Source organism: Mobula hypostoma, chromosome 6 (genome assembly GCF_963921235.1).
Source record: "Mobula hypostoma chromosome 6, sMobHyp1.1, whole genome shotgun sequence".
NCBI lineage: Eukaryota > Metazoa > Chordata > Chondrichthyes > Myliobatiformes > Myliobatidae > Mobula > Mobula hypostoma.
Window position 1 is genome coordinate 112909326 of NC_086102.1, and position 143280 is coordinate 113052605.

A 143280-nucleotide genomic window follows, 5' to 3' on the forward strand; every position below is an offset into this window, starting at 1 on the left:
GATTTGCTTAGGCTTCTGTGGTGGCCTGATGGATAAGCAACAGACAGTGTGCTAGCTGTAATACCAGAAGCACAAAGAGCGAAAGACATGAAGGGTTTGGATTTGGATCAAGATATTCCTTTGGTGAGGAGAGTACTGGGTGTGCAATGGTGTACTCAGTCCGATACTTCCAAGTTTAAGATCATGATCCAAGATAGATCACTCACCACAAGGGGGAACCTCTCCACAGTTAGTTCCATATATGATCCTTAAGGAATCTTGAGTCCAGTGGTGCTATCTGCTAAGAAGATCCTACAAGATCGGCACAACTTTGTGGGCCGAAAGGCCTGTATTGTGCTGTAGGTTTTCTATGCGTCTATGTTTCTATGTAAGAAAGGGCTTGGCTGGGATGACACTATACCAACACAGGTTACCCATGAGTGGACAAACTGGTTGGAAGAACTCTGTCAGTTGGAGGACTTCAATGATATTTGAAGCCCATGGATTTTTGAGAAGTTATTGCTGCACAGTTACGCCACCTTACAGGATAGGGAAAGAAAGAGAATGGCAGCAGTGATAGGGGACTCTACAGTTAGGAGGTCAGATAGGTGATTCTGCGGATGCAGAGAAGAAACGCGGATGGTAGTTTGCCTCCCAGGTGCCAGGGTCCGGGATGTTTCCAATCACCTCCACGATATCTTGAAGTGGGAGGGAGAACAGCCAGAGGTCATGGTACATATTGGTACCAACAACATAGGTAGGAAAAGGGAGAAGGTCCTGAAAACAGACTACAGGGTGTTAGGAAAGAAGTTAAGAAGCAGGACCCCAAAGGTAGTAATCTTGGGATTACTGCCTGTGCCACGTGACAGTGAGTATAGGAATAGAATGAGATGGAGGATAAATGCATGGCTGAGGGATTGGAGCAGGGGGCAGGGATTCAGATTTCTGGATCATTGAGACCTCTTCTGGGGCAGGTGTGACCTGTACAAAAAGGACAGGTTGCACTAGAATCCAAGGGGGACCAATATCCTGGCGGGAAGGTTTGCTAAGGCAATTGGGGAGAGTTTAAACTAGAATTGCTGGGAGGTTGGAACTGAACTGAAGTGACGGAGGAAAGGGAGGTTGGCTCACAAATAGAGAAAGCTTAGAGACAGTGTGAAAGGGAGGGTAGGCAGGTGATAGAGAAGGGACGTGCTCAGACCGATGGTTTGAGATGTGTCTATTTTAATGTGAGGAGTATCATGAATAAAGCAGATGAGCTTACAACGTGGATCAACACTTCGAGCTATGATGTTGTGGCCATTACAGAGACTTGGACGGTACAGGGGCAGGAATGGTTACTTCAAGTACCAGTCTTTAGCTGTTTCAGAAAGGATAGGGAGGGAGGCAAAAGAGGTGGGGGCGTGGCACTGTTGATCAGAGATAGTGTCACGGCTGCAGAAAAGGAGGAAGTCATGGAGGGGTTGTCTGCGGAGTCTCTGTGGGTGGAAGTCAGGAATAGGAAGGGGTCAAGGTGTTTTGAATAGGAAGGTGTTTTTTTATAGACCACCCAATAGTAACAGGAACATCAAGGAGCAGATAGGGAGACAGATTCTGGAAAGGAGTAATAATAACAGGGTTGTTGTGGTGGGAAATTTTAATTTCCCAAATATAGATTGGCATCTCCCTAGAGTGAGGGGTTTAGATGGGGTAGAGTTTGTTAGGTGTGTTCAGGAAGGTTTCTTGACACAATATGTGGATAAGCCTAAAAAGGAGAGGCTGTACCTGATCTGGTATTGGGAAATGACTCTGGTCAGGTGTCAGGTATCTCAGTGGGAGAGCATTTTGGAGACAGTGATCACAATTCTATCTCCTTTACCATAGCATTGGAGAGGGATAGGAACAGACAAGTTAGGGAAACGTTTAATTGGAGTAAGGGGAAATATGAAGCCATCAGGCAGGAACTTGGAAGCATAGATTGGAAGCAGATGTTCTTGGGGAAATGTATGTCAGAAATGTGACAAATGTTCAGGGGATATTTGCATGGCGTTCTGCATAGGTACGTTCCAATGAGACAGGGAAAGGATGGTAGGGTGCAGGAACCATGGTGTACAAAGGCTGTAGAAAGTCTCGTCAAGAAGAAAAGAAAAGCTGATGAAAGGCTCAAAAAACTAGGTAATGATAGAGATCTAGAAAATTATAATGCTAGCAGGAAGGAGCTTAAAAATGAAATTAGGAGAGCCAGAAGGGGCCATGAGAAGGCCTTGGCAAGCAGGATTAAGGAAAACCTCAAGGCATCCTACAAATATGTGAAGAGCAAGAGGATAAGACGTCAGAGAATAGGACCAATCAAATGTGACAGTGGAAAAGTGTGTATGAAACTGGAGGAGGTAGCAGAGGTACATAATAAATACTTTGCTTCAGTATTCACTATGGAAAAGGATCTTGGTGATCGTAGGGATGACCTACAGGGGACTGAAAAGATTGAGCATGTAGATATTAAGAAAGAGAATGTGCTGGAGCTTCCTGAAAGCATCAAGTTGGGTAAGTCACCGGGACTGGACAGGATGTACCCCAGGCTACTATGGGAAGTGAAGGAGGAGATTGATGAGCCTCTGGCAATGATCTTTGCATCATCATTGAGGATGGGAGAGGTCCCAGAGGATTGGAGGGTTGCGGATGTTGTTCCCTTATTCAAGAAAGGGAGTAGGAAATTATAGGCCCGTGAGTCTCACTTCAGTGGTTGGTAAGCTGATGGAGAAGATCCTGAGAGGCAGGATTTATGAACATTTGGAGAGGTATGATATGATTAGGAATAGTCAGCAAGACTTTGTCAAAGGCAGGTCATGCCTTATGAGCCTGACTGAATTTTTTGAGGATGCGACTAAACACATTGATAAAGGTAGAGCCATAGATGTACTGTATATGGATTTTAGCAAGATAAGGTACCCCATGCAAGGCTTATTGAGAAAGTAGGGAGGCATGGGATCCAAGGGGACATTGCTTTGTTAATCCAGAATTGGCTTGCCCACAGTAGGCAAAGAGTGGTTGTAGATGGGTCATATTCTGCATGGAGGTCGGTAACCAGTGGTGCTTCAGGGATCTGTTCTGGGACCCCTAGTCTTTGTGATTTTTATAAATGACCTGGATGAGGAAGTGGAGGGATGGGTTAGTAAATTTGCTGATGACAAAGGTTGGGGTGTTGTGGATAGTGCAGAGGGCTGCAGGGGTTACAATGGGACATTGATAAGATGCAAAACTGGACTGAGAAGTGGCAGATGGAGTTCAACCCAGATAAGTGTGAGGTGGTTCATTTTGGTAGGTCAAATATGATGGCAGAATATAGTATTAATGGTAAGACTCTTGGCAATGTGGAGGAACAGAGGGATCTTGGGGTCCGAGTCCATAGGACACTCAAAGCTGCTCTGCAGGTTGACTCTGTGGTTAAGAAGACATACGGTGCATTGGCCTTCATCAATCATGGCATTGAGTTTAAGAGCTCAGAGGTAATGTTGCAGCTATATGGGACCCTGGTCAGACCCCACTTGGAGTACTGTGCTCAGTTCTAGTCGCCTCACTACAGGAAGGATGTGGAAATCATAGAAAAGGTGCAGAGGAGATTTACAAAGATGTTGCCTGGATTGGGGAGCATGCTTTATGAGAAAGGTTGACTGAACTCGGCCTTTTTCCCTTGGAGCTACGGAGGATGAGAGGTGACCTGATAGAGGTGTATAAGATAATGAGAGGCATTGATTGTGTGGATAGCCAGAGACTTTCCCCTAGGGCTGAAATGACTAACACGAGGGGACATAGTTTTAAGTTGCTTGGAATTAGGTACAGAGGAGATGTCAGGGGTAAGTTTTTTTTACACAGAGAGTGATGAGCGCATGGAATGGGCTGCTGGCAGTGGTGGTGGAGGCAGAAACGATAGGGTCTTTTAAGAGACTCCTGGATGGCTACATGGAGCTTAGGGGGCTATGGGTAAAGCCTAGGTAGTTCTAAGGTAGGGACATATTCGGCATAGGTTTGTGGACTGAAGGGCCTGTATTGTGCTGTAGGTTTTCTATGTTTCTACAGATGCAAGCGAAGATGAGTATGGAGCAGTGACCTACCTGTTGTTGCACAACGTGCACTCTCAGGTGCACAGTGCTTTTATCATGGGAAAATCTAGGGTGGCTCCATTGAAGACAGTTTACATTGTGGAAGTATAATCAAAACTTTGAGATTTCTTATATATTTAATTTTGTAATGTAACAAAATGGAACCTGTATAATCCCAGAGTGCTTTGCTATAAGCTAAGTGTATACGTGGCAAGAGGTATGTAATGTCTTGATGATTGTTCATTGTGTAATTATGGCCTCCAGTACTGTAGCTGTACTGCAGTGGAGGAGCTAACCTCCAGAACACATAACGGCCAAAGAATAGCCAAAAACCTGTATTTAAAAAACAAACTTTGAAAGTTGCAAATCTGAAGGAGCCTGCCATCCATGAAGAGTTGAGGTACTTCTCCTTGCAAGTAATAAACATGTCGTTGAATGGATCCACTGTTTTTTTTGGTTTTTTTTGTTATAAGACCTAGTGAAAGATACACAAATTTGGAATTTCCACCAAGATCACTTGTCTAGGCGCAGTAGTGGTGTGGGAGAAACCTGGTGACTGGGTTGCCTGGGAGAAATTCTGTAGTGGTTGTGATCGGTGAAATGTAAGTCTCTTTTCATTTCTAGGGAATCACCTCTCTGGACCAGACCTCAGATTTCTGTGTCACTATCGCTCTATACACTGTGGTCTGGAGTGGATCAGTTTCTTTCACCGTGACTCCAATGCATTCAGCATGGTGACAGAAATACTAAAATGACTGGGGTAGTAAGAAGGTTCACATGAATGAGATGAGCAAACAAATTGGATGGTTCAGTGTCAGGGTCACTTACAGAGATAGTCGAATCCACGGCCAAAGTCGGTAAAGGTTAAAGACAGTATCAGGAACACATGCACGGGTAAATCCAGTGTATGGGATACACCAGATTACTGTTTGTCAAGGAGAAGTGGTAGCAATTGATTGCCCCTAAACCACTAAAAGTACATTAAAAAATTACAATAATAGCTGTGTAACATTACATAAGGTTTGAACCCTACACAACACTGTAGTGGAGAAGGAATAGATGGCACTGATTAAGGGCTCAATGTTAAGTGAATCAAAGGGGTTGAAGAAACAATGCGGTGATTTAAAGGTGGCTATGAATGCAATACTGGACTCAGTCCATGAGAAGAAACATGACACTGGAGATTATACGAAGTATTTAAAGGAGATATTAAAGCTGCAGTAAAGTGTGATGTGTGGCCACATGTGAGTGAGAGTGAGTGACCGAGAGAGAAAAGACTTCTGTATTTGCTCAATTGAGAGGAAGCTCAAATTAATCTTGTGCTCGGATGAAAAAAAAAGGTGAAAATGGAAATATTTTCCTCCAGAGTGAATTAGCTTTTATGTTTTAAAATGTGTTGAGGTCCCCATGCAGCAGTTTACCCCTGCCTTAGTTTCTGTAAAATGTGTGAAAGCTTTTCACGGTGAGAATGAACTATTTTAAGTTTTACAGTTACTTGTAAAGGTTCTCAAAGAAGAGAAGTACTAGCATGGATTTTGTTCTGCAGTTTTTTTATTGGTCTGTGTTTGCTATGTAATTGATTTTAGAGAGACCTGGATTCCACACTGGCTGGGTGAAATCTGGGTTAAGAAAACTGGAAATCTGTGCATCTGTATTCTGGATAATGAGATGCCAATATTTCAGAGGAAAATTGGCATTTGGGGAAATTGTTTATTGGTGGACAGTTAAATTAGGAATTTGCAATTAACAATTTTTGACTAAGAATGGTTGTTCTCAGGCCATTTTGACTCAGGGCCATGGAGGAAGGCAAAAACTGATTGCTTATTTCAGTGCACAGTTAGACCCAAGAGCCATAGGTCTACCAGGCTGTCTCCCAGCGGTGGCAGGCACTTGCTTTGCTGTTCAGCATAAGCGGTCTCGGACTCCTAATCATGTCCATGTCCCACATTCAGTGGAAACATTACTGACTCACTGTGCCACCCAAAACTTTGCACACTGTAAAACTGTTACTCAGGAAGTAATAAAACCCTCTGAGGATCTTACTGATACTCCTATTGCTAATGCTGATTTAATTTTCTTTGTTGACAGGTTGGCTAATTTTATAGGAAAAACATGCGCAGGATATGGATGAGGTGTCTAAGGGTAACAAAGCAACAGAATGTACTACAGGAGAGGCAGCAATTAGGCCCACCCTGTCGTGCCAGAAGCAAGAACCCCACACAGTTGGCTCTGATGACACCTCCTACTTTGGAAGATGTAAAAGCATACCATCAGCCAAAAGGGTAAAGTGGGAAAAGCTGGGTTGTAAGCAACACCATAGTATGTGGCTTCACTCTGATGGATGCATTGTGCCCCCAGGTAAATTGGTACCACAAATTGCCAGATGTGTTTACAAGTTCACACAGCCGGCAAGAATGGAATGATTAATCAAATAAGCCAAACTTGGAAATGCCTTGTGAGTACCACAAATTGCAGAATAAATCTGTAGACTATGTATGATATGTGCCTTACATAATCTGGGAGAACTAGTACAAGTACCGAGCCCATACCCTGCCTTTGTACATTTACAGATAGATTTTACTGAGTTGCCTTAACATGAATGATGTAACTATGTATTAGTCATTACGGATGTGTTGTCATGATGGGTTGAAGGAATTTTTGGAGAAAGAATGATGTAAAAAGGAAAAGACTGATAAAGACAAATGTAGGTCCCCTGCAAACAGAAACAGGTGAATTGATTATGGGGAGCAAGGACATGGCAGACCAATTGAATAATTACTTTGGTTCTGTCTTCACTAAGGAGGACATAAATAATCTTCCAGAAATAGTAAGGGACAGAGGGTCCAGTGAGATGGAGGAACTGAGCGAAATACATGTTAGTAGGGAAGTGGTGTTAGGTAAATTGAAGGGATTGAAGGCAGATAAATCCCCAGGGCCAGATGGTCTGCATCCCAGAGTGCTTAAGGAAGTGGCCCAAGAAATAGTGGATGCATTAGTGATAATTTTTCAAAACTCGTTAGATTCTGGACTAGTTCCTGAGGATTGGAGGGTGGCTAATGTAACCCCACTTTTTAAAAAAGGAGGGAGAGAGAAACCGGGGAATTATAGGCCGGTTAGCCTAACGTCGGTGGTGGGGAAACTGCTGGAGTCAGTTATCAAGGATGTGATAACAGCACATTTGGAAAGCGGTGAAATGATCGGACAAAGTCAGCATGGATTTGTGAAAGGAAAATCATGTCTGACGAATCTCATAGAATTTTTTGAGGATGTAACTAGTAGAGTGGATAGGGGAGAACCAGTGGATGTGGTATATTTGGATTTTCAAAAGGCTTTTGACAAGGTCCCACATAGGAGATTAGTGTGCAAACTTAAAGCACACGGTATTGGGGGTAAGGTATTGGTGTGGGTGGAGAATTGGTTAGCAGACAGGAAGCAAAGAGTGGGAATAAACGGGACCTTTTCAGAATGGCAGGCGGTGACTAGTGGGGTACCGCAAGGCTCAGTGCTGGGACCCCAGTTGTTTACAATATATATTAATGACTTGGATGAGGGAATTAAATGCAGCATCTCCAAGTTTGCGGATGACACGAAGCTGGGTGGCAGTGTTAGCAGTGAGGAGGATGCTAAGAGGATGCAGGGTGACTTGGATAGGTTGGGTGAGTGGGCAAACTCATGGCAGATGCAATTTAATGTGGATAAATGTGAAGTTATCCACTTTGGTGGCAAAAATAGGAAAACAGATTATTATCTGAATGGTGGCCGATTAGGAAAAGGGGAGGTGCAACGAGACCTGGGTGTCATTATACACCAGTCATTGAAAGTGGGCATGCAGGTACAGCAGGCGGTGAAAAAGGCGAACGGTATGCTGGCATTTATAGCGAGAGGATTCGAGTACAGGAGCAGGGAGGTACTACTGCAGTTGTACAAGGCCTTGGTGAGACCACACCTGGAGTATTGTGTGCAGTTTTGGTCCCCTAATCTGAGGAAAGACATCTTTGCCATAGAGGGAGTACAAAGAAGGTTCACCAGATTGATTCCTGGGATGGCAGGTCTTTCATATGAAGAAAGACTGGATGAACTGGGCTTGTACTCGTTGGAATTTAGAAGATTGAGGGGGGATCTGATTGAAACGTATAAGATCCTAAAGGGATTGGACAGGCTAGATGCAGGAAGATTGTTCCCGATGTTGGGGAGGTCTAGAACGAGGGGTCACAGTTTGAGGATAGAGGGGAAGCCTTTTAGGACCGAGGTTAGGAAAAACTTCTTCACACAGAGAGTGGTGAATCTGTGGAATTCTCTGCCACAGCAAACTGTTGAGGCCAGTTCATTAGCTATGTTTAAAAGGAAGTTAGATATGGCCCTTGTGGCTACAGGGGTCAGGGGGTATGGAGGGAAGGCTGGGTTCTGAGTTGGATGATCAGCCATGATCATAATAAATGGCGGTGCAGGCTCGAAGGGCCGAATGGCCTACTCCTGCACCTATTTTCTATGTTTCTATGTTTCTATGTAATTACAGGAGCAAAATGTTTGTTAAACAAAATAATTTAGGGTCCTCTCGAAACTATTTAACGACAACAGTACACATTTCACGGGTAAAGTAAAGGAGTATGCAAAGCCTTACAGGTGGATCAGCATTTCCATTGCAGCTACCATCCTCATTCAGCAGGCCCAGTAGAAAGGACAAACAGGACAATTGATAATAAACTGAGCAAAATGTGTGAGGAAACGGGACTAAAGTGCTGCCTTTGGCTCTGATGACTATTTGAGCTGCTGCTAATAGAGCCATTGGCCTGTCCCCACATGAAATTAAAACAGTACGGCCCCTGTGCCCGCCATCTGATGCGCCACTGGGAATTGAACAAATGGAGGTACACAACCTGGATGAGAGCATGTTGAATTATTGTGCAGCCTTGACGAAAAGCCTTTCTAAATATCATCAGCCAGGTAAAAGAAACCCAGCATCCGGTAGTGGACCTTAAACACCACGACATTGAACCCGGAGACGACGTGGTGGTGTGAACATTTAAACGTTTGGCACCTCGATTTGAAGTTCCATTTCAGGTTTTGCTGGTCACTGGTACTGCCATTAAGGTAAGAGAAAAGCCATTATGTATTAATGCCTCTCACTGTAAGAAAGTGCCTAATGATGCAGAAACAAAAAATAAAACCACTGAGAGTCCTAATGACGGCGGTTTGATTTGCTGGTGTCCTTTCCCTGACGGATGTGGCTGCCACAAACACTCAAGCTGCTGGGTTTGTAATGGCTGTCCCGGCGCATGTAGAGATGAGCATGCCCCTTTTACTTGTGCCCTTCAATGAAACAGAGATGAACTGTTACTGTAATGGATCCAAGCCCGCAGCCCTAGATATGTTTGGGTTTCTGGTACAACAATGATGGGACTCAGAAGTATAGACCCCTTTCGCCCTTTATTGGTATACCCAGAATGTCACTGGGGGGATATGGGGATATAAATTTGGAAATGAGTGTTCCAGAGGACTGTATATACCTCCAAAAGACAATAACCACAGATAACAGCAAACAAATAGCGAAAGGCTTGTGTAAAAAATGAACTTTGCAAGCTGTAAATCAGAAGCAGCCTGCCATCCATGAGGAGTGGAGGTGCTTCTCCTTGCAAGTAATAAACATGACTTTGAAGAGATCCGCTCTGTGTTTTGGTTATTTGTTAAGACCTAGTGAAAGGTAGACAATGCCATCCCTCACAGGGAGCTCACTGCTGCTACCACAACAACCTTGTGGACACATTGTGCAGGAACAAGTTGCACATGCACTTCAGGACTCAGTAATCTGGACTGGTGTTCTTCAGTGCTGAAGTATATCGGCTTGCTCCGCATGCCCACGAGGGGGAGCTAGAAAAGATGGCACCAGCCAGGGTTTTTGCAGACCTAGGCGATTTCTTCTGGCTTGTCTGTGAAACTGTTTATTGTTATTTTTCTTGTGTCCTTTTCTTTTCCGGTGACTGGAGTCCTGTTGAAGTTTGTAATCTCCAGACACAGCTCAAACTACGGTTCTCCACAGGCGGAGGGTTCTCAAGCTCAGCCTGGCGTTTTGATATCTCGAGGAATGGCCTGGAAGGCATGCACCTTTGGGGTGTGGCCCCGAGTATGACCCAGTTCCTCGCCGATGTCACCGACTAAAGCATCGCAGGAGACCGAAACGTCGAGACAACGGGCGGTGTGCACTGCTGTCAGAAATAGTCCCTGTATTCAGAAGATTGTAACGTCAAAGCAGCGAGCTTCTGGTCTTATGCTCTCGTTGTCACAGGAGCGATCCATCTCTCGCTCGCTAGTTAGAGAGAGAGTCTGAGATACTGAAGTGTTGGGATGGACGTGGCTTTTGATGAATGCTAAGGTCATCTCTTTGGGGAGGAGGATGATTTGTGCTTTTGCTGCTGCTTGTGCACGGGAGGGAGAGGGGGACTTTGGGATGTTTCTGTCATTCATTCTTTGGAGTTCTAGTCTGTTTCATGGATGTCTATGAAGAGGAAGAAATTCAGGTTGTATACTGTATACATTTTCCGAAATTAAATTGAAACATTGAATGAAACATCCAGATTCTGAAACTTCACTCCAAACGGAGTTTCAGAAATCCTAAGGTCTCACACACATCTCCCCGGGATCGATAAAGTATGACTATGACATCTCAATGAAGGTATGTAAATACTTCAAACAACCTAGAAGATGTGGATTCTCAAGGGTTGAAGGTGAAAGCTTTCCTAAAGAATGTGATATAGATGTCAGGGCCTCAGTACCTTCTTCATTCTGGAAGGGAATGGTCTGTGAATCTCGATTGTTCTGGAGAAACTTTTGCTAAATGATCCAGAAGTCAAGAGGAGTGTAACAAAGAATGCCATGCAGATTGAATAGGCAATGGATGAAATAACACATACAATCCATCATTTCTCATCTTGGACCGGTTTGAGGAAGACGGTGGCCTGGACTCTTAGATTTAAGAGCCTGCTCTTGTCTCTTAGTCTAAGAGAAAGCAATTCAACAGAACCCTTGCTCAGTCTGAATTAGATGAAGAACAACAAGGGTATTCTTTGGAGAGAAAGATCGAGAGAGCCAAAGGTCAGATTGGCTGAGGTCGTCTTTCAGTGGAGGAGCCCAGAAAGGTGGAAATGGAGATCATTGGGTTTTGCCAAAGAAAGAGATTTCCAGATGAGTTCAAGTTTGCAAAGGGGAGAAGGTATGAAAAGGAACAGTCATATTTTCAAGCTCAATCCAGTACTTGAAGATGGTGTCTTGAGTGTTGGTGAACAGCTTAGTAGGGCAGCCATGCCTGAAAAGTGTAAACATCCTGTTATACTGGCAAAGGATCTTCATACCTCAGACATCATTCTGAGGCAGGTACATCAAGAGGTGGGACACGGTGGTTGTAACCACGTTATCCGGGTTGCACCAAAACTACTGGATTCCCGGCTGAAATACAACTATAAGAAGGATCCTGTCTGTGTGTTGTTTGTTATCAGTTTGCACGCAGCTTCAGGATGCCAACACATGGCAGATCTACCTCTGGACAGGGTCTCGCCCGAGGACCTCTGTATACATTGTAAAAGTGGACTACTTTGGACCTTTTGAGGTGACAAGCAAGAGTACGGTGAAGAGGTGTGGGGTCGTATTTACCTGTCTAGCTGTACGAGCTGTTCACATTGAAGTGGCAACTCCTTTAGGATCAGATTCCTTTGTTAATGCACTTCGATGCTTTATAGCAGGACAAGGACAGGTTTCTGAACTCTAACAAACTTTGTTGGAGCTGAGCACAAGTTGCTAGAAGCTAATGAGAAGTGGGATCATTCATGGGTCAGTGATGTCCTTCAAAAAGGAATTAAGTGGATTTTAAATCCCCCAGTTGGTTCACATCATGGAGGAACGTGTGAGAGATTGATTAGGTCTATGGGAATGGTCTTCAATTCCACCATGAAGATACTGAGACACAATGAAGAGGGTTCCACACAGTCCTTTGTGAAATAGAGGCCATTATCAATGTAGTCCAATTACTAAAGCATTCTCCAATCCCGATGATTTGGAAGCACTAACACCTAACCATGTGTTGCTTCTGAAGACGTCACCATCCTTACCACCAGGAGAGTTTCAAAAGGAAAACATTTATGCTCATCATAGATGTCAAACTTGTTCTGGAAACGGTGGGTCAAGGAGTATTTACCACAGCTACAGGATGTAAAATGCAATTTCCTCCCAGGAGACATTTGGTTATCGTTGACAGCACCTCAAAACTCGTGGAACGTGGGAAGAGTCATTCAGATCTTTCCAGACAGAAGAGGATTAGTGTGGCAGATGCACGTCAGGGCTAAGATCAGCTGTCTGGACAGGCGTATAACCAAGATCTGTCTTCTGCAGAAGTTAGAGATTTGAGGACCATAATACATAGGAGCAAAATTAGGCCATTTGGCCCATCAAGTCTGCTCCACCATTCAATCTTGGCTGATCCTTCCCTACATGAGTTTGACTTGACAGAAAGTGGTGGTAAAGATCACTCTGTACTGGGCCAAATACTGGTCATCTCTCACCTAGATGACTGTTACATGACCTAACTGAAAGACAAGTGGGGTCATTTGTATAAATGTTAAGATGTTTATCCTTGAAGATTTCATGTTGCCTACTTTAGAGTATGTAGCTGTAATTATTATAGTGTAATGTAGGAGCTATGTATCTATTTTCTGCCTGTAGGAACCATGTATCTATTTTTGTCTGTATCGTATTTTGTGGCGTGTTTATTATGGTAATCTGTCACATAGTAGAAAAAATGAGTGTAGTTACATATTCACACTTTCTCAGTCAGTTTAGTTGTTAGTTAGAGGCAGCCAGGGAATTACATTTTTTGCTAACCACTAACTTCACTTAGTTTCAATATTCTACTGCCATTTGGAATGTTATTAAACCACTCATGCTAATTACATGATTAATACTTAGGAATACTAAGATCGCTATATCGCTAATTTAGTTTAGTTTATTTTAAAACACAATAAGATCGTTCATTTTAGGAACAGCTTCTTCCTCTCCACAGTCAGATTTCTAAATCGTCCATGAACACCACCTCATATTTCTTACTTTTGCACCATTTATTTTTGTTTTTATAGATTTTTTATGTCTTTGCACTATACTACGGGCACAAAACAACAAATCCCATGTCATATCAAGAAAAGCCAGGATGGTGTGTTGCCTCCCAGGTGCTAGGGTCCAGGATGTCTCAGAACGGCTGCAGAAGATTCTCAAGAGGGATGGTGAGCAGCCAGAGGTCATGGTGTGCATTGGCAACAATGACAGAGGTAGAAAGGGACAGGAAGTCCTGCACAGTGAGTACAGCGAGTTAGGGAAGGAGCTGAAGAGCAGGGTCTCCAAGGTAGTAATGTCTGTATTTCTCCCAGTACCACTTGCCAGTCAGGGCAGGAATAGTCAGATGGTACAGATGAATCAGTGGGTGGGGAACTGATGTGGGGGTCAGGATTTCAGAGTTCTGTATCATAGGGATCTCTTATGGGGAAGATATGACCTGTACAAAAAAGACCGGTTAAACCTGAACCCTATGGGGACCAATATCCTTGCTGGCAGGTTTGCTAGAGCTGTTGGGGAGGGTTTAAACTAACTTGGCAGGAGGATGGGAACCAGACTGATAGGTGTACAGGTCAATGCAGTATGTATTGAAACTGTGAAGAAGGACAGGCAGATGATGGGGCAAAATTGCAGTCAATGAGGTAAGTTGAAGAGTAACACGGGGGAAAATTGTAAAGGGTAATGAATACAGAACTGAAGGAGTTATATTTTAAAACGCAGTTTACGGAATAATAGCAGTTAGATATTGGCAGGTATGACATTGTGGGCACTCAGCTGGAGGGCCGAAGAAGCGCTATAAGGATCAGATGAAGAATGCTTTAAGGAAGTGCAAGATTAGACCCGAGGGCCTGGAGGATGTTGCTGCTGACCGTACCACTTGGCGACAGCTGTGTAGGGACGGGTTTCGTATTCTGGAGACGGAAAGAACAACCAGAAGACGGCAGAAGAGAGCCAGGAGAAATGCAGCCATGGTTGTCACCACTACCACATATACATGTCCCACCTGCAATAGAGCTTGTGGATCCAGGATAGGACTGTATAGTCAAAGATCTCACTGTTAAAGGAGGGGACGTTGTCATCGGATTTCAATGGACAACCAAAGAAGAATCATGGCTGAAAGAAAATTAAAGCTGGGAACTTAATATCCAAGGATACAACTTATATTGAAAGAATGGGCAGAAAGGCAGAAGGGATGGGGTGGCTCTGTTAGTTAAAAAATGAAATCAATCCTTCAATAGAATTGGACAATGTAGAGTTGTGGGTAGAGTTAAGAAACTGCAAGGGTAAAAAGACCCGGTGGGAGTTATATACTGTAAAGGCCAGGAGATACAGGACAGTGGCCAGGATGTGGGATATAAATTATAATGGAAGATAGAAAAGGGCAATGTTACAATAGTCATGGGGGATTGCAATATGCAGATAGATTGAGAAAATTAGGTTTGTGCTGGATCCCAAGAGAGGGAATTTGTAGAATGCCTATGAGGTGGCTTTTTAGAGCAGCTTGTGGTTGAGCTTCCTAGGCAATTCTGGATTAGGTGTTGAGTAATAAACCAGATTTGATTAGGGAGCTTAAGGTAAAGGGAACCTCCAGGTGTAAAACATCATAATATGATGGAGTTCACCCTGCAGTTTCAGAGGGAGAAGATAAAGTCAGATGTATCAGTATTAGTCAAGTAAAGGGAATTATGGAGAGATGAGGGGAGCTGGCCAAAGTTCATTGGAAACAAACAGGGATGACAGGAGAGCAGCAATGATCGGAGTTTCTGGGGCAATTCAGAAGGAGAAGGATACAACGGTAGTAAAATCATTTCAAGCGTGTATAAGGGTTTGTCAAATCTTAAAACACATTCGACTTCATACATTAAAACAAAATGGGAGAAGGAAGGAGGGATAATAATATGAGGAAGACTGGACAATAATATGGAGGTATCAATGGAAGTGTACCAGTTCACAGAAATAGAGGGAGTTCGGGTGCAAAAAATTGATAAGATATTTTATTACACCCTCTCAGAAATCCCATAATGATATTAACCCCCCTGTTTGATGGAGAAATTGTGGAAATCAAAATGCAAACCATTATCATATTTTCTGGGATTGCCCCATTATCAAAGACTATTGGAATGGGATACACAATGCCCTACAAGACATCTTTAAATGTGAAATACCCTTAGAGAGTAAGACCATATATTTTGGGTATGTACCTCAAGAACGGTTAAAAAGAGATAAATATTTAATGAATGTACTGCTGGTGGCTGGTAAAAAGACCCTTACCAGGAAATGGTTATCTCAGGAGAGCCCAACTTTAAATGTATGGATGAAAATTACAATGGATATTTACAAAATGGAGAAGATAACAGCATCTGTTAATCGTAAGTTGGAACAATTTTATTCATACTGGGAAAAATGGTTTAACTACATAACACCTGATAGGCCTGACTTTATTCTCACAAGTCAATTGTAAAAAAAAATCACTCCCTACTCTGTACATAGTTTTCTTCTTTCGATTGTTCTTTCTTTCCTCTCCTTTCTATAAGTGTATACCTCAGATAAATATTATGTGGAGATTTGTGACAAATTGATTATATGATATATATGTACAGTATCTGGAATACATCTTATGCAAATGTTTGTTTGATGATGAGATTCAATAAAAAATAAATTACAAAAAAGAAAGGAGCAGGATAGATACATCCCAAAGATAAAATAGTATTTTAAAGGCAGGACAAGGCAACTATGGCTGACAAGAGAAATCAAAGACAGCATAAAAACAAAAGAGAGAGCATGTAATATAGCAAAAATTAGTGGGTAGTTAGTGGATTTGGAATGTTTTAAAAACCAACAGAAAACAACTAAAAAAGGTACCAGAAGTTTTTTTTTCAGATTTGTAAACAGTAAAAGAGAGGCAAGAGTGGATATTGGACTACTGGAAAATAATGCTGGAGATGTAGTAATGGAGAACAAAAAATGGCAGATGAACTTAGTAAGTATACTGTGTCAGTCTTTACTGTGGAAGATACTAGCAGTGTGCCAGAAATTCGAGAGTGTCAGTGGGCACAGGTGAGTGTAATTGCTATTACTAAGGAGAAGATGCTTGGGAAGTTGAAAGGTTTGAAGGTATCACCTTCACATGGACCAAATGGTATACATCCAGGGTTCTGAAAGAGGTGGCTGAAGAGATTGTGGAGGTATTAACAATTTTTCAAGAATCACTAGATTTTGGAATGGTTCTGGAGGACTGGAAAATGGCAAATGTAACTCCACTCTTCAAGAAGGGAGGAGGGCAGAAGAAAGAAAATCATAGGCCAGTTAGCCTGACTTCAGTGGTTGGGAAGATGTTAAGTGTCCGTTAATAAGGGTGAGGTTTCAGAGTACTTGGAACCACATAATTACCAGGTGAAAGTCAGCATTCTTTAAAGGGAAATCTTGCCTGACAAATCTGTTGGAATTTTTTGAGGAGGTAACAGGCAGGATAGACAAAGGAGAGCCAGTGAATGTTGTTTACGTGGATTCTCAGAGGCATTTGACAAGGTGCCCCACGTGAGGCTGCTTTACAAGGTAAGAACCCATGGTATTACAGGTATTACTAGCATGGAGAGAAGATTGGCTGACTGGCAGGAAGCAAAGAGTGATAATCGAGAGAGACCATTCTGGTTGGCTGCCAGTGACTAGTGGTGTTCCACAGGGCTCTGTATTGGGACTGTTGCTTTCAATGTAATATATTTGGATGATGGAATTAATGGCTTTGTGGCCAAGTTTGCAGATGATACAAAGATAGGTGGAGGGGCATGTAGTGTTGAGGAAGCAGGGAGTCAGCAGAAGAACTTAGACAGATTGGGAGAATGGGCAAAGAAGTGGCAGATGGAATATAGTGCAGGGAAGTGTATGGTCATGCAGTTTGGTAGATGGGATAAAGGCATAGACTATTTTCTAAACAGGAAGAAAATTCAAAAATCAGCAGTGCAAAGGGGCTTGGGAGTCCTTGTGCAGGATTCCCTAAACGTCAACTTATAGGTTGAGTCGGTGGTAAGGAAGGCAGATTAAACATTAGAATTCATTTTGAGAGGACTAAATATAAAAGCAAGAATGTGATGCTGAGGCTTCATAAGGCATTTGTCTGACCACACAGAATACCATGAGCAGTTCTGGGCCCCTCATCCAAGGAAAGATGCGCTGGCATTGCAGAAAGTCCAGAGAAGATACACAAAGATGATTCCGGGAATGTAAGGGGTAACATACAAAGAACTTTTGATGGCTCTGAGCCTGTACTTGCTGGAGTTTAAAAGAATGAGGGTGGATCTTATCGAAACCTATCGAAAATTGAAAGGCCTAGATAGAGTGGATATGGAAAGGATGTTTCCTATTGTGGATGAGTCTAGGACTAGAGGGCACAGCCTCAGAATAGAGGGGCATCCATTTAGAACAGAGAGGAGGAGAAAGACTTTTAGCCAGAGAGTTGTGAATCCGTGGAATTCATTGTCATGGATAGCTTTGGAGGCCACGTCGTTGAGTATATTTAAAGCGAAAGTAGAAAGGTTCTTATTTGTGCAGAGCATCAAAGGTTACTGGGAGAAGGCAGGAGAATGGGGTTGAGAGGGTTAATAGATCACCCATGATAGAATGGCAGAGTAGACTCAATGGGCCAATTGACCTAATTCTGCTAATGTGTCTTATGGTGATATTCACTTTGTTGTACATCACTCCCCCGCGGTCTCTGCTACCTAAAGCCAGCCCAACTTTCTCTTTAACCAGTCCCGCCGGGGGCTCTTGGATCTGAAACATAACCAGTTCTGACTCCACAGAAGCTGCCTGAACCACCTAAGGTTTCCAACATCTTCTGTCTTTTCATTCATGTCCCTGGACGATAAGGCTGTGATTAGATTCTCCCATTTCGTAAGTGTGTTGTTTGCATCAAATGAGCGAGGAATATGCTGAGTAGCCACAAGTGACAGCATCGCATACCCACAACTTATTAAACCTAAACCTTACATCTTTGGAATGTGGGAGGAAACTGGAGCACCTGGAGGAAACTCACAGGGAGAACAGACAAACTTCTTACAGACCGCGGCAGGAACCGAACCTCAGTCTTACAGCTGGCACTACAATAGTGATGTATGTGCTAACCGTGCCACCCCACATGTAGTTAACAAGGCAGGCGCAGTTTTGGAATTTACCGTTAGAGGCACAGAGTATACAGGCAGGCTCTGAACCATTATGAAACCTTGGTCTGCGGAACAGCAGAGCAGGCTGATGGTATCAAGGCTGTCATCTAACATTGTGTCCCCCACTGCTTCCATCCCAAACTTAAAAGCTACAAAATCAACAGACAAACAGTTCAGACGGTTCTAATCTGTATTTCTGAGTGGAAAAGCTCCTTTATAAAACTCTCATTCTGAATATTTGGTCATTACATGATGAACAATTACTCCATCTCCATTGATCTCTGTATAGATATTAAATAATATATTGGTTTATAAAAACACATAGGAAGCAGAGGACGGCGGTTCAGAGAGGAGTCAGGACAGTGGGTGTGAGGGTGAAGTGCTTAATAAGGATAGTGAGTCATACAGTGAAGGAGGGCAGGCTGCCAATCGGCCCCTTCTTCCTGTACTACATTTTCTGTTGGCAACACCACCGCTTTGTGCTGGGGTTGAGGACTGTGAGATGCCAAAGATGGGGCCAGTTGAGCTGTGCCCATCTCCTCCTTCCCCCACGCACACTGGAAGTCCTCTGGACCACCCGACGCGACCCAACTGCCCGACTTATTGGTCAACCCATCTGCACGGGAAGCTGACATTACACCCTGGCCATTGGTCCCCCAGTAACTCCAACTTCACATGGTCATAGCCAAGCAGACTATGTTAACCAGCTGGAGGGATTGTAACCACTCATCAATGTTCCAGTGCACCCAGACTTCAGGCTCCCACAGGCTGGCGATGCCAGCGGCAGTGTTGCAATTCCATGGCAAGCACCACCCCTACTGCAGACAGCGCCACCCCAGTTCAGGAGTGGAACTACAGCCCTGGCATAGCCATTAGAGAGCCCACAGGAAGAGTCCATTGAGCCACATGGTTGGTGGACTCGGCCACCATTGCAGAGCACTCGGTCATTGCAGCACAGGGGAGGTGGTACTTGAGGTGAAGGTGCTGATGTTCCATTCATCTGGTCTGGGCACTGGTGTCTCTGCGGGCGATGGCTGCTACCTGCGAGCTGTATCTCCGCGTCACGATGCTGCTGATGTGGGCCTTCACTATCTTGGTGATCTCAGCCACCTGCGGTAGGAGAGACAAGGCCGAGTGAGTAATGCAAACTGTTGGGGCTCAGACGACACGGCGCTGGAGAACCCAGAGTGACAATGAGGAGGCTGGAACGCAAGGGAAACTCAACTTTGGGGCTCTGCTCAGGGTCTGGGGTCAGGCGTTGGGTCTGGGGTCCGGAGTCAGAGACTGGGACTGGGGTCCGGGGTCAGGCATTGGGACTGGGGTCCGGGTCAGAGACTGGGACTGGGGTCAGGGGTCAGAGACTGAGACTGGGGTCAGGGGTCAGAGACTGAGACTGGGGTCAGGGGTCAGAGACTGAGACTGGGGTCAGGGGTCAGAACCAGGGCCGACTGTAGGTCTTTACTGATATTGGTTTATTATTGTCACATATATGGAGGTACAGTGAAAAGCTCATCTTGCATATCGTCCATACAGATGAATTCACTACACACTGCACTGAGGTAGAACAAGGTAAAATATTTACAGAATACAGAATAAAGTGGAACACTATGGAGAAAGTACAGTACAGGTTAAAAAAAGGTGAAGACGGTAACGAGCAGATTGTGAGGACAAGATTCTATCTTATCATACAAATAGTAAATACCGTGTCCATAGGAGAAGTGAGGGAAACCAGAACCAGAAGGTTAGATTGGTACAGGGATGTTCAGGACAGTGACAATCGATGACCGGACGGTCAGATGGACTGAACGAAAGGCCAAAGCCGGATCATTGGCAACAACTGTCTGGTGGACTGTCGTCAATTGGGTGTAGAGGGCTCTGGATCAAGTGCTTGGTGACGGGGTTAATAGGGAAGGGTGCCCACTGGCTGTCAGAGTCAAGATGGGATGAATGGCCTATTCCCACACTGTACGATTCTGAGAGAAAGGACACCACAGACAACTCTGGGCCCTCAGCAGGTCTCACTCTGAACTAATGACCATGGTGAAAGTGGTGTAGTATCCCCACACATGCTGTCTGTACAAAGCTGTGGGACTAGGCAGTGAGGTTACAAAGGAACATGGGCGTTCAGTGAGTGGGCAGTGGAAACTGCCGAAGGCATCCGAAGTGCCAAGGCAGTTGATAGGAAGAGAGGGGATCGGGGAGGAGGGATGGGATTGGAATTCAGCCAAGCTCCATCATGAGCATAACCCTTCTCTCCATCGAGGACATCTTCAAAAAGCGATGCATCAAAAAGGCAGCATCAATCACCAAGGGCCCCTGTGACCCAGGACATGCCCTCTTCCCATTACTAGCTTCAGGGAGGAGCTACACTGGTCTGAAGACACACACTCAACACTTTAGGAACAGCTTCTTCCCCACCAGCACCAGATTTCTGAATGGTCCATCAACCCATGAGTTTACTTCTCTATTTTTTGCACTACTTATTGAATTTTTATATACATTTTTTAGTGAATTTCCTAGTGATTTTGATTCTGATGGATTATCGGTAGCTTCCGTGGGCTGAATATCCACTGGAACTATCCTCAGGTAAATCCTGGGCACTGCCAAGCTCGGACATCAAGAGTAATGGGTCCCTTGCCGGAAACATATCGGCGGATTTGTGGCCAAGTTTGCAGACAATCCAAAAATAGGAGGGCAGGTAGTGTTAAGGAAGCAGGGAATCTGCAGAAGGACTTAGACAGATTGGGAGAATGGGAAAAGAAGTGACAAAACATAGCAAGGTGAGTGTACGGTCATGCACTTTGGCAGAAGGAATAAAGACAGACTATTTTCTAAATGGGGAGAAAATGCAAAGAAATCGGAGGTGCAAAGGAACTTGGGAGTCCTTGTGCAGGATGCTTTAAAGGTTACTTTGCAGGTTGAGTCAGTGGTAACGAAGGGAAATGCAATGTTAGCATTCATTTTGTGAGGACTAGAATATAAAAGCAAGGATGTAATACTGAGGCTTTACAAGGTGTTTGTCAGACCACACTTGGAGTATTATGAGCAGTTTTCGGCCCAATATCTAAGAAAAGATGTGCTGACATCGCAGAGGGTCCAGAGGAGGTTCATCACAATGATTCTGAGAATGAAAGGGTTAACGTATGATAATTGTTTGATCGCTCTGGGCCTGTACCTGCTGGAGTTTAGAAGAATCTCATTGAACTCTATCAAATATTGAAAGGCATAGATAGAGCGGATGAGGTGAGAATGTTTTCTACAGTGGAGGAGTCAAGGACCAGAGGGCACAGCCTCAGAATGGAGGGATGTCTATTCAGAACAGAGCGAGGAGTTTTAAAATATATTTAATGTATATATTTTAATTAATTTAAAGCAGTGGTTGATTAGGTTCTTGATTAGTAAGGGCATCGAAGGTTACGGGGAGAAGTCGGGAGAATGGGGTTGAGAGGGATAATAAACCAACCATGATGGAATGGTGGAGCAGACTTGATGGGCTGAATGGCCTAATTCTGCTTCTATATCTTAAGGTCTAAACATCAGTTCTGTTTCTCCTCGGACACTGCCTAACCCCTGGGCGTTTCTGGCTTTTTTTTGGTCACAAATGGTTCCTTAAGGTTGTCATAGCCAGAGGAGATAGTGGGGATAAGCTTCCAATACCTATTAAACGTTCCCAATGGTGTTCGACTCAGTTAGCCTCTGACAACCGAGTCCAGCTCCTGGTCTTCACATGTGGCTTAGCTACTAAGCCCAGCAGAACTATTTCTACTGACAGGAGAAGGGGCAAAGGCCGGCTACTGGCAACTTAAAACCAGTTGCTTTGGGCAGATGGGACTCGTCGGCCGTGGTTGGCAGCTCACCTAGAAGGAGGAAAACATTAGTCTCAAACCTCCGCTGCTTTACGGCTATACCCACTCACAGGGAAGGCTTCAAGAGTAAAAACCAAGGGAAAATTCCAGAGCTGGAGCCCCAAAGGTAGTCCTACAGTGAGTTCAACGCTGACTGGCGACTCCTGCCATGCTGCTGGTGCCAAACTGTATCAGTTTCTGTTCCTTTGGGTTCATCAGATGCGTGGAGAGGGGGAGCTTGCTACATGGGCAACAGCTTGCTCTCCATAATGTACTGCCCTGGCTTGCGTATCTAGACAGGTAGGATGCCACATCCATGACCAACCCTGACTGACGGAGGCCTCATCAGCATAAACTATCTCCTCCTCCTCAATATTCACCCACCCAGTACCATGATCAGCCTCCTGCCAAGGTTTTGGCAGTGTTATAGAGCCATTGAGAGAGACAGCACCGTACAGGCCCTTCGGCCCATTGAGTCTACACTGACCACCAGCCTCTCAGTTATGCTGGTCCTCCATTATGCCCACTTTTCATTCTGTCCACATTCTCCCAGATTCCATCGCTCCCTGCAGATTTTACAGCGGCCAATTTACGTAGCAAATCACATGGAAACCCGCGTATTCACAGGGAGAGCGTGCAACTCCACACAGAGAGCGCCGGGGGTTGGGATCGAACTTGGGGCCCTGGAGCAGGGAGACAGTGGAACTATCCACTGCACCACTGTCCAGCCCAGCTACTGTCCCACTTAATGACCAGTGCGAAGTACCCAGTCATCCAATGCAACCTCCGTCTCATCATCCATCTCCCAGATCACTCCGACTCCCACAGGAGGGGTCTGCATCCTCCGATGATTGAAGTTCCCTACCACCCACCCCACAATCTCTTTGACCCACTGCTGTCAGGAAGGTGGTACTGGGCATCACATCAGGCGGAGGACTGCCAGACTGGGTAACAGTTTCCTCCCTCAGATTGTGAGACTAATGAGAACCCTGCCACCACCAAGGTCTCGTCACTAGAGCAGTGAGCTGTATACTGTTTATCTGTGCTGTGCATTACGTGAACATTGAATTTTTAAGGCATCCGTTAGTCTTGCGAGACCATGGATCTGCGCCTGGAAAGTCTTCACTCTCCAGGGCGCAGGCCTGGGCAAGGTTGTATGGAAGACCGGTAATTGCCCATGCTGCAAGTCTCCCCTCTCCACGACGCCAATGTTGTCCAAGGGAAGGGCATTAGGACCCATACAGCTTGGCACCGGTGTCGTCGCAGAGCAATGTGTGGTTAAGTGCCTTGCTGGGGCTTGAACTCACGACCTTCAGATCGCTGGTCGTGCCCACACAAACATTGAATTATAGTTTATTAATTTATCTGTGGTAATATTTTGGTTCATGTGATGTTTTGTGGGTGCACTGCTGTCTGAAGGAGCGTTGTTTCATTTGATTGTATATACATACAGTCAGATGACAATAAACTTGAATTTGGCATTGACTGTCATCACTCTCCATCCTGTTCAGTCTGGTTCCTTCACAGAACATCTTCCCCAGAGCTGCTGTTGGTCATCCACTCTGCCTGTCGCCTTGGGAGCCTGGCTCTCATTCCCTTCCCCTTTACAATGGTGGATATGGCGATACTGCTTCCCAGGATGGAGGACTGGAAGGAGGGATTGAGTCTTGTGGTAAAGCGATGGGAATCTCTGGAATTCCATTGTCCTTGGCTTTGTGGGCTGCTCACTCTCTGAGTGAGTACAATCAGGATGGAGGTCACAGTGGATCCGGACATTGGGCAGGAAATGGATACAGAAGAAGAACTGCTCCAGTTTCCCTGATGGACACAGGAGACCCGAGAGTCCTAATCTCCAGTTCCTGGCCTCCCTTTGTCCTGAACCCCCTCAGGCTGGGGATGGAGTTGGTGGGTAGGGAAATCTCAGAGGGTCCCACAAACATGCCTCCCAAGCCCGCAACAGAGACACTGCTGAACCATTTCATCCAGAGACAGGGGCAAACCCACCTGCGCGGTTTCGAAGAACATCTCCCGGTTCCCCACCGTCAGCCGGTAGGTGTTGGGCAGTGGGGCTCCAAAGGCGGCAATTTCCTCGAACCGAAATCTCTCCAGTGGCCTTGCATCTCCCCGCTTGTAGATGGAAATGTTCTCCGCACTGACGCCCAGCCAGAGGTCGCTGGGGAATCCACCCTCCTTGCACTGTGGATAATCAGGGATGACACAATCAGATCGATCGGTGGGCAAAGGAATCGCATGGCCACATCCTGCATCCAGAGTATGAGCACTCAACCCCACCCGCCAACGGGCACCCGTACTCAACCCCACCAAGGGCACACCTGGGGCTCCAAGAAGGGAGAGGGAGTGAGTGGGAGAGCTGGAGGGGCGACAATAACATGTACTGATGGAATGTGGTGCACCTATGAAATGGTCATTTCCCTGTAGAGAGTAGATCATAAGACATCAGGGCTGAATTAGGCCATTCAGCCCATCGAGACTGCTCTGCCATTCCATCATCGCTGATCCCAGAACCCACTCAAACCACACACCTGCCTTCTCACCATATCCTTTGATGCTCTGACCGATCAGAAAACAATCAACTTCCACCTTGCATATGCCCACGAATTGGCCTCCACCACAGTCTGTGGCAGAGCATTCCACAGATTCACTACTCTCTGGCTAAAAACATTCCTCCTTACCTCTGTTCTAAAGGCCATCCCTCAGTTTTGAGGCTCTACCCTTTGGTTCTGGATACCCCACCACAGGAAACATCCTCTCCACATCCACCCTATCTAGTCCTTTCAACATTCGGTAGGTTTCAATGAGATCCCCACACATTCTTTTAAGTTCTAGTCAGCACAGGCCCAAAGATGCCAAACATTCCTCATATGTTAACCCCTTCATTCCCAGAATCATCCTTGTGAACCTCCAATGACAACACATCCTTTCCGAGATATGGGACGCAAAACTGTTAACAATGCTCCAAGTGCGGCCTGACTAGTGTCTTATAAATCTTCAGAATTATCTCATTGCTTTTATGTTCTATTCTTCTTGAAATAAATGAGAACATTGCATTTGCCTTCCTTACCACAGATTCAACCTGTAAATTAACTTTCTGGGAGTCTTGCACGAGGATTTCTAAGTTCCTCTGCACCTCCGATGTTTGAACCTTCTCCCAATTTAGATAATAGTCTGCACTATTGTTCCTTTTACTAAAATGCATTATCATACACTTCCCAACACTGTATTCCACCTACCATTTTTTTTGCCCATTCTTCCAATTTGTCTAAGTCCTGCTACAATCGCATTGCTTCCTCAGCACTACCTACCCCTCCGCTTATCTTCGTATCATCTGTAAATTTTGCCACAAAACCATCAATTCCACTATCTAAATCATTGACGAACAACGTGAAAAGTATCAGTCTCAATACTGACCCCTGAGGAACACCACTAGTCACCGGCAGCCAACCAGAAAAGACCTCTTTCATTCCTACTTGCTGCCTCCCACCTGTCAGCCATTCTGCTTTCATATAACGCCACAGGACTTTATCTTGTTAAGCAGACCCATGTCTGGCACCTTAACAAATGGCTTCTGAAAATCCAAATAAATGACATCCATTGCCTCTCCTTTGTCCACACTGCTTGTTACTTCTTCGAAGAAGGAACAGATTTGTCAGACAAGATTTCCCTTTACAGAACCATGCTGACTTTGACTTATTTTATCATCAGTCTCCAAGTACCCCGAAACCTCATCCTTAATCATGGGCTCCAATACTTTCCCAACCACTGAGGTTAGGCTAACTGGCCTATAATTTCCTTTCTTACACCTTCATCCCCTCTTAAAGAATGCACATACATTTGCAATCTTCCAGTCCTTCAGGACCATGCCAGAATCAAGCGATTCTTGAAAGATCATGACCAACGCATCCGTTATCCCTTCAGCATGAGTTTGGGAGGAGATGGGTTTGGGAGATTAACCGAACTGAAAGCCAGCCAGGAACCAGACCGAGCTACCTCAACATCAAAGAGTGTGGAGCCATAGCCAGGCCACTCCATCATGATGTCCATGTATGTCAGCATGGTTTGCTCCTGCGCCATGCCCTGGAGCTTCAGCCACTTGTCCACAATGCCGGCCCGCGTGGCCGACATCTCCTCCTTCATCCACATCTCCAACATCTGTTCCTCCTCTATCTTCTGCTTCCTCATTGAGCCTGTGCGGAGACTGAGGCGCAAAGTTCCTTCCAGGAAACTGGTCCTTCTCTTCTCCAGTGTCTGTGAATTGGACTTAGTGGCTTGGAAAATCTTGGTCCTCAGCCTGGAGACGGGGTAGACTTCCTGGAGGTTCAGGGAGACCTTTGTGTAGTCTCCGTGGATATACTGTAGCCTCAGGGCAGCTAGAAGCTGTAGGGTATCTTCTGGGGCAGGGAAGTGTCCACTGACTAAACATTCATGGGCCTGCAAAAGAAAAACAGTAATGTCAGGAGGCTAGAATGAGCAGAAAAGCCCTCATCACATCGAGCACATTTACAAGGGGTGCGACCACAAGAAAGCAGCATACATCAAGGTCCCCCACTATTCCAAGCCAAGCTCTCGTCTCACTGCTGCCTTCTCACCACTGGCACCAGAGCCTTCGGTCCCACACCACCAAGTTAAGTTATTACCCCTCAACCTTCAGGCTCCTGAACCGGTGTGGATAACTTCACTCACCACAACACTGAGCTGATCACTGAACACAACCCATGGAATCACTTTTAAGGACTCAACAACTCATCTTCTCAGTATTATTTATTATTTGTTGGGGTTCTTTTTTTGTATTTGCATAGTTTGTATTCTTTTTCACATTGGTTACTTGTCGGTCTTTGTGTGCAGCTTTTCATTGATTCTTAAACAACAGGAATTCTGCAGATTCTGGAAATTCAAGCAACGTACATCAAAGTTGCTGGTGAACGCAGCAGGCCAAGCAGCATCTATAGGAAGAGGCGCAGTCGACGTTTCAGGCCGAGACCCTTCGTCAGGACTAACTGAAGGAAGAGTGAGTAAGGGATTTGAAAGCTGGAGGGGGAGGGGGAGATGCAAAATGATAGGAGAAGACAGGAGGGGGAGGGATAGAGCCGAGAGCTGGACAGGTGATAGGCAAAAGGGGATACGAGAGGATCATGGGACAGGAGGCCTAGGGAGAAAGACGGGGGGGGGGGGTGACCCAGAGGATGGGCAAGAGGTATATTCAGAGGGACAGAGGGAGAAAAAGGAGAGTGAGAGAAAGAATGTGTGCATAAAAAGGAGTAACAGCTGGGGTACGAGGGGGAGGTGGGGCCTAGCAGAAGTTAGAGAAGTCAGTGTTCATGCCATCAGGTTGGAGGCTACCCAGACGGAATATAAGGTGTTGTTCCTCCAACCTGAGTGTGGCTTCATCTCTACAGTAGAGGAGGCCGTGGATAGACATGTCAGAATGGGAATGGGATGTGGAATTAAAATGTGTGGCCACTGGGAGATCCTGCTTTCTCTGGCGGACAGAGCGTAGATGTTCAGCAAAGCGGTCTCCCAGTCTGCGTCGGGTCTCACCAATATATAAAAGGCCACATCGGGAGCACCGGACGCAGTATATCACCCCAGTCGACTCACAGGTGAAGTGATGCCTCACCTGGAAGGACTGTTTGGGGCCCTGAATGGTGGTAAGGGAGGAAGTGTAAGGGCATGTGTAGCACTTGTTCCGCTTACACGGATAAGTGCCAGGAGGGAGATCAGTGGGGAGGGATGGGGGGGACGAATGGACAAGGGAGTTGTGTAGGGAGCGATCCCTGCGGAATGCAGAGAGGGGGGGGGGAGGGAAAGATGTGCTTAGTGGTGGGATCCCGTTGGAGGTGGCGGAAGTTACGGAGAATAATATGTTGGACCCGGAGGCTGGTGGGGTGGTAGGTGAGGACCAGGGGAACCCTATTCCTAGTGGGGTGGTGGGAGGATGGAGTGAGAGCAGATGTACGTGAAATGGAGGAGATGCGTTTAAGAGCAGAGTTGATAGTGGAGGAAGGGAAGCCCCTTTCTTTAAAAAATGAAGACATCTCCCTCGTCCTAGAATGAAAAGCCTCATCCTGAGAGCAGACGAGGACGAGGGAGATGTCTTCATTTTTTAAAGAAAGGGGCTTCCCTTCCTCCACTATTAACTCTGCTCTTAAACGCATCTCCTCCATTTCACGTACATCTGCTCTCACTCCATCCTCCCACCACCCCACTAGGAATAGGGTTCCCCTGGTCCTCACCTACCACCCCACCAGCCTCCGGGTCCAACATATTATTCTCCGTAACTTCCGCCACCTCCAACGGGATCCCACCACTAAGCACATCTTTCCCTCCCCCCCCTCTCTGCATTCCGCAGGGATCGCTCCCTACACAACTCCCTTGTCCATTCGTCCCCCCCATCCCTCCCCACTGATCTCCCTCCTGGCACTTATCCGTGTAATCGGAACAAGTGCTACACATGCCCTTACACTTCCTCCCTTACCACCATTCAGGGCCCCAAACAGTCCTTCCAGGTGAGGCATCACTTCACCTGTGAGTCGACTGGGGTGATATACTGCGTCCGGTGCTCCCGATGTGGCCTTTTATATATTGGTGAGACCCGACGCAGACTGGGAGACCGCTTTGCTGAACATCTACGCTCTGTCCGCCAGAGAAAGCAGGATCTCCCAGTGGCCACACATTTTAATTCCACATCCCATTCCCATTCTGACATGTCTATCCACGGCCTCCTCTACTGTAGAGATGAAGCCACACTCAGGTTGGAGGAACAACACCTTATATTCCGTCTGGGTAGCCTCCAACCTGATGGCATGAACATTGACTTCTCTAACTTCCGCTAGGCCCCACCTCCCCCTCGTACCCCAGCTGTTACTCCTTTTTATGCACACATTCTTTCTCTCACTCTCCTTTTTCTCCCTCTGTCCCTCTGAATATATCTCTTGCCCATCCTCTGGGTCACCCCCCCCCCGTCTTTCTCCCTAGGCCTCCTGTCCCATGATCCTCTCATATCCCCTTTTGCCTATCACCTGTCCAGCTCTCGGCTCTATCCCTCCCCCTCCTGTCTTCTCCTATCATTTTGCATCTCCCCCTCCCCCTCCAGCTTTCAAATCCCTTACTCACTCTTCCTTCAGTTAGTCCTGACGAAGGGTCTTGGCCTGAAACGTCGACTGCGCCTCTTCCTATAGATGCTGCTTGGCCTGCTGCGTTCACCAGCAACTTTGATGTATGTTGTTTTCATTGATTCTGATGTTTTTTTTTGTCTACTGTGAATGCCCACAAAAATGAATGTCATAATGGCATATAGTGACACTTGCTCTGTACGTATTTACCTCGAAGTTTGAACGTTGTCCATTCAGATGCTCCAGCTTGTTTTGCCCTCTAGAGAACCCCTAACCATCCATCACATAGCTGTACCTTTCTAACTCACTAGATGGTTAAAATCCGATTATCTTCAAATCCCATTTTATCAGTTAATCTGCCACCAATAACTAAGTAGTTTCTCCATAAGAACAGGAGTGAAATTAAGCCATTCAGGCCATCAAATCAACCATGATTTACATTGGATCGTGGCGGATTTTGTTTGTTTTGCATTATGATAGAACAAGGTAAAACGATAACAGAGGGCAGAACAAAGTGTAACAGCTACAGAGGAGGTGCAGTGCAAAGTAGATTGTGAGGTCCAGAGTACAAGTTATCATACTAGGGAACCATTCAATAGTCTGATAACAGCGAGATAGAAGCTGTCCTTGAGCAGTTTCTTGTGGTCGGGGCCAGACCAGTTGCCGTCCAGGACGTTACATATCCAGATAGGATGCTTTCTCTGGTGCATCAATAAAAATCCCTCAGAGTGTAGAAGAATAATGAGCGATCTTACAGATTACATAGATCACAAGGGGTGTAGATAGGGTGAGACACATGGTTTGTCCCCCAGGGAAAGGGAACTTAAAACTAGAGTGTACAGGGTTAGGGCGACGGGAGGAAGGTGTACGAGAGACCCGAGGAACAAACTCCTCACCTACACGCAATGAGCTGCCACAGGAAGTGGTTGAGGCAGACATAATTGTAACATTTGCGTAAGTGCATGGCTGGGGGGTGGTATTCAGAACACTATGGGCCAAATGCAGGCAAATGGGAAACACCAGAGACTCTGCAGGAAATATTACAAATATATTACAAATCCAGAGTAATATAGACAAAATTCTGCAGGAGACAGCAGGTCAGGCAGCACGTATGGAAATGAATAAACAGTCGATGTTCTGGTCCGAGACTCTTCGTCAGGACTGGAAGGGAAAGGGGAAGAAGCCAGAATAAGAAGGTGGGCCCAGGGGAGGCTTTCCTTTGGAGTCCTCATGAAAGATCTCAGCCCGAAGCTTTGACTGTTTATTCATTTCCATAAATGCTGAATGACCCTCCAAATGGCAAATGCAACTAGCTTGGTGGGCACCTTGGGTGAATGGACCAATTGGGCCGGTTTCTGTGCTGTAAAACTCTACGACGCCATAAAGCTACAACTATTTACACTATATACAAATTTGCCACCAATAAAGTTATAATCGTTGTAACTACAGAACTATCCCCTTTCATTTTGAAAGCCGGTACAAGAAAAGCAAACTCATCTCCACCACACAGAACAGACCAGTACAGCACAAAGGCCATTCAGCCCATCTCGTCGTCACTGACTGTTCCCCTCCTGCAATTGGCCCATTCTCTCTGTTCTCCTCCTGTTCACGTGGCTGTACGTGGTCCATATCCCTCTGATCTCTGCCTGTTCACATGCTTGCATATAGTCCATATCCCTGCGTTCCCCACGTGTTCAGGGCCCATATCCCCCCCCCGTTCCCCGCGTGTTCAGGGCCCATATCCCCCCGCTCCCCGCGTGTTCAGGGCCCATATCCCCCCGCTCCCCGCGTGTTCAGGGCCCATATCCCCCCGCTCCCCGCGTGTTCAGGGCCCATATCCCCCCGCTCCCCGCGTGTTCAGGGCCCATATCCCCCCGCTCCCCGCGTGTTCAGGGCCCATATCCCCCCGCTCCCCGCGTGTTCAGGGCCCATATCCCCCCGCTCCCCGCGTGTTCAGGGCCCATATCCCCCCGCTCCCCGCGTGTTCAGGGCCCATATCCCCCCGCTCCCCGCGTGTTCAGGGCCCATATCCCCCCGCTCCCCGCGTGTTCAGGGCCCATATCCCCCCGCTCCCCGCGTGTTCAGGGCCCATATCCCCCCGCTCCCCGCGTGTTCAGGGCCCATATCCCCCCGCTCCCCGCGTGTTCAGGGCCCATATCCCCCCGCTCCCCGCGTGTTCAGGGCCCATATCCCCCCGCTCCCCGCGTGTTCAGGGCCCATATCCCCCCGCTCCCCGCGTGTTCAGGGCCCATATCCCCCCGCTCCCCGCGTGTTCAGGGCCCATATCCCCCCGCTCCCCGCGTGTTCAGGGCCCATATCCCCCCGTTCCCCGCGTGTTCAGGGCCCATATCCCCCCGTTCCCCGCGTGTTCACGGCCCATATCCCCCCATTCTCCGCATGCTCACGGCCCACGTCCCTCTGTTCCCCACGTGTTCAGGGCCCAGTCCCTCTGTTCCCCACATGTTCACGGTCCATATCCCCCTGTTCCCCACGTGTTCACGGCCCATGTCCCCCTGTTCCCCACGTGTTCAGGGCCCATGTCCCCCTGTTCCCCACGTGTTCACGGCCCATGTCCCTCTGTTCCCCACGTGTTCACGGCCCATGTCCCTCTGTTCCCCACGTGTTCAGGGCCCATACCCCTCTGATCTCCGTGTTCACGTGCCTGTCTAACTGCAGTCCTAAGCATCAGGCTGTGTTTATTGTCAGGAGCAAAAGTATGCAGAGATACAGATACATTGAAAAGCCTGCTCACAGCAACAACATTCATGTGGATATGGACAACACAGAACATAAATTATACAAGATGGCCAGGTGAGATCGAGAAACAAAGACTGTAAGAAGAAGGCGACAGTGGAAAGAACACAGGCCTGATAGAGAGATGTCCATAGTGGTGGGAGAGGTGAGATAAAGATGTACTTCTGCCGACCCCTTCTCCACGAGCAAACCTCAACATCCTTCATTAACCAAGGTTCTTCAAAAACCTACCTTGTTGTGTCCTTGACTTCCCGTCAAGTTGGCGCCAAGCTGCACTCTCCGTTGAGATGGTGGCTCAGCTTTTTCAAGTTTGTAGGGCTGATTTGGGAACTGAGATGGCAAGTGGGCGTCAAGCAATGCAGTTCATTGTATACTTTGATGTACATGTGATAAATAAATCTGAAATCCGCTCTGCACTTTCTCTGTGACTGTTACACTTCATTCTGCGTTCTGTTATTGTTTCCTCTCAACACGCTGATGGGACATAATGAGCCGCAGAGATGATGTGGCAAACTAGGTTTTTCACTCTAACTCTGTACAGTTTTATTTGTCTCTTGTAATTCAAAACATGGTGAAATGCGTCACTTTTACCAAATCAACTCAGTGAGGATTGTACTCGGCAGCCCACAAGAGTTAATACACTTCCAGCGACAACATAGCATGCCCACGACTCCCTAACCCTACCCTGTACCTCTCTGCAATTTGGCAGGAAACCGAAGTACCCAGAGGAAACCCACATGGCCACAGGAGAACATACAAACTCCTTTCAGATAGCAGCGAGTGTTGAAAACTGATTGTACAGCTGGCGTCGTAAAGCACTGTGCTAGGTTTAGAGTCTGGAGAGCAAGAGAACAGGGGACATACCTGTTCGAACATGAACACGAACTCCAGCCCGTGCCTAGAGACACTCCCCACGTCCAGGAAGCAGTAAAGCTTGAAGTAGAGACACCAGGGGCTTTGCTCCTGTTCCTCCTTGCCCGTCAGCCTACAGTCAGACAAAAAACCATCGGTCAACAGACAGAGCAAAGCAACACCCACCCCGACACGTCACACACTCACCACCTTCACAATCCCCCCTCCACTACACACTCCCAAACTGTCTCCAACCCCACAATCATTAGAGAACCACCCCTCACCACAACATCTCAACACACATCAGTACCCTCAGAGAACCATCCCTCACAACACCTAAACACACATCAGTACCCTCAGAGAACCATCCCTCACAACACCTCAACACACATGTACCCTCAGAGAACCATCCCTCACCACACCTCAACACACATCAGTACCCTCAGAGAACCATCCCTCACCCCCAACACCTCAACACACATCAGTACCCTCAGAGAACCATCCCTCACCACAACACCTCAACACACATCACTACCCTCAGAGAGAACCACCCCTCACCTCAACCCACATCAGTACCCTCAGAGAACCACCCCTCACCACAACACCTCAACACACATCAGTACCCTCAGAGAACCATCCCTCACAACACCTCAACACACATGTACCCTCAGAGAACCATCCCTCACCCCCAACACCTCAACACACATCAGTACCCTCAGAGAACCATCCCTCACCCCCAACACCTCAACACACATCAGTACCCTCAGAGAACCATCCCTCACCCCCAACACCTCAACACACATCAGTACCCACACAGTCCCCCTCCAGTCCAAGCTCCCCCACAGACCTGCCAAAATCTACCCAATCCCAACCAGATGAGACCCCCTCACTCAGCGCCCCACTCCGAAGGGCAGACCCTGTCTGTTGGTGGAGTCAGAGACAGTGAAGAAGGTCGTCAAAGAAAGAGCAAGAAATCAGCTGGAAAGCTGGCAGACGCAGTATAATCAGGTCAATGTGAGGTGGTCTACTTTGGCAAGTCTGGTAGGACATCTAGAGTAAGTGGTAGAACATCTGCAGGGGCTCCCAGCCTGCGGCTCATGGACCCCTTGCTTAACGGTATTAGTCCATGGCATAAAGCAGGTTGGGAACTGCCAATCTAGATTCTGGCAGAAGATATTGAGCAGGAACATTGACATGCAGAGCGACTGTGGGGTGCAAGCTCTTAGCTTGCCAAAAGTGATCATCGAGTGGAGCTGGTGAGAGGGATGGTGCGGGTGTCTGTCTGCCCTCATTGGCTGAGGCACTGTGATGAGATCTTACGTTGCAGTTGATACTAAACACTGGCTAGACTATACAATGGAACACCGGGTACATCTCTGATCTCCACACTACAGGAATGAAGTGGTAGCAAGAGAGAGAATGCAGAAGAGATTCACCACGATATTGACTGGAATGGAGGGCTGTGGTATAGGGAGAGATGGGAAAGGTTAGGTTTATTCCCATTGGAATGTAGGAGGCTGAGAGGTGACGGGGAGGGGGAGAGGTGGGGAGATGGGGGCAGGGAGAGTTTTGTACAATTTCGAGGGACAGATAGGGTAGATGGTCAGAGTTTGTTTCCCAGAACAGGGGAGCCCAGCTCTGTGAGGTAAGGGGGGGGGGGTGGTTTAAAGGGTCATTAGGGACAAGTTTTTTCCTCACAGTGGTGGGTGCATGAATGGAGCCACCAGAGATGGTCGAAGTGCTGTACAAGAGGCATTTGAACAGGTCGAGCAGAGGGAAAGGGGCCTCATATGAGAAAGGGATTGGTATAGAGAGATATCATGGTTAAAGAGAACAGCACAATACAGGCCTTTCAGCCCACAATGTTGTACTAACCTTTTAGCATCCTCCAATACCAATCTAATTCTTCCCTCATACATAGTCCTCTATTTTTCTATCATCCACACGCCTCTCTAAGGATTTCCTAAACACCCCAGCGGTATCTACCTCCACTACTACCCTTGGTTAGCATAAACCTCTTAGGCTACAGAGCCTATTTCTGTGTTGTCTGACTCTAACCCTACAGAACTGGACCCCAGGGAATACAGGAGCTGGGAAGATCCCCGGAAAACGTGACACGTACCTCTCGAACTTGGCCAAGACGTCGGCGACCACCACACGGCTCTCAATGGCCCTGTCCCCAGTGTTCTGGTGCTCAAACAGGGCGAACATGTTCCGGCTGTCTTCCATCGCCAGACCGCGTAGCAACTTCTCCACCACCTGCAAGCACAAGGACCGTCCCTGAGCGAGCGTGGACCCAGGACCACGTACCCCTGTGCCACACGGGTCCGGCTGCTGTGCCACGCAGACCAGGCCTTGCATGTGTCCGTGCCACGTCTGCACTATGCAGACCCAGGGCCCTGCACACATCTGAGACCCCACGAGCCAAGCACTGGGGGGAGTAGAAGATACAAAGGCAGATCCCAAACATGTTCATGTCTAGACAGACACCAGAGGAGCCACAGACTCAGGGATCTGGAGCAATGCATACCCTACTGGAGGGACCCAGCAGGTGGGCCCCACCTGTGGGAAGAGGAACTGTTGACGTTCTGGGGTGAAACCTACAATCAGTGTCCTGACGCAGAGCTCTCACTGAGATGTCGACAGTTCCTCTCCTCCCCCACAGATGCTGCCTGACCTGCTGAGTCCCCGCAACAGATTTCTGCCGCGTCACCTCACTCTGTCCAGTGGGTGAACGGGAACATCCAAGCCGGGGTCAACAGGCAGACTGACGCCAAAGACTCAAGCCTGATGAACGGTCTCTCAGCTCGCCCGCAGTGCTGTTGGCACTGACCGGGGTTCGTGGACAGTGACTGTTGTCGATAGTTAGTGACTGGTCTCTCACCTCGCCGGCGGTGGTGTGGGAGTTGATGACGATTTGACAGGAGCCCCCGCCATGGCAGTACACCGTGGTTGACATCTCGCGGCAGCTGACTAGAGCTTGGATCTCAGCCTGAGATGGCACAAACTCTCGGAGCTTGGTCTTCTTCAGCGACTCCAGGATGAAGTGGGCGTACTTGTGGATCTCAGTACCAGCAAACAGCTCCTTCACCCTGTGCAGAAAACACACTGAGGCAGGGGCAGCACACAGTCACCGGTGGTGGTGTTTGTGGGAACGTAGGGTGCGGTGCAGTGCGGCGGGGCGACACAGGGGGGGACGGCGGGGCGACGTGGTGCTGGGGTGGCGGGGGGACGTGGCACAGGGGCGACACGGCGCGGGGGGGCGGCAGGGCGACGTGGTGCTGGAGCGGCGGGGGGACGTGGCACAGGGGCGACGTGGCGCGGGGGGACGTGGCACAGGGGCGACGTGGCGCGGGGGGACGTGGCACAGGGGCGACGCGGCGCGAGGGGGCGGCAGGGCGATGTGGTGCTGGGGCAGCGGGGGGACGTGGCACAGGGGCGACACGGCGCAGGGGGGCGGCAGGGCGATGTGGTGCTGGGGCAGCGGGGGGACGTGGCACAGGGGCGACACGGCGCAGGGGGGCGGCAGGGCGATGTGGTGCTGGGGCAGCGGGGGGACGTGGCACAGGGGCGACGCGGCGCAGGGGGACGTGGCACAGGGGCGACGCGGCACAGGGGGACGTGGCACAGGGGCGACGCGGCGCAGGGGGACGTGGCACAGGGGCGACGCGGCGCGGGGGGACGACGTGACATTTGGGGGGTTACGGTGTGCAGGGAAACCATTCAGACCTCCTGAGGTGGAAGCAGAGGTAGTGGAGGATGGCACGCCCCGGCAGGAAGGTACAGCCCATGCAGACAAGCAGCTGGAAGAGGTGCAGGTTCCCTGGACTGTTGGGCTGAGGAACGTGGCTGGTCTGTTTGATGAGCTGACAATAGACCTCATCCCGGAGAGCCTTCAGGTCCTGGCAGGTCTGCAGAATTCCTTGGATGATGGGGATGGGATCAGCCACCGTTTCTAGCTCCTGCAGCGACTGGAATATCCTCACCGCCTCGTCCTGCAGACTGGTGTAGCCCCTGTCCTTCTGCACTGCAGCAGGGGAGACGAGCAGGTGAGGCTCAGTCACCGTCTAGACAGTGTAGCACATTCCTCTGTCTACAGCTCCACACCGGGACACAATCCCCTCTCCTGTCTCAGAAACATCCGTACCCCCACCACACAGTAACCTATACCCGACCCTGCAGCTCCCTTCTCAAAACCTGATCCCACACGGAATCCCCCCCGTTACCAAATCCCTGTCACCCCCACATCTGACACACCCTGAGCTGACTGTTCCCCAGTACCCACCAACCCACCCTCAGTAATCCATTCCTCAGTCCGCCCCTCAACACTATACCCATCCCTCCTCGGACTGCCATCCCCTCCACCCCACTTCCCCTCAGAATCCCTCTGAAGCCCCCGCGTCACTTCCTATACAGGGGGAGAAGGGGTGCATGGCGGGGGGGGAGAATGGGGAGGGTGAATGGATAGAAAAGGAGAGACAGGCAGGTGGGGAAACGGAGAAGCGGACAAAAACATGGAAAGTGGGTGACGGGTGGGGGGGAGAAGATGGGCAGGGCCGGGGGGGGTGGGAGTACTACTTACATCCGGTGTTGATGTCTCCGTAGATCAGGGGCAGCAGCGGTGAGTGGAGTGGGTGGTGGGTGTACCTCAGGATGGGGTTCCTTCGGTACGTCTGCTCCACGATCTCCCCGTTCGCACTGTTCTCCTGGAAGGTGAAGCAGGTTTACCGGTGCGGAACCCAAGGCTCCTGGACCTGCTACCCAGGAGCTGAACCCACCACTGATAGGTGCGTGAAATGTCCCACTGGCAAACCTCTCCCTTCACCAAGGGGCCCCAAAGTGTCTTCAACTGGGAATCTTCACCTCAGCATCCCACTACAGATGGCAGAACTCTAAACTTAGAACAGAAACTGCAGGGGTGGGGAGTGACGGGACGGGGGGGGTGGAGACAGGTACTTGAATGACAGGTTGTGGGGTTGCGAGGTGGGGGGAGAGTGGTACTGAGGTCAGATCCATTCAGCCATGATCTCACTGTCTGGGAATATTGACTTACTCCTTCCTGCTTCTTATGGAGCACCGACAGGCCCTTTGGCCCATCAGCCCGTTACTACAGCTGGCTGATCTGATTCAAATGCCATGTTGCCACCTGTCCTCAATCACCTCTCACCACCGCGATCGTCATGCATATCCCTCCCTCTCCCTTAGGAACACTCAAACTCAGCTTCCATCGCTCTTTCAGGATGAGCGCTCCAAGTACTCACCGACCTCTCACAGAAATTATTTTGTCCCTTTACTGATGAAAATGTAGGTGGGTGGGTTGGTAAGTTTGCAAGTTATACGAGAGTTAGTGGTGTTGCGGATAGCGTAGAAGACTGGCAAAGAATACAGTAGGATATAGATCAGTTGCAGAGATGGACAGAGAAATTGCAGAGGGATTTTAACTCAGACAGATGTGAAGTGTTGCACCTTGGTGATTCAAATGCAAAGAGACAGTACACTGTTAAGGGCAAGACATCTGATGAACAGAGGAATCTTGAGGTCCAAGTTGAGAAGGCTTCTGGCATGCTCACCTTTACTAGTCAAGGCACCGAGTTCAAAATTCAAGAAGTTGCGTTGCAGCTTTATGAAATTTTAGTTAGTCTGCATCAGGAGTATTGCATGCAGTTCTGGTCCCTCCATTACAGGAAGAATGTTGAGGTTTGAAGAGGGTGCAGAAGAGGTTTACCTCGGTTCGAAGGCATGTGTTGTAATGAGAGGTTGAACAAACCTGGGCTGTTTTCTCTGGAGCAGTGGAGGCTGAGTGAAGATCTGATAGCGGGTTATCAGATTACGAGAGGCACAGATAGAGTGGACAGTCAGTCAGTATCGTTTTCCCAGGTCTGATTGAGGTGTTTAAGGGGCACATAGACATACAGAGGATGGACCATGTGCTGACTGAAGAGTTAAGGCATCATTAGCTTTACAGTTTGGCACAACATCGTCTATTCTCATTAAACTCCTTCTGAGCCTCTAAAACCGAGTAGCTAACAGAATTAACATCTCCAGTTGACCAACTCTCCATGTGGGTTCTTACTGGCTTTAATGAGTTTTAAACACATATGTACACACAAATCAAGTTAGTGGTCCAGAAATCAGAGCACAAGGTTACGTATCTAGTTGAAAACCCATCCCAGTCACTCATTACACAGGTTCACTTTAGTGAGAGGCTCCTAGTACAGGAGCCCGAGGCTGCAGTTCACTGTGAAAGCCCATCCAGACCAATGGGCAAACAAGCTGTGAGCCTATTGGACGTCTCTGCTTACCTTGATCTCACGAATCAGCTGCTGGGTTGGTGTTTCTATGGGAACTTTGCTGTCAATAACGTTCTGAATGGCGGAGGCCCAGCACGTGGCCTCGTTCTGTAGCTTTGTATAAAGGCGATAGGTGTGCTTCCTGCCATGCACAACTAGGTGCCAGTAACCTGCAAAGGGAGAGGGCAGAGTGAGAGCACGGACAGAACCACCGGCCAATGGGCATTGGGAGCAACACTGGAACCACGCCAGTGACCCGGGCGCCAACACTGGAACCACACCAGTGACCTGGGCGCCAACACTGGAACCACACCATTGACCCGGGCCCCAACACTGAAGCCACCCCAGTGACGCTGGCGCCAACACTGGAACCACGCCAGTTACGCTGGTGCCAACACTGGAACCACGCCAGTGACGCTGGCACCAACACTGGAACCATGCCAGTGACAGGGACACCAACACTGGAACCACGCAGTGACCCGGGCGCCAACACTGGAACCACGCCAGTGACCCGGGCGCCAACACTGGAACCACGCCAGTGACCCGGGTGCCAACACTGGAACCACGCCAGTGACCCGGGCGCCAACACTGGAACCGCACCAGTGACCCGGGCGCCAACACTGGAACCATGTCAGTGACATGGATGCCAACACTGGAACCACACCAGTGACCCGGGCGCCAACACTGGAACCACACTAGTGACGCTGGCACCAACACTGGAACCACACCAGTGACATGGGCACCAACACTGGAACCACACCAGTGATCCAGGTGCCAACACTGGAACCACACCAGTGATGTTGGCACCAACACTGGCTTCTCACCAAATGACAATTGTGGGCAGGTTTGTTAGAGTTGTTAGAGAGAGTTTAAACTCATTTGGCAGGGGGATAGGAACCAGAATAATAGGGCTGAGGATAGGGCTGTGGGTGTACAAGTTAATGCATTGTGTAGTGAGACTGTGAGGAAGGACAGGCAGATGATGGGGGAAAATTGCAGTCAGTGGATGAGTTGAAGTGTAACACAGGGGCAAAAGCAAACAGGGTGATGAATACAAGACTGAGGTATTATATTTGAATACCCACAGTATACAGGATAAGACCATAAGACATAGGAGCAGAATTAGGCCATTCAGCCTATTGAATCTGCTCTGCCATTCCTTCATGGCTGATTTACTATCTCTCTCAACCCCAGTCTCCTACTTTCTCCCAATAAGCTTCGACGCCTGACTAATCAAGAACCTGTCAAACTCTGCTTTAAATATACGCAATGACTAGGCCTCCACAGCTGTCCGTGGCAATAAATTCCACTAATTCATCACCCCCTGGCCTAAGAAAATCCTGACCTCTGTTCTAAATAGATGTCTCTCTAGTCTGAGGCTGTGCCCTCAGTAGGACTCACTGAATATAGGAAACACCCTCTCACATATCCACTCTATCTAGGCCTTTCAATATTTTAATATCTTCCCTCATTCTTCTAAGCTCTAGCGTGTACAGGCCCAGAGCCATCAAACACTCTTTCATATGTTAATCCTTTCAGTCCAGAATCATTCTCATGAATCTCCTCTGGACTCTCTCTAATGCCAGCATATGTTTTCTTAGATAAGGGGCTCAAAAGTGCTCACAATATTCCAGGTACAGTCTGATTTAAGCCTTCTCAAGCCTCAGCATTAAATCCTTGCTCTTGTATTCTAGTCCTCTCAAAATGAATGGTAACATTGCATTCAGATTCCTTTTCTCCAACTCTATCTGCAAATTAAGCTTCAGGGAATTCTGCTCAAGGACTCCCAAGTCCCTTTGCACCTCTGATTTTTGAAAATTCTCCCCATTTTGAAAATAGTCTACGTCTTTATTCCTTCCACAAAAGTGCATGATCATAAACTTCTTTGGCCATTCTCACAATCTGTTCAAGTCCTTCTAAAGACTCCCTGCTTCCTCACCACTACCTGCCCCTCCACCTATCTTCATATTGTCCACAAACCGGCCCACAAAGCCGTCAATTCCATCCATCTGGTCCAGGTGACATATCTACCTTCAGATCTTTCAGCTTCGCAAGTGGATTCTCCTCAGTAGTAGCAATGACACTGACGTCTACCCCCGACACTCTCGAATTTCTGGTATACTGCTAGTGTCTTCCACAGCAACGACTGATGCAAAATACTTATTGAGTTCCTCCACCATTTCTTTGTCCCCCGATACTATCTCACCAGGTCATTTTCCAGCAGTCCAAAATCCACTCTCACCTCTCTTTTACTCTTTATAGATTTGGAAAAACTTCTGGTATTCTCTGTTATATTATTGGCTAGCTTACCTTCATATTTCATCTTTTCTCTCCTTACAGCTTTTTAGTTGCCTTCTGTTGATTTTTCAAAAAGCTTCCCAATCCCTTAACTTCCTACTAATTTCTTGCCATATTGTATGCCATCTCATTTGTTTTTATGATGCCTTTGACTTTCCTAATCAGCCGTGGTTGTCTCAGTCTTCCTTTGGAATACTTCAGCTTTGGGATGTATCTATCCTGCACCTTTTGAATTGTCCCCAGAAACTCCAGCCATTGTTGTTCTGCCATCATTCTGATAGTGTCCCCTTGCAATCAACTTTGGCCAGCTCCTCTCTCGTGTCTCTGTAATTCCCTTTACTCCACTGTAACACCAATACATCAGACTATACCTTCTCCCCCTCAAACTGCAGAGTGAATTCTATCATATTATGATCACTGTCTCCAAAGGGTTCCTTTACCTTAAGCTCCCCAATCAAAATTGGTTCATCACTCAACACCCAACCCAGAATTGCCTTTCCCCTAGTGATCTCAACCACAAGCTGCTCTAAAAAGCCATTTCACATGCATTCTACAAATTTCCTCTCTTGGGAGGGAATCAGGCATCAACCTGATTTTCCCAATCTACCTGCATATTGAAATCCCCCATTATTATAACATTGCCATTTTGACATGCCTTTTCTATCTCCTGTTGTAACTTGTAACCCACATCCTGGCCTCTATTTGGAGGCTTGTATACAACTCCCATCAGGGTCTTTTTACCCTTGAAATTTCTTAAGTCTACCCAGGAAGAATTCTGCATCTTCCGATCCCATGTCACCTCTTTCTAAGGATTTGATTTCATTTGCTTTATCAACAGAGCCAGCCCACCCACTCTGACCACCTGTATGCCCTCTTGATACAGCGTGTATCCTTGGATGTTAAACTCCCAATTATGAATTCCTTTCAGCCACAACTTAGCAATGCCCACAACATCACACCTGTCAACTTCTAACTGCACTACAAGATCTACCTTATTCCATAGACTGTGTGCATTCAAATATAACACCTTCAGTCCTGTATTCAACAACCTTTTTGATTTTGCCCCATGTTACACTTCAACTCATCCCACTGACTGCAATTTTGCCCTATCATCTGCCTGTCCTTACTCACAGTCTCACTACACAATGCCTCTACTTGTATACCAGCTGCTCCATCCTCAGCCCTATCACCCATCCCCTTGGCAAATTAGTTTAAATCCTCTCCAACAGCTCTTGAAAACCTGACTTCAAGGATATTTGTTGCCCTTGGGTTCAGGTGTAACCCATCCTTTTTGTACTCATCATACCTTCCCCAGGAGAGATCCCAGTGATCCACAAATATGGAACTCTGCCCTGTGCACCAATTCCTCAGCCACACATTCATCTGCCAAATCACCCTATCCTTACCTTCACTGATGGGCAGCACAGGCAGCAATCCAGAGATTACTAACCTGGAGGTCCAGCTTTACAGCTTTCTACCCAGTTCCCTGCATTCTCTCTTCAGGAACTCTTCCCATTTCTTATCTATGTTGTTGGTCCCAATATGTACCATGACTTCCAGTTGTTCACCCTCCCCCCCCCCACCCCCCCATAGAATGCCATAGACCCAATCCGAGACATCCCTGACCCTGGTACCTAGGAGGCAAAATACCATCCGGGTGTCTTTAGCACATCCACAGAATCCCCTATCTGCTCCTCTAATTATGAAATCTCCAATCACTTCTACGTTCCTCTCTCCCTCCTTCCCTTCTGAGCCACAGAGCCAGACTCAGTACCACTCACCTGCTCACTGTGGCTCTCTGTCTTCTCCAGGGTGGGTCATCTCCCCCAGATGGATCCAAACAGGGATACATTATTGAGGGGAGTGGCCACAGGGGTACTCTGCAATGGCTGACTATTCCCTTTCCTTCTCCTGACAGTGACTTAGGTACCTTCCTCCTACAACTCAAGGGCAACTATGTCCCTGTACCTCCTACCTATCACCTCCTCATCCTCCTGTATGAGCTGAAGGTCATCAAGCTGTAGGTCCATTTCTTTAACATGGTCTCTGAGGAGCTGCAGCCTGGAATACCTCATGCAGTTGGAGTTATCAGGGACACTGGAGGTCTCCCAAAGTTCCCACATTTCACACAAGGAACTCACCACTAACTTGGACACATTCTCAGTGAACTAGCTAAGTACTAACAGGTTAATAAAAAACTTACTAGAAACTTACTTAGAACCTCTGCTCGTGCTTGTCAAAGCCTATTTTTGCCCAAGGCTGTTGAGCCAAAGTCAGACCAGTCTAACACTGGCCCGCTCACACTATGGCCACTCCACTTACACCGCCTTTATTTTTATTGGCGCAAATAAGACTCACTCCCAATGAGACTCGTAGTTTTCAAAAGGCTCCCTGCTCTGCAAGATGCCACTCTCCCACTCACTACTTCAAACAATGAAGGTGATGATCTCAAAGTGCAGTTAGAGATTGTGACATCAGCGGGCATTGCATTGTGAGCATCACTGAGTCGTGGCTGAAAGAACATCATAGATGGGACCTTAGCGTCCAAGGATACATCTTGTATCAAGGCAGGTCAGGCAGAGGTGGGTGGGGTGGCTCTGTTGGTAAAAAAAAGAAATCAAATCCTTAGAAAGAAGTGACACAGGCTTGGAAGATGTAGAATCCTTCTGGGTAGAGTTAAGAAATTGCAAGTGATAAAAGACCCTGATAGGAGTTACAGGGCTCTGAACAGTAGTCAGAATGTGAGATATAAATTACAATGGGGGATAGAAAAGGTTTCGGGGTACCCTGAGGTACAGGATAAAGTCAGACAAATTCAGCAAGGTTTCCTTAAGGGGAAATCTTGCTTGAGAAACCTGTTGGAATTCATTGGGGAAACTACAGGCAGGATAGACGAAGGAGAGTCAACCGATGTTGTTTACTTGGATTTTCACAAGTCTTTAACAATGTGTCACACTGAAGCTGCTTAACAAGATAAGAGTCATGGTATTACAGGAAAGATATTAGCATGGATAGAAGATTGGCTGATTGGCAAGAGACAAAGCTGAAATAAAGGGAGCCTTTTCTGGCTGGCTACCAGTAACTAGTGACGTTCCACAGGGGTTGGTGTTGGGACCAATTCTTTTCATGTTATACGTGAATGATCTGGATGATGAAATTGATGGTTTTGTGGCCAAGTTTGCAGAAGATACGAAGATAGGTGGAGGGGCATGTAGTGATGAAGAAACAGGGAGTCTGCAGAAGGACTCAGACTGATTGGGAGAACGGGCAAAGAAGTGGCAGATGGAATATAGTGTTGGGAAGTGCATGGTCATGCATTTTTGTAGAAGGAATAAAGGCAGAATATTTTCTAAAGGGAGAAAATTCAAAAAAATCAGAGGTGCAAAGAGACTTCGCAGTCCTTGCACAAAATTCCCTAAAGTTAATTTGCAGGTTGAGTCAGTGGTGGGGAAGGCAAATGTAATGTTAGCATTCATTTGAGGGGACTGTAATATTAGAGCAAGGATGTAATGCTGAGGCTTTATAAGGCATTGGTCAGACTGCACTTGGAGTATAGTGAGCAGTTTTAGGCCCCTTACTTAAGAAAAGTTTTGCAGGCATTGGAGAGGGTCCAGAGGATGTTCACGAGAATTATTCTGGGAATGAAAGGGTTAACATACATGGTGCATTTGATGGCTCTGGGCCTGTACTTACTGAAGTTTAGCAGAATGAGGGGGGATCTCACTGAAACCTATCAAATATTGAAAGGCCTAGATTGAGTGGATGAGGAGAGGATGTTTCCCCACAGTGAGTGATGTGTGGGCATAACCTCAGAATAGAGAGACGTCCATTTAGAAGGGAGATGAGGAGGGATTTCCTTAGACAGAGGGTGGTGAATCTGTAGAATTCATTGCCACAGACAGTTGTGGAGGCCAGGTCATTGAGTCTACTTAAAGCAGAGGTTGATAGGTTCTTGATTAGTCAGGCCAAAGGTTATAGGGATAAGTGAGGAGACCGTGCTTGAAGGGGATAATAAATCAGCCATGATGAAATGTCAGAGTGGTGTCGATGGGCTGAATGGCCTAATTCTGTTCCAATGTCCTATGGCAGCAACACTGGATCCACACCCAGTGACACTGACAGCAACAGAAAAATTACAAAGCATAGTCATAGGTTAAGGGTGAAAGGTGAAAAGTTTAAGGGGAACGTGAGGGGAATTTCTTGACTCAGAGGGTGGTGACAGTGTGGAAGTGGCTGATGTGGTTTGATTTCAACATTTAAAAAAAATTTGGATATGTATATGGATGGGAGGGGTAAGGAGAGCTAATGTTCAGGTGCAGGTCGATGGGACGAGGGAGGTTAATAGCTTGGCACAGACTCGATGGGCCTGTTCTATTTTATACCTAACTTCCAGCCCCAGCCAACAGTTATGATGAGTTAACCCCTCCTGGTCACAATTATTACTAATTAGCAAGACCTAGCTGACAGTTACTACCAGTTAACTAGTCCGAACTAGCCAGCCAATTAACTATGAACGTGTTCCTACCGGTAGCTTGTTCTCATTAGCTAACCTCTTCAAGAACAGTGACTCAGAGTGTGTGGTCAGCTCACCTCACACCCCCAACCCCCTGCCACTCCAGGGAACTCACTGATAGAACAGACTGGAGGGGCTGAAGCTGTCGACTGTGCTGGAACACCCACCCTGGGTGACACAGAGGGCTGTCCCGGGTCAGGTACCTGTCTCTCGAAAGGTGCTGTCGTCTCCGAGCAGGATGACGGAGCAGAGGCTGTTGAGGACCAGCGTCCCCAGTTTGGAGCCGCAGTGCTCTGGGGATTTGTAGTAATCCAGGGAGTTGTTGTTCAGCAGGAACCAGCGCTTCCGCAGTTTCAGTGAGGCCACACGTCCCAGACTGGTCACCTCCTTGTATAGCCAGCCTGCAAACAGAGAGAAGGTGGTGACCGCACTGGCGAAGGGTGTCACGTAGCGAGGAGAGACCCCCACGCCTGGTATGGAGACCCCAGCAATAGGGTAACACGGCATGCGGACCCCCCCCCCACCCAGTACAGGGAAACTCCCCGGTGGCAGTGGTTACGTGGCACGGACAGACCTCACCCCTGCCATAGGAAGTCCCCACAGTGCACAGAACCCCCACCCCTACCCTACTCCTGGCACAGACACCCCAGTGATACCGGACTGGGCAGTCAGAGAACTTTGGCAAAAAGACCCCCCTCACCCACGGCAGGGCGAGACTCGCAGGAATGGGGTCACGTGCACAAGGAGACCCAGGCACAGAGAACCCTGATGTTAGGCACAGGCCACAGAGAACCTTGGCACAGAGACATTCTCCAACATAGAGACACCCTGGTGATGGGGGGGAGCTTCGCCTCTGTCACAGAGACCCCCATGATGGAGATGCCTCCCTCATCCCTGCCAGGGGGACCCCAGTAACAGGGTCAAGCAATATAGAGGCTCTCCCCAGCACAGAGACATCTCCAGTGATGGGGTCACCATCCCCCACAGAGTCCCCAGCTGACAGGACAAAGACAGCACCACCCAACCCTAACACAGAGACCTCCAGGGTGGCCCACCGACTGCCCCTTACCGCGGACGATGACGTCTCCTCCGCTGCCGTAGCCCTTGGGTCTCTGGAGAAGCGTGATCCAGTGGTGCATCAGCTCGGGGGTGTCGGCGTTGCAATGGATCGCCCGGTTGGCCGTGATTATCAGGAAAGAGTTTGGTCTGAAAAAGGTCCATCCGATTAAAATGGAGATCATCCCGGGGGGTGGGGGGGTCGGAGAGTGGGCACAGCAGCATCTACACTGAGGAGATTGAAGCAAGCAAGGCTCCCTTGTCCCCATTCTAACAACTTTCTACAGGAGCACCATCAACAGAGCCCTATCTGTGCGGCACAGAAGCTGCAGGGCCCTCCAGAGCATTGTAAAAGATCGCCAGGGTCTCCCTCCCCTCCATATTTGAGGTTTGTATATGAAGGGCCTGAGGCATTTCTGTGAATCCCTACTATCCCATCCCACAATATCTTTGACCCACTCCTGTCAGAAAGGAGGTACAGGAGCATCGGGATTAGGACTGCTTGACTGGGGAAGAGTTTCTTCCTCAGGCTGAGAGACTAATGAAAACCCTTCCACCAGCGGTCTCAACACTAGGGCAGCGAGCTGTATACTGTCTACTCTGCTGTTTACCTGTGCTGCACGCCACATGCACTTTGGATTATACTTCATCTTATTTATCATAATATTTTGGTTTATGTGCTTTGTGTGAAGTTTTGTGGGTGCACTGCGGTCCAGAGGAATGCTGTTTTCTTTAGTTGTGTATATGTACAGTGACAATAAACTTGAACTCTGCTCTTTTGCACTCGGTGTTGTGCTCTGGATTTAATTTCTCCCCCTCATCCCTGCAGCTGAAACATTTCAACCAGAAACAGCATCAGCGTTTCACTGACTCGTTTTCCCCGGATCAGATCTATTCTCATCTCGTTGAAACTGCTCCTTCTGCCATTGGCTCTTTCACCCTGGACTGCACTGTTTTCTGTCCAAGAGCCATTCCAAAAATGATCATTGTTTCCTGGAGACACTGTCTAGGAGACATTTAGATAGGCACATGAATGTGAGGAAATGAAAGGATATGGACATTGTGCAGGCAGAAGGGAATCGTTTCGTTGGCCATTGGATTACTACTTTGTTTGGGTCAGCACAACACTGTGGGCCGAAGGGCCTGTTCTGTGTTGTATTGGTCTATGTTCCATTGAAAGGCCTGGATAGAGTGAACGTAGAGAGAATGTTTCTAGTAATGGAGGGTCTAGGACCAGAGGTCATAGCCTCAGAATTCAGGGACATCCATTTGGAACAAAGATGAGGAAGTATTTTTTAAGCCTTAGGGTGGTCAGTCTGTGAAATTCATTGCCATCGATGGCTGTTGAGGCCAAGTAATTTGGTATATTTAAAGCAGAGGTTGACAGGTCCTTGTTTAGTCAGGGAAGAGACAGGAGAATGTGATTAAGAGGGATTACAAATCAGCCACGATGGAATGACAGAGCAGACTCGATGGGCTGATTCTACTCCTACATCTATGGTTAAGATCAGAGGTGAAACACCGGTCCCCGTGTCAATGAAGCTCACCTGTCAGGGTTATCAGATGCACAGGTAGAATCGATGAGCCCCACATCCACGGTGCCCTGTTCACAGAGTAAAGAAACACTCTCACTAAAAGCAGAGAGCCAACATCCCAAAACACACAATCCACTATTCCTCACACTGATCTCAGTCTTCTACCACCCATATGTCCCACAGTACAATCCCCAGGGAGCAGAGTATAAGGTAGACAAGCTCCCTCCACACCATCACATCACACACTCAGACACAGAGTGAAGCTCCCTCTACAATGTTCCATCACACACTCCCGGGGTCAGACACAGAGTGAAGCTCCCTCTACACTGTCCCATCACCCACTCCCAGGGTCAGACACAGAGTGAAGCTCCCTCTACACCATCCCATCACACACTCCCAGGGTCAGACACAGAGTGAAGCTCCCTCTGCACTGTCCCATCACACACTCCCTGGGTCAGACACAGAGTGAAGCTCCCTCTACCCTGTCCCATCACACACTCTCAGGGTCAGACACAGAATGAAGCTCCCTCTACCCTGTCCCATCACACACTCCCAGGGTCAGACATAGAATGAAGCTCCCTCTACACCGTCCCATCACACACTCCCAGGGTCAGACACAGAGTGAAGCTCCCTCTGCACTGTCCCATCACACACTCCCTGGGTCAGACACAGAGTGAAGCTCCCTCTACCCTGTCCCATCACACACTCCCAGGGTCAGACACAGAATGAAGCTCCCTCTACCCTGTCCCATCACACACTCCCAGGGTCAGACACAGAATGAAGCTCCCTCTACACCATCCCATCACACACTCAGACACAGAGTGAAGCTCCCTCTACAATGTTCCATCACACACTCCCGGGGTCAGACACAGAGTGAAGCTCCCTCTGTACATGGACGCTGACTGCCTCTGCCGTTATCCAGGGGAATATTGGTCTTTACCATGGCATTCTTCGGGTTGGCGAGTTCGTGCCGCATCTCTCTCAGCTCCTGTTGTGTCGCACTGTGAACCCCGCTCAGCACACGGAACCAATCACTGGTGAGAAGAGAGTCCCGTTAGTCAACTGATGTTGAGCCTTTCCTCCTGTCTCTCCCACCTCGCACCCCCTCTCCACTTCACCCCCCATCACTGCTGAGGAGAGAGACCCATCAGTCAACCCTTCGCCTGGTCTACACCCCTCCAGTGAACTGCGTGGGGTGGGTCGGGGGGGAAAGAGGGGGTGGGGTGTAAAGGGGGGATTGTGATAACCATCTCCTTTACCATGTCAGCAACCCAACGGGGGAACTGTACCTGGCGTCCTCGGGTGACTCTGCTACAATGTGATAGGTTCGCTCGCTCGTCACCACATCCAGAGCGTTCTCCTTCTCGACATTATCCACAATAGCTCTGCAAGGCAGGAGGTCTGCTGGTAAGGCAGAGTCAGAGGCAAAGGAAACTGCAGCACAGAAACAGGCCCTTCAGTCCATCTAGTCGTACTGAATTATTAATCTGCATCATCCCATCAACCTGCATCAGGACCATAACCCTCCATACCTCTCCCATCCATGTACTTATCCAAACTTCTCCTAAATCTTGAAATCGAACCCACATCCACCACTTCAACTGGCAGCTCGTTCCACACTCTCACCACCCTCTGAGTGAAGAAATTTCTCCTCATGTTCACCTTAAACTTTCCACTTTCCACCCTTAACCCACAATCTCTAGTCTCATCCAACCTAAGTGGGAAAAGTCTGTTTGCATTTACTCTATCTGTATCCCTTCATAATTTTGTATACCTCTTATCAAATCTCTCTTCATTCTCCTCACTCCAAGGAACAAAGTCATAACCTGCAGTATTCAACCTTTCCAACCTTGAGAAGAGTACAGGACCTACAGTACTCAACCATTCCATAACTCAGGTCCTCAAGTCCCAGCAACATCCTTGTTATTTTTTTTTTGTACACTCTTTCAATCTTATTGATGACTTTCCTGCAGGTACTTGACCAAAACTGCACACAAACTCCAAATTAGGCCCTACCAACATCTTATACATCCCAACTCATGTACTCAGTAACTTGATTCATGAAGACCCATGTGCCAAAAGCTTTATGACCCTGTCTACTGGTGACGCCAGTGCCACTGGTGCCAGTGTGTTCAGACAACAGCACAGAACCCAGTGGGACAGAGACGTGAGGAATAGGGACATGGTCTGGGGCAATGTGACGGCCAAGATTTTATAAAGTGGGGGGAGTGAGCTGAGACTTGGATGTGGTGGAGGGAAGGTGGTGGAGAGCGGGGGAACTAATCGAAGAGGTTGTGCCTCCTGGTTGGATGCACGCTGGAATGTCCATCCCATAGGGACATCACAGTCTGGAGGGGGTGGTGTGAACAGCCCCAGCTGAGGGATTCTGGTCCCGTGGGGAGACTGTGGAATCCATGGTTGGCCCCGGAATAGAGAGGGTGGGGGGGATCAGGTATGTTGTCCATAATAAAGTGTATGCATAAGAGCATTGGTGATGGATGATAGGCTGTGAAGGTGGCCTTATATCACTGATATTTCCACACTCCCTCTACCGAACTCTCACCTCTTCACCTGGCCCCTTGGACATTGATAGGAGAGGTGGGGTGGGTTATGGGGAGAGAATGGGGCAAGGGGTAGGGTGTGGAGATGGGCTGGGGAGACACACCCTCACCTGGCCCCTCGGACGTTGATGGGAGAGGTGGGGTGTGTACAGGGGATAGGTTGTGGGTGAAGAATGGGGAGAGTGGTAGGGGGTGGAGATGGGCTGGGGAGATGCCCCCTCACCTGCCCCTCGGACATTGATGGGAGAGGTGAGGTGTGTACAGGGGATGGGGTGTGGGTGTAGATGGGGTGAGGGGTAAAGGGTGAAGATGGACTGAGAAGATGCCCCCTCGGGCATTGACGCGAGGGGTGGGGTGTGTACAGGGGATAGGTTGTGTATGGGTCGTGGGTGAAGAATAGGGAGAGAGGTAGGGAGTGGAGATGGGTTGGGGAGACGCACCCTCACCTGGCCCCTTGGACTTTGATGGGACAGATGGCGTGTGTACAGGGGATGGGTTGTGTGTGGGGTGTGTACAGGGGATAGGTTGTGTATGGGTCATGGGTGAAGAATGGGGAGAGAGGTAGGGAGTGGAGATGGGCTGGGGAGACGCACCCTCACCTGGCCCCTTGGACTTTGATGGGACAGATGGCGTGTGTACAGGGGATGGGTTGTGTGTGGGGTGTGTACAGGGGATAGGTTGTGTATGGGTCGTGGGTGAAGAATGGGGAGAGAGGTAGGGAGTGGAGATGGGCTAGGGAGACGCACCCTCACCTGGCCCCTTGGACGTTGATGGGAGAGGTGGGGTGTGTACAGGGGATAGGTTGTGGGTGAAGAATGGGGCGAGGGGTAGGGAGTGGAGATGGGCTGGGGAGACGCACCCTCACCTGGCCCCTTGGACATTGATGAGAGAGATGGGGTGTGTACAGGGGATGGGTTGTGTGTGGGGTGTGGGTGAAGAATGGGGCGAGGGGTAGGGAGTGAAGATGGGCTGGGGAGACACACCCTCACCTGGCCCCTCGGACGTCGACGCTGCCCCTCAGCCGGTCCTCGGCATCGTTGTCGAAGTAGAGCAGCCGCCCGCCCCGCAGTACAAACCAGCGGCGTTTCCAGTTGCGGCGGGACAGGGTGGAGAGGCCGCCCCCTTTCTTGTAGAGCCAGCCTGACTTGAGCGCCTCCTGTTTGGCCCGGAACCACATCAACGTGCCGTCCTTCAGCACGAACCATCGCCTCCTCCACGGGTTCATCAGCCCACCTGCAAACACCACAGGTCAGAGTGCAGGTCACAGCAGGGGTCAGCCGGGCCCCATCGCTAACCAAGCTGATCGGTGTGGGACTGGGATCACTCTAGTTCCTATCCCGGCCAGAGTAGGCCAATCAGCCCATCAAACCTGTTCCTGCATTCCAGAGGATTGAGACTGATTGAACCTCCCTCGTTCACTCTCCATCTCTCTCAACCCTAGGACACTCCTACAGTCCCAAACTCACAACCCTCGAGGGAGTTTCCTTCCCTTCTCCACACTACCTGGGTTCCCTGTTCTCTGGGACCACCACCCACCAAACCTGGTCAAAGTCATAGAGTCACATCAGACATAAATAGGCCTTTCGGCCCAACCGGCACATGCTGACCCAGGTCCCATTTACCCATTTCATAGGAAATGTTCTCAAAGTCACAAGGCCAAGAAATGGGCCCTTTGGCCCACCAAATCTGTGCCAGCCGTCACTTACACCAAGCACACACCAAGCCCATTCTTTATTTCCTCTACACACACACGGCTCCCCCTCCAGATTCTACTCCACACATGGGGGGGAGGGGGGGCAATTCACAGCAGCCAATTAACCCCCCAACCCTGCACATCACTGGGTTGTGGAAAGAACCAGAGCACCCTGAGTAAACCCACACAGTCGCTGGGGAACATGCAAACTCCACACAGACAGCGCCAGGGGTTGGGATCAAACAGCTGTGAGGCAGTGGCTCTATCTGCAGTGTCACCCCCTCAGTGTTTCCACTGGCCGGCTCCCCAAGAATCTGACCACAAGATGGCCTCTCATTCCTGTAAACTTGAGCGAACAGAGTCCCAGCCTATTTAACCTTCGCTGGCATAAGTTTATAAACAACTGCAGGCCCAGCACAAATCCCTGTGCTACCTCACTGGTTACAGGTTGTCAACCTGAAAGTAACCACCCCCACGCTTTGGCCCAAAACATAACAGTTTATTCCTCTCCTGACCTGTTGAGTTCCTCCAGCATTTTCCTTTTATCCTGACTCCCTGCTTCCTGCCGAAACAGCAAATCCTCCATTGATACCAAAGTCCCCAAGGCCCTTGTCCCAGTCCCAGCCCCTGCCCCAGGCTCTGCCTTAGACCATAAGCTACAGGAGCAGAAGTAGGCCTTTCAGCCCATCGGTCTGCTCCAGCATTCCGCTTGACAGGCTCCTCACTCCTGAGGCTTACATTTCATGTACAGGTAACTGTGGAAGTACGGGTTCCCAGAGATGAGGTGCTTTGTTCTTCGGTGTGCGCTGAGCTCCTCGTCGGTGTCCACCTGTAGGTCGAGTTCCTCCTCACTGTCCACTGCCTGCGTGTGAGAAAATCTCCACGTTTACTCGGTCACCTTTATCCCTGCCCAGGAATCAGTGCCGCTGACCACCCCCTTTGCCCAGATCTGTACTTCAGTGAAGAAAATGGTAAAGTCCTGAAGTGTGTCCACGATACGAAGGAGGTGGTGTTGGTCGCCTTGAGGCACATAAAGGTGGATAAATCCCTGGGGCTTAAGCTGCTGTATCCTGGGACATTGTGGGAATTTGGGGAAGGGGCCTCTGCAAAGATTTTTGTGTCTCCGTCATCCACACATGAAGACTGGAGGGTGTTTAATCTTGTGTCTTTACTTAATGGCTATAGAGTCAAGCCAGGGAACTTCAGGCCAGAGTGCCTAACACAATTGGGGTGGGGGGGGAATAGAGAGAGACAAGATCTACTTGCATTTGGAAAGGCAGGTACTGATTATAGTGACGGTCAGTGTGGCTCTGTTCATGGGAGATCAGCTCTCACAAATTTGTTTGAATATTTTTTAAGAAGGTGACAGAAAAGACTGACGGGTAGCACACACAAAAGGCTGGAGGAATTCAGCAAGTCAGGCAGCACCTAAGGAGGAGAATTGTGCTGAGGTCAGGTCGTCTCATTATCAGAAGGATGTGGAAGCTTTAGAGAGGGTGCAGAGGAGATTCACCAGGATGCTGCCTGGGTTAGAGAGCACATTTTACGAGGATAGGTTGAGCGAGCTCAGGCTTTTCTCTTTGGAGTGAAGGAAGATGAGAGGAGACATGCCAGACGTGTACAAGAAGCAGCATTGTTAGAGAGGACAGAGAATTTTTCCCAGGGCAGAAATGGCTGGTACAAGAGCCAATAATTTTAAGGTGATTGAAGAAAAAGTAAAAGTTTTTTTGTTTTTTTTTAACACAGAGAGTGGTGGGTGTGTGGAATACCCAGCCATGGGTGGTAGAAGAGGCAGATACATTAGGGGTGTTTAAGAGACTCTTAGATAGGCACATGGATGGTAGAAAAATGGAGAGCTGTGTGGGAGGGAAGGGTTAGATTGATCTCTAAATTAAAGGGCCTGTACTTTGCTGGACTGTTTGATGTTCTATGAAGGTGGTGTGATTACTGTTGGCAGATGCTGTGGCGGACTGTGAAGAGGATTGTCCAAAGTTGCAACAAGATCTAACTTACCTGAGGAAGAGGGCCGAGGAATGGCAGATGGAATTTAACTTAGACAAATGCAAAGTGATACATTTTGGGAACAGAAACTAGGCCAGGCTTACTCACAGGGGCTGAGGGAGGGTTGTGGAACAGGGAAACCTCGTGATACGGGTACATAGGAGGAACATAAACAAGCAGATGATGGAGCTCGCAGGTCAGGCAATACCAGTGGAGGGAAATGGACAGTCTACATCACAGGTCGAGACCATTCATCAGAACTGAAAGAGATAGGAGTTAGCCAAAATGAAGAGGTGGAGACTGAGGAAGGTGGGGGGCAGGTGAAGGGTGGATCCACGAGAGGAGAGTATTTTCAGCATTCCTGTTTGTACTTTAGCAGTCCCGATGTAAGGTCTCGGCCCGAGACATTAGTTCTTTATTCCATAGGTGCTACCGGACCTGCTGAGGGGGGAGAGGGGGAGAGGGGGAGAGGGGGAGAGGGGAGAGGGGGAGAGGGGGAGAGGGGGAGAGGGGGAGAGGGGGAGAGGGGGAGGGGGAGAGGGGAGAGGGGGAGAGGGGGAGAGGGGGAGAGGGGGAGCGAGCGAGCGCGACAGAGAGAGAATGTGCGTGTTGCTCTGGATTTCGAGCATCTGCAGAATCTCGTGTTCCTGTTTCCACTGTTTAATCCTACACTGCGATCTTTGCACTGTCTTGTTGCTCAGTTCCTGCTGCTGTGTTTATTGTTGCAATTGACTGTTTATCCTGCCCCGAGCTTCCCACCAAGGGATTTCACACCTTCCACACGGACCCAACCCATTTCCTGTACACCCTGCTGTTCACGTGTCGAGTTACACCCCTCTCAGGAGGCTGATAAAATCCTGGGAGGCTGAAGATTCTTCGTCCCAGGACGAAAATGTCAAATATTAGAGGCATGGGTTTAAGGTGAGAGGGGAAACATTTTTGGACAGACAGCGGTGGATCTGTGGAACAAGCTAGCAGAGGAAGTGGCTGAGGCAGGTACAATTACAACATTTAGAAGACACTAGGAAAGGTTTAGAGGGAATGGGCCAGTTGCTGGAATACTGGGGCTAGCATGAATACAGCTTAATGCTTGTGCCTCTCTAAACCATTCCCCTCTGCCTTGAGCCTGTGCCCTCTGGTTTCAGACTCGTCTACCCTGGGGAAAGTACTGTGACCATATTTATATAAACCTGTATTCATGCCGCACCTCCAGCTCCTGCCAGACCCCACCATTCGCAGCTTTTTGCTGTCTCCACACAGCCTCCAGCACTATCTCCATCTTCCCTTCCCTACCTGTCTCCTTCAGCCAGTGAACTCGCCCCACCTGCATCCACCGATCACTAGCCAACTCTTATCTCCTTCCTCTACCTCCTCATACCAGCTGTCTCCCTTCTATCTGTCAGTCCAACCTGTAATGTTGCCGGCACAGTAACAGAATTAGCAACCGAGTTAACAGTCACGGTTGTGGAAATGGGCATCACTCACCAAATCGGACCCTTGTGAATACGTTTCCACGCTCTGCGACGGTTTCAGGCCCTCCTGGCTGTCGGCTCCCTCTCCCACCGCTGTCTCCTCCATTTCATCGTGGTCATAGTCAGACTCCACGTCCGGGGGCAGGCTGTAGATGGGCTCCTCGTCTACGTGGGTGTCGGGGGACCCCAGCACAGGGTTGTAGATCCCCTTCCCATCTGACCAGCCCTCCGACGTCCAGCCGACCTCCCCCGGCTCCGCGGAGCCGGGCCTGGGCTCGCTCCCGCTGGGCACTGGAAGTTCGGCGGGCACACCGTGCTGGGGGCAGCTGGCGCCCGTGCCAGACGAAGTGACCGCTGGCCTCTCATGGCCCTCTTGTACCGTGGAGCTGGCATCCAGACCACTGGCTTCACCACGCTGCCTATTCTCATCCAGTCCTCCAAAGTCCAGCAGATCCAGGAATTCCTGGGTCACTCGGGAAGATTCTTCCTTCAGGTGAAGGATCTCGTCCTGGCATTGGCTCTCCTCCTCGCTCTGGGACAGGCCATTCACCCCCTCGCAGCCTGATCCCTGCTGGCTCTGCAGCCTCTGAATCTCGTTTTCCAGCCGGACGATCTCCTCCATCTGACGGCTCTCTGCTGCCGCCAGGTCAACCGGCTCCCGACCCTGCTGGGACTCCTGCCTGCCCTGCAGGAAGGTCAGAAAGACGACAGAGAACTAGTTAACTAGCTGCAGTAAAGCGAGGCAGGACATACCTCCCCAGCTGGGACCAGTGTGCCCTTACCTGCTTGGAGGACAGTCGTCCCTCTGAGAGCGTCAGCCGGCTGCAAAGGGAAAGGAGACAGGATCAGTGATTGTGAACACAAGTCAGTCTCGGGTTTCGACCCGTGACGTTGACTGTTTACTTTTTTCCATAGATGATGCCCGGCCTGCTGAATTCCACCAGCATTTTGTGGGTGTTGTATGGGCTAGTAATGTCTGTCTGTGGTGAGATGGGGGGCAGGATTTGAACCCTCTTCCCTCAGTCCCAGAACTTCCCCCCCCCCAAACCACTGCTCACCTGTGGCTGGAGTTCTCAACACAGTTGTCCACAGCCTCCCAGTGCAGCGTCCATAACACACAATCTATACCAGAGGATCAGGGCTCCTGAGAAATGCATCCACCCCTCGCCCAAAACTCCCACTCTCCCCACACAACCACCCTCACTCACTCCTCACCCACCCCTCTCTGACTCCCCACCACCCTCATCCCAACCCCCTCAAATATCACCTCCTCACTCACCACCCACTCCAGCCACCAGAACCTCACCCCACCCACCTCCCAACCCCTCAGCTCCACCCCTTCTATCACCAACCCAACAAAACCCCGTCCTCACCCACCCCTCTCTGACACCCCGAACTGCACCCTCATCCCAACACCCCAAATATCATCTTCTCACTCTCCCCACCAAAACCTTACCTCATTCACCCTCCACCATCTACACCAACCCAACAACACACCACCACTGTCCCACTCTCGCCATCAATCCATCCTCCCCTCTCACCCAAACATCAACATCAAATCAACCCAACCCTGCAACACCCCATCCCACCCCAACGCCACCCTCAGCACACCTCCGCCATCCTCACCTACCTCTACATCCACTCCACCCCTCAATGGGACCCCAACTACAACCTAACCCCCCCCCAAACTTCAGCACACCACCAACTCTCCCTACACATCATTTATCTGTTCACACCCCCTCCCACCACCCCCCATACACTGGTTCCAGGATCCACCCACAAGTTCGGTACCTGTTCCCATTGTCAATCTGCAGCCCCTCGTCCTCGAGCGGGCACTCCCTCTGCCCCTCCCGAGCCCTCCGCTCCTCCTCGAGCCTCCGCATCTCCTCGTGCCTGCGTTTCTCCTCCTCAATCCTCCGCGCCTCCTCCGCCCTCCGCTGCTCCAGGAGGTGCCGGGCCAGCCTCCGAGCGAGCTGTCCCCTCCGGTGACTCTGCAGTACCAGCGCCGCCCAGCGCAGACGCAGAAACAGCTGCCTCCAGAAGTGGGCACGGAAGTTCTTCTGAATCACCACCAGGCTGGCGAGGATCGTCCGATAGCGCATCCTGTACACAGAGAGGGTGCGGCCCAATGGCCTTTTCTACTAGCGTGGTGGCAGCAGAGGCCGATATGACATTCAGAGGCTCGTAGATATGCACAGAGTGGGGCGATGTGACATGGTGAAGGCAGAAGTGATTCGTTTAGTTAGAACGTAGAACAGTACAGCACAGGACCCCGGGCTCACGGTGTTGTACCAACCCTTAACCTACTCCAAGATCAATCCAACCCTTTCCTCTTGCATAGTCCTGCATTTTTCTACCATCCTTGTGCCTCTCCAAGAGTTAATTAAATGTCCCTCATGTATCTTCCTCTCCCTCCTCCCTGGTAGAGTGTTCCACACACCCACCACTCTCTGTGTAAAAAACGTACCTCTAACATCCCCTAAACCTTCCTCCAATCACCTTAAAAATATACCCTCTGGTATTAGCTTAGTTAGTTAAGTGTTTAATGACTAATTTGGCTGAAGGGCCTGTTCCTGTGTCAGACTGTTCCACATTCTGTGTTGTGAGCTGTGGGGTAGTGTATCAGGGAGATGGAGGGGCAGCGGAAGGGGACATTGGGTCACACTGACCTTGCACGGTAGCCCCGGATGCTCGCCTGCAGGATCACGACTGCTCGGTTTCGCTCTGCCATTCGGCCCTTCTCCAGCTGCTGTTCCAGGGCTTCCTTTAGAAATACCTGGGAAGAACGGCTGAGATGATCAGATCCAGATGTCTGCTTGGGGTAGGGGTGAAAATTAATAATCGGCTCCAGCTGTGGGTGGAGAGAGGCGGTTCAACTGCGGGCGAGGAGGGGTTACCAGCTGTGGCCTCGCTGTCAGCAATGATGGAATTATGTTGTGGGGTTGGGTTGCGGCAAAAAGAGAAGAACTGGTGGGCCAGGACAAACATCTCTGTCCTCCAGTATCAGCAACTCTAAAGGGAATTTTGAACAAACTGGAACAGGCAGAAACATTAATCCCTTCATTGCCAGCAGCATCTTCGGTGCCTCCCCGTGGGGTACAACTCTCTAACCCATACGTATTTGGAGTGTGCAAAGAAACCAGAGCACGCAGAGGAAAAGAAGACAGCATACAAACAGTGACAGAAGTTGAAACCCATCAGTGATTGCTGATCCCAGTTAATGTTTGGAAAATTGTAACCCCTCAGTACAATATGTGTCCTTCCACCTCCTGAGTCCAGAGGAGGTTCACAGGAATGATTCCAGGAATGAAAGGGGAAATCAGGAGCATTTGATGGCTCTGGGCCTGTACTCACTGGAGTTTAGGAGAATGAGGGGTGGGGGTAGGGGATCTCATTGAAACCTATCGAATATTGAAAGGCATAGGTCGAGTGGATATTGGCAGGATGTTTCCTATTGTGGGGGGTTCTGGGACTGCCTCAAAATAGAGGGACATGCATTTAGAACAGAGAAGAGGAGGATTTTCTTCAGCCAGAGGTTGGTGAATCTGTGGAATTCATTGCCACAGTCGGCTGTGGAGGCCAGCTCATTGGGTGTATTTAAAGTGGAGACTGAGAGGCTCTCGATTAGTAGGGTTGCACTGGTTACAGGGAGAGGGCAGGAGAATAGGGCTGAGCTGAATAATAAATCACTGTGATGGATGACAGGGCAGACTCAATGGGCCAAATGGCCTAATTCTGCTCCTATGATATGTCTTTTGGTCTCCCGTTGACTGTTGTGTTGTCTGTAACACACTACAAATGAAGACCCTTTATGTTTCCAATCTTGACCCCTATGTCCTTGTTTAAGGAGCTTTCCAGAATATCCCCACGCAGCACTGAATTCCAACTTCAACTAACACTGCAAAACCTCCTCCACTTTCACTACCCCTCTATACCCTGGGTACTGAGTTATCAGTCTTGCCTCTCTCTCAACCGTCTCAGTGACAGCAACACTATCACAGTCTCCAGTGTTAATTACTTTATCAGTAATCCACTACACCAATTGTACTCCCTACGTGGGACAGGAAAACCTCTCACTGGGACAGTCTCTGTCTCTCTCTCTCACACACACACACACACACACCAGTCTCACACACACACTGACCCTCACTGGGGGACAGTCCCACACACACACTGACCCTCACTGGGGGACAGTCTCACACACACACTGACCCTCACTGGGGGACAGTCCCACACACACACTGACCCTCACTGGGGAACAGTTCCACACACACACACCCTCACTGGGGGACGGTCCCACACACACACTGACCCTCACTGGGGGACGGTCCCACACACACACACTGACCCTCACTGGGGGACAGTCCCACACACACACTGACCCTCACTGGGGGAGGGTCCCACACACACACTGACCCTCACTGGGGAACAGTCACACACACACACTGACCCTCACTGCGGGACGGTCCCACACACACACTGACCCTCACTGGGGGACGGTCACACACACACTGACCCTCACTGGGGGACGGTCACACACACACACTGACCCTCACTGGGGGACAGTCTCACACACACACTGACTCTCACTAAGGACGGTCCCACACACACACTGACCCTCACTAGGGACGGTCTCACACACACACTGACCCTCACTAGGGACGGTCTCACACACACACTGACCCTCACTGGGGGACAGTCCACACAGACACTGACCCTCACTAAGGACGGTCCCACATACACACTGACCCTCAACGGTCAGTCGGTCAGTCCCTCTCCCTTTCATTGACGCCAACAACACATGTCACCAGTTCGCGATGGATGTGTGACAAATAAAACTAATCTTTTAATTTTTTTAAACCAAGAATGGAGAGTACTAGGAGACCATTCAGCCACCCGGCCAAGCTGCTGCCAGCACACATCACTGTCTGGTAGGGAGGTGCCAAGGAACAAGGTCAGAAAATGCTGCAGAAAGTTTTAAACTCAGCCAGCTCCATCACGGGCACTAGCCTCCCCAGCATCGAGGACAAATTTAATTGGTGATACCTCAAAGAGGCAGCAGCCACAGTTAAGGACCCTCATCACCTGGATGTGCCCTCCTCTCACTCTTACCATCGTGGAGGAGGTACAAGAGCATAAAGACTTAACGTCTCAGAAACAGAATCCTCCCCTCCACCATCAGACAGCTGAATGGACGATGACCCACGAACCCTGCATCACTATTTTTTCCACTCTTTTTGCACTGAAGATTTAATTTTACAAATTTCTTTATGTAATTTAGAGTAACTCTTATATATATTGCACTGTAGTGCTGCCACAAACAACGAACTTCAGGACGTGTGTCAGTGATATAAACCCGATTCTAATCACTGTTGTGTGGGCTCTGAGGTCCAAGTATGTACGGGTTAGGGTTGGCGAGTTGTGGGCATGCTATGTTGGTGTGGAAGCATGCCAACAGTGGCAGACTGCCCCATGCATCCTCTGACTGTATATGGGTTAGGGTTGGCGAGTTGTGGGCGATGCCATGTTGGCACCAGAACCATAGCGACACTTGTGGGCACCTTCTCAGACCTTGTTGCTCGTTGGCGCCAATGACACATTTCACTGCTTCGATGTACGTGCGACAAATAAAGCTAATCCTGTCATCTTTTCACCCATCCTAGAGGGCATGGGGAGACCACTTGGCCCCTCCAGCTATGCTGTTGCCAGCACACAACACCATCTGGCGAGGAGTCGGCAATACACAGGATCAGAAGTAGCCACAAAGGGTTGTAAACTCAGCAGCTCCATCACAGGCACTACCCTCCCCAGCTGAGGGCACCGACAAAAGGTGATTCCTCAAAAAGACAGCTTCCATCATCAGCCAGGACATTCCTCTGCTCATTGCTACATCAGGGAAGAGGTGCCTGAGGCCACACACTCAGTGTTTCAGGAACAGCTTCTTCCCCTCTGCCATCAGATATCTGAATGGTCCACAAACACTCCCTCACCACTTCCTTCTCTGTTTGCTCGATTTATTTTCTATTTGTTTATTATTATAGTTTAGAGTATGTTTTATCTATTGCACAGTACTGCAGCACCAAACGAATTTCACAATACACGTCTGTGATGCTAAACCTGATTCTGCATGGGCACGGAGGGCCGGGTTCTCAGTCGCTACACTCACCTTGGTCTTGCCCATCCGCCACAGGGAGTCACAGCCGCCACACTGAGTGAGAAGAACAAGGCACCGTGATTTCCAGTCCTCAGGAACCTCCTGGTTTTTCAGCAGCATCTTGTACCTGACGGAGAGAGAGCGTCCATTAGCGTACTCAGTATTGCATTCTTATCACTATCTAATTGGACACTCCCCACTTCCTTGGGCAAGTGATGTCCCAACATGTAGAGTGTAGGAGAATGAGTGGAAATTTGATGGAGGTATACAAAATTTTGAGGGGTACCCGACCTTCCCTCCCCCCACCTCCCATTCCCGTCCCGCACTGTCCTCTATCCCATTCCCGTCCCATGTCCCGCCCCAGTGCTGCACCATCCCGTGTCCTGTACCAGTACTGTACTGTCCCATATCCCATTCCTGTTCTGTTCTATGCTCGGCTCTGAAAATTCCTGTACTCGGGTGGGATAATTGGAAATTCACCTCATTTGAGACATTGTAAGTGTTGTTACTTCAATGTACTCATGTTATTTCTTTTGTATAGTATAACAATAAAAAGATTTGAAAAGAAAGAAAAGGAAATTCACCTCAGATAGAACTCCGGGAATGGCCTTCGGACCGGGAATCCTGCTCGCCGGATTTTCACCGTTTCTAACATTCCAGAGTAACGGAGCTGATTCAGAACGACTCTCTCGTCAAACCTCGCCGCTACCTGCAACAACAGGAGTGGAGAAAGCAGCTGCGAACAATCAGAACAGAGACACAGACAGAGAGACAGCACAGGTCCTTTGGCCCATCTAGTCCATGCTAACAACTACCCATTCCCTGATCCCAATTTATCTTCCCCCCCCCCACCCCACATCCCCAAGATTCCACCCCTTCCCCACACACTGGGGACTATTTACAATGTCCTGTTAACCCCACGGCCTCGCACGTCATTGGGATGTGGGTGGAAACCCTGGTAAACCCACGCATTCACAGGGGGAACGTGCAGACTCCACACAGACAGTGCCAGGTGACAGAATCGAACCTGGTTCACGGGAGCTGGCTAGCAGCCCTATCCCCAGGATCCATTTCTGGTCACCTCCCCACGCACCCACACCCCCCAGCCCCTCCTCCCTCCCTGCCCACGCCCTTCTCTCACCTTGTGCGTGTTGGGTTTGATGCAGCGGATGAAGAAAGGGTTGGAGAGGCTGAGTGTTGCCATCAGTGAGTGTAGCGAGTCCTGCGAGGGACCAAATCCAGTGGTCAGTCCTCTCCTGCTCAGCCCCGATCACGGAAGGGACGGAGGTCAGTGTGGAGGTGAGGTGGGGCGGGGGAAGGTGTCACAGCACTGGGAGGAGATGTCAATGCGTGGGGCAGCGTCACACTGGTGGAGCGATGCGGTTCCTTGATACTCACAGGCTTTGAGCCTAAGGAAAGGCCGATTCATGGACTTGAGGCTCTAACAGGAACCGGTCTGTGGCTGACACTGAGGCCCAAGGACCTGGACATTAACACGAGACCACAGGGGTCAGAGGGTGCACAGGGAAGGGATGGGAGGGCAGTGGAGGGGTATGACATGAATTGGGAAGGTAAGGGATGAGGATTGGGTGGAGGAGGAACGGTTTGAGAGGAGATATGGATCAGAGGGGGAGGGATGTGGATCAGAGATAGTGCTGACCCATTCACCAGGAACTGAGAGCAGTGGATCAGTGCGGGCGGAGTGGGGAGCGTGGATCAGAAGGTGGGAATTCAGGGATCACATGGCCCCACTCACCCGGAACTGAGAGCTGACAGTGGGTTTCCTCCTCTGGGTTCCCATCTTCAGGGTACCGTCACTGTTCCAGCTATAAACTTGCTCAAACAAGTCATAGATAAAGTCCAAACTGAAACACAGCAGGTCACACAGGGAGAGTCAAACATGGAGAACACAACAGCCTAACCACACCTCCATCGCTCATTACCAAATTCCCAGCACCACACCTCCATCCGCTCATTACCAAATTCCCAGCACCACACAGACACACACAGCAACAGAGAGAAGCAGACAGGTTCACGGTGGGGAAGGGGAGTGGATGGGGTAGAGGAGAGCTGGGCGGGGTGATGGAAGTGGAGAGCTGGGTGGGGTGGAGGAGGTGGAGAGCTGGATGGTTGGAGGTGGACGGCTGGACGGGCTGGTGGGGTGTGGGAGAGCTGGGCGGGGTGTGGGAGATCTGGGCGGGGCGTACGGCTGGACGGGCTGGTGGAGGTGGAGAGCTGGGTGGGGTGGTGGAGATCTGGGTGGGCTGGTGGAGGTGGAGATCTGGGTGGGGTGGTGGAGATCTGGGTGGGGTGGTGGAGGTGGAGAGCTGGACGGGGTGATGGAGAGTTGGACGGATGGAGGTGGAGGGCTGGGTGGGGAGGAGGAGAGCTGGACAGGGTGGAGGAGAACTGGGTGGGGTGATGGAGAGCTGGGTGGGGTGGAGGAGATCTGGGTGGGCTGGTGGAGACCTGGGTGGGGTGGTGGAGACCTGGGTGGGGTGGTGGAGACCTGGGTGGGGTGAGAGAGAGCTGGTGGAGAGCTGGACAGGGAGCAAATGGACACAGAGATTCAAATAAAGCTCCAGACATAGATGGGGCAGGTGTAAACTGAGGAGTACGTGTTGACAATTGTACAGACAGGCAAACGTACACACAGATGGACTGACACATACCACAGACTGATGGACAGACGGACAGTTGGAGACACATCAGGCTGAGACAGACTCAAGACACGCGTACAGAATTCTCACCTGCTATCCTTTAAAAGGTTCAGAATATCATCTCTAAACGTATCTCTGTTTTTCTCCAAAAATCCGTATACATCGTACATGACCTGTAAGGGGAAGAGACTGATGGTAGTGGTGTGGAGTGGTTCCGATACAAGGTTCACTGCAGAGCACGGTGTCACAACATCACAACGGGTCGCACTTACTCACCTCCCCAGCGTAATGTCTGATCCCAAACTGACAGTCGCTTACCCGTGGCTTCACGTAGAAGGGGTTACTCTGCAAAGTGATCAAAGACTCACTCAGGTCACTCAGAAAAGAGGGAGGGCAGGCGGAATGCCCGAGGGGTGGGGAGGACGGAACACTATCCCAAGCTGCTGACCCCCAGACCCTGATCCTTGAGGTTCGACTCTGGTCTCGTACTCACCGCGTGCTGGCCGTGTAGTTTCTCCAGCAGAGTAACATCGGTGCCCTTAGGAAAACGACTCTCCTCATTGATCAAAGAGAGAAGCCCCAACTTCTACAACAGAGAGAGAACAGACACCATCACACACCCCGGGGTCAGAGACAGTGTATTGTTCCATCCACACCATCCCAGCGCACGCTCCTGAGGTCAGAATTTTAGCATTCATTTCGAGAGGACAAGGAATATAAAAGCGAGGATATAATGCTGAGGCTTGGTCAGAGCAGGTGTGGTGTATTGAGAGCAGTTTTGGGCCACTTCTGTTAGAAAGGGTGTGCTGGTATTGGAGAGGGTCCAGAGGAGTTCACAAGAATGAATCCTGGAATTAAAGGGTTAACATCTGAGGCGAGTTTGATGGCCCTGGGCCTGTACTCACTGGAATGGAGGGAGGGGAATCTCACTGAAACCTATCGAATACTGAAGAGCCCAGATAGAGTGAATGTGGACAGAATATTTCCTTATTGGGGGAGTCCAGGAGCAGAGACACAGCCTCAGAGCAGAGCAATGTCAATTTAGAAGAGAGATGAGGAGGGCAGTGAATCTGAGGAATTCATTGCCACAGGCAACTGTGCAGGCCAAGTCATTGGGTATATTTAAACCAGTCCTTGATTAGTTAGGGCACCAAAGGTTACCAGGAAAAGATAGAAGAATAGGGTTGAGAGGGAAAATAAATCAGCCATGATGGAATGGCAGAGCAGATTTGATGAGCCGAATGACCTAATAGCACTCCCATTTCTTATGGTCTTGTACTGTCCTACGAAACACACCCAGAGTCAGACACAGAGTGAAGCTCCCTCTGCACCGACCCATCACACACTGCCAGGGTCAGACACAGAGTGAAGCTCCCTCCACACTGTCCCATCACACACTCCCGGGGTCAGACACAGAGTGAAGCTCCCTCTACACCGTCCCATCACACACTCCCAGGGTCAGACACAGAGTGAAGCTCCCTCTGCACCATTCCATCACACACTCCCAGGGTCAGACACAGAGTGAAGCTCCCTCTACACTGTCCCATCACACACTCCCAGGGTCAGACACTGAGTGAAGCTCCCTCCACACTGTCCCATCGCACACTCCCAAGGTCAGACACAGAGTGAAGCTCCCTCTACACCATCCCATCACACACTCCCAGGGTCAGACACAGAGTGAAGCTCCCTCTACACCGTCCCATCACACACTCCCACAGTCAGACACAGAGTTCCCAGGGTCAGACACAGAGTGAAGCTCCCTCTGCACCGACCCATCACACACTCCCAGGGTCAGACACAGAGTGAAGCTCCCTCTACACCGTCCCATCACACACTCCCAGGGTCAGACACAGAGTGAAGCTCCCTCCACACTGTCCCATCACACACTCCCGGGGTCACACACAGAGTGAAGCTCCCTCTTCACCATCCCATCACACACTCCTGGGGCAAATGAAAACATACAGTGAAATGTGCTGTTCCGATCAAATGAAATCAGCGAGGATTGCACTAGGCAGCCCACAACTGTCGCCACGCTTCCAGCCTCAACATTGCAAGCCCATAACTCACTAACCCTAACCCAAATATCTGTGGAATGTGGGAGGAAACCTGGGAAGCAGGAGGAAACCCAACTCAGTCACGGGGAGAACGTACAAACTCCTTACAGACAGTAGCAAATATTGAACCTGGGTTGCTGGTGCTGTGAAGTGTTATGCTAACCATTACACTACCATCTCTATGCTTCGATAGATTATATTTTGTTACACTGAAGACAATTCAAGGAATTTGCTCTCACGATACACCTTTGCTGTCAGACTATCAGACCCTGCCCACAGTGTGTGAGCCCACTCTCCACTCCTGTTGTGCAGTTTGGGGGAACTGGGCCAGGTTCTCACTCTAATCACCCATGGCTCGGGCTACCAACCTTTTCAATCAGGTCCAAGCATTCGGCATTATCCATCCAGTCAATGGCTTCCCAGCTCAATCCTTCCCTGTGGGACAAAGATGACAGGTGAGACCGGGGTCCATGGGGACCAGGCGCTCTCCCTCGAGTGCAAACACATCAGGATGGGGCCCTACCTGTTGTACTCCAGCTGTTCCAGGGAGAAAATGTGCTTGTTGAAATATTCCTGCAGCTTTTCATTAGCAAAGTTGATGTTGAACTGTTCAAATCGATTGATCTGTGGAGAAAGATAGGCAGCTTTCAGTCTCCCCCGCTTCACACCTCAACCTCTCACTCCAGACCCTGACCCACTACCCAACCCACATTTATCCCTCACCCACCTACCCAAACCTTATTCACAATCCTCACCACAATCCTGACCCACTGCCTAATACCCCACTCATCCCTTGACTCTTCACCTCCCCACTCACTCCTCATCACGCTCACCTTGACCTACTGCCCAACCCATCACTCCATTCCTCAGCCTTAGCCCTTCACCCTGCACCTTGGTCTGTGATTGGTCCAGTGTTATGAGGATATGCCTTGATTGGTCAGGAGTTGGTGAAGCCGCCCCATACTGACCCTCGACCTGTGATTGGTCCAGTGTTTTTGAGGGTATGCCTTGATTGGTCAGGAGTTTGCGAAGCTGCCGCTCACTGACCTCAGCCTGTGATTCGTCCAGTGTTATTGAGGGTATGCCTTGACTGGTCAGGAGATGGTGAAGCCGCAGCTCACTGAGCTTTGAGCTGTGATTGGGTCAGATATGGTCAGGACCCACCCCTGTCACTGACCTTCGGGCTATGATCAGCCCAGAGTTTGTCAGGCCCCTCACGTCACTGACGTGCCCTCCTGACTTACCTCAAAGTTCTCGAAGCCAAAGATGTCGAGGATGCCGATGGATCTGAAGTTGTCCTTCCCTCTGATTTTATTGTTGATCTTCCCGATGATCCAGGAGAAGCACTGGGAGTAGAGAGCCATGGAGAGGGAATCCCGGGAATCCGCAGCCTGACACACACCAACACAGGATCAGAGTCTGGGATCTGACTACACCCCCCTCCCCAACTACCCCCCTTGACTGGGGTCAGGCTACTCCGCACCCCCCCCCCCACCAATGGCTGGAATCCAGTGGTTGCACACTGTCACAGATCTTCCCCACACTGGCACACAGTGACTACAACGCAGTCCCGTAACCTGTCCCAAGCTCCTGCGTAATACGCTCAGAATCCAGGCCCAACACATTGATGCGATCAGGATGAAGGCACGCCAGCGACTATACGTTATTAGAAGTTCAAGGAGATTTGGTACGTCACCAGAGAGACAGATTTACACAGATGCACCATGGAGAGCATTCTGACTGATTCCATCACCATCTGATATGGGGGTGCAAATGTACAGTATCCGATAAAGCCACAGATAATCGTAAACTCAGCCAGCTCCACCATGGCCACTAGACCCCCTGTCCCCCCCATCCCCAGCATCAAGCACATCTTCAAAAGGCGACGTCTCCAGAAGGCGGCATCCATTATGAAGGGCCTCATGACCTAGGGCACTCTCTCTTCTGCTTACTATCATCGGGGAGGAGTTACAGGAGCCGGAAGACACGCTCAGCACTTTAGGAAGTTTCTTCTCTGTCATCAGGTTCTAAACAACCCATGAACACGACCTCCCCATTTCACTTTTGCCCTGCTTCATTCATTTTAACTGCAAATTGTAACTCTTCCACAAAACAAATTTCAAGACAAATGTCAGCGACGACCTGGTTTTGCTGAAGGGCCTTGGGATGAAACGTTGACTGTTTACTCTTCTTCAGAGTTGCTGACTTCCTCCACGTAAATAACCGTGCAGGTAGGAGGGAGGCTTCCCTCATGACATAAAAGCGTAATGTTGAAAACAGGAGTAGAAGCAGCTCACTCGACCGGCGTCTGCCCGTCTCTCACTCATTCCACTACCACACCCCAACTCTCTGCGTAGACGTGACACTTCTGTGTTTATATGCCAACCCAGCGACTCGCCCTCGACAGATCTCTGGGCTGACCAGTTCCACAGGATCACAACCTAGGAACACAAGAGATTCTGCAGACGCTGGAGATCCAGAGCAACACACACACACACACACACACACACACACACACACACACACACACACACACACACACACACACAGTGCTGGAGGAACTCAGCAGGTCAGGCAGCATCTATGAAGAGGAATAAACAGTCAATGTTTTGGGCCGAGACCCTTCATCAGGACTGGAAATGAAATGGGGTGGTGGGGGGGGGGGGGGAGAGAAGAAACGTGACTGTAGAGGCGGGGGTGGAGGAGGAGGAGTACAATCCAGCAGGCACAACTTTCCCAGACTGAGTGACTGGCCGTTGTCAGATCTCTGGCGTAGAAAATTCCACAGGGTCACAACCAACTGAGTCCTAAACATTTCACATGCATCCTGAAACCATGATCCTGGTTCAAAATCCCTTCAGACAGGAGAAACAACCCATGTTCCCCCCACTGAGCCCTTCAGACTACGATGTGCCTCTGCAAGACCCAAGGTCATGACACCCTCAGGTCTTTCCACCAGCTATAGACTGGGACATACGACACAGGCCCCTGTACCCCACTGCCCAGTCCTGCACAGAGACACCCCCAGCAACCCCTTCAAAAGCTGAGCTCCGGTCCGAGGCAGGTCTCGCAATCGATCTGTCCTCTCTCAGCCGCACTGCTACAGGAGGTAGTCAGGAGAGATGGGGGGGGGTGGAGTTAGGGTAGGGGAGGCGAGGGGAAGGGTAGGGAGAGCAAGTATGATGGACGGTGAAGATGTGGTGGGGAGGGGAGGGATGGGGAGAGTTAGGTTGATGGGCCGTGAAGGTTAGGTCTTCAGAGGTAGGAATGGGTAGTGAAGGTTCGGCTCTCAGAGATAAGGAGAGGTAGGAATGAGGAGGGATGGGTGGTGAAGGTTTGGTCTTCAGAGGTAAGGAAGGGAGGGATGGGCAGACACGAGGAAACCTGCAGATGCTGGAATTTCAAGCAACACACATAAAAGTTGCTGGTGGACGCAGCAGGCCAGGCAGCATCTCTAGGAAGAGGTACAGTCGACATTTCAGACCGAGACCCTTCGTCAGGACTAACTGAAAGAAGAGCTAGTAAGAGATTTGAAAGTAGTGAAGGTTAGGTGTATGGAGGTAAGGAGAGGTAGCAATAAGGAGGGATGGGTGGCGAAGGTCTGGTCTTCAGAGGTAAGGAGGGTAGGGATGGGTGATGGGTGGTGTGGGCGAGGCTGGGGACGAGGATACAACGACACTCACCTGCTCTGTGGTCAGAGGTGTGCTAATCTCCTCACCCCTCAGGATCATCGAACGATGTGTCAGGACCTCAGCCAACTGGTCAGCATCCAATCCCAAAAGGTCACTGAGAGTGTTCAGCACTAAGCGTAAAGAGAAAGTGTGATGGTGGTGTGTGATGGGACGGAGCGGGGAAGGAGGATAGGGGCAGCAAGGGGAATGGTGGAGCTACAGCATGATTTCCATCGTGGCTCTGTTGCCATTTCTGTCCCAGAACAGCTCCTTGGCACTGGACCCTGCTGAACCCAGACCCCTGAACCCTCACCTTCCTTGTTAACTATCTGGGCACCCCCAGCGGTGATGAACTCGATGTTTCCGAGCTGCAGGATGGCCGACAGGAGCTTCAATACATCCTTCACGTCCTCAGCGCTGAAGCCCAACACCAGCAGAGCCCCCTGGGTTAGAGAGAGCGTTAGCCAGCAACAGTCACTCACAACCCGCCAGTCATCCCTCTAACCCCTCCTCAACCCCCCCAAAATGGTCCGTGCCAGGACAAGGCAATAATCCCAGTAATGTGGGGCAATGGGCATGGGCACTGGACATTTAGAATCAGAGTCTCCCTCTGTGTTTGACACTTACTGGGAGCATTGTATACGAAAGGCCTGAAGCATTGGTGATGATCCCAACCTCCAACTGCACAATCTCTTTGACCCACTACCGCAGGAAGGACACATCAGAACTCAGACTACCAGGCTGGGTAACAGTTCCTTCCCTCAGGCTGCGACACTAATGTATATCCTATCACCACCGACATCTCATCATTGGGTCAGTGTGGTGTTTCCTCTTTATTGTAGAGTTTATCTGTGCTGTGCACTACATGCAGTTCAACTATATTTTATTAATGCAACAGATTTTTAACACCATAAATCAGCGAGTCGTTTGTTATGTCTCCCCTCTCGCTGTGAAATGGTGACGCCTCTTTTTCCCTTATTAGGGAAAGAGAGGGCCTGTGGTATGTCGAACTGGGTGAACTAGTAGTCTTTGGGGTACTGCAAGTCTGTGTATTTATTGATGCTTTGCTGCACGCTTGAGTGCTCGGTGAGGGGGTGCCAATGCTTTTTTCTGGTGGGGGAGGGGACATTGCTTTGCTACTGCTTATGCATGGAAGGGGGGAGCTGGGGAGGGGCTTTGGGGTTCTAACATTTAACTGTCATTCGGTCTTTGGGGCACTCCTCTGTTTTAGTGGATGTTTGCGAAGAAAAAAATTTCAGGATATATATTGTATACATTTCTCTGACATTAAATGTACCTTTGAACCTATTTATATTAATATTTTGTTTCTGTGCAGTGTGAGATACAGGTTTTGTGGGTGAACCATGGTCTGGAGGAACATTGTTTCGTTTGGTGGTATCCATGTATGAGCAGATGACAATAAATCTAAACATAAACCTGGGACAGGTTTAATATCACAAACATAGGTCATGAAATGTGTAGTTTTGCGGCATAAAAAGATAGAAGTACTTGACATGGACCCCGAGGTCTGGGGAGTGGACAGTCCAACTCTGGACACGTGGACCCTTGATCATATGGGCTCCCGAGACCTTGGAAACTGGACATCGAGACCCTGGGGTCTGGAACCTGGTCACTGTGGGTGGACAAGGGTCCAGTCCCCAGGGTCCATGTCAAGTCCTCAGTCCAGTGCCCACAAAAAGATCCAATGTCCTGTGGTGGACTCTCGGACACATTCCTAGACCGTGAACACTCATCCTGGAGACTGGACATTTGGACCTATTCCCTAGACAGTGACAAGTGGACATGGACCCAAGCTGTGGACTGCCAGTTCTCACCCCGTTTCTCCCCCCGCCCCACAGGCCCAGATCAGCTCTGCTCTCCCCCCCCCCACCCCAACTCACCATCACTTTCTCAAACAGTAGCTTGTCCTCCTGACTCTCCGCCGACGCTCCGTCCGATTGCTGGAGATACCGGGATTCCACGGTCCCCGCCAACCCCAGGTCCTCTGTCCAGTGTTGACAGACATTATAGGTGTGGGGGGGAGAGAGAGTAATCAGATGGCTCAAACTAAAGCAATCCCTTTTGCACCCATCCACACCTTCACCAGACGGCTGGTGGCGCAGTGGCGTCAGCGCTGGACTTCGGAGCGAAGGCTCCTGAGTTCGAACCCAGTCCCCCCCTCCTCCCCGGGCACGCTTTCCATCTGGGCTGGGTTGAGCGTCGAGCTAGCTACTCGCCTCGTAAAAAAAACCAAGGGTCAAGTCAGGAACGTTCATACCGTGGCCCGGTTAATCCGAAAGGAGACCAATCTTGACGTTACACGCCAGACAAGAATGGCTGACTGTCTGGTGCGACAAGCTACGAATGGCACCCTCACCCACCCCATCACTCCAAAGTCAGTCAAGTTAAATTTATTATGAAAGTATGAAGTACGTACATGTTACCATATACTACCTTCAGATTCATTTTCTTGCAGGCATTTACAGGAAAATAAAGAAATGCAATAGAATTTATGAAAACTATGCATAAAGACTAACAAACAACCAAGGTGGAAAGAGAGACAATTTGAGCAAATGAATAATACTGAGAACATGTGCGGAGAGTCCTTGAAAGTGAGTCTGTAGGTTGTGGAATCAGTTCGGAGTTGAGGTGAGTGAAGTGTGTGCACGCTGGTTCAGGAACCTGATGGTTGTAGGGTAATAGCTGTTCCTGAACCTGGTGGTGGGGACCTAAGGCTCTTATACTTCCTGTCTGATGGTACTAACAAAGGAGCCCTCTCTACACCTGCCTTCCCCTCGGCACTACGACCCAGACCCATTGCCTGCACCCGTAGGTGCTCCTGTTGGTCTCACCCAACACCCCACCTCCGCCACCCCCTGTCCCGTTTCCCTGGCTGGGACCTGTTGGCTCCCCACACAGTTGTGGAATTTAGTCACAGATGGCTATGGAGGCCCAGTCATTTAGTGTATTTAAAGCAGAGGCCGATGGGTTCTTGATTAGTCGGGGTGTCGATGGACAGGAGAATGGGGTTGAGAGGGATAGTAAATCAGCCATGAGAGTAGAATGGCCTCAGTCCGACTCACCTTTCTGCTGAGGCTCCATCCCAGCCAGCAGTGCGTAGAAGATGTGGAAGTTCCTCTCGGCTGGGTTCTGTCTCAGCACTCGGTTCTGCAATCACCAGGGAATTCGGTTCTGATGAAAAGGGTCTCGGCCCGAAACGGCGACTGTTTAAACCCCTCCACAGATGCTGCCTGACCTGCTGAACTCCTCCAGCGCTTTGTGTCTGTCTGTGTCCGCACGTGTATGTGTGCATATGCTCACCATCTAATAGCACAGACGGAGACCATTTGGCCCATCGAGTCTGTGCTAGTTCCTCATATTCTCCTCTGCCATGCTCCCCAACTTGCCCCCCTCTCTCCTGGTTCCCTCTGAATGACTGTTTTTGTCCCCAGAGGCAGTGGGTTCTTCACCATCTCCACACCCAGCTCGAGGACTGATCTACTGGAGGTTGCCCAGAGGTGGAACTCCGTGGTAGGGAACTCCAGGTGTGGGGGAGGGGAGAGTGAGGGGACGTCCCATGAGTCAGGGGCTAAGGGATTCCCCATCCTTTTCTGGTTGGCTGCAGGTGACTAATGCTGTTCTCCATGGGAATAGGAGCTGAGGCCAGTGATCGGTCAGGATTTCACTGAGAAGAGAGACAGTGTGTGGGGCTGAAGACCTGTATCTTTACCTCAGGTTCTGCTGCTCTCTGAGATGAGAATAATTAAACTCTAATCCGAGTTTCCATTCCCTCTCCACTCTTGTGTGGGGTTAACCGAGAGGATCCGCAAGAGAAAAGAGGTTTCATTCGAATATACCCATAAGGAAGCAGGAATGCAAGTACAGAACATCCTCCCTCAAACTGTGGGAGCCCAGGGTAAGCTGGTACTCTTTCTGACTGGGGTCAGATGGTGTCCTCCCCTCAGTCTACGGGGGCTAGCATGAGCTGGTGGTCTCCCTGGCTGGTGACATGGTCCTTGGCTTGGACAGTGACGACTGGAGAGCAGGCGAGGAGGGGAGAGAAGTGGCAGAACCTTGAGGATCTGCTCCTTTGTGATCCTACTTTGCGGGAATTGAACAAAGTCTGACTCACACACACACACACACACACACACACATACACACACACGGGCCGAAAGGCCTGTTTCTGTGCATTTTGTCTCTAAGACTCACCTTTTCCAACAGATCTGAGACACGGGTTAAGGATTTAATGGGTCGACTGTGTATCATTTCACTCAGGAGGAGGTCTGTCAGAGTTGACCATCATTCGCACACCACCCCTCTCCTCTCAGCTTTCACCCACCCTCGTACCACCTCCTCACTCATTCCTCACCCCTTCCCCTCTCAGTCTCCTCGACCCAGTGAGCCAGGTTGCCCTGTTAGTGAGCAGGAGCAAATGCAGGGGCCGGGGGCGGGGGGGTAGAGGCAGCCCTGAGTCACCACAAGGACAAGGTGGGAAGGATACAGTCGACAATGCTTCCTCCTTGAATATTCCCATTCTCAGAGAAGTGAAGTTGGATAAACTTCCCAAATCGACTGGAATTATTATTGTAAACAGTCTTGGCATTCCCGAAGGCTTCCATCACTGGGCTGTGGGAGATATTAAACTCCTTAGCGTACAGATGCCATCAGTTGATCTAACTCCCTGCTCCAGGCACTCCCAACTCCCACTGTCACCCACTCATCCTCAGATCCGGTTGCCATCAACTTGCACATCTGCGTGTCCTCCGATCCGGTCACTCCCGACTCCCGCTGCTCAGGGACCACCCACTGACCCTCAATCACTCCATGTTTCAGTTCCTGGAGGGAATGAGGGTCAAAGAGCTAGCCAGAGCTACTTGGGGGATGGACAAGGGGAAGCGTACACGGATGGAATCTGTATGTTCGAGAGAAGAGGCCATCTGGGTCCATTGTGAAAGGAAGGAAAAGCTGGGCATTTCAGCCAATGATTCTGTACCAGAGACCAACAGATCCACTCCTAACACCTCCCCATACCTATGCAATGAAGGACTGTAATATTCCTGAGAACGGATCCCAACAACCTGCCCATCACTGGGGTAAAACAAACTGTCCAGTAACCCTTCTGCCCTTGTTAAACAACGGTCCAACTTGACCAGCTCCCGACTGCAGCACCACTCTGTGACCAGCGTGCAGAAGTACAATCAGAGCTCCCACAGCTTCCTCCCTTGCTGATTTTAAACAGCCTAGGATAAATTTCAACTGGTGACTTGCCCACTTTCAACAATCTTACTTTATGATCTTTATCATCCACTCTTAAGTGAAGACAACCATAAAATATTCATCAAGAACTTTCCACACATCCCCAGGCTCCACCAAGAGGTTACTTTTGGCTAATGTAACCCAGCTCTTTCCTCGATCCCTCTTGCTTTGAGTTCTGAGGAAAATCCTAACGGAGTTCTTCGAGGAAGTGACGAAACAAATGGATGAAGGTAGAGTGGTGGATGTGGTGTATATGGATTTTAGTAAGGCGTTTGACAAGGTTCTCCATGGTAGGCTCATTCAGAAAGTCATGAGGCATGGGATCCAGGGAACTTGGCTGCAAGGATTCAGAATTGGCTTGCCCACAGGTGGTAGAGGGTGGTGACCTCCAGGCAGATGGTTTCTGCCTGGAGGTTGAAACTACTCTTGTTCTGCAGCGATTAGTTCTGGGACCCCTGCTCTTTCTGATTTCTATAGATAACTTGGATGAGGAAATGGGAGAGTTGATTAGTAAGTTTGCAGATGGCAAGAAGGTTGGTGGAGCTGTGCATAGTGCAGGCGGCTGTTGTAGATTACAACAGGACACCGAAAGGATGTAAAGCTGGGCTGAGAAGTGGCAGATGGAGAAGTGTGACATGATACACTTTAGAAATACAAGATTCTCTGCAGCATGGAGGAACGGGGCGGGGGGGGGGTCTTAAAATACAAGTGCTTGGATTTTTCAAAGTTGCCATGCAGGTTGATAGGGTGGTTAAGGTGTATGGTGTGCTGGCCTTCAGAGATTGAGTTCAAGAGCAGTGAGTTAATGTTTCAACTCTATAAAAGCCCAGATAGACCACACCTGGAGTACTGTGTTCAGTTCTGGTCACTTCATTAATAGAGATGTATAAGATTATAAGAGACATAGATAGAGTGGACAGCCAGATCCTTTTTCTCTAATGCCAGAGGACAGCCTTTTAAGCTGAGTGGAGGGAAGTTGAGGGGAGATGTCAGAAGTAAGATTTTTATTTTTGCACACAGCCTGCCAGGGGTGGTGGCAAATGCAGATACATTAGGGAAATAAAAGGTCCTTAGTTAGGGCACATACATGATAGAAAAATTGAGGGTTATGGGCCTTGTAGATGAGAAGAGTTAGATTGATCAGAGAGTAGGTTAAAGGGTCAGTACAACATTGTGGGCCCAAGGGCCTGTATGAGGTTGTAATGTTCTATGCGTCATAACTCACTGGAAAACAAAAGGTAAAGCTAAAACATTGAAAATTCTGAAGGGACTTCACAGGGTTAATCTTCCAAGGAAGAATCGTAAACTAGGTGCAATAATTTCAGCAGAAGGGGAACTTCGATTTATGATGGAGAAGAGGAGGACTTCTTCTATGACCGCTGAGAGTCATAAACCTTTGGAGTCACTGCTAATTCCAGCCTGAGTTTTTTGGTCTAGTGGAGGGCCAAGAATTATGGGAAACAAGCAGGAAACGTGGAGCAAAGGCAAGATACCCATGAACTTGGGAATTTATTTGTGATCATGTGAATCAGTAGTGATGCAGGGACCTCAGACTAGATGATTAACTATAACCTCAATCCCGCCTACACAGTAACCTGTCACCCCCCCCTCCACATACAATCTGCCACTGTCTCAATCAGCCTACACAGTAATCCATCAGCCCCTCACATACAATCTGCCACTGACTCAAATTCGTCCAATGATTTTGCTTTTATAGCCACACCTGACATACCAGATGGATTCTGCTGCCAAGGCTAGGGTTTATTTTCTGACCAGGTGAGGGTGAACTGCTTTGGAACAGATGCAGTCCCTCTGGTGACGGTGTTCCCTTACGACAGGGTTCCAGCCTGTCCCAGTCACAATACACTCAGTGGCCACAGTATTAGTTACCTCCTCTACCTTCTGTTCCTGAGAAAGTGGCTACTGACTGTAAATTGTGGTTTTCTGCCTCTGTAGCCCATCAGCTTGAATGTTCAATGTGTTGTGCATTCAGAGATGCTCTCCTGCACACCACTGTGGTAATGTGTGGTTATTTGAGTTACTGTTACCTTCCTGTCAGCTTGAACCAGTCTGGCCATTCTCCTCTGACCCCTCTCATTAACAAGGCACTTTCACCAACAGAACTATCACTCTCCGGACTTGTTTTTTGTTTTTCACACCATTCTCTGTAAACTCTAGAGACTGTTGTGCACAAAAATCCCAGAAGTTTCTCAGATACTCAAACCACCCTGTCTGGCACCAACAAACATTCCATGATCAAAGTCACTTAGATCACATTTCTTCCCCATTGTGGTGTTTGGTCTGAACAACAGCTGAACCTCTTGACCATGTCTGCATGCTTTTATGCATTGAGTTGCTGCTACGTGATTGGCTGATTGCATTAACGAGCGGGTTTACCCAAGCAGCTGCTAAGTGTACATTTCCCAGTCAGCAAGGAGGGGAACCTGCAGGTGGTGGTGCCCCCTGTGGCTGCTGCCCTCATCCTCCTCAGTGGTGGAGTGACAGCACTCAAGTCCTCTGGGTGTGTGACGGCAGTGGGCCAGGTACTCACCTGCTCTCCAGAATGGCCTGTTCCACGTGCGTGCTCTTCTCGTGGGCCAAGGCTCCAAGGGACTTCTGGCTCATGACCGACAGGAACTGAAGCAGCAGCTTGGTGTTCTCCGTCTTGCCTGCTCCCGTCTCCCCACTGGGCAGGGAGTCGGCCATGGGGTGGGAGAGAAACACATCCACAGGTTAGACTGGCCTGGTGATCGTGACAGAGCGAGCCATGCACTGAGTAGCAATCCGCCTCACCAGCGTTCAGATAGCCGTCTGACAATCCAAACTCCAACGAACTAAATCTGGGAAGATCACAGCCTCTGAAAATAAGGGGCAACACAGTATCATACCAGCTAGTGTAACGTCTCACAGTGCCAGCGATCGGAGTTCACTTTGCACCACTGTCCGTAAGGAGTTTACATGTTCTCCCTGTGACCATGTGGGTTTACTCCAGGTGCTCTGGTTTCCTCCCATAGTCCACAGACACATGGTTTAGAGTCAGTAACATGTGGGCACGCTACGTTGGCACCGGAAACACGGCGACACTTCCGAGCTGCCCCCAGCACATCCTCGGACTGTGTCGTCCGTTGCCACAAACATCACATTTCGCTCTATGTTTCGATATACATGTGACAAATTAAGTTAAGGTACCTAATTAACAAACGAGAGACAATCTGCAGATGCTGGAAATCCAGGCAACACTCACAAACTGCTGGAGGAACTCAAGGTCCGGGCAGCATGCACAGAAAAGAGTAAATAGTCAGCGTTTCAGGCCGAGACCCTTCAGCATTTAATGAACCTATCCTGGATACCTCACGTCCTCTTCAGAAAGATTGATTTGGAGATACAGCACAGTAACAGGCACTTCCACACCAATGATCCCATAATGTCCATGTGACCAATTAACTATTAACTCGTAGGTCTTTGGAACGTGGGAGGAAATCAGAGCTCCGAGGGAAACACACAGTCATGGGGAGAATGTATAAAATCCTTATGGACAGCGATGGGAATTGAATCCCAATCGATGACCGCCGGCACTCTAAAGGTTATACTAGCCACTAGTAGACCGTGCCGGTCTGCTACCCACCTGATAAGCACACACTGGCTGTCCCGTCGCTTCCAAAGGCACCTGTAGCACTCGTTGGCGATGGCGAAGATGTGGGGTGGAAGCTCTCCAAGTTGGTGCCCACTGTACAGATTGACCATGCTGGCACTGTACAGACTCTCGATGTGTTTGTACGGGTTCACTGCTGTCAGGATCGAGCCAATGTTCGTCTGGAAGAAACGCACAGTTAGCATTTGGGAGCTGAGCAGTGTGTTGGCTGGGGTTGGAACAGTCCCGTCCCGCTGGTTGTGCTCATCGCTAGTTCCCTTCCTGAATCACTGCCCTCGCGGGGCTGGGTTGGACCTCCAGATACCACAGAGTATTTGCCCGAGACGCAGACAATCACATGGGCAGGGAATGCCCTGAATCTCTGCAGGTCCTCACAGGAGGCTTCACTGGGATTCTTGGTGAGCAACAAGAAGCAAATGGAGTCAAAGTACGGATCCTACACTTTTAGAAGGACATTGTCGGGACTTGAGGACCCAAGTTAAAAAGGAAAGTTTGAATCAGTTAGGACTTTATTCCCTGGAGTGTAGGAGATTGAGGGGAGATTTGATAGAGGTTTACAAAATTTTGAGTGGTATCGATAGAGTAGATGCAAGCAGGCTTTTTCCACTGAGGTTGAGTGAGACTAGAACTGGAGGTCATGGGTTAAGGATGAAAGTTGAAATATTTAAGGGGAACATGGGGGGGAACTTCACTCAGAGGGCAGTGAGAGTGTGGAATGAGCTGTCAGCGTGAGTGGTGGATTCGGGTCCAATTTCAACTTTTAAGCAAAGTTTGGAATCAAAATCAGGTTTATTATCACCAGCATGTATCATGAAAATTGTTAATTCAGCAGAAGTTCAATGCAATACATGATAAAGTAGAAAGAAAAATATAGGTAAATAAGTATATTAAATAGATTAAAAATAGTGCAAAAACAGAAATAGTATATCTTTTAAAAAATGAGGTGATGTTCATAAATTCAATGTCCATTTAGGAATCATATGACAGAGGGGAAGAAGCTGTTCCTGAATCACTGAGTGTGTGTCTTCAGGCTTCTGTACATCTTTGCTGACAGTCACAATGAGAAGGTGGTATGCCCTGGGTGATGGGGGTCCTTAATAATGGACGCTGCCTTTCTGAGGCACCGCTCCTTGAAGGTGTCTTGGAGACTGCGGAGGCTAGTACCCATGATGGAGCTGACTAACTTTACAACTTTCTGTAGCTTCTTTCTTGTTCAGTTGTACCTCCCCACCCCCTGTACATCGACAAAAAATTTCTAGTGTTTTAGTGACAAACCAAATCTCTTCAAACTCCTAATGAAATAGAGGTACATAGATGAGAAGGGTACATAGGGTCCAGGGGCGGGTCAATGGGACTAGGCAGGATAATTGTTCAGCATGAACTAGATGGGCCAAAGCTCCTATTTCTGTGCTGTTGTGCTCCATGAATCTATGGAAAGGTGGCAAAACTAGAGGCAATTTACCTAAATGTATGCAGATTCCTACATTTCCTTGCAGTGGAAGGTGGCCATTCAGCCTATTGAGTTTATGTCAACTGTCGGACTCAGGATTGGTTAAGCAAGCTAGAGCTTTGGAATGAAAGAAGATGAGAGGTAACTTGACAGAGGAGTACATGATAAGAGGCATAGATAGAGTAGACAGAGACCTTTTCCCCAGGGCAGCAGTGACCAATACTGCTTAAGGGGAGTAGAGGAAAGTTTGGGGGGTGGGGGGTGGGGGGGGGGATGTCAGAGGTAGGATTTTTTTGGTGCATGGAACACACCAGCAGGGGTGGTAGAGCCTGGTACATTGGGCTGTGTAGGACAGAAGAGTTAGATAGATTGAGAATTATGTTTATAAACTTCTATCTTCCAGGTCCTGTATCCTGAATGCTTTCACCCTGACACCTGGGCATTCGGCAGAGAACAGGAAGAGGGAAGTGACAACAGTGGAGGAACATGGCGTACGTAGATCTTATCCTGCCTGTATCTCAGGAAGAGGTTGTAGAGAATGCTGGACTCGTGCAGGTCAGCGAGATTCGACATGTCGTCCGTCCCATCCACACTGGTCTGGTGCATCGGCGTGGCAAGCTCCAGGGTCACAGGAGCCTTCAGGGAGAATTCCTGGAGTGGGAGAGAGGCGGGACAAGGAATAGAGAGAGTGGGGAGGGAAAGGGAATGGTGAGGAGAGGGAGAACAGTATTGGGTGATAGGGAGAATGAGGGTACGGTAGTGAGACCGAGGGCGAGGGAGCAAAAAAAGAGGAATGAAGAGATAGGGAGAGAGGGATAGGGAGAGGGAGAGTGGGAAAGGATAGAGAGGAAGAGGAAGAGAAAGATAGGGAGAGGACAGTAAGATGATGTTCAAAATCTCATCCAAAAGCAACAGCTCCCAAAGTACATACAAAACTCTCTCAGTATCATCCACCTCTCAGTGTGACCTTCCCTTGGTACCTCCACTCCCACAGTGTGACCCTCCCTCACTTCCATCCATCTCCCTCAGTGTGACCCTCCCTCAGGACCACCCATCTCCTCCCCAATATGGCCCTCTCTCAGTTCCACCTCCCCCAGAGTGTGACCCTCCCTCAGTACCACCCACCCCTCCCAGTGTGACCCTCCCTCACTTCCATCCATCTCCCACAGTGTGACCCTCCCTCACTTCCATCCATCTTCCTCAGTGTGACCCTCCGTCAGTACCACCCCTCCCACAGCGTGACCCTCCCTCAGTACTCCCGCAGTTTATCCCTCCGTCAGTACCACCCCTCCCTCAGTGTGACCCTCCGTCAGTGCCACCCCTCCCACAGTGTGACCCTCCCTCAGTACCACCCCAACTACAGTGTGACCCTTCCTAGGTCCTGAGGCACTGTTCTCGTAGTCAGGACACTGATAGAGCAGGCGGCGGTGGGGCCTCAGTGAGGGGGCACCACAGATGTCTATCCCAGCTTCCTGCTGCATCTGGAACCCCATGGAGACCAACCGGTCAGAGTGGGGTGGAGTGAATTGGGAATCTCTCTCACCTCTCCGTAGTCTGTGGTGAAGTGCACAATGCCATCAGAGACGCTCGTAACCCGGCTGGGCAACAGTTGATTGGCCACCCGGAGCCAAACCTGGCAACCCTGGAATACAAACAAGATTCTGGTCGTTAACATAATCCATGGCCTGGATACAAAGCAAATTCTGGCCATTAACATCTCCAATGACCAGGAATACAAACCAAATTCTGGCTGTTAACATCTCTGACGACCTGGATTACACACCAAATCTGGTCATTAGCATCTCCAATGATTTGGAACACGAACCAAATTCTGGCCATTAACACCTCCCAAGACCCAGCATACAGATGCAACCACAAGGAGAGCAACCCAGTCTCTACTTTCTTGAGGAGGTTCACCTTGTCAGAGAGCACCAACAAACTCCCATGGATATACTGTTGAAATCAATGTTCTGAAAGGCCTGTTCCTGTGCTCTGTCTTGTAGGCAATGATAGGAGAACAGAATTTAGTATCATTTTGTACAGCGCAGGCGCAAGCCTTTTGATCCACACCATCTCTAGTAATCGCATGCCTGCATTAATTCCACCTCTGTGCCCCACTGTTTCAAGTATTGGACTAAATGTCTGTTAAATGTTGTCACTGTTCCTGTCTCCACCACCTCATCGGAAACACCAATGCCCAAGAACAGGAAAGCTTACAAAAAGTGGTCGACACAGCCCGGTCCACCACAGGAGAGCTGTCCTCACCAATGAGCACATTTACAAAGAGCACTGCCACAAGAAAGCAGCCTTTACCAAGGATCCCAACCAGCCAGGCCTTGCTCTCTTCTGTCTGTTGCCATTGGATGAAGATACACAAGGCTTAGGTCCCACACCACCAGGGTCAGGAACAGTTATTACCCTACAACCATCAGGCTCCTGAATAACCTCACTCACCTCAACACTGAACTGATTCCACAACCTACGGACTCACTTTCAAAGACTCTACAACATGCTCGCAGTGTTGTTCATTTACTTAATTATTTTATTATTATTCTTGGGTAGTAGGTAGTGGCTCCATATGTCACTACTACAGGGCATGATGACCCTGTCCTACACGAGACCTGGGCTCAGCTGGCTCCGGCTGACAGTGCCCGGTATGGGCCCCTATCCAGGGTTACGGATCCCACTGCCTTGTGGGTATCTTCGGGAGAAGAGAAGGCTAAGGAGTAAACTCTACACAAATCTGGAGTGGAGCCCCTAAGGTGGCTGGATGACGTATCACGTCACCTCCTGGCAGCTCCTGCAGCCAAGCTGATGCCAAATGTACTGCTTCGCTTTCCTTTGGACCACATCTGTGAGGCCGAGAGGGGGATCTTGATGTCTGGGCAGCCCAGGATCTCCATATTCATCGCCCAGGTCTGTGCCCCGAGGGGCGCATCCATTGTCTATTTAGACAGACAGAGCCATTACATTACAATATTATTATTCTTTTTTTTGGTTGTTTGCCGGTCTTTGTTTTGTGTGTAGGTTTTCATTGATTCTATTGTATTTATTTGTCCCACTGTGAATGCCTGCAAGAAAATAAGCCTCAGGTTATACGGTGACATCTACATACTTTGATAATAAATTTACTGTGCTTTGAACTTTTGAACCTCCTCTAGTCGTTCATCTCAGGTATCAACTACTCTGATAAATGTACCCCTCAGGTTCCCTTAAATCTCCCTCTCACCACAAACCTACAGCCTCTCATCATTTTACATACAGTGGTGCTAGAAAGTTTGTACCTTGTAGAATCTTCTCTATTTCTGCATAAGTATTACCTAAAATGTGATCAGATCTTCATGCAAGTCCTAAAACTAGATAGAGAACCCAAATAAATAACACAAAAAAATTATACTTGTTCAGTTATTTATTGAGAAAAATGATCGAATGTGTGTGAACCTTTGCTTTCAGTAACTGGTGTGACCCCCTTGTACAGCAATAATGGCAACCAAACATTTCCGGTAACCGTCCATTGATTGGAACACTGACTCCAAATAGCTTTTGTAGAAGGCATTACCCCAGAGGTTCACATACTTTTTCCAACAAATACACGTAATATTGGATCATTTTTCCTCAATAAATAAATGAACAAATATAATTTTTTTGTGTTATTTATTTAATTGGGTTCTCTTCATCTAGTTTTAGGACTTATATGAAGATCTGATCACATTTTAGGTCATATTTATGCAGAAATAGAGAAAATTCCACTGGGTTCACTAACTTTCTAGCACCACTGCAACTCCATTATGTCAACTCTCAGCCTCCTTCACTCCAGTGAAATTCGACACAGCCTACCTAATCTCTGATAGCTCAAGCCATCCAGTCCCAGTAACATCTCTATGAATTTTCCCTGAACCCCCTTTTAGCTTAATCACAATCTTTCACATAGCGTGTGACCAGAACTACACACAATACTGCAAATGCGTAACTGTAATAGGACGTCCCAAAACTCGGCTGATGTAAGCCTTCACCATCCTGTATATTTGTGGTCAAATTCAGGGAACTGTGTACCTATTCTGCTGGGTCTCTGTTCGTCAACACTCCCGAGGACCCTGCCATTCACTGTGAATATCCTTGTCTGGTTTAACTTCTCAAATTCCACCACTTTGTCTTTCTCAGATTTAATTTCTATCTGCCTTTCTTTGGTCTGGTTTCCCAGTAGATTTAGATCCTTGGGCACTCTTCTTCAGAATCCACGTCACCAGTCTATATTCTCTTTCATAATGGTTTGGCATGGCAACTGCTCTTTACACTACCACAAGAATCTGCAGAGTTCTGGACACAGCCCAGCTCATCATGGAAAACAAGTCAAAGTCAGCATGGTTTCTGTAAAGGGAAATCTTGTCGAACAAATCTTCTAGGAAATAACAAGCAGGGTGGATAAAGGAGAGGCAGCAGATGTCATTTACTTGGATTTTCATGAGGCATTTGATAAGGTGCCACATGGAAGGCTGCTTAACAAGATAGAATCCTATGGCCTTACAGGTAAGATACTGACTAGATAGAGGAATGGCTGACAGGCCATTGCGAATGGGAATAAAGGGGGCCTTTTCTGGTCAGCTGCCAGTGACTAGTGGTGTTCCTCAGGGGTCAGTATTGGGACCACTACTTTTCAGAGTGTTTGTCAATGATTTAGATAGTGGAATTGATGGCTTTGTGGCAAAGTTTGTGGATGATACAAAGATAGGTGGAGGGGTAGGTGGTGCTGAGGAAGCAATGCGATTGCAGCAGGACAGGCAAATTGGAAGAATGGGCAAAATATTGGCAGATGGAATAGTGTTGGGAAATGTATGATAATGCATTTTGGTAAAAGGAACAATAGTGCAGACTATTTTCTAAATGGGAAGAAAATTCAAACAACAGAGGTGCAAAGGGACGTAGGACTCCTCATACAAGACTCCCAGAAGGTTAATTCAAGGGTTGAGGCTGTGGCAAAGGAAGCAAATGCAATGTTGGCATTTATTTCAAGGGAAATAGAATATAAAAGCAAGGAGATAATGCTGAAGCTTTATAAAACACTAGTCAGGCTGCACTTGGAGTATTGTCGACAGTTTTGGGCCCCTCATCTCAGAAAGGATGTGTTGTCATTGGAGAGAGTCCAGAGGAGGTTCACGAGGATAATACCGGGAACGAAGGGGTTAACATATGAGAAGCGTCTGGCAGCTTTGGGCCTGAACTCACTGGAATTTAGAAGACTGCGTGGGGATCTCACTGAATCTTATCGTATGTTGATAGGACCAGATAGGGTGGATGTGGAGAGCATGTTTCCTATGGTGGGGTATCCAGAACTAGAGAGAACAGCCTCAAAATTGAGGGGTAACCTTTTAGAACAGAGGTAAGGAGGAATTTTTGTAGCCAAAGAGTGGTGAATCTGTGGAATGCTCAGCCACTGTCTGCAATGGAGGCCATGTCCATGGGTATAATTAAAGCAGAAGTTGATAGATCCCCGATTGGTCGGGGCATCAAGGGATACGGTGAGAGGACAGGTGTATGGGGCTGACTGGGATCCGGAATCAGCCATGATGAAAAGGCAGAGCAGATTCGATGGGCTGAATGGCCTAATTCTGCTTCTGTATTATGGTCTAAGCTAGGCTCCCCTCAGTGGGCTCTCTCTGAACATCTCACTGCCTCAAATAAAGCAGCCAACAGAATTGAAAACCCTCCCACCCTGAACATTCTCTCTTTTCACCTCTCCCATTAGAGGCAGAAAATACAAAAGCCTGAAAGCATGTAGGACAGGCTCAAAGATAGCTTCCTCCCCCTGTTACCAGATTTACATTCAGATTCATTTATTCATCACATATACATGGAAACAATACAGCGACGTGTGTTGTTTGCGTAAAGAACCAACACAACCCAAGGGTACGCTGGGGGCAGGGAATATTTCCCGAGTCCGATCAGAACCCTATCTCAATCTACCTCATTATAACATTGCACTTCATTGACTACCTGCACTGCCCTTTCTCTGTAGCTGTAACACTTTATTCTGCATTCTGTTATTGTCTTACCTTGTTCTACTTCAACGCACTGAGTAATGATTTGATCTGTATGAACAGTATGCAAGACAGGTTTTTCACTGTACCGTGGTATGTGTATCAATAAAAAACCAATATCAACTTGAAATCATTAATATACATTATGGGTCAACAGAGGATCGAGCATTTAATCATCATAATCCCTCAGCAATGAAGTCAACTCAAGAAACATGAAAAAACGCTGAAATGAAATTGGTTGGGCCTGAGTGAACAAAGGTGACAACAAAATGGAGGAGCACAGACCCAGGGAGAAACGGATTGTGGGTATAATTATTGGCATATGGTGACATGTGACCATGACTGAGAACTAAGAGCTCCGGAGTCCTTGATGTTTGGATTGGACAGACTAAATGAGAAGGGAAGGTATTTGCCTGATTAAAGGGTAACAGGAGATGGTGCTAAGGGATGAACCCAGCCCTGGAGCACAGAAAATAGAACCGTCATGGGTGGGGCTGAGGTGTAACAGGGGACAAGCTCTGGGTGGAGGGTTTTACAGCCCCCACACAACAGTAGCATCAACTACAGACAGAATTAACCAAAATATAATCAAAGGTTGAAGCAAATTCATGGGTAGCTTTAATTTTCATACGGACAGGACAAAGCAAGTTGGCAGATGTGGGATGGAGCAAACATTGACAGAAGTTTCCTGGGATAAAATGTGACGGAAGGACCGAGGAAACAAGTTATCTTTGACCCTACCTTGAAATGGGGCAAAGTATTCAGGAATCCTCAGGGGTAGGGGGAAACCGGGAGTGACCACCTCATGAAAGAACTTTGCATTCAGGTTCAGAACCAGAAACGAGAGTGGAGCAAAGGCAACTTGAAAGTGTGAGAATGAGTGGTCAGAGTGATGGTCGTCAGCAGATAAACAATGACCAGACTTAAGGGAATATTTCAAATTTCCTCCAAAAATCAGCTGCAAACATTTCTAGCATTTTGTTCTGATTTCAGGTACCAGTATCTATATGAAAATGTTGGATCAACATCAGTTGTCAAATTGCTGGGTCCACCCTCAAGAACGGATAACACATTGTGGACTGAAGGGCCTGTTAATTGTGCTGTATTGTTCTAGAGTACAGGGCACTTAGGGATACATTCTGAATACATGGAATTAGTGAGTGTTTACAAAGTGTAGTTAATAAACTCAACGATGGCTTTGAGGCAGCAACACATGAAGAGGGTCCAATAAATGACGTACAAAGAATTTCAAAAGAGTTTCATAAGGAGTTACATAAAACTTGTCAAATAAAATAAAGGCACACATTATTTATTTGAGGATACCCTGTTGGCGTCATTGGTGAACGGTTGAAAAACAGAAGATTTCTAACTTCAGATTTGGATTTTTTTTAATCACACATACATCGAAACATTCCCAGAGGACTGGAAAATGGCAAATGTCACCTCACTCTTTAAGAAGGGAGGGAGGCAAAAGACGGGAAATTATAGGCCAGTTAGCCTGACTTCAGTGGTAGGGAAGATATTGGAGTCTATTATTAAGGATGAGGTTTTGTAGTACTTGGAGACACATGATAAAATGGAACAAAGTCAGCATGGTTTCCTTAAGGGGAAATCTTGCCTGTCAAGTCTGTTGGAATTCTTTGAGGAAATGACAAACAAGATAGACAAGTAAGAGCCAATGGATATTGTTTACTTGGATTTTCAGAAGGCCTTTGACAAGGAGCCACACGTGAGGCTGTTTAACAAGATAAGTGTCCACAGTATTACAGTAATGATACTCGCATGCATGGAAGATTGACTGACTGGCAGGAGGCAAAAAGTGAGAATAAAGGGGCCTATTTTGATTGGCTGCCAGTGACTAGCAGGGTCAGTGTTTGGACTGTTTCTTTTCATATTATATGTCAATGATTTGGAAGATATCAATGATGGCTTTGTGGACAAGTTTGCAGACAATACGAAGATAGGTGAAGGAGCAGGTCGTGTTGCAGGAGCAGGAAGTCTGCAGCAGGGCTTAGATTCGGAGATGGACAAAAGTGGCAGATGGAATAGAGTATCAGGTATGATCACACACTTCAGCAGAAGGAATAGAGGTGTAGACTATTTTCTAAATGGAGGAAAATACAGAAATCGGTGGTGCAAAAGGACTTGTGCAGGATTCCCTACAAGTTAAATTGCAGGTTGAGTCAGTGTAGGGAGGTCAAATGCAAAGCTGGCATTCATTTTGAGAAGACTCGAATACAGGAGCAAGGATGCAATGCTAAGACTTTATAAGGCACTGGTCAGACCGCACTTGGGAGTACTGTGAACAATTTTTGGCCCCTTATCTATGAAAGGATGCATTGGAGAGGGAACAAAGGAGGTCCACAAGAAGGATCCCAGTAATGAAAGGATTAGCATATGAGGAGTATTTGATGGCTCTGGACCTGAGAAGGGGAGGGGGGAATCTCATTGAAACCTATAGAAAATTGAAAGGCCAAGAGAGCATGAATGTGGAGAGGATGTTTCCTGCAGCGAAGGAGTCTAGGACCAGCGTCCACAGCCTCAAAACAGAGGGGTGTCCATTCAGAACAGAGATGTGGAGGAATTTCTTTAGCCAGAGGATGATAATCTGTAGAATTCATTGCCACAGATGGCTGTGGAGACCAAGTCATTGGGTATATTTTAAAGCAGAGGTTGATAGGTTCCTGATTCGTAAAGGTGTCAAAGGTTACAGATAGAAGGCGGGTGAATGGGGTTGAGAGGGATAATAAATCGACCATAATGGAATGGTGGAACAGACACGATGGGCCAAATGGTCTAATTCTGATCCCGTATCTCACGGTCTTATGATGTGCTGGGGCAGCCTGCAATGCAAGCAAAATAAGTTGTGTGTGTCATGTTCGGGCTGGAAGGCTGTGACGGGAGGAATGCCACAGAGATCAGGGCAGGTCTCAGCTGCTGACAATCTGTTTGGTGTCTGTTTATTATTGTCCCTTGTACAAAGATGCAGTGAAACACTTAGCCATTTAATTACTTTGCTAATTAAATAAACCAAGCGCCGTGGAGAGCACGGACCCCGTGACAGGGCAGATCAGAGCTGCAGAGAGAGTACAGACCCTGTAATGAGGCGGATAGTTCAGTAAATGGAGATGCAAGATGACTGACCGTGGTTTAATGGGTGGGGGGGGGGGAATGGCGGGATGCTGTATTTCTAAACAAGGAAAAATCAGTAAATGTGAGCGTAGATAGGGATCTGGTGCCTGGTTCGCGAGCCAGAGACCGAGTACTGAGTCAGTGAACAGAACGTTGGTCATTAAGTGTGGTCATTTCCCTCTGTTACTCCCGTACTTCATCAGCTCTCAGAGACCTGACATCATGAATCATGTTATGTGCAGCCTGTTGTACATAGACACTGGATGCCTGGCAAAGAAACAAGTCACCGCACCCAAACAAACAACCTAGCAATACAAACTACACAAACAGGCCATTCAGCCCAACTCATCCGTGCTGACCATGGTGTCCATCACCACCACTACTTTCTCATTTCCTGTCAGTGTACCTTACATACAAACACTTCCGTGCCTAATATCACTTTATGGACCTACAATCAATGTATATAAGCAATCTTATGTATTTATATTTATTGTCAAAGAAATTTTTCTCACGCTTCCAGCCGGGGACAAGTATCAATTTTAACTGACGTTTTCATGACAAACTGTGCCATTTTCATCAGGGATTACCAGTTTGTCATGGAAACATCGGTTATAATCGATACCTGTCCCCGGCTGGAAGCCCAAGAAGAGCTTATTCGTCACACAAGCCTAGAAAGCACTGGATCCTTTATTTACCGTGTTTTAATTATTTTGTTCTTTAACTTATTGTGATTTTTATGTGCTGCATCAGATCGGAAGCAACAATTATTTCTTTCTCCTTTACTTAGAAATAACATTAAACAGTCTTGAACCTTGATATATTTAAACTAGTTTGGCCCAAACCCCTCTGTCTTTCCTATCCATTTGCCTGTCCAAATGTTCTTAGAACATTGTTGTCTCTGACATTCAGCCAGAGACTCATTCCACCATAGAGATGCAACACAGATAGTCATAAGAAGCCATTCCTGCCTGTGGCCATCAAACTTTACAACTCCTCCCTTGGAGGGTCAGACACCCTGAACCAATAGGCTGGTCCTGGACTTATTTCTAGGCATAATTTACATATTACTATTTAATTATTTATGGTTTTATTACTATTCAATTATTTATGGTGCAACTGTAACGAAAACCAATTTCCCCCAGGATCAATAAAGTATGACTATGACTATGTACCTGACTACCACTTACTCGGGCAGTTAGGACCACCCATCACATGAAGAAATTGATCCCCAGGCCCCTCTTAATTCTCTCCACTCTCACCTTAAGTTTGTAGAGAGACAGAGTAATAAGGCACAGAATCAGGCCCTTTGGCCCAACTGGTCTGTGCCAGCCCTGCTTCCTCCCTGCTAATTCTAGTTATGGGCACTTGGCCCACAACCCTCCAATCCCCTCCCCTCCATGCACCTATCCAAATGATCCTTAAATGTCCCAATTGTACCCACCATGCCCACTTCCTCCGACAGCTCACTCCAGATGTTCAAGTGAAAAATAAAATGGAAATCTGAATCCCTGTGACTATTGACAATGTCAGTCCTGACACCATCGACCCTTAAATCAAACCACTGACCTCTGGCACCATCGTCCCTCTGCCACACTCTGTGACCCCTGACAGCATCACGCCGCATCCAGGTCCTCTGATCTCTACCCCATGACCTTTCACACGTGCCCCATGACCCTTGTAGGATCTACTTTAGGTATTATTTCTGCGGAGGGCTTTAACCCGCAATCCTAGGCTTACACTGCTCTCCATCTCGCCCCTCTCACTGGTTCCCCCTTTCTTTAATTCCCTCTTTTTTTGTCCTGTTGTCCCCCCTCAGGCACGCCTGTCCTCCATTTCCACCACCCTAATCTTTCCCCCCTCTCACTGACGCTCCTTCAAACTAGCCCCCTCCCTCTCCTTTATAAAACTTTTGTTCTCCACTCTCTCCCTCTAGCCCCACCCACGCCCACTTTCTCCTCTAACCCTTTGTCTTTCTTTACCCTCTGTCCCTGGTGCACATTCACATATGCACACACACCACATACAGACACATTTAGGCTGATTCATTAGAGACATTAATAGACGCGTGGATGATAGAAAAATGGAGGGATATTTGGGATTGATTTTAAGAGTAGGTTAAAGGGCTGGCACAACAGCATGGGCCAAAGGGTCTGCTCCGTGTAGTGTTCTATGTTCCACACAGAGCCACCTCTCCCTCCCCCCCCCCCCCAGTTGTCCTGAGCGACCTGCCAGCAGCCTCTGGAATTCAGCCACACCCCGGCCCGATCAGCCCATTCCTACCGGATGAGTCAGTGAGTCGGGGCAGGAGGCTGGAGCCCCCCCCCCCCAGCACCCAGAGTCAACTCTGCCCGGGCTCTAACCTGACAGTCACTCACTAGTTATCTGCGAATGATGAACGAGGCTGAGGGCTCATCAATAATTAACGGGGAGCGACTCCCACCTCTCCACGGCTGTTAATGGACGGTCTCAAACCCACCCGAGACTCCGGGGAGGCAGGAGGCAGGAGGCAGGAAATGGCCGTACAAAACCACAGCTCGCTGCTATTCCTGAACCAGGGGCGCAGGATAGAATAACGACAAATTTGTATCAACAGCAAAATTCACCGAACATCATCTGACTGTGAACTATCCCAACGCTGAAAGAACCACACGGCAGAGGAGCAAACGCCTCCAGGGAGCACAGGCGAGGCAGAGCGGCATTTGTAACGCTGCTTACAAAAAGTCCAGTCCTTTAAGGATTGTGTCATGTGCTTTACTGATCTCCGGACTACAACAAAGGAAATCGGAAGTTCCTGAGACAGGCAGTAAAAATCCCGGGAGTGAACCACGCAGAGTTATGTGTCGCGTCACCATGAAGCTACATGGCTAATAAGGCCATAAAACGTGGGAGCAGAATTAGGCCACTCGACCCATCGAGTCTGCTCTACCATTCCATCTTGGCTGATTTATTATCCTTCTCCCCCTATCCTTTGATGACCTGACTGATCAAGAACCTATAAACCCCCACTTTAAATATACTCAATGACTTGGCTCCATAGTCATCTGTGGCAATGAATTCCACAGATTCACCACACTATGGCTAAAGAAATTCCTCATTTCCGTTCTAAAAGGATGTTCTTCAATTCTGAGGCCGTGTCTGCTGTCCCTAGACTCCCTTACTATTGGAAACATCCTCTCCACATCCACTCTATCGAGGCCCTTCAGGATCAGTCGGGGCTGACATGCACGAGCCACTGATGGCCAAGGTGTAAATGCCACAAGCAAATGGGAGGGCAAGAGCTGGCTTTGTACTGAGATGATCGATGTGAGGAGCATGAGATTTTACTGCAATTGCACAGGATCTCGCTGAGACCACATTCGAAGTATTGGAGCCATAGGTTTATCCGTTATGGAAACAGGCCCTTTGGCCCAACTGATCCTTGTTAATCTAGTGTGTTTGGCACGTATTCATCTAAATCCTTCCTCTCCATGTACCTTTCCAACTGCCCTGCCTCTGTCACTGACAGTGCCATGGTAAGAGATTTGTGATCAGCAGTTCAGGAAGTTGCCACCAGACAGAAATGTATTAAAACCGAGGCAGTGTTCTGCCAGGAATGAGGGAGGTAGAATTGACATTCCATAATGGACAAAGGACAAGGCTCCCAGGTAAAGCAACAGACCCACCCAGCTATGGAAAGAGCAGAGAATCACGTCTCATGAGAACAGGTTGAGTGAGATGGGGCTCCTCGCTCTGGAGCAAAGGAGGATAGATATACAAGAGCCCTCCAAGTTATACAAAATCCAAACAGACATCAGCCAATATTGTTTCATGTTCACTGGGTCTAAATCCTGGGGTCCTTCCCCAACAGCAGTGTGGGAGCCCCTCTCTAGAAGGCCAGTGGTGTTTAAAGGAGGTAGTTCATAACCATCTTCTGAAGAGCAATTGGCAAGGGTAATGACCCAGTGTTTTTATTAGAGTTAGACCATTGGGCCCATTGCATCTGCTGTGTCATTCCATAATGGCTGATTTATTATTCCTCTCAAGCCCATTCTCCTGCCTTCTCCCCATAACCTTTGATGCCCTGACTAATCAAGAACCTATCAATCTCCACTTTAAATATACTCAATGACTTGACATACTCAGCTGTCACCATCTTCTGGCTAAATAATTTATTCCTTATCCCCGTTCTAAAGGGATGTCCTTCTATTCTGAAGCTGTGCCCTCAGGTCCTAGACCCCCACTATAGGAAACATCCCCTCCACATCCACTATCTAGTCCTTAGAATCTCAACCCCCACCCCCATGATGTCCAGGTCACAAAAATGAATAAAACAGGGTAGCAAGACTCACTGCTCCCTTCCACTACAGGTGGTTGGTGATTTAAGCTGAAGATAAACCAGAGACAGATTCAATACCATTGTTGGCAGGACGTCTCTCGACACTCAGTCCTCAGGGAAGTGAGACATGCTCTGTATGGGAAATGTCCTCTGTCCCAGAGAACTTGGCTCCCAGGTTGACCAGTCCACACAAGTCACGCCTGCTCTGCTCTAGTGGGGTAGCTCCTTATTTCGTTATTCAAATTTTTATTATTGTTTATTCTTATTTTACAAAGCAGTACAGCGTATTTACACAGCCACTCTATGACAGGAAAACAAATAAAACTTGGAGACAGAAAGGAGTTCTAATTTAAGTTTAAATTAACATACAAACAAAATTGATCCCACGCGTCTTGCACTTTTCCCTCCTGTTAATTCTTCCCAACATGTTTCCATATGATGAAATCTTAATCATTTCCTCAGTCCATTCCTTCACAGTGGGACATCTGGGTTTTTTTTCCCAGTTTTGCAATATAATTCTTGCTACTGTGATGAGACCCACCTTTAAAACCATTGCTTACATTAGGTATCATCGTCCTATCACCCAAGAGACAAAGCCGTGGGCACAAGGGCAGTGTGGTAGCTCCTTATTGACACAATGACACAACAGTGGTGGGGGCTCATCACCAATAATGATAAGCCAACCTACACAGAGGAGGTGAAAGAGCACGATGCCTGGGGCAGGCAAATAACCTCTCTCTCAATGTCAACCACACAAAGGAGATGGCTGTCAACTTCAGGGGAACTTCCACCACTCACATTCCTCTTTAGATCAGCGGCACAGCAGTGGAAACCACGAGCAGTTTCCAAGTCCTGGGCATACACATCTGACACAACCTCTCATGGCGCCAGAACACATTATACACAGTCAGAAAAGCTCACCAATGCCTGTACTTCATGAGGAGGCTGAAGAAAGCTGGACTTTGAACATGTGTACTCACATCCTTCTACAGATGTGAGTAGAGACCATTCTAACAAGCTGCATCATTGCATGGTACAGAAACCGCTCTGTAGCAGACAGGAAGGCTTGACAACAGGTAGTCAAGGCTATCAAGAAAAGTGCCAAAAAGGGTCAGTAATATCATAAAGGACCCTACTCACCATGCTCATGGCCTGTCTGTCCCACTCTCATCAGGGAAGAGGCTACACAGCATCTACACCAGGACCACCAGACTCAAAAACACTTTCTCCAAGCAGCAGGGCTGATCAACACCTCCACCCACTAACCCAGCCATCCACACCACAAACAACCATTACTTTCTCAGTCCTGACAAAGGGTCCCGGCCCAAAACGTCGACTGTACCTCTTCCTTGAGATGCTGCCTGGCCTGCTGCGTTCATCAGCAACTTTTGTGTGTGTTGCATTACTTTCTCATTTCCTGTCAGAATCACCTTATGTACAGTGCTTTGCTGTATGGACACACAATTAATCTATGTATACAAGCTATCTTATGCTTCGGATCCAGAGGAACAATTAATTTGTTCTCTTTTACACTTGTGTATTGAAAATAACATTAAGCAGTCTTGAATCTTATTAGCCTAGACTATTCAGCATGCCACAAGCATTTTTATTTCAGAAAGAATTCTCTCTGCTGAGCTCCACCAATACCAGTGAAGGTACCTTGACCTGGAGGTCTGGACCAGGGGCCTGAGTAACCTGCAGGCGCACATCTCCCGTATCCTGGCAGTCTCCATGTTGTCAGAGCCATGCTCGGATCCCTTGTGTGTGTGTGTGTGGGGGGGGGGGGGGGTTCACATCCACTGCAACTACCTGCTGCTGGAACACGACCAGTTCTGGGACCTGTTCTACAAGTTCTGGTCTGACTGGAAATCTTCTCACTCCCAGCCACAAGAAATTGGATCATGAATACCTTCTTGCAACTCTGCACCATTCAGATTCAGGACACACCTTACAACTTCTGAAAACTGCTGTGGAGTGTCTGGTTAAACTTCATGGGTCCTCAGAAGCACTACTTCACTTCAAGATGGCCCCATCTGACCAGTTATATTCCAACATGCAGAGTCATCCCTGTGCTTTGGAGAAATGACAGAAGGGTTTGGCCCTCTGCAGATCCATTCAGTCTAACTACCACAGGTCCCTCATGGTCACAGATCAATTGACCTGCAGAGATCTTCTGCTGTGTCTACAAGGACCAAGCCAATGTTTGGGTACAAATGCAGACAGAGTTAAATTATACCACAGAGACAAAATTCAAAAGGGTGAAGATCGCAGGACTGAAGTTAAATGCACGTAGCATTCGGAATAAGGTGAGCAAACTCGTGGCACGATTAGAGATTGTTGTGGGCATCACTGAGTCATGGCTGGAAGGAGGCCATAATTGGGAGCTTAACATCAAAGGATTTACTTTGTATCGAAAGGACAGGCAGGAAGGCATAGGCGGTGGTGTGGCTCTGTTGGTGAGAGATGGCATTACATCTTCAGAAAGAGGTGACATAGAGTTGGGGAATGTTGAATATCTGTGGGTGGAGTTAAGGAAACGACAAAGGTAAAACAAACCATCATGGGAATCAGATATAGGCCTCCAAATTGCAGACAAGATGTGGGGTTGACATTCCTATATCTCATGGTCTTCCAGGTGAAGATCCTTTCCTCTCCCAGGGATGATATCTTTGCAGCTTCTGTTAACATTTCTGTAGCTCTGGGTTTTTAAAAATATAAGCAAGATAGCATGGCTAGAAGATTGGCTGACTGGCAGAAGACAAACAGTGGGAATAAAGGGAGCCTGTTCTGGCTGGTTGCTGAAGACTGGTAGTGTTCCTCATGGGTCAGTATTGGGACCATTTCTATTCACATTCTCTGTCAATGATTGGGTTGATGGAATTGATGGCTTTGTGGTCAAGTCTGCAGATAATGCTTAGATAGGTGGAGGGGCAGGTGGTGTTGAGGAAGCAGAGAATCTACAGAAGAACTTGGACAGATTAGGAGAATAGGTAAAAAAAAAAAGTGGCAGATGGAATATAGTTTAAGGAAGTTAAAGCCAAAATATATTATGAGTACATACGTGTCACCATGTATAACCCTGAGATTCTTTCACTGAGGCATACTCAGAGTTGCCGATGTACACCAGCGCCATCTTGGAAGTGTAGGGTCATGCACTTTGGTAGAAGGAATAAAGGTGTAGACTATTTTCTAAATGGGGAGAAAAATTTTTAAATCAGAGGTGCAAAGGGACTTGGGAGTCCTCGTGCAGGATTCCCTGAAGGTCAACTTACAGGTTGAGTCGGGGGTGAGGAAGGCAAATGCGAATGTTAGCATTCATTTCAAATGGACTAGCATATAAAAGCAAGAATGTGATGCTGAGGCTTTATGTATAAGGCTTTGGCCAGACTGCATATTCTGAGTAATTTTGAGCCCTTTATCTAAGATGTGCTGGCATTGGAGAGAGTCCAGAAGAGATTGACAAGAATGATTCTGGGAAATAAATGATTAATGTATGATAGTTGTTTGATGGCTCTGGGCCTGCGCTCATTGGAGATAAGAAGAATGAGGAAGGATCTCATTATTGAAAGGCCTAGATAGAGTACATTTGAAGAGGATGCTTTCTTTAGTTGGACAGGGGACTGGCTCAGAATCGAGGGATATTTATTAACTATTTAGAAAAGAGATGAAGAGGAAGTTCTTTGGCCAGAGGATGATAATCTGTGAAATTCATTGCCACAAATGCCTGTAGAGGCCAAGTCATTGGGTATATTTAAAGCAGAGATTAGTAGGTTCTTCATTAGACAGGGCATCAACAGTTCTGGGGAGAAGGTAGAAAAATGGGATCGAGAGGGATATTGAATCAGACATGATGAAATGGTGGAGTAGACGCAATGGGTCAAGTGACCAAATTCTGCTCCTATGTCTTATGGTCTTTACCACCTTATCTGCCTGCTAATCCACTTTCGGTGAACTATGGACCTAGACTCCAAGAACCCCCAGTACCTTGATGCAATTAACGGGCCTACAATAACTGTACACTTCCTCCTTACACTTGACCTCCCAAAATGCAAGGTCTCACACGTACCCAGATTAAACTCCATCTGCCACTTCTCTGCCCATATCTGTAACTGATCCATAATCGGACTATGCACCCCCCCCCCCCCGTTTAGTAGTGTCCCACAAGATCTGATATTGCCTTTCTCACAACTATCTTCCCAAAATACTCACCTACTGTCAGATATTTCACCTGGCTCATTTCCCAAAACCAGATCCTGTAGGTCCTCTCCTCCAGTTGGGCACCCACGTCCTATTTCAAGATGATCTGGATTTTGGTGGTTAAAACAGGGGATCAAAGTGACAAACTGGCCGCAGATGTTAGAGCTGGTTGCTGACCAACGCTCGGCCCTCGGGAAAGAACTTGGACAGGCCCGTCCAGTTGAGTAGCAAACTTCAGCTCCAGTTTCCAGATAATTTATCAGCCAGACCTTTTCAGAGTCACTCACCTGGTCTCACAGGTGGAGGTGGTACATAGGCTTCATACAAATAGTCTAATTTCCAACAAGAGGCTTCTGCTCTTAATCTACTGGTATTGGCTGATAGGTTCTTGATTAGTGAGGGCATCAAATGTTATGGAGAGAAGGCAGGAGAATGGAGTTGAGAAGGATAATAAATCAGCCATGATGGAATGGTGGAGCAGACTCAATGGGCCGAATGGCCTAATTGTGCTCCTACTTCTTATGGCTTTGATTTATCATTGTCACACACCAATAATAAAAGCTTGTCTGGCATATTATCCATGCAGATCAATTCATAGCACAGTGCGTTGATGTAGAGCAAGGTAAAACAATACCAATGCGAATAACTGTAAACGCTATAGACAAAGTGCAGCACAGGTAATAACAAATTGTGAGGTCAGAACGAGATAGATTGAGAGGCCAATTTTTTTGACCAAGAGGTCCATTCAAGTATCTGATAACATTGGGATTGAAGCTGTCCTTGAACAAATGGCACGTGCTTCCAGGCTTTTGTATGTTCTGCCGGATGGGAGAGGGGGAAAGAGAGATTGCCGAGGATGGGTGGGGACTTTGATTATGCTAGCTGCTTTATTGAGGCGGTGAGAAATGTTGACAGAGTGCATAGACAGTTCCTACGATGTGCTGAGCAATGTCCACATCTCTCTGCAGTTTCTTGCAGTGACATGTAGAACAGTTGCCACACTGAGTTGATTGTACAAGAACATAAGAAATAAGAGGAGTCGGCCACCTAGCCTGTCGAGTCTGCTCCACCATTCAATAAGATCCTGATCTGACCATGGACTCATCTCCACCTACCTGCCTTTTCCCCAGAACCCTTAATTCACCTACTATGCAAAAATCTATCCAAACTTGTCTTAAATATATTTACTGAGGTAGCCTCTGCTGCTTCATTGGGCAGAAAATTCCACAGATTCACCACTCTTTGGGAAAGGCAGTTCCTCCTCATCTCTGTCCTAAATCTAACCACCACCCCCCCCCCCCCGAGTCTTGAGGCTCTGCCCCCTAGTTCTAGTCTCACCTACCAGTGGAAACAACTTTCCCACCTCTATCTTTATCTATCCAAATCATAATTTATTATCCAGACAGAATGCTTTCTACGGCGAGTTGACGGGGACAAGCTGTGTTGCTTTCTCCTGAGGAGTAGAGACATTGGTGAGGTTTCTTGACCGTGACATCAACGTGTTTGAACCAGGACAGGTGATCCACTATGACGGTATCATCTGCAAACCTGTAGATTGAACTAGAGCACAGCCTGGGCACACAGTCCTGAGGGTACAGGGAGCTGAGGACGCAGTCTTGTGGAGGGCCAGTGATCAGAATAATCGTGTCAGAGTTGTTGCTGCAAGTCCTTACTGACTGTGGTCTGTTGATCAGGATGTCAATGATCCAGTTGCAAAGGGAGGTTTTAATTCCCAGGGTCTGGAGTTTGATGGTGTGTTTGCTTGGAATAACAGTATTGAAAGCAGAACTGTAATTAATAAGCAATAGTCTGACCTAGGTACCTACTGTCCAAATGCTCCAGTGTGGGGCCAGAGAGATGGTGCCTGTCATAGAACCTGTTTCAGTGGCAGGCAAATTGCAGTGGGTTGATGTTGTCTATGAAGCTGGAGCTGATGTGTGTCATGACCAGCCTCCTGAAGCATTTCATGACGGTGGATGTCCGAGCCACTGGGCAGTAGTTGTTTAGGCACGTTATCTTGTTTTTCTTGGGTACAGGGATGATGGTGGCCTTCTTAAAGCAGGCTAAAAATGCCTGCAAATGTTTGTATATTACAAAACCTTTCTCCTAATTAGACCATAAGACATAGGAGCAGGTTTAGGCCATTCAGCCCATCGAGTCTGCTCCACTAATCCACCATGGCTGATCCGGATCCCACTCAGCCCCATGCACCTGCATGGTTCCCTCTAAGCTGTGCGTGTGCACACACACGGTTTTCAACCAGCGCACAAAGGAAATTAATGTGCGCACAAAAGGTTGGTTACCTAAAATAATCTACTAATTAATAATTATACTTATTGAAAATAATCTTTTAGCTAACTGTTTCTCTTAACTAGTTAGTCAGTTTTTCAAATACCACAATGCACGTCACTAATTTACGTCACCTCCCCTTTCCTGTTTGTACAGCTGCATCACGGCGGCAGCCATCTTTGGCGGACAGTGTTCATATCGTAAAGTTTACAAAGATCTGTTTCAAATCCTGTAGGTAGCTTACTAAGTTTTTATTGAAAAAAAATATTGATTCACTATGTCGAATTCAAAAGAAGCGAAGGGCGTGAAGCGCAAAAGAACTGCAAATTTGTTTAAAGTTGAATGGATTAACAAAACAAGAGACACTGTTACACCAAAAGTTCATGAGGTCATGAACGTTCAGCTACGAGAAATATTTATGTATGATTCGGAAACTGGAGTTATCTGTTTGTATTGTCGAGATGCGAAAGTTGCTGGAGAATTTGCTCGTGGAAAGAAGTGGGATGATATTTGGAAACTTGACTTTTCGAAGTGTCATTTGGCAAATAAATCGCATTTGGACAGTGTACAAAAGCTCAGGCAACAGAACCCGTCATTACCCATTACAGGGGTGCTACGCATGTTACGGTTGAGTGTAGATGAGCGAGAGCGAAGACGATCAAGCCCAGAGGAGATCAAAGTTGAGGTACAAGAATGGTCAGCTTTTGATTTCTCCACAATTACAGATTGTGACTTCACATTTGGCAATGAACAAGTTAATGCCTTATGTCTGAAATATCATGATTTTCTAGCTGAAAATACTGTAATAGTTTGACCGCTTAATGATTTCAAATTTTCCGTGCAAGAAAAAATTAAATCCAAACCGATTTTAAACTTTGCTCAAATGGTGGCATTTGTACTTCAAAGTGAACAGTTTTGCGACCTTGCACAGTTGATGGACATGGGGGAACCTTTCTTGCGTCTAGTGCGGACTGTGAGCGAGGTTTTAGCCTAATGAATCAACTCAAAAACAAGCTGAGAAAACGTTTAGGTCAGTGGTGCCCAACCTCCGGGCCGTGGACCGATACATTGCCGCAAAGAATGCAGGGGTGCAGTGGTAGTCGGAACGCACCCAGCACATCTTTAAGAAAAAGAGCCAAAATAAACCAGCTAATTAATTAGATGCCTCCCAGCACGTAAATGTTGGGTTCTTCGCGGCAATGTATCGGTCCGCGGCCCAGAGGTTGGGGACCACTGTTTAGGTGAATGTCATTTGGATATGTTAATGATAATCAAAAGCTATCAATTGGATGGAAGTTCTATTAGTCTAGATAGAGATTACAAAGAATGGGTAAATGCCAAAGACAGAGATAAAAGATAACTGAGTGACTTAAACATGTGAACAACAGGAATTCTGCAGATGCTGGAAATTCAAGCAACACACATCAAAGTTGCTGGTGAACGCAGCAGGCCAGGCAGCATCTATAGGAAGAGGCGCAGTCGACGTTTCAGGCGAAGGGTCTCGGCCTGAAACGTCGACTGCGCCTCTTCCTATAGATGCTGCCTGGCCTGCTGCGTTCACCAGCAACTTTGATGTGTGTGACTTAAACATGTATGTTATTTTGTTGTTATTCTGTGCAGTTTTATGTCAAATATTTTATAAATCTACATAAACTGTGCTATGTGTACATTCAGTGCACATATACTTTTGTCACAGGAAAAAAGTTTGCACAACATAATATTTTTACACACACTGACTACTAAAAATTAGAGGGAACATTGTACACCTGGCATCTAATCATATCCTTTAATGCCCTGTCTGATCAGGAAATGATCAACTTCCGCCTTAAGTATCCCCCACAGACTTGGCCTCCACCGCAGTCTGTGGTAGAGCATTCCACAGATTCACCACTCTCTGGCTAAAAAAAAATTCCTCCTTATATCCATTTGAAAGGGTCGTCCCTCAATTTTGAGATTGTGCCCTCTAGTTCTGGATACCCCCACCATTGGAAACATCCTCTCCACATCCACATTATCTAGTCCTTTCAACATTCGGTAGGTTTCAATGAGATCCCACACATTCTTTTAAGTTCCAGTGAGTATAGGCCCAAAGCTGCCAAACGCTCCTCACATTTTAATCCCTTTCATTACCGGAATCATCCTCATAAACCTCTGCTGGACTCTCTCCAATGACAACACATCCTTTCTGTGCTATGGGGCCCAAAACTGTTGACAATACTCCAAGTGCGGCCTCATTAGTGTCTTATAAAGGCTCAGCATTATCTCCTTGCTTTTATATTCTATTCCCCTTGAAATTAATGCCAATATTGCATTTGTCTTCCTTAACACAGACTAAACCTGCAAATTAACCTTCAGGGAGTCTTGTACGAGGACTCCTAAGTCCCTCTGTGCCTCTGATGCTTGAAACTTCTCCCCATTTAGGTAATAGTCCACAATATTGTTCCTTTTACCAAAATGCATTATCATACCTTTTCCAACACTGTATTCCATCTGCCAGTTTTTTGCCCATTCTTCCAATTTGTCTAAGTCCTGCTGCAATCGCATTGCTTCCTCAGCACTACCTACCCCTCCGCTTATCTTTGTATCATCTGCAAACTTTGCAACAAAGCCATCAATTCCATTATCCAATCATTGGCAAACAATGTGAAAAGTAGCGGTCCCAATACTGACCCCTGACGAACACCACTAGTCACCGGCAGCCAACCAGAGAAGGCCCCTTTTATTCCCACTTGCTGCCTCCTGGCTGTCAGCCATTCCTCTATCCATGTCAGTATTTTTTCTGTAATGCCTTAGGATTTTATCTTGTTAAGTAGCTTCATGTGTAGCACTTTATCAAATGCTTCTGAAAATCCAAGTAAATGGCTTCCACTGTCTCTCCATTGTCCACCTTGCTTGTTACTTCCTTGAAGAACTCAAACAGATTTGTCAGGCAAGATTTCCCTTTACAGAAACCAAGCTGACACTGCTTTATTTTATCATTTGTCTCCAAGTACCTCAAAACCTCATCCTTAATAATAGACTCGAACACTTTCCCAACCACTGTGGTTAGGCTAGCTGGCCTGTAATTTCCTTTCCTTTGCCTTCCTCCCTTTTTAAGAGTGGAGCGACATTTGCAATCTTCCAGTCATCTGGGACCATGCCAGAGTCAAGTGATTCTTGAAAGATCATGACCAATGCATCCATTCTTTCTTCAACAATCTCTCTCAGGAATCTGGGATGTTGTCCATCTAGCCCAGGTGACTTATCCACCTTCAGACCTTTGAGTTTGCCTAGCACTTTTTCCCTCTGCATTAGCAATAGCACTTACTCCTGCTCCCTGACACTCTCAGACCTCTGGCACACTGCTGGTGTCTTCCACAGTGGACAGATGCATAGTTCATTAAGTTCATCTGCCATTTCTTTGGCCCCCATTCCTACCTCACCAGCATCAATTTCCAGTGGTCCAATATCAACTCTCACCTCCCTTTTACCCTTTATATAGTTGAAAAACTTCTGGCATCCTGCTTTATATCATTGTATAGGCTACCCTCATATTTCATCTTTTTCCCTTCTTATAGCTTTTTTCGTTGCCTTTTGTTGGACTTTAAAAGGTTCCCAATCATCCAACTTCCCACTCATTTTTGCCTCCTTATGTGCCCTTTCTTTGGCTTTTATCCAATCCCTAACTTCCTTTGTCAGCCACTGTTGCCTACCCCTGCCATTCGAGAGCTGTTTCTTCTGTGGGACATATCTATCCTGTGCCCAGGAACTTCTGCCATCTCTTCTCTGCCGTCATCCCTGCCAGTATCCTCCTCCAATCCACCCGGGCAAGCTCCTCTCTCACGCCTCTGTAATCCCTTTGTTCCACTGCAATACTGATACATGTGAGTTATGCTTCTCACTTTCAAACTGAAGTACGAATTCAAGCATATTATGATATGATATATGATATGTAAAAGCTTTTATAGATATGTAAAAAGGAAAAGACTGATAAAGACAAATGTAGGTCCCCTGCAAACAGAAACAGGTGAATTGATTATGGGGAGCAAGGACATGGCAGACCAATTGAATAATTACTTTGGTTCTGTCTTCACTAAGGAGGACATAAATAATCTTCCAGAAATAGTAAGGGACAGAGGGTCCAGTGAGATGGAGGAACTGAGCGAAATACATTTTAGTAGGGAAGTGGTGTTAGGTAAATTGAAGGGATTGAAGGCAGATAAATCCCCAGGGCCAGATGGTCTGCATCCCAGAGTGCTTAAGGAAGTGGCCCAAGAAATAGTGGATGCATTAGTGATAATTTTTCAAAACTCATTAGATTCTGGACTAGTTCCTGAGGATTGGAGGGTGGCTAATGTAACTCCACTTTTTAAAAAAGGAGGGAGAGAGAAACCGGGGAATTATAGACCGGTTAGCCTAACGTCGGTGGTGGGGAAACTGCTGGAGTCAGTTATCAAGGATGTGATAACAGCACATTTGGAAAGCGGTGAAATGATCGGACAAAGTCAGCATGGATTTGTGAAAGGAAAATCATGTCTGACGAATCTCATAGAATTTTTTGAGGATGTAACTAGTAGAGTGGATAGGGGAGAACCAGTGGATGTGGTATATTTGGATTTTCAAAAGGCTTTTGACAAGGTCCCACACAGGAGATTAGTGTGCAAACTTAAAGCACACGGTATTGGGGGTAAGGTATTGGTGTGGGTGGAGAATTGGTTAGCAGACAGGAAGCAAAGAGTGGGAATAAACGGGACCTTTTCAGAATGGCAGGCGGTGACTAGTGGGGTACCGCAAGGCTCAGTGCTGGGACCCCAGTTGTTTACAATATATATTAATGACTTGGATGAGGGAATTAAATGCAGCATCTCCAAGTTTGCGGATGACACAAAGCTGGGTGGCAGTGTTAGCAGTGAGGAGGATGCTAAGAGGATGCAGGGTGACTTGGATAGGTTGGGTGAGTGGGCAAACTCATGGCAGATGCAATTTAATGTGGATAAATGTGAAGTTATCCACTTTGGTGGCAAAAATAGGAAAACAGATTATTATCTGAATGGTGGCCGATTAGGAAAAGGGGAGGTGCAACGAGACCTGGGTGTCATTATACACCAGTCATTGAAAGTGGGCATGCAGGTACAGCAGGCGGTGAAAAAGGCGAATGGTATGCTGGCATTTATAGCGAGAGGATTCGAGTACAGGAGCAGGGAGGTACTACTGCAGTTGTACAAGGCCTTGGTGAGACCACACCTGGAGTATTGTGTGCAGTTTTGGTCCCCTAATCTGAGGAAAGACATCTTTGCCATAGAGGGAGTACAAAGAAGGTTCACCAGATTGATTCCTGGGATGGCAGGTCTTTCATATGAAGAAAGACTGGATGAACTGGGCTTGTACTCGTTGGAATTTAGAAGATTGAGGGGGGATCTGATTGAAACATATAAGATCCTAAAGGGATTGGACAGGCTAGATGCGGGAAGATTGTTCCCGATGTTGGGGAGGTCTAGAACGAGGGGTCACAGTTTGAGGATAGAGGGGAAGCCTTTTAGGACCGAGGTTAGGAAAAACTTCTTCACACAGAGAGTGGTGAATCTGTGGAATTCTCTGCCACAGCAAACTGTTGAGGCCAGTTCATTAGCTATGTTTAAAAGGAAGTTAGATATGGCCCTTGTGGCTACAGGGGTCAGGGGGTATGGAGGGAAGGCTGGGTTCTGAGTTGGATGATCAGCCATGATCATAATAAATGGCGGTGCAGGCTCGAAGGGCCGAATGGCCTACTCCTGCACCTATTTTCTATGTTTCTATGTTTCTATGATCACTGCCTCCTAAGGGTTCCTTTACACTAAGCTCCCTAATAAGGTCTGGGTAATTACACAACACCCAATCTAAGATAGCCTTTCCCCGAGTAGGCTCACAAAAGCCATCTCACTGGCATTCGACAAATTCCCTCTCCTGTGAACCAACACCAACCCAATTTTCCCAATCCCTTTGCATATTGGTTCCCCATTACAATCGTGTCATTACCCTTATTACATGTCTTTTCCAGCTCCCTTTGCAATCTCAACCCCACATCTTGTCTACTATTTGGAGGCCTATATAAGATTCCCATGATGTTTTACTTCACCCTTGCAGTTTCGTAACTTCACCCACAAATATTTAACATTCTCTGACCCTATGTCACCTCTTATTAAAGATGTAATTCCATCTCTTACCAACAGAGCCACACCACCGCCTATGCCTTCCTGCCTGTCCTTTTGATACAAAGTATATCCTTTGATGTTAAGCTCCCAACTAAGACCCATGAAGTCGTGTGGTAAATGAGTATGACACACGGCCGATCAATATTCGGCCCAGGACAGAGGGCTCTGGCCAGCTACTGTTGGCTGCTTCTGCCCTAGACGGGGTTACGGGTTTAACAATAAGATAACACCAAGACTGGACCGAACTCCCTTCGAGTCACAAGGCTGTAAAATTGTGGAGGGCTTGTAGCAGCGCTTGAACCCCGAAACCAGCAGATCTATTGCCCGGCAGACCCGGGTTAGGGGGCCTCACATCACGGGTAATGCTCGCGGTCAGGGAGCCGGCGTCCTGGGCATGGATATCGGGATCCCTGTAGAGGGATCGCCCACCACCTGAATGCGGGGGGTGGGAGCTGATCCCCCAATTCCACAGGGCGCAGCACTTCCTCAGTATTATCCATCCCCGGCACGGCGCTCCCTCAGTACTGCCCACCCCCGGCGCGGCGCTCCCTCAGTACTGTCCACCTCCAGAGCGGTGCTCACTTGGCGACGGCCCCCACACGCGCGGCGCTCCCTCAGCGCCGTCCCGGGAAGGGATTGGTGAGATGACAGGATTTGGGCTGCGGACTGGGCCCGGGAGTGGTCAGCGGCCAGACCCCGACGAGACTGTCCGCCGGGACGGGGCGGCGGGAGCGGCTCTCACCTCTCTGCAGGACCACTCCATGGGCGGTGTACGGCTCCGGCTCCTTGTCCGGACTCACGGTCGGGAATCACTCGTCATGCTGATGCAGATTCCCAGGCGCCGGGCATCCGAGAGTCCCGCTGCTTCGGGAAGGCAGGATGGCAGCCGGTCTGGTGACAGCGGATGCTGGAGTCCTCTCCCTTCACCCCGTCCTTTCCCTCGTGCTCCTCTCTCTCCCTCCTCCCCTTCTCTTTCTCCTCCCTCTCCCTATAACGGTCTGTCCCCGGCTTTTGTCCTTTCCTCTTCCTCGCTCTTTCCCCCCAGCGACCGGCGGACGCTGACCAGCACTGCTTTAGAGTAACATCTGCTAGCGGCCCAGTGTGTGCCCAGTCTGAGACTGGAGGTCACCACCCTCGCTCCGCCCGTTTGTCCTTGTATGGGCCCGGCTCGCTCCGTTCCTTCAGCCCCTCCTCGCTCCGAGCGTTAACTCGTTCACTGCCAGTCACTTGCGGGTCCGACAATGGAGATACTCAAGACAGCGCCCAACCCTGCTAGTCCCCGGGAGAGGCAGGGATTCGAGCGCCTTCACTCCTGCATTTAAACCAGCCTCTGGTGATTAAGAGGACCCACAGAAAGAGGGTACTGTACCTCCTCTGCCCACACACTGATGTCCGTGGACAACAGCAAACTCGCTATCTCAGGCCTAAATGTCCTTACTTTCAGAACTGGGATAATAATTCCGTCCCTGACTGTCCTTCCCCTCACTCTAATCCACTCCAGCTCGGTCGCCTGTACTGAATCGCGCTGTGGGGTTGGGATGGTTTGTCTGAGGTCAGTGAAGAAAACTCTGCGTGAAGTGTTCGGTTCGAACTGGGTAGGTCTGCTGGGATAGGCTGCTGGAGCGTACTGGGCTCTTCTCTGGCTGCTGGGCCAGACGTGAACTCACGGCTCCACCAGGATTGGGGAACACAACCGTTCCTAATCGATATGTCCCGTGGGGGTAGGCAGGGCTGAAATCCCGAAGCCGGCTGCTGATGCGAAACCGGAGGCACTGTGAGCTGAGAAGAGGGAAACAAGGTCTGGGCGATGGTGATTGGGCAGGGTCGTATATTAACTGCTACTGAATCACAGTGGTACATCACAGAAACAGGCCCTTCGGCCCATCACGGTGATGCTGACCTTTTTGCGGATCTACACTAATCCCATTTGCCCACGTGTGCCCGCAGGAAAATGGATCTCGGGGGGGGGTATATGGTGCCACGTGCGTACTTTGATAACAAACTCACTTTGAATATGAGGACTAGCTCCCTGTGCCAAAGTCCCTTCAATGTATTACGTGTATCCGACTCCACCATCTCCATTAGCAGTGGATTCCAGTTATCAACCACTCTGTATAAAACTCCTACTTCACAGACCTCAGAAATAAGAGAACTCGGTGGGTCGCTGCAATCAGGTCATGAAACGTAGAAGACGCTTAATCCCCCAAAGCAGAGCAGCGGAGATGAGTCGGCGGTGAATGGTAACTTTAATAATAGACCGCAAAATAACAATCCACGGGCGGCCACAAAACAAGGTACAATAGACAACAAGGTAAACTATAGGCAGGGAGAGCGGAAACTGGGAGCAAATGATTAAGACTGGCTAGTCCGATGAGTGAATGAAGTGTGTGGCTGAGAATGGGGTTAAATAGGCAGCCGGGATGAATGTGGAACAGCGGCAGGTGAATCCTATTCGCTGGGCGGAGACTGAACGTGCACGTATGATAATTCATGCTGACACCGCATTGGCTCCTCTGGAACATCTGGACAGCAACGCTGCATAAACACCAGGATGCTCTTTATCGACTACCGCTCGGCATTCAATACTATCATTCCCTCAAAACTAATCAATAAGCTTCAAGACCTTGGCTGCAATTGGATGCTCGATCTCCTCACTTGCAGACAGACCCCAGTCAATTCGGTTTGGCAACGGCATTTCCTCCATGATCTCCATCAGCAGAGGTGCATCCCAAGTTTGTGTGTTTAGCCCCCCTGCTCTACTCGCTTTACAATGGATTAATTAATTAAACTATTTATTTGTTTGTTTGTTTGTATTTATTGGTCGATTGAGATAAAAAAGGAATAGGCCCTTCCAGCCGCCTGGCCCAGCAACTTACGATTTAACCCTAGCCAATATCTTATGGACTTGTAGAGGAAAAGTGGATCAGCCATGATGAAATGGTGGAACAGACTGGATGGGCCAAATGGCCTACTTCTGCTCTTGTATCTTAGATCTAATCATGGGACAGTTCCAAATAACTAATTCACCTATCAACAATGACATATTTCAGTGCCAAATCAAAGGTAGTGACGAATCAGAATATAGGAGGGACACTGAAAATCTGGTTCAGTGGTGCCACAATAACCTCTCACTCAATGTCAGCAAGACCAAGGAGCTGTTCATAGACTTCAGGGGGAGACAACTGGAGGTCCAAGAGCCAGACTTCACTGGGGATCAGAGATGGAGAGGATCAGAGATGGAGAGGATCAGCAGCTTTAAATTCCTCACTGTTATCTTTTTAGAGGACCTGTGCTGGGCCCAGCCCGCAGGTGCAATTATAAAGAAAGAATGGCAACACCTCTACTTCCTTAGCAGTTTGTGAAGATTCAGCATGACATCTAAAACTTTGACAAACTTCTATAGATGCATGGTGGAGAGTATATTGATTGGCTGCATCACAGCCTGGTATGGAAACACCAATGCCCCCTGCATGGAGAATCCTACAAAAGGTAGTGGATAGAGTCCAGTCCATCACGGGTTAAATTCTCCCCACCATTGAGCACATCTATATGAAACACTGTTACAGGAAAGCAGCATCCATCATCGGAGACTCCCACCACCAAGGACATGCACAACACGCTGGAGGAACTCAGCAGGTCGGGCAGCATCCGTGGAAACGATCAGTCAACGTTTCGGGCCGGAACCTGAAGAGGGAGGGGGCAGAGACCCTATAAAGAAGGTGGGGGGAGGGTGGGAAGGAGAAGGCTGGTAGGTTCCAGGTGAAAAACCAGTCAGGGGAAAGATAAAGGGGTGGGGGAGGGGAATCAGGGAGGTGATAGGCAGGAAAGGTGAAGAAGGAATAGGGGAAACACAATGGGTAGTAGAAGGGGGAACCATGAGGGAGGTGATAGGCAGCTGAGGGAGGGGGCAGGGTGAAACTGGGATGGGGGAAGGGAGGGGGTGGGAATTACCAGAAATTGGAGAATTCTATATTCATACCAAGGGGTTGGAGACTACCTAGGTGGTATATGAGGTGTTGCTCCTCCAACCTGAGTTTAGCCTCATCATGGCAGTAGAGGAGGCCACGTACGGACATATCCGAATGGGAATGTGAAACAGAGTTGAAGTGGGTGGCAACCGGGAGATCCTGTCTGTTGTGGCGGACGGAGTGGAGGTGCATGACGAAACGGCCCCCCAATCTGCGTCGGGTTTCACCAATGTAGAGGAGGCCGCACCAGGAGCACCAGAGGCCATAGATGACCCCCACAGACTCACAGGTGAAGTGTTACCCCAACAGACTCACAAACACTTCACTTCCTGGTTGCACCCACTTCAACGCTGCTTCACACTCCCATTCGGATATGTCCATACATGGCCTCCTCTACTGCCATGATGAGGCTAAACTCAGGTTGGAGGAGAAGCACCTCATACACCATCTCGGTAGTCTCCAGCCCCTTGGTATGAACATCGAATTCTCCAACTTCCGGTAATTCCCTCCCCCTCCCTTCCTCTATCTCAGTTTCACTCTGCCCCTCCCCCAGCTGCCTACAACCTCCCTCATGGTTCCGCCTCCTTCTACTACCCATTGTGTTTTCCCCTATTCCTTCTTCACCTTTCCTGCCTATCACTCCCCTGCTTCCCCTCTCCTACCCCTTTATCTTTCCCCTGACTGGTTTTCAGCTGGCACCTACCAGCCTTCTCCTTCCCACCCTCCCCCCACCTTCTTTATAGGGCCTCTGCCCCTTCCCTCTACAGTCCTGACGAAGGGTTCCGACCCGAAACGTTGACTGATCGTTTCCACGGATGCTGCCTGACCTGCTGAGTTCCTCCAGCGTGTTGTGAGTGTTGCTTTGACCCCAGCATCTGCAGAGTATTTTGTGTTTACCGTCCAGGACATGCTCTCTTCTCGCTGCTGCCATCAGGAAGGAGGTACAGGAGCCTCAGGACTCACACCACCAGGTTCAGGAATAGTTATTACTCTTCAACCATCAGGCTCTTGAACCAGAGGGGTTAACTTCGCTCCTCTTCACCTGCCTCATCACTGAAGTGTTCTCATGAACTATGGACTCAATTTCAAAGACTCTTTATCCCATGTTCTTAATATTTATTGCTTACTTGTTTATTATTATTATTTTGTTTTTTCTTTCTTTTTATATTTGTGCCGTTAGTTCTCTCTTGCACACTGGTTTTTATTCTGTTGGTGCAGTTCCTCATTGATTCTATTACGTTTTTGGATTTAGCGAAGGCAGGTCCTGTTTGGCAAACTTACTGGAGTTCTTTGAGGACATAATGAGCACAGTGGATAGAGGGGAACAGATGGATGTTATTTACTTGGATTTCCAAAAGGCACATAAGGGTGCTGCATAAAAGACAACCATAAGATAAGGATGCATAGAGTTGGAGGTGATGTATTAGCATGGATAGAGAATTGGTTAACTAACAGAAAGCAGAGAGTTGGGATACATGGGTGTTATTCTGGTTGACAATCAGTGGTGAGCAGTGTGCCACAGGGGTCGGTGCTGGGCCCACAACTGTTCATGATGTACATTAACAATCTGGAAGAGGGGACCGAGTGAAGTGTATCTAAGTTTGCTGATGACACTAAATTGAGTGGAAAAGCAAATTGTGCAGAACATATGGAGTGTCTGCAGAGAGATATAGTTGGGTTCAGTGAGTGGGCAAGGGTCTGGCGGATGGACTGCAATGTTGGTAAATGCACATTCATCCAGTTTGGAAGGAAAAATGAAAGATTATTATATAAATGGTAAAAATTTGTAGCATGCTACTGTGCAGAGGGACTTGGGAGTGCTTGTGCGTGAATCATAAAAGGTTGGTTTGCAGGTGCAGCAGGCTATCAAGGAGGGAAATGGAATGTTGGCCTTCATTGCTAGAGGGATTGAAATTAAGAGTAGGAGATTATGCTGCAACTATACAGGGTACTGGTGAGGCCACACATGGAGTATTGTGTGCAGTTCTAGTCTCCTTACTTGAGGAAGAACATACTGGCTTTGGAGGAGGTGCAGAAGAGGTTCGCCAGGTTGATTCCGGAGATGAAGGGGTTTAGACTATGAGGAGAGATTGAGTTGCCTGGAACGGTACTCACTGGAATTCAGAAGAACGAGAGGAGATCCTATAGAAGCATATAAAATTATGAAAGGGATAGATAAGGCAGAGGTAGGGAAGTTGTTTTCATGGGTAGATGAGACTAGAACTAAGGGACCTTAAGATTCAGGGCAGTGGAGGCTACCTCAGTAAATATACTTAAGGCAAGTTTGGATAGATTTTTGCATAGGAGGGAAATTAAGGGTTGTGGGGGGAAAGGCAGGTAGGTGGAAATGAGTCCATGGCCAGATCAGCCATGATATTATTGAATGGTGGAGCAGGCTTGATGGGCCAGATGGCCGACTCCTGCTCCTATTTCTTATGTTCTCATTGAGTATGCCTGCAAGAAAATGAATCTCAGGATTGTATATGGTGACAGATATGTATTTTGATAAAAAATTTACTTTGTACTTTTAAGCCTTGACAAAACCGTGGGAGTTGTACACCCATACAGAAGGGGAGCACAGAACATTGTCAGTGTGGAAGAGGGGTGGAGGGGGAGGTGGAATATTGGCTGGGAGATGAGAAGAGGGACGATGGAGAGGGGGAGGGTTGTAAAGAGGGATGAACAAAGGGAAAGGAGAACCAGTAGGATAGATGTGTGTGCGTAGGTAGGTGGGTGGGTGGATGTGGGGATTGGGGTGGTTGTGAGGGTGGGGTAGGGGAGCACTGGGTTGGGTTACCTGAAATTACAAAATTCAGTGTTCATTCTACTGCCTCATGCATCAAGTTCCCATCTGGTGCAGCAGCCGGGGAAAAACCCAGTAAACTCCAGCAGACTAACCTAGTTCTGCAGTGAACGTTCATTCCCAGACTGGATGGTGTTGCCAATCCACTGAGAGCTGCCCAGTTCCAGGGAACCCCTCCTAAATTCTCAGCACAGAAAGGGAATGTGAGACGTTCTTCTAGTTCACACCTGGCCTCCCTGTAGTACCAGAGGCAGTCCATGCGGGAGAGGTAAAACAGCATGCATCCAAAAACTCAAAATGGGTGTTGTGGACAGAGCACAGGTGCTCCACGAAGTTCTCACCGGGTCTGTGCTCGGCCACATCACCAGATGCAGAGCACAGGTCAAGTTGGAAGGTCCAACCAGTTTGCTATTTTTCAGCCCATTTTCCCAGCTGGTCCAGATCCCACTGCAAGCTTTGATAGTCTTCCTCACTGTCCACTACACCGCCAATCTTGGTGCCATCGCAAATTTGCTGGTCATTCAGATTTTAATATTGATGTCAATGGCCCAGCCCCGATCCCTGTGGCATACCATTAGTCAGCGGTCCCCAACCACCGGGCCGCAGAGCATGCGATACCGGGCCGCGAGGAAATGATGTGATTTGGCGATATGAGTCAGCTGCACCTTTCCTCATTCCCTGTCACGCACTGTTAAGCCATTACGCATGCGAGGTCATTACCCGCGCGTCATCCGTGTCAGCGTGGGAAGGAGATCAACTCCTCGAGCTTGCAAATGACGGTGGGCTGAAAAGTATGTTTGACATAACATCTCTGCCGACATTCTGGATCAAAGTCAAGGCTGAACATCCTGAGATAGCCACGGAAGCACTGAAAACATTGCTTCCATTTCTAACATATCTCTGCGAAGCGGGGTTTTCTGCAATGAATGCAATGAAAACTAAATTGCGGAATAGACTGGACATAAGGAACCCGTTCGAGTACCACTGTCTCCCATCACCCCTCAATGTGACCGTCTTGTTGCAGGAAAACAAGCCCAGGGCTCCCACTGATTCAGCGATACTGGTGTGTTGCAATGATTTTATATGTTCATATGGGGAAAATATGTGCTGTGTGTTTAATATCCAAACATTACTTAAAATGTTATGATGCTGTTGACTTACTTATATAACCATATAACAATTACAGCACGGAAACAGGCCAACTCTGCCCTTCTAGTCCGTGTCGAGCGCTACTCTCACCTAGTCCCACCGACCTGCACTCAGCCCATAACCATTCCATTCCTGTCCATATAGCTAACCAATTTTTCTTCAAATGGTAATATTGAACCTGCGTCTACCACTTCTACTGGAAGTTCGTTCAATGCTTACTTCAAGCTCCCCTGTCCTCCCCGATAACTGACGTCACTATATTCATGCAAGGGAAATATGCGCTGTGTGTTTAATATTAAATTCGTTAGATAAACCCTTTTAGAAATGAAATTGAGTGCATTAGCCACTTATTACCTATATTCCGGTCGCGATTACCCCTGCCCCCCGGAACAGAATCGCCAAAAACGATTTGCGGGAAAAAATCAATGTCACGCATGCGCAAGGCTTCATGGTCATTGTAGTCTTTCTCTGCGTAAAAAGAACCTATTTGACCGCTACTCTTGTCAGTTGGCAACCCTACACCACCCCCCCCACCCCCCCGCTTCCCGGGTCAGCCGGTCCGCAAGAATATCGTCAATATTAAACCGGTCCGCACTGCAAAAAAGGTTGGGGACCCCTGTCATTAGTCACAGGCCTCCAGTCAGACTGCTACTGCCTACTAGGACTCTCCTGAAAAGAGAATGGAAATCAGCCTCCCTCTTCTCTCCACCTAGTCCCTTCTCCCTTTGACCATCCCATCCCCACCTGGTTCCACCTATCACCCCCCACCCCATGTAAATACAGATGGGTTATGCACAAGTTCCATTGCTGAAGACTGTCTGTGATCTGATTTCTCCAGAGGTCAGAGATGTTTCCGACAGTATCACATTGATCTTCATCCACCTGTTATCAATCACTTCCAAAGTTCAAAGTAAACTTATTATCAAAGTACATTTTTGTTACCATTTGCCACCCTGAGATTCATTTTCTTGCAGGCATTCACAATAGAATCAATGAAAATTTTCATTGAACAATCACCTCAATATTACTATTGGATTATATACCATACTCACTCATTATTGAAAACCAGGAACTGTTTTATTATTATTGCAGCTTGAAAATGCTTTAAATTTTATGGGATAATTTGGGTAAAATTGGATTTCTGTAAGTTGGGTCACTTGTAACCCAATGAGCCCCTGTTTTGCCTAATTCTTCTGTTCCTTCCCTGACATGAGACAGCACCTTGACCTAAAACCTAGAGTCATAGAACACAACAGCACAGAATCAGGTCCTTTGGCCCATCTAGTCCATGTTGGCCTGATCTTCTGTCTAGTCCCATTTACCTGCACCAAGACCATATCCCTCCAAAGCCCTCCCGTCCTTGTATCTATCCAAATTTCTCTGAAGTGTTGCAATCAAACACGCAACCACCCTCTGAGTGAAGAAATCCCCCTCAGGACTGTTTGGCCCACTAAATCCTTCCAGGCTTCTGACATCCCAGCACCTGCCATTTCTTTTGCCTTCTCTAAAACTCCTTCCTCTTTCCTTTGAATATGCTCTAAATCATGAGCACAAGAGATTCTGCAGATGCTGCAAATCTTGAGGAACACACAAAATGCTGGAGGAACTCAGCAGGTCAGGCATCATCGATAGGGGATAAAACAGTCGGCATTTTGGGCTGAGACCCTTCATCAAGACTGGGCCAGGTGGAAATACGGACAGAGAAGTAGCAGATAGAATTTAATCCAAGCAAGTGCGATATAAATAGCATGCCTCTTAGTAACACACACAAAATACTGGAAGAACTCACCAGGTGAGGCAACATCTATGGAGGGGAATAAATAGTCTACGTTTCAGGCCGAGACTTTGAGAAGATCTCAGTCTGAAAGGTCAACTGTTTATCACTTCTGTAGATGCTGCCTGACCTGCTGAGTTCTTCCAGCATTTTGTGTGTGTTCCTTTTATTTTGGATTCCCCGACCAAGGGAGAAAGATTTTGATTATCTTTCATTTTATTATTATAAAATCAACATTATCTAACTTGTCTATGCCTGTCATAATCACACATATTTTTATTGAGCCAACCCTCTGCCTCCTTCGCTCCAGGGAAAATGCCCAGCCTATCCAGTCAGAACATCAGTGGGAGTACTGTCAGGAGGGTTTTATTGTTTTCACTGTGCTAATGGCCTTTTGACTTTTGTTTAATCTAGACGATGGCAAAGCTGGATCAGGTAGTTTTCTGTGAGATGAAGTTGTGGGCACTCATGTCAGGGACATGAGGAATTCTTGAGGAATTTTGAGGAATTCTTCAAAATGTTCTTCCAATAGTTGCTGACTGCCTCACTTTTCTTGATAAGTTTGTCCCTGTTCCTGGCTCTCAGGGGGCTCGGACTTTGGCGTCTGGTCCATGGGTGGTCTGGAGAACACTGATCAATCGATACATGCCATAACAGCATATGACGTAGGAGCAGAGTTCCGCCATTCGGCCCATTGTGTCTGCTATGCCATTCCATCATGGCTGATTTATTATCCCTCTCAACCACATTCTCCTGCCTTCTCCCCATAAACTTTGACACCCTGACTAATCAAGAACCTATCAACCTCCGCTTTAAATATACCCAATGATTGGCCTCCACAGCCGTCTGTGGCAATGAATTCCACAGATTCACCACCTGCTGGCTGAAGAAATTCCTCATTGTCTCTGTTCCCAAAGGGACGTTCCTCTATTCAGAGGCTGTGCCCTTTGGTCCTAGACTCCCGACTATAGGAAACACCCTCTCCATGCCCATTGTGGCTCTCTCTCTCTGATACTGGCTCTCTTGTGTTCTTTAGCTCACTGGTTTTCTGTTAGACTTTGGCCTTCAGGCATGGCTGTGAAGTTTTGTGCTCGGCCTTCCCACCTGGTTAGGACAGATGGACACTACCGAAGTCAGCTTTTTCTTCTCCATTCCTATTTTGAGTAGAATTTAGGCTGTTCATTAACACCAATTCTGCAACCACTGTGGAGATTATTACACCCCCCCCCCCACCTTCTCACAGAAAACTGAACACTGGCCTCATCAGCTAACGTTACTGACAGAGGGACGCAGCCTAGAAGTAGACCCTTCAGCCCATCCCAATCATACTGACCTCGGTGCCTTCCTGAGCTAGATCTATTTGGTCCATATCCCTCTGAACCTTTCCTATCCATGAACCTGTCCAAGTGTCTTGTAACTACTGTAAACATCCTCTGGCAGCTGTTCCACCTACCCACCACTCTCTGCGTGAAACACTCGCCCCTCAGATTCACTTTCAATCTCTCCCCTCTCGCCTTCTGTTTTAAACTCCACTATTCCGGGAAAGAGACTTTGACCAATCACCTTATCTAGGTGCCTCAGGATGTTATAAACCACTATAAGGTCACTCCTCAACCTCCTGCTCTCCAGGCAAAACAGACCCAGCCTATCCAGTCTCTCCTGTCTCACCTTATTACTCAAGTCTTCCAGTCCTGCTAACATCCTCGTGAATCTTTTCTGCAACTTTTCCAACGTAATCACATCCTTTCTATAACTAGGTAACCAGAACTGCACAAAATACTCCAAGTGCCAACTTCTCGCATGGCACGTGGCGTTCCAATGTCTTACACAGCTGTAACGTGACGTTCCAACTCTTATACCCAATGCCTCATCTGATGAAGTCAAGCATGTTGTACGTACTTATGCAAATGTCATTATTGTACCTGCCTCAACTATTCTCTTTGCTGCTCATTTTATATGTTCGCCACCCTTCATGTGAAGCAGTTTCCAGAAGAAGACGAGATTTTATTTGTCGCACATTCATCAAAACGTACAGTGAGATGTGTCGTGTAGCATCAACAGCCAACGTGGTGCAAGGATGTGCTGGGGGCAGCCTGCAAGTGTCACCAACATAGCATTCCCTCAACTTACCGACCCCAACCATGTGTCTTTGGAACGTGGAAAGAATCCAACTTGATTACGGGGAGAACATACAAACTCCTTACTGATAGTGGTGGGAATCAAAGCCCAGTCAGTGATCGTTGCCACTGTAAAGCAATTGTGTTAACCATGTCGCCCCTCAGAAGCCTTTTAAATCTCTCTCCTCACACCTTAAACTTGTACTCTCTCCTATCCCTGGGGAATCTATACTCCTACATCTCTTCCCAGGATTCTATCATTGACCGTGTATAACTTTCCCATATGCATGACTAGTCCGAGTTAAATTCTATCTGCTATTCCATTGCCCACTTTCCCAGTTGTTCTGGGTCACGTTGGAACCTTAGGAAACCTTCACTGTCTAGCACAACACCAATGTTGCTGCCATCTGCAAATTTACTAATCATGCTACCTATATTTTCATTGGAATGATTAATGTAAATGACAAACGACAGTGGACCCAGCACCGATCCCTGCGCCACACCATGGCCACCAGTCTCTGGTCTCCACTTTGGAAAACAATGCTCACCAGGAATTTGGACCCAGCCATCAAACTCCCAGCTGGGAGTTTGATGGGAAGGTACAAATTCCTGGTGAGTTCTGACTCCAATTCACAGGAGAAAGGTTCATGTAACTCCCAGCTGTAACACAACAGCAAAGCAGACTTTATCCTCCCTGCCCGTGAAAGTCTGCCTGTGTTCATGTGCATACTTCTGTGCACGTGTCTGTATATGCATGTGTGTGTGTGTGTGTGTGTGTGTGTGTGTATATAAAGTTCAAAGCAAATTTATTCTCAAAGTACATATGTTACCATATACAGTAGTGTGCAAAATCTTAGGTGCTTATATACAGCTATGGTTGCCTAAGTCATTTGCACAGTACCACAGTAATCTTATGGATTGCACTGTACTACTGCCATGAAATAAAATGTCATGACATACGTGAGTGATGATAAACCTGATTCTGATATGGGTCTCTGTTGTGGACTGAGAGTGGGAAGGGGCCAGGGAGAGGGGGATTCATGGTTGGGGAAAGGGGAAGGGAGAGGGGAGGGAGCCCCTTGTAGATGTGCTCAATGGTGGGAAGGGCTTTATCTGTGATGGACTGGGCTGTACCCACCATTTTTGTAGGCTTTTCTGTTCAAGGGCATTGGTGCTTCCGTAATAGGCTGTGATGCAACCAATTAGTATACTGTCCACCGCACACCTATAGTAGTTTGTCAAGGTTTTTGATGAGATGTGAATGTTTGTAAACTTCTAAGAAAGTAGAGGAGTAAACCTGGGTAAAGGTGTGCGTGAATGTGCATTGTGTGTGGGGGTGTTTGTGACTATGTCTGTTAACATGCACAGACATAGGTCTATGTGTCTATATGCACGTGTCAGAATCAAAATCAGAAATGGGTTTAATATCACTGGCATACACTGCCTATAAAAAGTCCCCTGGGAAGTTTTCATCGTTTATTGTTTTACAATATTGAATCACAGTGGATTTTAAATTGGCTTTTTTTTAAACACTGATCAACAGAAAAAGACTCTTTGGTATCAAAGTGAATACAGATCTCTATAACATGATCTAAATTATCCAGAAGTACCCAGAGTTGTTTACAGGGGTTGGGGGGTACTGAAAGAAGAGTACCTTATCCAGCTGGGGCAACATCCTACACTCTGACCACGGCGAGGCATTTACCAGTCCCATTGATGAATAAAGTCAAAGCTGAACTTGAGAGAATGGAGGCACTTCACATCAGAACTACAGTGAATGGACCTACTGACTGGTATGTGGGCATTGTTCCTGTGTGTGTGTGTGTGTGTGTGTATCTATGTGAGTGTGTTCATGTATGTTGTAATGTATGTGTGCATGCATGTTTGTATACCTGTATGTAAATACATGTGTGTATCTCTGTGTGTGCACGTATGTATGCGTGCTTGTATATAATCGTGTGTGTGTGTGTGTGTGTGTGTGTGTGTGTGTGTATCTATGTGAGTGTGTTCATGTATGTTGTAATGTATGTGTGCATGCATGTTTGTATACCTGTATGTAAATACATGTGTGTATCTCTGTGTGTGCACGTATGTATGCGTGCTTGTATATAATCGTGTGTGTGTATGTGTGTGTGTGTGTGTGTGTACGTGCACATGTATATTTGTGTGTGGAATGGGCAGAGGTAAACAGTAAACAGGAAGAGAGCAGCTGTGGGCTCGGTGCAGAAACTGGCTTCAACTCTCCAAACTTGGCCAAAAATAGAAGTTTAACCCATTCCTGTCCACGTTGCCCAGAGGTATGATGGTTCAGGGAGACGTCTGTAACAAAAGAATCACACAATGGTCACAGTGTACAAGCACACCATGAGGCCCATCAAGTTAGTTCTGGCTCTCTGAAAGAATCATCCGGCCAGTCCCTATCTCAGTCGTCTCCCCTCAGCCCTGAGAAATCTTTGCCCTCAGACTGCGACCTCTGCGGGCAGAGGACCAGTGCTAAGCCACCTGCAGTTACCCTGCCATCAGCAGCATCGTGTTACCTGGTTAGTGTGATCAATATTCCCTCTGGTAGTGACAGTCAATGCCCAGTCGCACAGTACCACAACAGGGGAAAGTGGCCATTCGGCCCATCACACACAGTGCAGCATCTCCTTGGTATTAGCACTGGAAGGTGCAGTCCTCCATCCACAGTCCCCACCCAGGTTACAGGAATTCAGCAACACCACTTCTCCCATGGTTAGGATCCTCTCATTAACCCTCTCCCACATTACCAGCCTTGCAGAGTACTGCCACACAGCACAGACTCATATAGTAATGCCCCTCCCACATCACAGGACGAGCACATTATAACACTCCCTCAGGACCTACCCCTCCCACACTACAACACTCCCCCAGTCCCCATCCCACATTAAAACACAACCTCAGTAATGACCTCTCCCTCAGAACTAACCCCCACAACGTAACATACTCTGCACTATTTGGCTGTGTACTCCCACTGCTTTACCCAGACCCCCGTGAGTATTGTTGCCCCAGTCTCCACACTGCCCCACCCTCTCCCTGCGGCCATCGATCAGCCTGCACAAAACCACAAGCAGTCGAGACTGAAGAGAGCTCTTGGCTCGCTTCTCTCCTCAGCCGGCACTAACAAAAAAGGTCTGCCAGTAAGTCGCAGTAGAGGACGGGACGGGACGGGACGGGACGGGACGGGGGAGCAAGCCACAAACAAACAACATGGGAAAAATCAGAAAAATGCAGACCACACCCGCAGAAACATGAACCATCACAGACTCTGATACATCTGCTGACTCACCGCATCAGCACACACCGACCATCAAGGGCAGACAGTCTCACTCACACACACACACACACACACACACACACACACACACACACACACACACACTGACCCTCACAGGCGGACAGACCCACACCCACACTGACCCTCCCTGGGGGTCAGTCCCACACACACACTGACCCTCACTGGGGACGGTCTCACACACACACACTGACCCTCACAGGCGGACAGACCCACACCCACACTGACCCTCCCTGGGGGTCAGTCCCACACACACACTGACCCTCACTGGGGCACAATTCCACACACACTCACACAGACTGAGCCTCACTGGGGGACAGGCCCACACACACACACTGACCCTCACTGGGGTCGGTCCCACACACACACTGACCCTCACAGGCGGACAGACCCACACCCACACTGACCCTCCCTGGGGGTCAGTCCCACACACACACTGACCCTCACTGGGGACGGTCTCACACACACACTGACCCTCACTGGGGCACAATTCCACACACACACACACACACACACACACACACACACACACACAGACTGAGCCTCACTGGGGGACAGTCCCACACACACACACTGACCCTCACTGGGGTCGGTCCCATACACACACTGACCCTCACTGGGGGACGGTCCCACACACAGACTGACCCTCACTGGGGGATGGTCACACACACCACTGACCCTCACTGGGGCACAGTCCCACACACACACTGACCCTCACTGTGGGACAGTCTAACACACACACACTGACCCTCACAGGCGGACAGACCCACACACACACTGACCCTCACTGGGGGACGGTCCCACACACAGACTGACCCTCACTGGGGGATGGTCACACACACCACTGACCCTCACTGGGGCACAGTCCCACACACACACTGACCCTCACTGTGGGACAGTCTAACACACACACACTGACCCTCACAGGCGGACAGACCCACACACACACTGACCCTCACTGGGGGACAGTCCCACACACACACTGACCCTCACTGGGGACGGTCTCACACACACACTGACCCTCACTGGGGGACAGTCCCACACACACACTGACCCTCACTGGGGGACAGTCCCACACACAGACTGACCCTCACTGGGGGACGGTCTAACACACACACACTGACCCTCACAGGCGGACAGACCCACACACACACTGAACCTCACAGGCGGACAGACCCACACACACATTGACCCTTACTGGAGGACAGTCCCACACACACGCTGACCCTCACTGGGGCACAATTCCACACACACACTGACCCTCACTGGGAGACGGTCCCACACATACACTGACCTTCACTGGGAGACAGTCCCACACACACACTGACCCTCACTGGGAGACAGTGCCACACACACACTGACCCTCACTGGGGCACAGTCCCACACACACACTGACCCTCACTGTGGGACAGTCTAACACACACACACTGACCCTCACAGGCGGACAGACCCACACACACACTGACCCTCACTGGGGGACAGTCCCACACACACACACACTGACTCTCACTGGGAGAGGGTCCCACACCCACACTGACACTCCCTGGGGGTCAGTCCCACACACACACTGACCCTCACTGGGGATGGTCTCACACACACACTGACCCTCACTGGGGGACAGTCCCACACACACACTGAACCTCACAGGCGGACAGACCCACACACACACTGACCCTTACTGGGAGACGGTCCCACACACACACTGACCCTCACTGGGAGACAGTCCCACACACACACTGACCCTCACTGGGGCACAATTTCACACACAGACTGACCCTCACTGGGGGACAGTCCCACACACACACTGACCCTCACTGGGGCACAATTTCACACACAGACTGACCCTCACTGGGGGATAGTCCAACACACACACTGACCCTCACTGGGGGACGGACCCACACACACACTGATCCAATTCCACACACACACTGACCCTCACTGGGAGACGGTCCCACACACACACTGACCCTCACTGGGAGACAGTCCCACACACACACTGACCCTCAATGGGGGACTGTCCCACACACACACTGACCCTCACTGGGGGACAGTCCTATAGACACACTGACCCTCACTGGGAGACAGTCCACACAAACGCACTGACCCTCACTGGGAGAGGGTCCCACACCCACACTGACCTTCACAGGGGACAGTCTCACACACACACTGACCCTCACTGGGGGGACAGTCCCACACACACACTGACCCTCACTGGGGGACAGTCCCACACACAGACTGACCCTCACTGGGGGACGGTCTCACACACACACTGACCCTCACTGGGGGACAGTCCCACACACACACACTGACCCTCACTGGGGGACAGTCCCCACACACACACTGACCCTCACTGAGGGACAGTCCCACACACACACTGACCCTCACTGGGGGACAGTCCCACACACACACTGACCCTCACTGGGAGACGGTCCCACACACACACTGACCCTCACTGGGAGACAGTCCCACACACATACTGACCCTCACTGGGGCACAATTTCACACACAGACTGACCCTCACTGGGGGACAGTCCTATAGACACACTGACCCTCACTGGGAGACAGTCCACACAAACGCACTGACCCTCACTGGGAGAGGGTCCCACACACACACTGACCTTCACAGGGGACAGTCTCACACACACACTGACCCTCACTGGGGGGACAGTCCCACACACACACTGACCCTCACTGGGGGACAGTCCCACACACACACTGACCCTCACTGAGGGACGGTCACACACACCACTGACCCTCACTGGGGCACAATTCCACACACACACACTGACCCTCACTCTGGGACAGTCTAACACACACACACTGACCCTCACAGGCGGACAGACCCACACACACACTGACTCTCACTGGGGATCAGTCCCACACACACACACTGACCCTCACTGGGGGACAGTCCCACACACACACTGACCCTCACTGGGGTCGGTCCCATACACACACTGACCCTCACTGGGGGACGGTCCCACACACACCACTGACCCTCACTGGGGGATGGTCACACACACCACTGACCCTCACTGGGGCACAGTCCCACACACACACTGACCCTCACTGTGGGACAGTCTAACACACACACACTGACCCTCACAGGCGGACAGACCCACACACACACTGACCCTCACTGGGGGACAGTCCCACACACACACTGACCCTCACTGGGGACGGTCTCACACACACACTGACCCTCACAGGCGGACAGACCCACACACACACTGAACCTCACAGGCGGACAGACCCACACACACACTGAACCTCACAGGCGGACAGACCCACACACACATTGACCCTTACTGGAGGACAGTCCCACACACACGCTGACCCTCACTGGGGCACAATTCCACACACACACTGACCCTCACTGGGAGACGGTCCCACACATACACTGACCTTCACTGGGAGACAGTCCCACACACACACTGACCCTCACTGGGGCACAATTCCACACACACACTGACCCTCACTGGGAGACAGTCCCACACATACACTGACCTTCACTGGGAGACAGTCCCACACACACACTGATCCGCACTGGGGGACAGTCCCACACACACACTGACCCTCACTGGGGACGGTCCCACACATACACTGACCCTCACTGGGAGACGGTCCCACACACACACCACTGACCCTCACTGGGGCACAGTCCCACACACACACTGACCCTCACTGTGGGACAGTCTAACACACACACACTGACCCTCACAGGCGGACAGACCCACACACACACTGACCCTCACTGGGGGACAGTCCCACACACACACTGACCCTCACTGGGGACGGTCTCACACACACACTGACCCTCACAGGCGGACAGACCCACACACACACTGAACCTCACAGGCGGACAGACCCACACACACATTGACCCTTACTGGAGGACAGTCCCACACACACGCTGACCCTCACTGGGGCACAATTCCACACACACACTGACCCTCACTGGGAGACGGTCCCACACATACACTGACCTTCACTGGGAGACAGTCCCACACACACACTGACCCTCACTGGGGCACAATTCCTCACACACACTGACCCTCACTGGGAGACAGTCCCACACATACACTGACCTTCACTGGGAGACAGTCCCACACACACACTGACCCTCACTGGGGCACAATTCCACACACACACTGACCCTCACTGGGAGACAGTCCCACACATACACTGACCTTCACTGGGAGACGGTCCCACACACACACACACTGACCCTCACTGGGGGATGGTCCCTCACACACACTCACCCTCACTGGGGGATGGACCCACACACACACTGACCTTCACTGGGGGGGACAGTCCCATACACACACTGACCCTCACTGGGGCACAATTCCACACACACACTGACCCTCACTGGGAGACGGTCCCACACATACACTGACCCTCACTGGGAGACGGTCCCACACACAGACTGACCCTCACTGGGGGACGGTCACACACACCACTAACCCTCACTGGGGCACAATTCCACACACACACTGACCCTCACTGTGGGACAGTCTAACACACACACACTGACCCTCACTGGGGCACAATTTCACACACAGACTGACCCTCACTGGGGGACAGTCCCACACACACATTGACCCTCACTGGAGGACAGTCTCACACACACACTGACCCTCACTGGGGCACAATTCCACACACACACTGACCCTCACTGGGAGAGGGTCCCACACACACACTGACCCTCACTGGGGGACAGTCCCACACACACACTAACCCTCACTGGGGACAGTCCCACACACACACTGACCCTCACTGGGGCACAATTCCACACACACACTGACCCTCACTGGGAGACGGTCCCACACATACACTGACCTTCACTGGGAGACAGTCCCACACACACACTGACCCTCACTGGGGGACGGACCCACACACACACTGACCCTCACTGGGGGGGACAGTCCCATACACACACTGACCCTCACTGGGGCACAATTCCACACACACACTGATCCTCACTGGGAGACGGTCCCACACGTACACTGACCCTCACTGGGAGACGGTCCCACACACACACACACTGACCGTCACTGGGGGGGACAGTCCCATACACACACTGACCCTCACTGGGGCACAATTCCACACACACACTGATCCTCACTGGGAGACGGTCACACACATACACTGACCCTCACTGGGAGACTGTCCCACACACACACACTGACCGTCACTGGGGCACAATTCCACACACACACTGACCCTCACTGGGAGACGGTCCCACACATACACTGACCCTCACTGGGAGATAGTCCCACACACACACTGACCCTCACTGGGGGCAGTCCAACACACACACTGACCCTCACTGGGGGATGGACCCACACACACACTGACCATCACTGGGGGGGGACAGTCTCACACACACACTGACCCTCACTGGGGGATGGACCCACACACACACTGACCGTCACTGGGGGGGACAGTCCCATACACACACTGACCCTCACTGGGGCACAATTCCACAGACACACTGACCCTCACTGGGAGACGGTCCCACACATACACTGACCCTCACTGGGAGACGATCCCACACACACACACACTGACCCTCACTGGGGGATGGTCCCTCACACACACTCACCCTCACTGGGGGATGGACCCACACACACACTGACCGTCACTGGGGGGGACAGTCCCATACACACACTGACCCTCACTGGGGCACAATTCCACACACACACTGACCCTCACTGGGAGACGGTCCCACACACAGACTGACCCTCACTGGGGGACGGTCACACACACCACTGACCCTCACTGGGGCACAATTCCACACACACACTGACCCTCACTGTGGGACAGTCTAACACACACACACTGACCCTCACTGGGGCACAATTTCACACACAGACTGACCCTCACTGGGGGACAGTCCCACACACACACTGACCCTCACTGGGGCACAATTTCACACACAGACTGACCCTCACTGGGGGACAGTCCAACCCACACACTGACCCTCACTGGGGGACAGACCCACACACACACTGACCCTCACTGGGGGACAGTCCCACACACACACACACTGACCATCACTGGGAGAGGGTCCCACACCCACACTGACCCTCACTGGGGGTCAGTCCCACACACACACTGACCCTCACTGGGGACGGTCTCACTCACACACTGACCCTCACAGGCGGACAGACCCACACACAAACTGACCCTCACTGAGGGACGATCCCACACACACACTGACCCTCACTGGGGGGACAGTCCCACACACACACTGACCCTCACTGGGGGACGGTCTCACACACACACTGACCCTCACTGGGAGACGGTCCCACACACACACACACTGACCCTCACTGGGGGATGGTCCCACACACACATTGACCCTCACTGGAGGACAGTCCCACACACATACTGACCCTCACTGGGGCACAATTTCACACACAGACTGACCCTCACTGGGGGACAGTCCCACAAACGCACTGACCCTCACTGGGGGACAGTCCCACACACACACTGACCCTCACTGGGGTACAATTTCACACACAGACTGACCCTCACTGGGGGACAGTCCAACACACACACTGACCCTCACTGGGGGACTGTCCCACACACACACTGACCCTCACTGAGGGACAGTCCCACACACACACTGACCCTCACTGGGGGACAGTCCTATAGACACACTGACCCTCACTGGGAGACAGTCCACACAAACGCACTGACCCTCACTGGGAGACGGTCTCACACACACGCTGACCCTCACTGGGGGACAGTCCAACACACACACTGACCCTCACTGGGGACAGTCCTATAGACACACTGACCCTCACTGGGAGACAGTCCACACAAACGCACTGACCCTCACTGGGAGAGGGTCCCACACACACACTGACCTTCACAGGGGACAGTCTCACACACACACTGACCCTCACCAGGGGACGTCTCACACACGCACTGACCCTCACTGGGAGACGGTCTCACACACACACTGACCCTCACTGGGAGACAGACCCACACACACACTGACCCTCACTGGGAGACGGTCTCACACACACACTGACCCTCACTGGGAGACAGACCCACACACACACTGACCCTCACTGGGAGACGGTCTCACACACACGCTGACCCTCACTGGGGGACAGTCCAACACACACACTGACCCTCACTGGGGGACGGTCTCACACACACACTGACCCTCACTGGGGGACAATTCCACACACACACTGACCCTCACTGGGAGACAGTCCCACACATACACTGACCTTCACTGGGAGACAGTCCCACACACACACTGATCCGCACTGGGGGACAGTCCCACACACACACTGACCCTCACTGGGGACGGTCCCACACATACACTGACCCTCACTGGGAGACGGTCCCACACACACACACACTGACCCTCACTGGGGGATGGTCCCTCACACACACTCACCCTCACTGGGGGATGGACCCACACACACACTGACCTTCACTGGGGGGGACAGTCCCATACACACACTGACCCTCACTGGGGCACAATTCCACACACACACTGACCCTCACTGGGAGACGGTCCCACACATACACTGACCCTCACTGGGAGACGGTCCCACACACAGACTGACCCTCACTGGGGGACGGTCACACACACCACTAACCCTCACTGGGGCACAATTCCACACACACACTGACCCTCACTGTGGGACAGTCTAACACACACACACTGACCCTCACTGGGGCACAATTTCACACACAGACTGACCCTCACTGGGGGACAGTCCCACACACACACTGACCCTCACTGGAGGACAGTCTCACACACACACTGACCCTCACTGGGGCACAATTCCACACACACACTGACCCTCACTGGGAGAGGGTCCCACACACACACTGACCCTCACTGGGGGACAGTCCCACACACACACTAACCCTCACTGGGGACAGTCCCACACACACACTGACCCTCACTGGGGCACAATTCCACACACACACTGACCCTCACTGGGAGACGGTCCCACACATACACTGACCTTCACTGGGAGACAGTCCCACACACACACTGACCCTCACTGGGGGACGGACCCACACACACACTGACCCTCACTGGGGGGGGACAGTCCCATACACACACTGACCCTCACTGGGGCACAATTCCACACCCACACTGATCCTCACTGGGAGACGGTCCCACACATACACTGACCCTCACTGGGAGACGGTCCCACACACACACACACTGACCGTCACTGGGGGGGACAGTCCCATACACACACTGACCCTCACTGGGGCACAATTCCACACACACACTGATCCTCACTGGGAGACGGTCCCACACATACACTGACCCTCACTGGGAGACGGTCCCACACACACACACTGACCGTCACTGGGGCACAATTCCACACACACACTGACCCTCACTGGGAGACGGTCCCACACATACACTGACCCTCACTGGGAGATAGTCCCACACACACACTGACCCTCACTGGGGGCAGTCCAACACACACACTGACCCTCACTGGGGGATGGACCCACACACACACTGACCATCACTGGGGGGGGACAGTCTCACACACACACTGACCCTCACTGGGGGATGGACCCACACACACACTGACCGTCACTGGGGGGGACAGTCCCATACACACACTGACCCTCACTGGGGCACAATTCCACAGACACACTGACCCTCACTGGGAGACGGTCCCACACATACACTGACCCTCACTGGGAGACGATCCCACACACACACACACTGACCCTCACTGGGGGATGGTCCCTCACACACACTCACCCTCACTGGGGGATGGACCCACACACACACTGACCGTCACTGGGGGGGACAGTCCCATACACACACTGACCCTCACTGGGGCACAATTCCACACACACACTGACCCTCACTGGGAGACGGTCCCACACACAGACTGACCCTCACTGGGGGACGGTCACACACACCACTGACCCTCACTGGGGCACAATTCCACACACACACTGACCCTCACTGTGGGACAGTCTAACACACACACACTGACCCTCACTGGGGCACAATTTCACACACAGACTGACCCTCACTGGGGGACAGTCCCACACACACACTGACCCTCACTGGGGCACAATTTCACACACAGACTGACCCTCACTGGGGGACAGTCCAACCCACACACTGACCCTCACTGGGGGACAGACCCACACACACACTGACCCTCACTGAGGGACAGTCCCACACACACACACACTGACCCTCACTGGGAGAGGGTCCCACACCCACACTGACCCTCACTGGGGGTCAGTCCCACACACACACTGACCCTCACTGGGGACGGTCTCACTCACACACTGACCCTCACAGGCGGACAGACCCACACACAAACTGACCCTCACTGAGGGACGATCCCACACACACACTGACCCTCACTGGGGGGACAGTCCCACACACACACTGACCCTCACTGGGGGACGGTCTCACACACACACTGACCCTCACTGGGAGACGGTCCCACACACACACACACTGACCCTCACTGGGGGATGGTCCCACACACACATTGACCCTCACTGGAGGACAGTCCCACACACACACTGACCCTCACTGGGGCACAATTCCACACACACACTGACCCTCACTGGGAGACGGTCCCACACACACACTGACCCTCACTGGGAGACAGTCCCACACACATACTGACCCTCACTGGGGCACAATTTCACACACAGACTGACCCTCACTGGGGGACAGTCCCACACACACACTGACCCTCACTGGGGTACAATTTCACACACAGACTGACCCTCACTGGGGGACAGTCCAACACACACACTGACCCTCACTGGGGGACTGTCCCACACACACACTGACCCTCACTGAGGGACAGTCCCACACACACACTGACCCTCACTGGGGGACAGTCCTATAGACACACTGACCCTCACTGGGAGACAGTCCACACAAACGCACTGACCCTCACTGGGAGAGGGTCCCACACACACACTGACCTTCACAGGGGACAGTCTCACACACACACTGACCCTCACCAGGGGACGTCTCACACACGCACTGACCCTCACTGGGGGACAGTCCCACACACACACTGACCCTCACTGGGAGACGGTCTCACACACACACTGACCCTCACTGGGAGACAGACCCACACACACACTGACCCTCACTGGGAGACGGTCTCACACACACGCTGACCCTCACTGGGGGACAGTCCAACACACACACTGACCCTCACTGGGGGACGGTCTCACACACACACTGACCCTCACTGGGAGACGGTCCCACACACACACACACTGACCCTCACTGGGGGATGGTCCCACACACACATTGACCCTCACTGGAGGACAGTCCCACACACACACTGACCCTCACTGGGGCACAATTCCACACACACACTGACCCTCACTGGGAGACGGTCCCACACACACACTGACCCTCACTGGGAGACAGTCCCACAAACACACTGACCCTCACTGGGGCACAATTTCACACACAGACTGACCCTCACTGGGGGACAGTCCAACACACACACACTGACCCTCACTGGGGGACGGACCCACACACACACTGACCCTCAGTGGGAGATGGTCCCACACATACACTGACCCTCACTGGGGGACAGTCCCACGCACACACTGACCCTCAATGGGGGATGTTCCCACAGACACACACACACACTGACCCTCACTGGGGGACATTCCAATACACACACTGACCCTCACTGGGGGACAGACCCACACACACACTGACCCTCACTGGGAGACGGTCTCACACACACACTGACCCTCACTGGGAGACAGTCCCACACACACACTGACCCTCACTGGGGGACAGTCCAACACACACACTGACCCTCACTGGGGGACGGTCTCACACACACACTGACCCTCACTGGGAGACGGTCCCACACACACACACTGACCCTCACTGGGGGATGGTCCCACACACACATTGACCCTCACTGGAGGACAGTCCCACACACACACTGACCCTCACTGGGGCACAATTCCACACACACACTGACCCTCACTGGGAGACGGTCTCACACACACACTGACCCTCACTGGGAGATGGTCCCACACACACACACAGTGACCCTCACTGGGGAATGGTCCCACACACACATTGACCCTCACTGGAGGACAGTCCCACACACACACTGACCCTCACTGGGGCACAATTTCACACACAGACTGACCCTCACTGGGGGACAGTCCCACACACACACTGACCCTCACTGGGGTACAATTTCACACACAGACTGACCCTCACTGGGGGACAGTCCAACACACACACTGACCCTCACTGGGGGACTGTCCCACACACACACTGACCCTCACTGAGGGACAGTCCCACACACACACTGACCCTCACTGGGGGACAGTCCTATAGACACACTGACCCTCACTGGGAGACAGTCCACACAAACGCACTGACCCTCACTGGGAGAGGGTCCCACACACACACTGACCTTCACAGGGGACAGTCTCACACACACACACTGACCCTCACTGGGGGGACAGTCCCACACACACACTGACCCTCACTAGGGACGGTCTCACACACACACTGACCCTCACTGGGGGACGGTCCCACACACACACACTGACCCTCACTGGGAGACAGTCCCACACACACACTGACCCTCACTGGGGGCAGTCCTATAGACACACTGACCCTCACTGGGAGACAGTCCACACAAACGCACTGACCCTCACTGGGAGAGGGTCCCACACACACACTGACCTTCACAGGGGACAGTCTCACACACACACTGACCCTCACTGGGGGGACAGTGCCACACACACACTGACCCTCACTAGGGACGGTCTCACACACACACTGACCCTCACTGGGGGACGGTCCCACACACACACACTGACCCTCACTGGGAGACAGTCCCACACACACACTGACCCTCACTGGGGTACGGTCCCACACACACACTGACCCTCACTGGGGACGGTCTCACACACACACTGACCCTCACTGGGGGACGGTCACACACACACACACACTGACCCTCACTGGAGGACAGTCCCACACACACACTGACCCTCACTAGGGACGGTCTCACACACACACTAACCCTCACTTGGGGACAGTCCCACACACCCACACTGACCCTCACTGGGAGACAGTCCCACACACACACTGACCCTCACTGGGGGCAGTCCTATAGACACACTGACCCTCACTGGGAGACAGTCCACACAAACGCACTGACCCTCACTGGGGGGACAGTGCCACACACACACTGACCCTCACTAGGGACGGTCTCACACACACACTGACCCTCACTGGGGTACAATTTCACACACAGACTGACCCTCACTGGGGGACAGTCCAACACACACACTGACCCTCACTGGGGGACTGTCCCACACGCACACTGACCCTCACTGAGGGACAGTCCCACACACACACTGACCCTCACTGGGGGACAGTCCTATAGACACACTGACCCTCACTGGGAGACAGTCCACACAAACGCACTGACCCTCACTGGGAGAGGGTCCCACACACACACTGACCTTCACAGGGGACAGTCTCACACACACACTGACCCTCACTGGGGGGACAGTCCCACACACACACTGACCCTCACTAGGGATGGTCTCACACACACACTGACCCTCACTGGGGGACGGTCCCACACACACACACTGACCCTCACTGGGAGACAGTCCCACACACACACTGACCCTCACTGGGGGCAGTCCTATAGACACACTGACCCTCACTGGGAGACAGTCCACACAAACGCACTGACCCTCACTGGGAGAGGGTCCCACACACACACTGACCTTCACAGGGGACAGTCTCACACACACACTGACCCTCACTGGGGGGACAGTGCCACACACACACTGACCCTCACTAGGGACGGTCTCACACACACACTGACCCTCACTGGGGGATGCTCTCACACATACACAATGACCCTCACTGGGGGACGGTCTCACACACACAATGACCCTCACTGGGGGACAGTCTCACACACACACTGACCCTCACTGGGGGGACAGTGCCACACACACACTGACCCTCACTGGGGGACGGTCTCACACACACACTGACCCTCACTGGAAGGTGTTCCCAACCTGTGGTTGGTTGATTGATATTAACTCTCATTTGTCTTCGCTCCCCTCTACATCATTTCTGATCTGGTCATGTAGAAACCTGAGAACAGAAGAATGCATCGTCGATTCTGCCCATTCTTCTGCTGTATGACCCAACAATTATTACATGTTATGTTTGTTCTGAGCTGTTTTTCCTCAGAAAAGGTATCCAGGAATTGTTTCAGAGATTGGGCGTACCGTGGATCACACTCGGAAACAGGTGCTGCAAAGCTTACACATTTGTGTTTGTTTGGCTAAAATGTCCCAACTTGAAGTACTGAATTTGAATTTGATCTCTTGGAGTAAATATTCATATTGTGACATTATGACACTGAAAATTTATCATCAACACAGGCAGGAAAAGGGGAGAATACCAGGTTTTGTTAGCTAAGGCAAGAGCCGAGGTTGAGGGAACCGTGTCAGATCAAAGGAAAAGCTGCAGCTTTTATTGTATAGACCGGTGGGACTTTACCTTAGAAGTGGTATGTCTCAGCCAGTTCGTGCAGCCAGGAGGGCAAATTGGCCATTTGCCAGAAGGCCACTGGGACACAGGCCTCAGCGGGGAAGAGGAAGAGGAAGAGGAAAGTAATTTCCCTGTGGACTGTCGGCAGATTGAATACTACATCAGTCGTGAGGAAATAGAACAGAGCTTTGCTTGGAGTATTGTGAGCCGTTTTGGGCCCTTAACGATGAAAAGCTCTGTTGGCATTGGAGAGGATCCAGATGATGTTCATGAGAATGATTCCAGGAATGAAAGGGTTGACTAGCATATGAGGAGTGTTTGATGGCTCTGGGCCGATACTTGCTGAATTTTTAAAGAATGGCAGTGGGGGTGGGTTGGTGTCGTGTGGATCTCACTGAACCCTGTCAAATATTGAAAGGCCTAGACTGAGTGGATGAGGAGAGGATGTTTCCTATAGTGGGTGACAAGTAGCCACAGCCTCAGAATAGAGGGACGTCCATTTAGAACAGAGATGAGGAGGGATTTCTTTAGCCAGAGAGTAGTGAATCTGTGGAATTCATTGCCACAGACGGTTGTGGAGGCCAGGTCAGTGAGTCTATTTAAAGAAGAGGTTGATTTGTTCTCGGTTAGTGAGGGCGTCAAAGACTATGGGGAGAAGGCAGAAGAATGGGGTTGAGAGGGATAATAAATCAGCCATGACAGAATGGTGCAGCAGATCCAATAGGCCGAGTGGTCTAGTTTTGCTCCTATGTCTAACGGTCTTACAAGAGAGGAGTCGGCCCAATGGCCCACAATGACTGTGCCAAGCATTACACAAAACTAAACTGATCCCCTGTGACTGCCGATGATCCATATCTAGGGCAGTGAATTCCATCTTCTATTTGATGTGAAGACATCTCTTCTCAACTCTGTCCTGAGTGACCAGCTCCACTGAGAGTCTAACCCTTGGTTTCAGACACCAGGGAAAATATCGCCTCCACATTAATGGGCAAGGAAGGAGATTAGAGAGGAACGAACGGGGACCCTTGTGTTAGTTTTTAATATTATGATAAGTAAGGGCATTTCACTGCCAAATCAGCAATGTTGGCTTGTTGTTGCCCATGACAGGGCACTTGGAAGGGACCCACAGCTGCAGTAACACACTCCTGTCCTGTTTCACAGCCTCCCCTTACACTGCTACTGAGTGGGCAATATAGCCTCAGGGTCTTGGGCCTCTACCCTTCCTAACCACACCGACCTTCCCTTTCACTGTGCTATAGAACGGTTTCCTGAGCTGTGATGTTGCCTGCGACAAACCCATCCTTGAAGTGAACTCGGGAATACCAAACAAACGCAGGGACCAAGGCTCCTTCTTACCTCACCGTCCTTGCATCAACTTGTCAGACCCTCGTGTCTCCTGACCCCAGAACCTTTCTGAAGTCTTTTACCTAAAGGGGGTGGCTGCCTCTCGGGGCAGAAGTCCAGGCAGGCATCCCCCTCTGCGATGGTTCACTGCATCCACAGCTCTGACTCCCAGCTCCTGAACACGTTAAAGCCACGGATGTATCAGTCCTGGACAAAACCGTACATACGCACACAGGGTAACGCATCTCCTATCACTGTATCTGTTTAATTGATTTATTTATTGATAATCAAATGATGTACCGCCCTTGCTTGTCTTCATATGTCAGATATAAAATACAAAAGCCAGAATGTTATATTGCAACTTTGCAAAACCTTGCTTAGACCAAGATGTTACAGTAGAATTAAGCCATTCAGCCCATCGAGGGTGATTTATTTTCCCTCTCAACTGCATTTGCCTGCTTTCTCCCCGTAAGCTTTGATGCCCTTACTAATCAAGAACCCATCAACCTCCACTTCAAATATACCCAATGACTTGCACTTCACAGCCGACTGTGGCAATGAATTCTGCGGATTTTCCACCCTTTGGATAAAGAAATTCGTCCTCGTCTCTGTTCTAAAGGGACATCCCTCTGCTCTGATACTGGGCCCTTTGGTCCTATTGGAAACATCCTCTTCACCTCCACTTGTAATGCAGGGGATGTTTCCAAGTTGAAATATTGTGAGAGTTCTGGTCGCCACACTCGAGAGACGACATCAGACACAGACCCTTCAGCCCACAGGGCTACTCTAAGATTAATCTAACCCTTCCTTCCCACATAGCCCTCCATTTTGCTGTTATCCATCAACCAGTTCCTTAAATGTTCTTAATGGACAGTATCTGCCTCAACCACCATGCCTGACAGGGTGTTCCAGGCACTCACCACTCCCTGTGTAAAAAACTTACCTCTGACATTCCCCTATACCTTCCTCCAATCAGCTTGAAGTTATGCCCCCTTGACTCTTCAAACTAATCAATAAGCTTCAAGACCTTGGCCTCAGTACCTCCTTGTGCAACTGGATCCTGAATTTCCTCACTTGCAGATGCCAGTCAGTCTAGATTGGCAACAACGTCTCCTCACAATCCCCATCAGTACAGGTGCACCACAAGGCGGTGTGCTTCGCCCCTGCTCTACTCACTGTACACTTATGACTGGGAGGCTCGGCACAGCTCCAACGCCATATTTAACTAAGCTGGCGGCACCACCGTCTTTGGCCAAATCAAAGGAGGAGATGTATTATCATGTAGCAGGGAGATTGGAAATCTGAGTGGTGCCACATCAACAACCCCTCACGCAATGTCAGCAAGAGCAAGAAGCTGATTATTGGCTTCAGGAGGAGGAAAGCGGAGGTCCACAAGCCAGTCCTCATCAGGAGATCAGAGGTGGAGAGGGCCAGCAGCTTTAAACTCCTCAGTGTTATCATTTCAGAGGAGCTGTCCTGAGCCCTGTACGTAAAGGCAATTATGAAGAAAGCACGGCAGCACCTCCACTTCCTGAGAAGTTTACAAGGATATGGCGTGACATCTAAAACTTTGACAAACTTCTATAGATGTGTGGTGGAGAGTACATTGACTGACTGCATCACGGCCTGGTATGGAAACACCAATGCCCTTGTACAAACAGTCATGGGTATCAGGGGTAAAGCCCTCCCCGCTGAGTATATGTACATGGAGCAGTGTCGCAGGAAAGCAGCATCCATCATCAGGGACCCCCACCTTCCAGGCCATGCTCTCTTCTCACTGCTGCCATCGGGAAGGAGATACAGGAACCTCAGGACTCACACCACCAGGTTCAGGAACAGTTACTACTTCTTAGCCATCAGGCTCTTGAACCAGAGGGGATAATTTCACTCACCCGGTCACTGAGCTGTTCCTAAAACCTATGGACTCACTTTCAAGGACTCTTCATCTCATGTTCTCGATATTATTATTATTATTTTTCTTCTGTATTGTCACATTTTGTTATCTTTCGCACGCTGGTTGTCTGTCCTGTCAGGTGCAGTCTATCATTGATTCTATTCCATTTCTTGGATTTACTGAGATATGCCTGCAAGAAAATGAATCTCAGGGTTGTATATGGTGACATAAATCTACTTTGATAATAAATTTACATTGAACTTTGAATTAACCATTTCCGCCCTGGGAAGAAAATCACTGGCTGCCCACTATGCCTCTTATCAACCTATGCGCCTCTATCAAGATGCCTCCAATCCTTCTTCACTCCAAAGAGAAAAGCCCCAGCTCGCTCAAATTATCTTCATAAAACATGCTCTCTAATCCAAACAGCATCCTGGTCAATCTCGTCTGCACCCTCTCCAGAGCTTTCAAATCCTTCCTATAATGAGGAATGCTGAGCACAGTACAATACTTCTAACCAGGATCTTATGGAGCTGCATCATTACCTTGTGGTTCTTGAACTCAGTCCCCTGACTGATGAAGACCGTGCGCAGATCACTGACGGTGTGAAAAAGTTGCCCCTCAGGTCCTTTTTCAGTGTTTCCCCTCTCACCTTAACCAGACTCTCTACACACTGCATCAACCTGTACAGGAATTGCCCCGTCCTCTGCTCTCTCAGTCTGGTTCCCATTCTCCTGCTAAACTAGTTAAACCTACCCAACAGCTTGAGCAAACCTGCTCACAGGGATATCGGTCCCCCTTGGGTTCAGGTGTAACCTGTCTTTTAATCGTACCTTCTCCAGGCGAGATCCCAATGATCCAGAAATCTGAAATCCTGCCCCCTGCACCACTACCTCTGCCACTCATTCAAAGGTTTCAAAGGTACAATTTAATGTCAGAGAAATGTATACAATAGACACCCTGAAATGCTTTTCTTCATAAGCATCCACGTAAACAGAGGAGTGCCCCAAGAGTGAACGACAGTTAAATGTTAGAACCCCAAAGTCCCCCCCACAGCTCCCCTTCCTCCCGCACGTAAGCAGCGGCGAGCAACAATCTCCCTCCCCCCACCGGCAAAAATAAAGCACACCGGCTACCGGCACTCAAGCGTGAGCAAAGCAATAGCAAAGACACAGACTTGCAGTTACCCCAAAGACTATATTGTTCACCCGATAATTCAACCTAATAAGGGAGAAAGAGATGACTCCATTTTCCAATGAGCGGGGAGAGATAACAAACAACTCGCTGGTTTACGATGTCAAAAGTCCATTATGTGGCTTTTTTCGAGCTCTACCTGAAGATCACAAGGATCCTGGGTCCCCAGGCACACAACAGATGTTCCGACTCCTCCAACGACACACGGGTCTCCTGTGGCAACACCAGCCCTTGACTCGCCCGTCTCCAGTTCCTCGAGATCTCAGGCTTCTGAATCCATGCCGAAATCTTAGGCTGAGCCTTTGGCATGCCGAATAGCGGCCGATTGTGGAACCCCGAGAGCGAGTCCCATTCCCGCAAAGAACTGTAGTCAGCGTGTAACTCCAGGTTAGGGTCTTCAAAAGAACCCTGAAGGGGAAAAGTAGAGATATTAAAGATGGAAATAGAACTGTTTTCTTTTTTTTACTATTTTTTATTGCAACACCAACAAATTATATTCAATACAACCAATTGTCAATTACATTTTGACTGTTTAACCCAGCCACCCCAACCTTCATCATCATCCCCCCTCCACCTCTCTCCCCCTTACCCCTCTCCCCTCCACCAACCAACTGAATAATAGTGCACACACAGACAAAGCATTCCTATTTTAACAAAAGATCTTTTAAGTTGGATATCAAATTTGTCCACATTAAGATTGTGTTTGGTCGTGCATCATTTACTCTTGCTGATGAAAGTTCCGGGTAAGATATAGAACTGTTTTCAATTTTAAACTGTACATTGTTACTATTTGACAAAGGAGAAATTGTCTAAGATGTTTCCTAATGTTGATAGTTATTGTGATAGATGTAAAACTGAGACAGCTACACCAACACACGTTTTGGTCTTGTTCTATACTGGGACAGTTCTGGAAGTCAGTTTTTTCTACAATTTCTAATGCACTTAAAATTAATTTACAGCCTGACAAATTAACTGTGCTTTTTGGAATAATTCCTCAAAATATCCATGGTATCTCTTTGTCTCACCAACATGTTATTGCATTTGTTACATTGATAGCTAGGAGGGCAATTTTGTTGAAGTGGAAGGATACAACGGCTCCCACGTTGTCACAATGGTTCTCTCAAGTGATGCTATGTCTTAGTGTGGAGAGAATTAGAAGTCGAACCTTTGAAACTATGTTTGATTTTGAGAAAAGATGGGGTTCATTTGCACGTTACTATCATTTGAGTTAATTGATAGATTTCCTCCACGATCTAATTGTAAATTTTTGGTACATTTTTTCTTGCTGGTGGTTTGATATTTATCATTAGAAACTTTTTGTATGACGCATGGCTCCGGGGTTGAACACCTAATGGTTTTTTTCCCCCTCACTTTCCTTTGCTTTAGTAGGGTTTTCTTTTCTTTTTTTTTTCATTTTTTTTTAGTAGGGTTTTTTTTTCATTTTTTCAATCTTTAAAACAATGTTTTCTTTTCTTGAGAAATTGTAAGTGTTGCCTACTTCGATGTACTCTTGTTAATTTTGGATAATAATAATAAAAAGACATACAAAGAACTGTTTTCAAAGATGCAAGCAAAGGAGTTGCCGTTGGGCGCCATAACTTCATCTGCCAAATCATCCTATTCTTATCCTCACTGGTGTGTGGCACAAGCGGAATCCAGAGATTACTAGCCTGGAGGTTCAGCTTCCTACCAAGCTCCCTATATTGTCTCTTCAAGATGTCACCCCCTTTTTCTTCCTAAATCAATACGTGCCTTGACTTCCAGCTGTTCTCCCTCCCTCCTGAGAATGCTGTGGACCCGATCCAGTACATCTCAGGTGCCAGGGAACGTGCCATCCAGGTCTCTCGTTCACGTCCTGCCTGCTCCTCTAACTACTGAATCTCCTATCACCACTGCATTCCTCTTCTCCCCTGCCCCTTTCCTCCTAAGCCTCAGAGCCAAACTCAATGCCAGAGACCTGGTCACCAAAGCTTTCCCCGATAGATCAAACTCCCAACAGTAACCAAAGTGGTACGGTATACTTATTATGGAGGGGACCAGCCGTGGGAGTACTCAGCATTGTCTGCCTATTCCCGACAGTCACCCAGCTATCTGCCTCCTGCAGCTTCGGAGTGACCACCTCACTGTCGATCTTAACCGTCTCTTCCTCATTTTCCCACATTAGATGTAGGTCATCCAGCTCTAGCTCCAGTTCCCTAACGCGATCTGCAAGGAGCTGGATCTGGATACACCTCATGCAAATATAGTTAGCGTGGAGACTGGAGGTCTCCAGGAATATCCACATCTAACATAAAGGAGGGAGGAGAAGATGGCGACGCGATGCAGCTCGCAGCAGCCATTCCGGTGGTGATGTCTGTTATTTATCAAGCAGGGTGCCGTGCACAATTCTGATTTGATGGAGATGGACATGAGAGCATGGAGGAACATCTGGTGAAACTTCTGAAATGCCTGCTTCGCTGCTGCTGCTACTGGGTGGTCCAGAATCTCCGGAGGGGAAGGCCCCGAGTCCTCGGCTTTGCTTGTTGCTCGGTGGCTGGGGCGGGATCGAAGCGCTCGGCAGAGGATGGTGCTCGGAGAGGCTGTGTCGGAGGGGCTGGTCGGAGGATCGAAGTTTTCGGACGGACTCAGAGTCGGCTGCGGTCGGGTGCTTCCAATGGTGCTGCATCGGCAAGTTGGCAGCGCTTGGAGGTTCATGGCGGGGAGAGTTTCTCCCTTCTACCGTCTGCGTGAGATGATGAGGCTATCGGGACTTTGAGACTTTTTTTTACTGTGCCCATGGTCTGCTCTTTATCAAATTATGGTATTGGTT

General features: G+C 49.0%; 1 protein-coding gene across 1 annotated transcript; it reads right to left on the minus strand.

Annotated features, from left to right (window-relative positions):
* Positions 1-15530: 15530 nt before the first annotated feature.
* On the minus strand, positions 15531-108448 carry LOC134348310 (unconventional myosin-X-like). Its single transcript, XM_063051487.1, has 41 exons — positions 108091-108448; positions 82754-82852; positions 81706-81861; positions 79734-79921; positions 78660-78794; positions 75354-75478; positions 75062-75075; positions 73933-74017; positions 72751-72854; positions 71163-71292; positions 70862-70980; positions 68423-68569; positions 67702-67802; positions 67547-67613; positions 65618-65710; positions 65401-65469; positions 65215-65297; positions 64221-64329; positions 63606-63686; positions 63049-63173; positions 62477-62591; positions 58980-59086; positions 58102-58413; positions 57093-57132; positions 56324-56995; positions 53576-53699; positions 52134-52377; positions 49873-49968; positions 49524-49617; positions 48596-48651; positions 47062-47198; positions 46196-46393; positions 39194-39351; positions 37474-37597; positions 36621-36918; positions 35776-35983; positions 35014-35150; positions 32904-33024; positions 26164-26604; positions 24160-24351; positions 15531-19420 (listed from the first exon to the last, which is right to left on the minus strand). The coding sequence occupies exons 1-41, from the start codon at positions 108109-108111 to the stop codon at positions 19307-19309; spliced, it is 6039 nt and encodes a 2012-aa protein (XP_062907557.1). The 5' UTR covers positions 108112-108448; the 3' UTR covers positions 15531-19306.
* Between the last annotated feature and the right edge of the window lie 34832 nt (positions 108449-143280).

What these genes read in the sequence shown, in the direction of transcription:
- LOC134348310 (XM_063051487.1), bottom strand. Translation starts at nt 108,111, where the DNA reads ATGGAGTGGTCCTGCAGAGAG. An exon ending in AGCCAGTGTGTGCTTATCAG is followed by an intron (nt 78,795 to 79,733) that starts GTGGGTAGCAGA and finishes CTCCCTGCCCAG; the next exon opens with TGGGGAGACGGGAGCAGGCA. An exon ending in CACCTCTGACCACAGAGCAG is followed by an intron (nt 68,570 to 70,861) that starts GTGAGTGTCGTT and finishes GGTGTGTGTCAG; the next exon opens with GCTGCGGATTCCCGGGATTC.